The sequence below is a fragment of the Tachyglossus aculeatus genome, chromosome 4 (assembly GCF_015852505.1).
Source record: "Tachyglossus aculeatus isolate mTacAcu1 chromosome 4, mTacAcu1.pri, whole genome shotgun sequence".
NCBI lineage: Eukaryota > Metazoa > Chordata > Mammalia > Monotremata > Tachyglossidae > Tachyglossus > Tachyglossus aculeatus.
In genome coordinates this window covers 128,194,927-128,316,822 of record NC_052069.1, presented here as the reverse complement: position 1 = coordinate 128,316,822, position 121,896 = coordinate 128,194,927, and the positions used below count along the sequence as shown (strand labels likewise).

Here is a 121,896-nt window from a genome sequence, read left to right as displayed (position 1 = left end):
TACAGATGAGGCAGTTGAGGCCTAGAGAAGTGAAGTGACTTGCCCAGAGTCACACAGCAGACAAGTGGCGGAGCCGGGATGAGAATTCAGGTCCTTTCGACTTCCAGGTCCAGGCTCTATCCACTACATCACCCTGCTTCTTTTTTTTTTATGGGGGGGAGGCATTCCCACTTAGGCCCATTTCCTCCAGCCACCTCTCGTCCACCAGACCCGACCGTCCCCCTCCCCGCCAGAGGCTCTGCCTGAGAGATACCCCATTTACACTGGATGCCACCTACCCCTTGTTGAAGGGAGAAAACCCTGGTTCTGGCTATACACTGGGTGCCACCATGGGCTGACAAATCCAGCTCCTTTCCAAGGCCATTCCAACAGAGGGCTCCGCGGAGCCAGGGGGAGGGATGCTGGGGAGGTGGGCAGAGGGGGTGGAAAGAAGTAGGGGGGAGGGACGTGGGAAGGGGTCGGTCCCGGGTAGCGGGGGTGAGACCCAGGACGTGCTCAGCCTCGTTAGCTGGCAATCCAGGCCCAGGACCCCTTGACCCCTGGAGCAACGACCTTCAGCCCATCACCCCCCAGCTCAGCCCGGTGGGGGAGAATCTGGGGACGTCTTCAGCTCGGGCTTCAGTTTTCCCCTCCTCCAGGGTTGGGGGAGTCAGGATTGTCGCAGGGAGCCGCAGGTTAGAGGTGGTGTGATTGTGTGGTTGTGCCTCTGTGGGTCTGGGTGTGCGGGCCTCTCTGACACTGTACGTCTGCCGCTAGACCGTGAGTTCAATGTGGGAAGGGATTGTCACTCCTTATTGCTGCAGTGTCCTCTCCCAAGCGCTTGGTACAGTGCTCTGCACACAGTAAGTGCTCAAATCGATATGATTGAATGCTATTGCTGCCTGTCTGCTTGTTTTGTTTTGTTGTCTGCCTCTCCCCTCCTAGACTGTGAGCCCGTTGTTGGGTAGGTATTATCTCTATCTATTGCCGAGCTGTACTTTCCAATCACTTAGTACAGTGCTCTGCTCACAGTAAGCACTCAGTAAGTGTGATTGAATGAATGAATAAATGAATGCACCGGTCTGGGAGGAGGTGATTGTGTTTGGGTGTCTCTGCGACTCTGGGTGTGCAGGCCTCTTTGCCATTGCTTGGCTGCCTCCGGACCGTGAGTTCTTTTTGGGTAGGGATTGTCACTCTTTATTGGACCCTCCCAAGTGCTTAGTTCAGTGCTCTACACACAGTAAATGCTCAATAAATACAATTGAATGAGTGAATGAATACACGCATCTGGGTGGGTGTGATTGTGTTTTGGGTGTCCGTGTGACTCTGTGTGTGGATGTGTCCTCTCATTGTGGACAGAGAATGTCACTGTTTATTGTTGTATTGTCCTTTTCCAAGTGCTTAGTACAGTGGTCTGCATACAGTAAGCGCTCAATAAATATGACTGAATGAATGAATGGATCAGTAGGTGGGTGTGTTGAAGTGTGAGTCCAGGTCTCTATTTCTCTAAGTGTGAGTGTGTGTCTGTTTGTCTCTCTTTTTCATTCATTTGATTCATTCAATCGTATTTATTGAGCACGAGCATTGTACAAGGCTTGGGAGAGGATGATACAACAATCAACAGACATATCTTGGATCTATAATGTGTGGGTCCTTGTGTGAATGCGGGTCTGTGTGGATAAGCGTATCCATATCTGTGTGTGTGTTTGCACCTGTCTAGGTGTTTGCCCATATATGCGTGTGACTGGGTTTTTTGCACATCTGCGTGACCCACAATTGTGTTTGTCCATAAACGTGTTTTCCCAGAAAAATCTGTTTGGGTTTGTACATGAGGGCTAATATATGACTGCAGATGTTTTAAAAAGGACATGTGTGAATATGTGTATATGTATGTCACTGTCCACGGAAGGTGAGTTCCTCTACATGCATGTGTCTTGTCTTATGCCATTGAGCCGTCTCCTACCCATAGCGACGCCATGGCCACATCTTACTGCATCAGCCTTCTCTCTGATCTCCCATCCTTGTGTCTCTCCCCTCTTCAATCCATACTTCATGCTGCTGCCCGGATTGTCTTTGTCCAGAAATGCTCTGGGCATGTTACTCCCCTCCTCCAAAATCTCCAGTGGCTACCAATCTGCACATCAGGCAGAAACTCCTCACCCTTGGCTTCAAGGCTCTCCATCACCTCGCCCCCTCCTACCTCACCTCCCTTTTCTCCTTCTACAGCCCACCCCGCACCCTCCGCTCCTCTGCCGCTAATCTCCTCACTGTACCTCGTTCTCGCCTGTCCCGCCATTGACCCCCGGCCCACGTCATCCCCCGGGCCTGGAATGCCCTCCCTCTGCCCATCTGCCTAGCTAGCTCTCTTCCTCCCTTCAAGGCCCTACTGAGAGCTCACCTCCTCCAGGAAGCCTTCCCAGACTGAGCCCCCTCCTTCCTCTCCCTCTTGTTCCCCTCTCCATCCATCTTACCTCCTTCCCTTCCCCACAGCACCTGTATATATGTATATATGTTTGTACATATTTATTACTCTATTTATTTATTTTACTTGTACATATCTATTCTATTTATTTTATTTTGTTAATATGTTTGGTTTTGTTCTCTGTCTCCCCCTTCTAGACTGTGAGCCCACTGTTGGGTAGGGACTGTCTCTATATGTTGCCAACTTGTACTTCCCAAGCGCTTAGTACAGTGCTCTGCACACAGTAAGCGCTCAATAAATATGATTGATTGATTGATTGAGCTCTCCCAGAACACCCCACCTCCGTCTGCAATAGTTCTGGTAATAGATCCACAGAGTTTTCTTGGTAAAACTCCGGAAGCGGTTTACCATTGCCGCCTTCCGCGCAGTAAACCCGAGTCTCTGCCCTCGACTCTCTCCGGTGCCGCTGCTGCCCAGCACGGGTGAGTTTTGACTTGTAGCAGATTGCCTTCCACTCGCTAGCCATTGCCCAAGCTAGGAATGGAATGGATAGGCCTCTGCTTGGCTCTCCCTCCTGTAGCCAAGAGTGGTAGAGTACTGGGAACTCTCCAGGTGTGACCCTGAGAGGGGATATGTGTGTATAATAATAATAATAATAATTGCATGCACATGTGTGTGTGTGTGTGTGTGTGTGTGTGTGTGTGTGTGTGTGTGTGTGTGTGTGTGTGTGTGTGTAGTCACAGTCCCAAACACATCACATACAGGCTGTCCTCAGCTACACTGTGTTATCGTTTGTGGAATTTGCCACCATTTTCCCTTTTGTCTCCTCATCAGGAGGGTCCACCTGTGCATGCAGTGTGTGTCAGCACCTCATTAGGGGTGTACACGTATGTATCTCTTGTGTGAATCTGCTCCTGAGACTAGGTGTGCTTCTGAATGGGCTCTTACCAGTGTACCTTCATACTTGGTTAAGTAATCAATCAATGGATTGATTGATCGATCAAATTAATTGAGCGCTTACTGTATGCAGAGCATTCCTGGCTGTGTCCTTGTCCACTGTTGTGTATCATCATGTCGACTTTCTCTGTGTATGTGTGGGGGGGGGGGTGGGGGGGGTGGGGGGGTGTATTTGTGCATGAGGAATAGGCGTTTTTCCCCATTTTCCAGATGAGAAAATCAAGGCCCAGAGAGGACCACCCTGTGTGAGAGGCCAGACAGAGCTGAACTAGAAACTAGGTAGGTACCTCCCCCAGCCCCATTTTCCACGCTGCTGCCTGTTCCAGCACCCCATTGCCCGGGGATGGAGCCAAGATCTGGGGCTGGGACTTCTCTGGGCCTCAGTTCCCTCATCTGGAAAATGGGGATTGAGACTGGGATCTCCATGTGGCACAGGGGCTGTGTCTAACCCGATGTGCTTGTACCCACCCCAGCGCTTAGTACAGAGCCAGGCACACAGTAAGCACTCAACAAATACCGCAATTATAACCCGATTTGCTCGTATCCAACCCGGCGCTTAGTATAGAGCCATAGTAAGCACTTAACAAATACCATAATTATAACCCGATCTGCTGGAATCCACCCCAGCACTTAGAACAGTGCCTGGCACACAGTAAGCGCTTTTCAAATACCCCAGTTATTATCATTAAAAGGCCAGCGGCACCCTCTCGGAGTCGACACCTGTCCCCTCCCCCAGCCGCTTCCCGGGGTCCCCCCAAGATCAACCCCTTCTTTCCCCATCCCCGTCCCGCCCCCTGACCTCGCTATCCAGCCATTCTGAGACATTGAGTCCAGTGCAAGAGACCCTTTATTTCTCTATTTATTGGCCACCAAACATTTGTAGGGACTTGGAGGGTGGGGGGAGCGTGAAGGGGGCGTCCCGCAGGTCCGCCATCCCCACTTAGTAACCGGGTTCCTCGGCCGGCCCGCCCCCAGCCTGCTGTCCAGCCATCTGCACCAACCGCAGCAAGAAGGCACTGGCCGGCCCATCCAGCTGCGTCCCGTTGACCCTCTCGCTGCCCCTGGTCCTCCGCCGGGCCCCGGCCTCTTCCCAGCAAGACTGGTCCATAGCACAGCTCTCTGGGAGGGGGGAAATCGGAAGAGGGGTCAACCCCGGGGTCCGGCGCTGCTGCTGCTGCTGCTGCTGCTGCTGCTGCAGCAGGAGGGATGGAGGGGACAAGGCAGGAGGGACTTCCCAGGGAGGTGAGACTGAAGACTGTCATCCCCTCCCCCTGCAGTGGGTCAGATTTCAGGAAGGCGCAGTGTGGCTTAGTGCATAGGGCCCGGGCCTGGGGGTCAGAAGGCCCTGGGTTCTAATCCCAGCTCCGCCACTGTGTGACTTCGGGCAAGTCCCTTCACTTCTCTGGGCCTCAATGACCCCATCTGTAAAATGGGGCTTGAGACTGTGAGCCCCACGTAGGGCAGGGACTGTATCCAACCCGATTTACCTGTACCCTCCCCAGCGCTTAGTACAGTGCCTGGCACATAGTAAGCGCTTAACAAATACTATTATTATTGCTATGATTAACTTCTCTGGGGCACTGCTCCCTCCTCTGTAAAATGGGGATTAACAGTGTGAGCCTCACGTGGGACAGGGACTGTGTCCAAACTAATTAACTAGTATCCACCCCAGTGCTAAGAGCAGTGCTAAGAGCACATAGTAAGCCCTTACCAAGTTCCGTTAGTACTATTAAAGCCAGAGGATTCCTGACCCTAGGAGGGAAGGGGAGGGCATGGGAGGGCAGAGGGCGGGATTTGGGCCCCGGGCCGGGGGGCAGTGTGGCTTTACCGTCACTGCAGCAGATGCCTGGGGCGGCGCAGGTGCCCCCGTCACGGCCGCAAGGCCTGTGTCCGGCCTGGCATGGGGACGGCAGGTAATTCTCCTCCTGGCAGCGCAGGGCCTCGGCCGTGCCCACGTAGCAGCCCAGCTCCTCGCCGCAGCAGATGTTGGGCCCGAAGCAGCGCCCTTTGCCCCCAGGGCCGCAGGGCAGGCACTGGAACCAGTGAGGCAGGAAGGTGGGGTGTCGGGGGGAAGAGAGGGATGGGGGTCATCATCAACTAGACTGTTCAGGCGTGCCCCCTATCCGGCTATTCGGGGTAGGGCGGGAGGGCTTGTTCCCTGCCTTAGTGGACTGTCTAATAGGGAGAAATGGAAAGACGCACACACCATCCCAAATCACCATGAGCAAGCAAATGGAGCGGGGCTAAGCATGGAAGGCTCCCTGCCGGAGGTGGTGTGAGGGAGAGCTGAGCCCCCTCACCCCACTGCAGCTGTGAGTGGAAGGTGGGAATTTTGGGGTGGGGAAAGCTATAGCATCACCCTCTTCACTTCCCCTTAATTCTCCCTCCCCAAAAGGCTTAGGGACAGAAAGGAGAAGCAGTGTGGTCTAGTGGATAGAGCATGGACCTTGGAGCCAGAAGGACCTGGGTTCTAATCCAGGACACTTGTCTCTTGTGTGACCTTAGGCCAGTCGCTTCACTTCTCTGCCCCTGTTACCTCATCTGTAAAATGGGGATGAAGAGCATGTCCCTGTGGGACATGGACAGTGTCCAACCCAATTTGCTTGTATCTTCCTCAGTGCTTGGAACTATGTGCCTGGCACATAGTAAGCGCTTAACAAATACCACGATCATTATTAGGAAGACACCAGGGTCTTAGAGTCACAGCACAGCTGTGCCTGGGCTCAGGTCATCTTCAGCACTGCCCACTCCCCACAAAGCCCACTCCCCTCAGAGCTGTAAACCAGCTAGTTGTGGGTGGGCACAGTCTCGGGACAAACCTAAGTCTCTCTCCCATTTGTCCCTTCTGGCGTCTGCCCCCAGCCTTCCTGCTGCCCTCAAGCCCTGGCCTTGTTCTCTCCCCATTTTATCACTTCTCCCCTCCCTCCTTCCCCTCTAGTCTCTCGCTCTCCCCTTGTCCCTGGGACCCTCGGAGTCTCTGGCTGCCTCTCTGGCCTAAACCAGGTGCTCTCCCTCCCACAGACCCCTCCCCAGCCCAGAGATCCTCCCCCATCCAGGACCCCCAACCCACGCCAGCCTCCAGAGAGGCCACCTCAGCCCCCGAAACTATGGCTCCATATGACCATTGGGGTCACGTTTCCAACGACTTTAGGGAGGGGGTGGGGGGAGGGGAAAACTAGGGGGCAGGCAGACCGGGCAGGGCCCAATTGGTCAGACAAACCCCATGGGTGGAGCTCTCCAGCCCAGCTCGGCTGCTCTTGGAACTGGTCGAAGAAGCAGCGTGGCCTAGTGGAAAGAGCCCAGGCCTGGGTTCTAATCCCGGCTCTTTCAAAAGCTTGCTGAGTAACCTTGGGCAAGTCACTTCACTTCAAGTCACTGGGCCTCCCTCAGTTCTCCTGTTCTCCTACTTAGGCTGTGAGCCTCATGTGGGGCAGGGACTGTGGTCTGACCAAATTCATTTGTATAATAATGATAATAATACTGATGGTATTTGTTAAGCACTTACTAAGTGTCAGGCACTGTACTATGCACTGGGGTAGATACGAACAAATCAGGTTGGACACAGTCCCTGTCCCATATGCGCCTCAATCCCCATTTTCCTGATGAGGGAACTGAGGCACAGAGAGGTGAAGTTACTCGCCCGAGGTCACACAGCAGACATGTGGGAGAGCCGGGATCTACCCCAGCGCTTAGAACAGTAATAAGTGCTAACGAATACCCTAAAAAAACACAAAACGGGTCGGACCGGTGGGAGGTTGAGAGCCCAGTTAGACTTGGGGAGCAACGCTTTTATCTCTCCAGCTGAGAAATTGGCCCCCGTCCACACTACAGCTGGTAGTCTTGGGCATCCCTCTCTACCACCTCTCCTCTATCCAAACCTGGACCTGTGCCACACGCCCCTTCCCACTCTTCCCACCACCTCCTCCCCAAGAAGTCGGGGAGGCTGGCAAGCTGGCGGGAGGTGCCAGGTGTGCCGGCAGGGCGCTAAAAACCACCACCTTGGGGGCTGACAGCTCCGCTCTCAGTGCTCTGCCCCCAATCTGCTTCCACAGCCCGGGTCTGGGAGTCAGAAGGACCTGGGTTCTAATCCCAGCTCTGCCACTTGTCTGCTGTGTGTGGCCTTGGGCAAGTCAATTCCCTTCTCTGGGCCTCAGTTTCCTCATCTGTAAAATGGGGATTAAGACTGTGAGCCCCATGTGGCCCCGGGACTGTGCCCAACCTGATTAGCTTGCATCCCTATCCCAGCACTTAGAACAGTGCTTGATACATAGGGAGCGCTTAACAAATACCACAATTATTAATTAGTGGTGGTATTATTATTACCACCTGGGCTGACTGGCAGTAGCTTAAGGAGAACTCTTGGGGGGGGGCCGAGCTGGACCAGAAGGAAAGCAGTTCTTGCCCCTGCCGTGGCCCTCCATCCCCCACCCCAGACCTCAGAGTCAGGAAAGGAGTAAGGGACGGGCCAGGCGTGACCTTGGCAGGACTCCTAGGTTCATACCCTACCTTTGAGGATCGTTCCAGTTGACCATGCTCTCGCGGTCTCCCATGGTGCCTAGTGCCATGACTATGCCTTGGATCTAGCGCACCAGCAAGGAGCTGGGGGACCGACTGGCTTCCTGGGGGGCTTAGGCATATTTGGGGTGACTCCTGGAGGGCCAAAGTCCTACGATCCCCAGTCTCACCTTGCTCCATTTGTTGGGGACAGGGGGATATCTCCTCATATTCATTTATTCACTCAATTGCATTTATTGAGCACTTACTGTGTGCATAGCACTGTACTAAGCTCTCTGTGTGCACAGCACTATACTAAGTGCTTGGGAGAGTCCACTGCAACACCAAACACAATGTGGCTCAGTGGAAAGAGCACTGACTTTGGAGTCAGAGGTCATAGGTTCGAATCCCAGCTTGGCCAATTGTCAGCTCTGTGACTTTGGGCAAGTCACTTAACTTCTCTGTGCCTCAGTTCCCTCATTTGTAAAATGGGGCTTAGGATTGTGAGCCCCCTGTAGGGCAACCTGATCACTTTGTAACCTCCCCAGTGCTTAGAACAGTGCTTTGTACGTAGTAGGTGCTTAATAAATGCCATTATTATTATTATTGTTATTAAACAGACACATTCCCTGTCCACAATGAGCTTAAGGTCTAGAGGCTCTCTCCCAACTTTTCTGATTGTGACTATTCACTCATCCCCCCTTGATGAGGGAGCTAACTGCACATAGCCTGGGCTCAGTTGAGGGAGGGTCTCTGAGACCCCCCCCACCCCCCCACTCTGGCTTCCGCCCTGCTTCTCTTCTTGACCCACCTGACCTCCCCATTCCTGGCCACCATAACCTCGTCTCCCCCCAGCTCTGCTCCCACCCCCATCAGCCCCCCTTCCTTTCCCCCTCCCCCCTCCAGCCCAACATCTTGCTTGGAGAACCCCTACGTCCTTCCCTCGCCACCCACCACCCACGACTGGCACCTACCTGTCTGGGCTCAGAGTCGGGCAGAGTCCGCTTGCCCCCGCGGGGGCAGTTCTGGAAGTAGCAGGCTGAAGCGAGGGCCAGAAGGCAGAGGAAGCAGGTGGGCAGGGTGGCGTCTGGCATGGCGATGGCAGTGGCTGGGCCTGCCGCTGGCGTGGGGCGAGACCGAGACTCTGCTCCAACTTCTCCTCCTCCTGCTATTGCTGCTGCTGCTTCTGAGGTTGGCTGCTTCTCAGCCTCTTATTTATACCTGTGGTGGCCAGTGCGCCTTCCCATCAGCCCCCTCTCGCTCACTCAGCCCCCCTCTTCCCCCTCCGGCAGCATTCCCCGGTGTGTAACCAGAGGCAGGACGACCTACCCCACGAGGATTCGAAGTCTGGAATATGCACGTGGTTCTGCGTCAGTCCTCACGGGTATCTCTGAGAGCCGGTGAGAGGGAGAAAGGCTGCACGTATTTGTGTATCTGTGGATGTTCATTCATTCCATCGTATTTATGGAGCGCTTACTGTGTACAGAGCACTGTACTAAGCGGTTGGGAGAAGCCAATCCAACAATAAACAGACACATTCCTTTCCGCAACGAGCTTACAGTCTGGGGGTGGGTGTTTGGGGGTGGGGAGACGGGCATTAATAGAAAGAAATAAACGACAGATATGAACGTAAGTGGTGTGGGGCTGGGAGAGGGGTGGCGAATTAAGGGAGCAAGTCGGGGTGATGCAAAAGGGAGTGGGAGACAAGGAAGGGCATGGGGCTTAGTCAGAGAAGGCCTCTGGGAGGAGATGGGCCCTCAATAAGGATGTGTGTGAGACAGTGGTTGTCAGAGTTACTGGGGAGATCTAGGGGGGAGATTATAATAATTGTGGCATCTGTTAGACGCTTACTATGTGCCAAACACTATGCTAAGCGCTGGGGTAGACACAAGATAACCAGATCCCACATGGAGATCACAGTCTAAGTAGGAGGGACCACAGGGCATTTGATCCCCATTTCAATATGTTTTGAACTAAAGCCAACAAAATTTGAGTTACCGAATGACAACCAGCCCTGGTTTTCCTGGCATCCCGGGGGTGGGGGTGATGGGGACCCTCTTTTAATAGTAACAATGATAGTAGTAATAATAATCATAGTATTTATTAAACGCTTACTAGGTGCCAAGCACCACTCTAAGCACTGAGGTAGATACACGGTAATGAGGCTGGACACAGTCCCTGTCTCTCATGGCGCTCACAGTCTTCACCCCCATTTTACAGATGAGGGGACTGAGGCATGGAGAAGTGACTTCCCCAAGGCACAGTGTTGCCAGTGGTATTTTCAGGTTAAAAGATGCACCACTTATTGATTTTGGGGGGACACTGTATTTGGCTGTGACCTCATGTGATCGGGGGGACTGGGTCTGTGTGCATGGTTGCATGTATCTGTATGAGCAAGTGTGTGTGCATTCCAGAGTGGTGATACACTCTTTAAACTGGTTAGGTCCGCATCCATTTACAAATCTCAGTAAAGCCCTGATAATGGAAATTTGGGTAGTAACTATTCCATGAAAACTGTAAGTTCATTGTGGACAGGGAAGGTGCCTACTGACTTGAGAAGCAATGTGGCCTAACGGATAGAGCCCGGGCCTGGGAGTCAGAAGGACCTGGATTCTAATCCCAGCTCCGCCACTTGCCTGCTGTGCAGCACTGGGCAAGTCACTTCACCTCTCTGGGCCTCAGTTACTTCATCTGTAAAATGGGGATTGAGCCTGGGAGCCCCATGTGGGACAGGGACTGTGTCCGGCCCAATTTACTTGTATCCACCCCAGTGCTTAAGTGCAGTGCTTGGCACATACTAAGTGCATAACAAATACTGCAATTATTATTATTAGTTTCTCTCTGCTCTCTTCTTCTCTCTGCTCTCTTCTTTCCTCTTCTATCTGCTCTTTCTTGTCTCTTCTTTTCTATCTCCTTTCTTCCCTCTCACTTCTCTTTCCTCTCTCTCTCTCTCTCCCCTCGACTCTTTGGCTGTGGGGCACATGTTCAGAATCACTTACTGCAATCATCCCGGTGCGGATGAGGAACGGGGGTTCTGGAAAGAGAATCAGCCACCCCTCTCTCCCCCGCCTCCTCGTCCTGGGGGGGAGTTGGGGGGGGGGGGGGTGGGGTGTGTGTGTGTGTGTGTGTGTGTGTGTGTGTGTGTGTGTGTGTGTGTGTGTGTGTGTGTGTGTGTGTGTGTAGGGGGGGAAGAAATGGACCAGACTCAGGACTCAGGACTGGCTCTTCGGGCTGGTAGAAGGGCCCTGCAGGAACACTCGGCCCATCCCCCGGCTTCTAAACCAGTCGCCTCTAAACCCAGACAAGGCCAATGCCCACCGCATCCCCAAACCTTTTGGCCCATCCTCCCACGCCTCCCCCCGGCTGCACCAACCCAACAGCAGTAATCCCGGGCTTTCCAGAAAGGGACCAAGGGCAGGGGGTAGAACCCAGTCTTCAGGGGGCTCCGTGGCCCCCTCTGTCCCTTTTCATCCCCCGGCCCAAACCCTGCCGTGCCCGCCATGCCTTTGGTGGCCGCCACTCCCAGGAGGGACCGGTTCCCTGATTAATCAACCGCCACCTCCTAATTAGCCGCATGCATGACCGCATTTCCCTGGCTTGATTAACTGGCCCCCAGCGCCCCGCCGATCCCCACAGAGACAGGGGAGGGGTGGGGGTGGGAGTGGGAGTCGGGGAGCGGCTGCAGGCCCCAGAGACACCCCTCGCTCCCCTCCCCCAATCCCAGGCTCCCCCAACCTCGGGCCGGAGTCCCCCAAGTTCCCCTTGTCCTTCCGGCCCAGGCGATGCCACAGTGGCTTTGGGATGCCCAAAACATCCAGGAAACACTGCTCTCCTGCACGCCCTACCTTAGGATGAAGGGACGGACCGACCCCCACCCTCAATCAATCAATCGATCGTATTTCTTGAGCGCAGTGCACTGTACTAAGCACTATGTACAGAGCACTGTACTAAGCGCTTGGGTACAATAGAGACTGTGAGCTTGTTGTGGGCAGAGAATGTGTCTGTTGTTGTACTCTCCTGAGCGCTTACTACAGGGCTCTGCATTCGGTAAATGCTCAATAAATACAATTGAATGAATGAACAATATAACAGCCACATTCCCTGCCCACAACGAGTTTAAAGAAGGGGAGAAATGCAATCTGTCAGATATGAAGGGAGAGGAGGGTCGAGACAAGGAAAAGGACAGGAGCAGGCATCAAACTGTGAGAAAGACAAGGAGGAGGCACAGAGAGTCATAAGCTTGAGAAAAATAACTGTAACTGCTCTGGTATTTGTTAAGTGCTCACTATATGCCAAGCCCTGTACCAAGCAATGAGATAAGTAGAAAATAATCAGGCCAGACACAGTCCCTGCCGACATGGGACTAAGAGTCTAACTGGGAGGAAAAAACAGGTTTTTATCCCCCCCAGTTTACACAGGTGAGGAATCTGAGGCACAGAAAAGGTAAGTGACTTGCCCAAGGTCACCCAGCGGGCAAGTGGCCCCCACCCCCTCCTGACTCCCCACCCCTGCTGTCGTTTCTGGCCAAACAGCTTCCTGAAAGGACAGAACCCCCTTGCTCACCCTCAGCTGGGAGAACAACCCAGGTCCAGGCCCCTGCTCTACCCACTAGGAAGTCCATTCCAGTCATTTTGCTCTCTCTCTCTCTCTCTGTCTCTCTCTCTCTCTCCCTCTCCCTCCCTCTCTCTCCCCCCCAACGCTGCCATAAAATCTTGTGGGCAGGGGCTGTGTCTACCAGTAGTATTGTGTTGTCCTCTCCCAAGCACTTAGTACAGTGTTCTGCATACATTAGGTGGTCAATAAATACCACTGATTGATTGCACTCTCTCTCTCTCTCTTCCACTACCCACCTGGGTATGGATGTTGGGAGAGGGAGGAGGGCATAAGGGAGGGTCCCTGCCCTTGAGGGACTGACAGTCTGCTGGGGAAGTAGGGGGAGAAACAGGGGGCGGGATGGGGGAGCAGAGAAGCAAAAAGCTGGAAGGGGACTCAGGGAGTCAAAAAGTCGAGACCAGGGAGCCAGGGTGGGTACCCCAGGCGTTGCTGGTTTCTGAGCTTCCCCCCACGGAGCATCGGGCCTGCCCCTGCCTGGTTGGCGAGCTCAACGGACCTGGCCGGGGAGCAGGCAGGGCGGGCGGCAGGGCCAGGGGCCGGGCAGCGGGGCCAGGAAAGAGAGGGCAGAGGGAACAGGCGGGGAGGTTGGGAAGGGGTGGGGGGGGGGCGGGGGAAAACGGGGGCAGAGGGATGAGGGGGAGCAGGGGTTGGGGGAAGGGAGGGAAGGGGGTCCAGGGGGAGCAGAGGGTGGGGGGAATGAGGGCAGAGAGACCAGGAGGAGCAGGGGGAGCAGGTGGGAGGAAAGGGAGTACAGGGGGAACAGAGGGAGGAGGGCGTGGGAGGAACGAGGGCAGAGAGAAGAGAGGGAGCAGGGGGAGTAGAGGGTGAAGGGGTGGGGAGAGCGAGAGCAGAGAGAATGGGGGGAGGCGGGCAGAGAGAGCAGAGGGGGCAGGGGGCGGGGGGAGGATTAGGGAAGAGAGAATAGAGGGAGCAGGGGGAGGGAAGCAGAGGGTTGTAGAGCAGGGCAGTGGGAATTGGAGCCCCGGATTCTGGCTCACACTCCACTCTGGGGGTCTGACCCAGCGGGCAGCCCCAGAGGAGGTGTGACGCTGGTTCTGTGGGTCCGGTGGGGGTGGGGCTGGGAAGGACCGGGCGGGGGGAGCTCGCTATATAAGGGACGTCAAGCGCCGGGACAGCGGCCCCCTGGACTGGAGGCCCCGTGTGGCACCTGAAGTCAGGCGGCAGGAAGGCGCCGGAGCAGACAGATCTGAAGCATCCAGTTCTGGGGACTGAGCCGGTCAGTAGGTCAGTCAGCCGTATTTATTGAGCGCTTACTGGGTGCCGAGCACTGGACTGAACACTTGGGAGAGGTCAACACAACACTAAACAGACACATTCCCTGTCCTCAATGAGCTTAAGGAGGAGGGCAGGACAGGGATGACGGGGGAAGGGTGAGGCTGATGGGGAGGGGGAAACGGAGGCAAGGAGGAGAGGCAGAATTGGAAAGAGGAGAAGCCTGGTGGGGGTCAGGAGAGGCTGTATGCTCATTGTGGGCAGGGAATGTGTCTGTTGATTGTTGTATTGTCCTCTCCCAAGCGTTTAGTACAGTGGTCTGCACACGGTAAGTGCTCAATAAATACTACTGAATGAATGAAGTAGCCCCTCTAGACTGCAAGAGGGCAAAGAATGTGTCTGTTATACTGTAGGGTTGTCCTCTCCCAAGGTCTTAGTACAGTGCTCTGCATACAGTAAGCCCTTAATAAATAGGATTGATTGGTGGACTGCCACAGGTTAAGGGGGAGGGGAGCATTTCCACTGCTGGAAACACTTAAGAGAAGCAGCGTGGCTCTGTGGAAGTAGCCTGGGCTTGGGAGTCAGAGGTCGTGGGTTCTAATCCCGGCTCCGTCACTTGTCAGCTGTGTGACTTTGGGCAAGTCACTTAACTTCTCTGTACCTCAGTTCCCTCATCTGTCAAATGGGGACTAAGACTGTGAACCCCACGTGGGGCAACCCAATTACCTTGTATCTCCCCCAGCGCTTAGAACAGTGCTCGGTACATAGTAAGCGCTTAACAAATACCATTATTATTATTATTCTTTAACCTCACTCCACTGCTTTGCTCCTTATGCTCCACTGTTTATTCCATTAATTCATTGTCATATTTTTTGAGTGCTTACTGTGTGCAGAGCACTGTACTAAGTACTTGGTAGAGTTCAACAATAAACAGACATATTCATTCATTCATTCAATTGTATTTACTGAGCACTTACTGTGTGCAGAGCATTGTATTAAGTGCTTGGGAAGTACAATTCAGCAACAAATAGAGACAATCCCTGCCCACAACGGGCTCACATATTCCCTGCCCATAACAACTCACAGTCTACAGTGGGTAGACAGACATCAACACAAATAAATTAATTAGTTACGGATGAAAGTGCTGTACTGCCTGGATCAGGGGGTTGGACTGGGTGACCTTTCGAGACTCCTTCCTCCTTGTGGCTACCTTGCCCTTTGCCTCTCCCCCTTCACCAATCCACATCTGACATTCTGGCGCTCACAGCGGACTGGACAGGCAGAGCCCAGGACTCAGGGAAAGTGAGATGGCAAGAGTCGGGCTGAAGGATCAGCATTTGGGGAAGAAAAAGGAAGAAAAATCCCTTGGGGATTTCATTCACTCGTATTTACTGAGCACTTGCTGTGTGCCGAGCACTGTACTAAGCGCTTGGGAGAGTTCCTCCAAATGCTCAATCAGTGGCCCCTCCGGCCTCCTCTATGTGGCGGTGAGGAGGAGGAGGAGGAGGAGGAGGAGTAGGGTGAAGGGAGGAGATGGTTCCCCACACTGACCCACACCTGGGAATTCTGACCACTGGTGGTGACACAAGGGCCTATAGCTGTTTTATGGTATTTATTAAGGGCTTATTATGTGCCAGGCACTGTACTAAGTGCTGGGGTGGATACAAGCAAATGGGTTTGACACAGTCCCTGTTCCATGTGGGGCTCCCAATCTCCATCCTCATTTTCCAGAGGAGGTCACCAAGGCCCAGACAAGTGAAGCAACTTGCCCAGGGCCACACAGCAGACAAGTGGCAGAGCCGAGATGAGAACCCATGGCATTCTGACTGCCAGGCCCATGCTTTAACCATTAGACCACACTGCTTCCCAGGACTCCACTGCCACCGACCGCTGGCCTCGGACAGTCAACATGTGTAGAGGGAGATGCCCCAACGTGAGCCACGGCCCAGCGGATCTGGAGCAGAGTGTGTCCACGTCTAATGGCCCCCGTCACAATGGCCACGCAACTCACTGAGTCACAATGAAGCAGTCTGGGGAGACGGGCCGGCCTATTAAACCGTTTTCCACCACAGGGAAGAGGATTTCATTGTCTCCAGACCTAATTCCGGCCACCCCGGCGGCAGCAGAGAATCACAGTTGAGGAAGATTGGAAGAAGCAGGTGAAAATCGGGGTTGCGTCAGCTCGACGGCTCAAATTCAATGCCTTGGAGGACCCCGTGCCGGTGGGGCGGGGTTGAGCCATGAAAGACCCTCGCCAGCTCTCTCGTCTGGAAGCCCCAGATAGCAAGGGCCGGAGCGGAGCGCTGGTCTACCCGGGCAGGGCTGGGGATGGAATACCCGCCAAGTGTGGAATTGCTCCTCATCATTTTCCTTGCCGTTTGGTTTTTCTATTTCTACCTGCAGTGCTACTTCTAACAGGCCAGCCCCCTCCCTCTGAATGGCTGGGGATTGGGCAATGTCAGGCTGGCTATCCCGGGGTGAAGCGGGTCTGGGCAAGAGGGTGTGAGTCTTGGGCCCCAGCAGCCCTGTCCTAATGAAAGTCTCAACGAACCGCAAGATGACGATTTGTTCTTCCTTGTGGCCGAGCCAGGACTTTCCAGTTAGTCAGCCCTATTTAATTGAGAGCTTACTGTGTGCAGAGCACTGTAAAATGGGGATTTCACTCAATCGCATTTATTGAGCACTTATTGTGTGCAGAGCACTTGGGAAACTCCAGTACAACAATAAACAGACATATTCCCTGCCCACAATGACCGTGACCCCTCTGTGGGACAGTATGCCCAATGTGATGATAAAGTCCAATCCTGGGGGTCAGGAGGACATGGGTTCTAATCCTGGCCCTGCTATTTGTCTGCTGTGTGACCGTGGGCAAGTCACTTCATTTCTCCAGCCCTCAGTTCCCTCATCTGGAAAATGGGGATTAAAAGTGTGAGCCCCATGTGGGACAGGGACTGTGTCCATCCTGATTAACCTGCATCTATCCCAGTGCTTTAGAATAGTGCTTGGCACACAGTAAGTGCTTACAAAGTAACATAATTATTATCTTGTATCTACCCCAGCACACAGTACAGTGCCTGCACATAGTAAGTGCTTAACATATACCATTAAAAAAAAGTTTCTGGGTGGCAACCTCATCTTTCCAACCCAAACCCATCTCGGGGCAGGGGGAGGGGGATTAAGGAGGGGCCTAGATGTGGGTGCTACGTGAGGTGGGGCCGGCCTTCTAGACTGTAAGCTCATCCATGGGCAGGGAATGCGTCCATTTTTTGCCACAATGCACTCTCTAAAGCTGGGCCACCCCACACCCGGGTAAGAGTGGGCTGCAGGTAGACAACCCAGCTACCAATACTCATGGGTTCAGGGCCGACTACCGCTGTTTCTCTGAGAAATGGATTGGCACAAACTCATTCCAGAAAAAAAACACCATTCCCCATAAAACACAGGGCAGGAGGAAGGACAGAAAGCCCCGACTCTGGGCGGGAAGAGGCTGAGAAGTTGAGAAGTGAGACAGGGGGCTGGCTTGGTGAGAATCTTTCCTGGGCAGAGGCCCCCACCCCCAGCAATTCACAGTACTCTCCATCTGCCGGCCATCCAGATCACACAGCGGGAGGTGACTCTCACCTTTAAAAATGGGCTCCCAGGCACGGGGTGGTCATGTACTTCGTGGTGAAGCAGCATGGCCTAGTGGATAGTGCATGGGCCTGGGAGTCAGAAAGTCATGGGTTCAAATCCCGACTCCGCCACTTGTCTGCTGTGTGACACTGGGCAAGGCACTTCACTTCTCTTTACCTCAGTTACCTCATCTGTAAAATGGGGATTGAGACGGTGAGCCCCCTGTGAAACAGGGACTATGTCCAACCCCATTTGGTTGTATCCATCCCCGCACTTGGTATAGCGCCTGGCAAATAGTAAGCACTTAATAGCACAATTATTACATACGGTTTGGCCTTGCGGCAGAGGGACTGTCACTCTTGGGAATCTGGGAGTCTTGCTGCCCACAATGAAAAGCTGCAAAATGCCTGAACCAAAGGCAGCCTGATCTCTGACTGCACAGCCAACCCCCTTTTTTTTTTTTTAAACAATGGTATTTGTTAAGCGCTTACTAGGTACCAGGCACTGCAGGCCAAAGGCCCCTCAGCGGGCAGTGGCGATGGACCGGGCTGGACTGGGCTTTTGGGAACCCAGCCTCCTACAAACTCGAAGAGCGGAAGGCTTAAAGGCTCCCGCATCATCTTGGAAATGAGCCCCACTGAGGTCTCGGAGACGGCCGGTCCTGGTAGCTGAGAGGAGGGGACAACATGGCTCTCGTTTCTGTTCCAGGACCCTCGAACGGATTGCAGGGGAGGCAGCCATGGGCCATCCCCAAGACACACACCCAGGGAGGGGGGGCACGTTGGAAGTAAAATCAAACTTCACCACTGAGGCCCGAGTGGGACTTTGACCATGACTTTATTGCCCCGAAAGTCCCTGACGTTCATCATTTGGTGGGGGGAATGGTTCCGAGGGATGGGGGGCAGACAGGTGGGGGGCTGGCTCAGGGGAACCACGGTGCCCGGCTCTGACCACCAGGTGGTAGGAAGGCTGGCGCAGTGCCAGATGCTAGGCTGGGCTGAAGGGAAGAGAGTCCGCTCAGATTCACTTCTCCTTGGGGGGAAGCGTATGGCTTGTTTTCCTTTCCTGCTTCGGCTGGCAAGCTTCTGCCCTCCCTGCCCCCCTCACTCCTGGGGAGCCCGGTGCTAACTGCTCAAAACCCCATCCCTCAGTCCCCCATCTGCCCGGCTGTCGACGGACAGGCCCAGGTGGAGATACGTGACTAGCTCCTTCGCCCTCCTCTTCTGGGCTCCTTTGGTCACTGGCCGTTCGCTTGGGCGAGGCAGGCCAGTTAGAAGTGGACTCTCAGCACGTCCTGGCTGGCCACTGACCTTTTACAGCTGGCGCACAGCACGGACTGCGCCCCCTGCCTCTCGGCGAGGCAGGGGCGGCACGTGAGGTGCCCGCAGGGCAGCTGGTAGACTGGCTCCGTCTTGAAATACGGGGAGAACGTTCTTCCGCAGGCCGCGCATCCGTGGCCTGTGTTGCTCTGGGTCAGCTCTGGGGAAGCGGGAAGGAGAGACACAGATATTTACGGTCTAGGATGGGTGGGGGAGGAAGGGGGAGGCCTGGGACAGTCCCAGGAAGCAAGGATGGGCTGCCCAGCCCAGTTGCTCCTTCCCCTGTCCCCCAAGTCTCACTGCTGTGGTCAACCTAGGCTGAGTGTGGGCACGATCAGGTCTTTGATCACATCCCAACTCCCCTCGCTACCCCCGCAGCCTGGGGACGATGAGGACTTTGATCACAGGAGATCAAGGGGGTCAGGCCATCCTCGCTCTCTTACAGCAGTGTGGTGGAATGGATGGGGCACGGGCCCGGGAGTCAGATGGCTGTGGGTTCGAGTACCGGCCCTACCACTTGTCTGCTATGTGACCCTGGGAATCGTGGTATTTGTTAGGCACTTACTATGTGCCAGGCACGGTACTAAACCCTGGGGTGGATCCAAGCAAAAAGGGGTGGACACGGAGGGTTCACAATCTCAATCCCCATTTTTCAGATGAGGTCACTAAGGCCCAGAGCAGTGAAGTGACTTGGCCAAGGTGACCCAGCAGACAAGTAGCAGAGCTGGGATTAAAACCTATGACTTTCAGACTCCCAGGCCTGGGCTCTATCCACTACGAGAGGGCTTAACCTCTCCTGTTGCCGGGAAGCTTTTGCACACGGAACTCCTCCCCAACACTTGCTTCATTGAAGGCATACCTCCTCCAAGAGGCTTTTCCTGACTATACCCCTCTTTTCTCTTCTCCCATTCCCTTCTGCATCACTGTGAGTCGCTCCCTTTCTTCATCCCCCCTCCCAGCCCCACATCAATCACGTCCACAGTTGTCATTTATTTATATCAATGTCTACCTCCCCCTCTTAAACTCTAAGTTCCTTATGGGCAGGGAATGTGACTTTATTATTCTACTGTACTCCCCCAAGTGCTTAGTACAGTGTTCTCCACACAGTACGTGCACAATAAATACGACTGAATGAATGAATGAATGAACAGGTAAAACCGCTTGGGCCCCCAAATCCTGATCGCCTCACAGAAAGCCTTCGGGCCCGCTCCTGGGGAAAGACCGGGTGTGCCATCCACATCTACTGACTCAACTCTTGGGGACCCAGGAGAGCACGTAAGGGGGCCCTGTGGGGACGGTGGAGCGAGCATCCCTTGTCTGGGCTGGGGGAGGAATCAAAAGATTGTAATAGTAATAATAATAATTACGGTATTTGTTAAGCGCTTACCATGTGCCCGGCACTGTGCTAAGCGCTGGGGTGGATACAAGCAAGTTGGACACAGTCCCTGTTCCCCGTGGGGCTCACAGTCTCAATCCCCATTTTACAGATGAGGTAGCTGAGGCACAGAGAAGTAAAGGGACTTGCCCAAGGCCACACAGCAGACAAGTGGTGGAGCTGGGATTAGAACGCATGACCCTTTGAGTCCCAGGCCCGTGCTCTATCTGCTACGCCTCGCTACTTTCGATACTTTCCCAAATGCTTAGTACATTCCTGTGCACACAGTATGCGTTTAATAAATATGACTGAATTACCAGGTGCAGGGTTCGCCCCCCACGAACTGCTGCTCCCCTCGCTGGAGCCGGGGGGCAGCCCCTTGGCCAGCCGCGTGGTGAACGAGGGCATGGAGCTGAGGGCGGACATCAAGGCGGTGTCCAAACTCTCCGAAAGCCTCTGCTCATGAGACACGGAACCTGCGGGAAGAAGAACCCTAGACTGTAAACTCTTGACTGTAAGCTCGCTGCAAGCAGGGAACATGTCTGTTTATTGTTCTACCGGACTCCCTCAAGCGCCTAGTACCGTGCTCTGCACAAAGCAAGCACTCAATAAACACTATTGATTATACTGTACTCTCCCAAGTGCTTAGTATAGTGCTTTGCACACAGTAAACACTCAATAAATACAATTGATTATACTGTACTCTCCCAACTTCTTAGTACAGTGCTCTGTACACAGTAAGCGCTCAATAAATACGACTGAATGAGTGAATGAAAGAAGAGGCAACATCATCCAGTGAGGCGCAGGCCTGGGGAGGGGATGGAACGATGATGGTATTTGTTAAGCGCTCACAACGTGCCAAGTGCTAGGGAAGATCAGACACGGTCTCCGTCTCACGCGGGGCTCTCGGTCCCCTGAAAGACATGGTACTTCCTGATTTTCCAAGTCTAAAAGGAGCCAGCCATCCCGGAGAAGCCCTGCTCCTCACTGTGCTGGGTGACCACATAATGAAAACTGTGATATTTTTATAAGTGCTTACTACTAAAGCGCTGTTCTACGGGCTTATTACCAAGTAAGAAAGTGCTTACTACAGGTACTGCACTAAGGTCTGGGGCAGATTCAAGCTAATCAGGTTGAATACAGTCCCTGTCCCACGTAGGGCTCCCAGTCTCAATCCCCATTTTCCAGATGAGGGAACTGAGGCCCAGAGAAGTGAAGTGAGTGGTTGCCCATTCTCCTCCATATTAAACAAAAACTCACATTGGCTTTAAAGTGCTCCATCACCTTGCCCCCTCTTACCTCACCTTGCTTCTCTCCTTCTACAACCCAGCCCGCACACTTGACTCTTCTAGTGCTAATCTTCTCACCATGCCTCCATCTCACCTGCCTCGCCGCCGACCCCTCGCCCATGCCCTCCCTCCTCAAATTCAGCAGACAATGAGTCTCCCTGCGTTCAAAGCCTTATTGAAGGCCCATCTCCTCCAAGGGGCCTTCCCAGACTAAGCCCCACTTTTCCTCATCTCCCACTCCCTTCTGTGCTGCTCCCTTTTCTTTCCCCCCTCCCAGCCCGACAGCACTTATGTGTATATCTGTCATTTTAATTATTTGTATTGATGTCTGTCTCATCCCCTTTAGACTTTAAGCTCGTTGTGGGCAGGGAATGTCACTGTTTATCATTGTATTGTACTTTTCCAAGTGCTTAGTACAGTGCTCTGCACACAGTAAGCACTCACAAAATACAACTGAGTGAATGAATGAACTTGCCCACCTAGCAGCAAGTGGCAGAGCTGGGATTAGAACCCAGGTTCTTCTGATTCCCAGGCCCTGGCTGTGTCCACTACACTATTCTAAGGGCACTGTGCTAAGCGCTTGGGAGAGGACGAGATAACAGTGCTGCTTCTCTATGGGGGCATCGTCCACCCTTGGCAGTTTACGCAAGTGGGATGTCAGCTGTCTGCCACCTGGGGGGGAGGCTAAACAGCTTGATTTTATTCCACTGGAAAACAGAGCTATCCCTGGGGCCTGGGGTCCGGCTCTCCACTTCCATTCCAGGAATTATACACAGGTGACCTTGGGCCTCGCTGGAGGTGATGCTGTTCGGTAAATATTCTGAGCTGCCTGTGTTTTCACCACAGCTCTGTCCCACGAGAATCCCTCGGTGAGCATCTCACCACCGTTAGATGTTTCTAGGGCCCGAGGCCCCCATGGGGTGACTTGAGACATGGGGCGTTCCCCACAGCGAGGACCCAGGACCATGAGGGGACCCCAAATAATAATAATAATAATAATCATGGAATTTGTTAAGCACTTACTATGTGCCTAGCACTGTTCTAAGCACTGGGGTAGATACAAGGTGATCAGGTTGGACTCAGTTCCTGTCCCACATGGGGCTCACAGTCTTAGTCCCCATTTTCCAGATGAGGTAACTGAGGCACAGAAAAGTGAAGTGACTTACCCAAGGTCACACAGCAGACAAATGGCGGAGCCGGGATTAGAACCCACGACCTTGACTCCTGAGCCTGTGCTCTACTCTCTAGGCCAAGCTGCTTCAAAGGTTGGGGGTTTGCCAATTTGGATGTAACCGTTTAAAGGTGACTTGCAGTAGCCTGGAAACTGCCAGACTGTCAGCTCCTTGTGAACAAGGAACGTGTCTACCAACTCTGTAGTACTATACTCGGCCCAGTGCTTAGTCCATTGCTCTGCATACAGTAAGCGATCAATAAATACCACTGACCTGAGTGGGTTAAAGGGGAAGTTTTTATGTTGAATATCCTGGGAGCAGGCTGGGGAAATGGAGTTTAGGCTGCCTTTGCTAGGTTTCTAACACCTTTGGCTCCCATTAGGCCTGTTCTAATAGTAATAGTAATAATAATAATAATAATAATAATAATTGTGGTATTTGTTAAGCACTTACTATGTGTCAGGCACTGGACTAAGTGCTGGGGTAGATTCAAGCAAATCAGGCTGGACACACTCCCTTCCCCATATGGGGCTCCCAGTCTCAATCCCCATTTCACAGAGGCCCGGAGAAGTGAGGTGACTTGCCCAAGGTCACACAGCAGACAAGTGATGGAGCCGGGATTAAAACCCATGAACCTCTGACTCACAGGCTCGTTGTTATCCACTACACCATGCTGTTTCTCTACGCTTCAAAGTCAGCCCGAGTGCTCAATCAATCAATCGTATTTATTGAGCGCTTACTGTGTGCAGAGCACTGGACTAAGCGCTTGGGAAGTACAAGTTGGCAACATATAGAGTCCCTACCCAACAGTGGGCTCACAGTCTAGAAGGGGGAGACAGAGAACAAAACCAAACATATTAACAAAATAAAATAAATAGAATAGATATGTACAAGTAAAATAGAGTAATAAATATGTACAAACATATATACATATATACAGGTGCTGTGGGGAAGGGAAGGAGGTAAGGCGGGGGGGGATGGAGAGGGGGGAGGAGGGGAAGACGAAGGAGGGGACTCAGTCTGGGAAGGCCTCCTGGAGGAGGTGAGCTCTCAGTAGGGCCTTAAAGGTGCTCAGTTGCAACTTTGTGGAAAACCTTACGGTTTGGACCTGTAGCAGGGTGGCAAGGGAATGGGTTTTGACTTGATGCATGAGGTATACTAGTAATAACTGTAGCATTTGTTAAGCGCCTACTATGTGCCAAGCAAAGAGGTTTTGTGGGGAAGACAAAGGCCAGGGGAAGGGGAGATCTCGTGTTCACCCACGAGAGCCGTTCTGTTCCCCTAACAGGGAGGGAAATGGGGTCTGAGGCTAGACAGAGCCAGACGACAGCTTACTTCCTCCTCACTAGACCACTGTGCCCCTGGGGAGAACTCACTGGCCTACGGGGGAACAAGAAATCTCTGAACACTAAAAGTTGCCCAGTAATGGCATCTCGCCTGTCAAGAGACAATTCTCTTAATGCTCTGGCAGTAGGATCAAAACCATTAGCGGACGGTTTCCTAGCTGAATCCCTCCATTCCCTCCTTCCTGGGCAAACCCGGAGGGGTTCCTGCCAGCTCTGCCATCCTCTCCCCCGCTGCTGGGCTGAGGGGTCCCGCTGCTGAAGGAGACCATGGTGCCTGGGTGTGGGTGAGGGCTGGGGCTTGCTCTGGCCCATAGGACTATGAGAGGGGGCAGAGATTCCCCAAATGTCAGAGACCATGTCCCCTTAGGGAAACTAGGATGGATGGGGAGGATGCTACACAGGCAGACCTCAGCCCAACGGACCTACATCTATACCGGGTTGAGATTGGCTGCGTTCGGACACCGCTCCAGCACCCTGTTCCCCGCAGCAGCAGCGGATTGTCGGGGGCTTCTGGGAATAGGCAGCAGCTTCACCTGTGCCCAGCAGCTCATGAGGGCAACAGCACCCTTGCGTGACCCCAGCCCATGCACTCCACCACCCTGGCACCACTTCGGCTGGTGAGTTGGGATTAGGGGAGAAGCCCTTTTTGAAGAGCCATGACCCCAGCCCAGAGGGGGGCTACCAGGGCACTAGCCATATCCTGGAAAAACAGCCCAGCCAATGGGACCCTCTAGAGCCCTGCTAAAGTGGCCTAGCATTTGAAAATTAGAGGGGGAGGGCTATAAACCAAGTGCCTGAAGGAGATTAAGCTTCTAGCAATCACCGGTCTGAGAATAGCAAAAGGTTTAGGCCTGGAGCCCATTATGGCTCTCATTGTGGGCAGGGAATGTGTCTGTTTGTTCTTGTAATGTACTCTCCCAAATGCTTAGTACAGTCCTTTGCACACAGTAAGCACTCAAAACAATTAAATGAATGAATTATAGGTGGGCCAATGTGGTCCCTGGGCAGAGAGCCAGATTGTAAACTCATCCTCTAGACTGTAAACTCATCTTCTAGAGTGTAAGCTCACTGTGGGCAGGGAATGTGCCTGTTTATCATTGTACTGTACTCTCCCAAGTACTTAGTACAGTGCTCTGCTCACAGTAAGTGCTCAATAAATACAACTGAATGAATGAATAGGCTATGGGATGACCCATCCCCAGCTGGGAGGGTGGGTGCCCAGGAGGGCGACAAGGACGCGGTTCCCCCCCAAATTCTTGGAACCCCTGTTGGAGGCACAGGCCTGGGCCAGAAGGGCTGGGGAGCCACTCAGGAGTTTTGGCTTTGGAAAAGAGGACCCGCTGCACCTTCGGAAAGAAAAACCCACACCAGCCTCCCAAGGGCCTGGAAGACTACCGGACAGACTCTTCTAGCTCCCAAGGATGAAACCGGGGTCCAAGAGGCAGCCAGATTCACAGCCCCAGGGCCTAGTCCGGCACGGAAGGAAATCCCTTGGCACCGGAGACCGGCCTGGAAACCCTGGTGGGGTGGAGTCGGTGGGAGGGAGGGGGACGGCAGGGGCGGCAAGGTACCTGTGGAGCAGTCCATGTGCGTGAGGCTGGGCTCGCTGTCGGCCTTCAATTTTTTAGCCCTGGCGGGTGGGACGGAACAAGAGGGAATCACGGGAGGGTCCCCGAGTGTGGGGGCCTCCAGGCAGCCCAGTTTCCGCTTCAGAGAAAGCGGTACGACAGAGGAGGAGGGGGCCACCAGGCCCGGCTCCTGCGCCCGCCCCAGGAGGTGGCAGCCTGGGACCCTGTGCTGCAGCAGGAAGTGGTCTATCCTGGCCTTCAGGGCTGGGTGAGGCAGAGGCTGGGACTGGTGGCCGAAGGCCACGCCGGTGAAAGGGTCACTGGGCACACGGCCCCAGGTGGCCTCGCTCCGGTTACACTTCTCCAAGGTGCTCCGGTCGATGACCTTGCCCGACGGCAGCAGCATGGGGAAGGGCATGATCTCCAGGGTGATGGGGTCGAGGAACTCCTCAGGCACGTCCGGGACCGCGCCTGCCAGCTCCCGGAGGCCCGGGGGCCGGTCCGCCTCAGAGTCAGCGGGGGGGCCCGCAGTCGCTCTCCATGGGCGCCGGGCCCCGAAGGGGACTCTGGGAAGCCACCGACAGGACGCTGGCCAGGACCTCGTGGGGGCAGGACCGAGCTGGTTGGCCCCACACTTCCACTCTCTTGACGCAGGGGCAACCCCCACCCACCACGTGGGTGATGCAGAGCTTCACGTGGGTCACCTGGTGCAGAGACGAGAGGCCCCGGTTCCAGAGCTCTTGAGACACTGCCCCAGGGTAAGAGGTCTCCGCTTCGGGGAGCTGGAAGGGAGGCCTGGCCTTAAAACCCCGGTGGCTGAACGTCACCCTGCTCTGGCTCTTCAGCAGGGCCTTCCCCACCAGGGTGAACCCCTCTTTCTCGGGGCCCCCGGGAGGCTGTGACTCACCCCGGCCCCAGGAACTCCGGCCGGACGAGGTGGACGTGTAGATGTCCAGCCCGGTGGTGCCGTGGGGCCCTCCAGCCGCCAGGTCCACGTTGACCCTGCAGACTTCCACGCCAAAGGGGAAGGAGATGGTGATGTGCACCGGGGGCTTGATGAAATACTCAGCCCGGAAACCTCGGCTCCTCTTGGTCAGGTCTTCGGAGATGAGGTTTTCCACCTCGTAGCCATCCGCTGAAATCTAGAGGGGGCGGGGAACAACACAACAGATTGATTAGGCGGGTTTTTGTGGAGCCAAACCTCCGGGCTTTGCGATGGGCAGGCGGCTCGCTCCTGGATGGCTGGGGCCAACCGGATCAGCTCATATCTACCTCAGTGCAGTACAGCGCCTGGAACCGCTTAACCGGCGTGGCTTAGTGGAGAGAGTACAGACTTGGGGGTCAGAGGACGTGGGTCCTAATCCTGGCTCCGCCACTTGCCTGCTGTGTAACCCTGGGCAAGTCACTTAACTTTGTGTCTCAGTGACCTCATCTGTAAAATGGGGATTAAAAACTGAGCCCTCTGTGGGACAACCTGATAACCTTGTATAAACCCCAGTGCTTAGAACAGTGCTTGGCGCATAGTAAGCACTTAAAAATACCATCATTATTATTATTATTAAAAAAAAATCTATGAGCTCCTTATGGGCATGGAACGTGTCTACCAACCTTGTTGTCCTCTCCTGAGTGGCTGGGGGATGGTGGCCCAAGTAGCTCAAAGCCCCATAAGCGCTTCCCCCCAGGTTCACCTCGCTGTTTCTTCCTTTTGCCTGTGCTCCCCTTCTAGACTGCATGCACTTTGTGGGCAGGGAACATATTTATCAAGTCTGCAGCCCCATTCCTCTCCCAGTAAGAGGTCAATAAATATCATCGACTGATAGATCTTGACTCTCCTCCTTCCATCTTCTTGCTCAAGCTGCTCCCCAAGGCTAGAATTCTCTCCCAGCTCAAATCTGCAAGACCTCAGCTCTCCCTACCTTTAGAGTACTTCTAAAGTCCCACCTCCTTTGACGAGGTTTCCCCATTTTATTCCTCACGCCCTGAGTCTTTTCAACCCAACAGCCACTTCTAGCACGTCTTGAATCCTTAGCCTCAGCCCCAGTGAATATGTATTTTTTTCAATGTTTTTCTGCCCATCTTTCCCATTATAGCACCTGTTCTTTGTGGAGTGGAAACCCATCAATCGTATTTTTGAGTGCTTACTATGTGCAGAGTACTTTACTAAGCGCTTGGGAGGGTACAGTATAACAGAGTTGGCAGACACATTCCCCGCCCACAATGAGCTTACAGTCTAGAGGGAGAGACAGATATTATTCATTCATTCAATTGTATTTATTGAGTGGTTACTGTGTGCAGAGCACTGTATGAAGCGCTTGGTAAGTACAAGTTGGCAAGATATAGAGACATATATAGTGTGGTCCCTACCCAACAGCAGGCTCACAGTCTAGAAGGGGGAGACAGACAACAAAACATATTAACAAAATAAAATAAATAGAATAAATATGTACAAGTAAAATAAATAGAGTAATAAATATGTACAAACATATATACATATATACAGGTGCTGTGGGGAGGGTAAGGAGGTAAGGCGGGGGGATGGGGAGGAGGGGGAGAGGAAGGAGGGGCTCAGTCTGGGAAGGCCTCCTGGAGGAGGTGAGCTCTCAGTAGGGCTTTGAAGGGAGGAAGAGAGCTAGCTTGGCGGATGTGCGGAGGGAGGGCATTCCAGGCCAGGGGGGAGGACGTGGGCCGGGGGTCGACAGCGGGACAGGAGAGAACGAGGTACAGTGAGGAGGTTAGCGGCAGAGGAGCAGAGGGTGCGGTCTGGGCTGCAGAAAAGAAAGAAGGGGGGTGAGGTAGGAGGGGGCGAGGTGATGGAGAGCCTTGAAGCCGAGAGTGAGGAGTTTTTGTCTGATGCGTAGATTGATGGGTAGCCACTGGAGATTTTTGAGGAGGGGAGAAACATGCCCAGACCATTTCTGCACAAAGACGATCCGGGCAGCAGCATGAAGTATAGATTGAAGTGGGGAGAGACAGGAGGATGGGAGATCAGAGAGGAGGCTGATGCAGTAATCCAGTCGGGATAGGATGAGAGATTGAATGAGCAGGGTAGCGGTTTGGATGGAGAGGAAAGGGTGGATCTTGGCGATGTTGCGGAGGTGAGACTGGCAGGTTTTGGTGATGGATTGGATGTGAGGGGTGAACGAGAGAGAGGAGTCGAGGATGACACCGAGGTTGCGGGCTTGTGAGATGGGAAGGATGGGAGTGCCGTCAACAGTGATGGGATAAATAAATTATGGCTATGAGCACAAATGTCATTGGGATGAATATCCTTTTGTGGTATGCTCCCAAGAATTTAGTGCAGCTCATTTCATCCAGTTTTTGGGTGTTTTTTTTTAAAGATATTTGTTAAGTGCACTGTTCTAAGCACTGGGGTAGATACAAGCTAATCAAGTTGGACATAACCCCTGTCCCACATAGGGCTCACAATCTTAATCCCCATTTTACAGATGAGGTAACTGAGGCATAGAGAAATGAAATGAGTTGCCTAAGGTCACATGGGAGACATATGACGGAGCCGGGATTAGAGCCCAGATCCGCCTCCGCACATTAGAACCCAGGACTCCCAGGCCGGTGCTCTATCCACTAGGCCATGCTGCTTCTCAAACTGGCACTTAAACACCATTACTACGCCAGGGTTCTTCCCAGAATTTTTCCGGTTCCTGCTAGGGGGTTAGGATTTGGCCCTGGCTCTCCCCAGTCCAAGCATGGGCCTGCTTGCCATCTCTGAAACTATAGTAATGATGACAATATCTGTTTAGTGTCAAGCCTTGTACTGACAACTGGGGTAGATGCATGATAATTAAGTTGGGCACAGTCCCTGTTCCACCTGGGGCTCACAATCCAACTAGGAGGGAGAACAGGGATTGCATCTCCATTTTACAGATGAAGAAACTGAGGTACTGAGAAGCGAAGTCACACAGCGGCCAAGTGACAGAGCTGGGATCAAGACCTGGGTTCTTTTGGACTTCCAGGTTTATGCTGCAGCAGTATGGTCTAGTGGACAGAGCACGGGCCTGGGATTCACAAGGACATGGGTTCTAATCTGCAGCGTGGCTAGAGAAGCAGCGTGGCTTAGTGGCAAGAGCCGGGGCTTGGGAGTCAGAGGTTGTGGGTTCTAATCCTGGCTCCACCATTTGTCAGCTGTGTGACTTCGGACAAGTCGCTTCACTTCTCTGTGCTTCAGTTAAATCATCTGTAAAATGGGGATTAAGACTGTGAGCTCCACGTGGAACAACCTGATTATCTGGTATCTACCTCAATGCTTAGAACAGTGCTTGGCACATAGTAAGTGCTTAAATACCATCATTATTATTTGTCTGCTGTATGTAATCTTGGGCAAATCACTTCACTTCTCTGTGCCTCAGTGACCTCATCAATCATATTTATCACCTTCATTTGTAATATTATTGTTATATCATAGTCTCCCAAATATAGTGCTTTGCACGCAGTAAAGTACTCCATAAATACGATTGAGTGAATGAAGGAATGAAGAAAATGGGGATGAAGAATGTGAGCCCCATGTGAGACAAAGACTGGGTCCAACCTGATTACCTTGCATCTACCCAGCGCTTAGTACAGTGCCTGGCACATAGTAAGTGCTTAACAAATACCATTAAAAAAGGGCAGACAGTAATCCCTCTGTCCTGTTTACCACCGGGACTGATAAAGGAGTGACTGAGACGAAATCCTATCTGAGGAAGGAGACGGATTAATTCATGGAGGAACTGGTCCACCGGGTCCTTGTTCCGGTGGGCCTGGGGGAGATAAGTGGGTAGCATGCTGGGGGGTGAGGCTGGCTGAGTTTCCCACCTGACAGTGTTGCTCCCTAGGAAAGCATCCCGTGCCTAGATCATGCCCTTCTTTTTTTATGGTATTTGTTAAACTCTATGTACCAGGCACCATGCTATGTGCTGGAGTCGATTCAAGATGATTGGGTGGGACACAATTCCTGTCCCACATGGGGCTCACACTCTTAATCCCTATTTTACAGATGAGGGAACTGAGGTGCAGAGAAGTAAAGTGACTCTCTCAAGGTCACACAGAAGACAGGTAGTGGAGTTGGCATTAGAACCCAGGTCCTCTGACAGGTAGGCCCATGCTCTATCCTCTAGACCGTGCTGCTCCTTCACCCAGCTTTGCTGGCCCTCAGGGACAGCCGACGGGATCTTCAATGTCTCCCTCTAGACTGTAAGCTCGTTGTGGGCAGGGAATGCATCTGTTTATTGTTCAACTGTTCTCTCTCAAGCGCTTAGTACAGTGCTCTGCACACAGCAAGCACTCATTAAATATGACTGAATGAATGAATGCCACCGAAGAACGGCTCACAGCTCAGTCCGGGCAAAGAGAAAACGCTCATCGGGGAAAAAAATACTATCGTTTACCTTGTTGCAGTGGATCCTGGGCCTGAACTGAGGGAGGCAGAGGTTTATAACCATCTTCGTGGGGACCAGGGCCACTTCCGACCATCAGATTTGCCCTTGAAACACAAACATTCCTCTGTCAGCAAAGACGTTAGACATCAACTGGAAAGCTTGCTCCAGCACGTTGACCCGAGACTAGGCACACAGGCCGACCCAGCAGAGGGTCACCTTAACTAAGATGGGGGAAGTCTCATGGTCCCTCCCGTCCTCACTCCCACCGCCTTCCTGGGGACAAGCTCTGACAAACCATCCGTAGCTTTCGGGTTACTGGCATTGTTGTCTTTGAGTTTCAACTCCTGTCTCCCACAAATCCCCTGCCAGGCTGAATCTTGTCCAGGGCTGAAATCCAGAGCCCAGCTCAGCCCCAATCCCTTCCAGGAGTAGCTGTGGGCAGGGAATGTGTCTGTTATATTGTTGTGGTGTACTCTCCCAAGCACTTAGTACACTGCTCTGCACACAGTAGGCGCTCAATAAATACGAGTGACTGACTGCTACCACCCATGACGATTCCATAGGTCCCACAGCAGCCCCATTTTTTAAAATGGTATTTGTTAAGCACTTTCTATGTGCCAGGCACTGTACTAAGCACTGGGGTACATATAAGCTAATCAGGCTGGACACAGTCCATTTCCCACATGGGGCTCACAGTCTTCAACCCCATTTTCCAAATGAGGGAACTGAGGCCCAGAGAAGGGATCCGAACCCAGGTCCTTCTGATTCCCAGGCCTGTGCTCCATCCATTATGCCACGGTCCTTCGCCCTGACACTAGTAAGAATAGTAGTATTTGTTAAGTGCTTACTATGTGTCAAACACTGTACTAAGCGCTGGGGTAGACTTAAGATAATCAGGCCCCACATGGGGCTCATAGTCTAAAAAGAACGAGAAGCAGCATGGCCAAGCGGATAGGGCATGGACCTAGGATTCAGAAGGACCTGGGTTCTAGTCCTAGCCCTGCCCCTTGACTGCTGTGCGACCTCAGGCAAGTCACTTCACTTTTCTGGGCCTCAATTCCCTCATCTATAAAATGGGGATTAAGACTTTGAGCCCCATGTGGAAAAAGAACTGTGTCCAATTTAATTACCTTGTATGTACCCCAGTGCTTAGAACAGTCCCTGGCACTTAGTAAGTGTTTAACAAATACCATTAAAAACAAAAGTAGAAGGGAGAACTGATATTGAATTCCCATTTTACACATGATGGGACTGAAGCCGAGAAGTGAAAGGACTTGTCCAAGGTCACCCAGCAGACAAGTGGAGGAGCCAGGATGAGAACAGGTCCTCCGACTCCTGGGTGCGGGGTCTTTCTGCTAGGCGGCACTGACAAGGGGTTTGTCTCAGCTCAGTCTGAACCTGGCTAGCGCCCACCTCGGACACACCATCGGACCTGCCTGGGGCTGACCTGGACCCAACCTGGTCTTTCAGTCGGAGCCTTGAGGTACATGCCCCACCCGGCTCCAGCCCTCAGATTCCCAGAGGGCTGGAACCCGGACGGGAGCCTCTGCGGGTAGATGCCCGTGCATGTAATCGCGTGATTGCCACAGATAACTTCCACAGGCGCAGTCGTGGTGGGAACGCCCAGCTGCAGACTGGAAGGAGACTGCACAACAATGGGCCTCGGCTGGGCTGGTCCCCTGCGTCATTATAAGTAATAGTAATTAGAGTAATAACAACAATAATAGTGGTACTCATTCTCTCATTCGATCGCACTTATTGAGCACTTACTGTATACTAAGCGCTTGGGAGAGGACAATATAACAATGAACAGACAGGTGCTCTGTCCACGACCATTTGTTAAGCACTTACTATGTGCCAGGCACTTTACTAAGTGCTGGGGTAGATACAATCTAATTGGGCTGGATACGGTCCCTGTCCCACACTGGGCTCCCAGTCTTCATCCCCATTTTCCAGATGAGGTCACCGAGGCACAGAGAAGTGACCAGCCCAAGGTCACCCAGCAGACAAGTGGCAGAGAAGCCACTTGAGAAGTCAGGCTTGAACTCTAGCCAGCAGGCCAAGACACTTCCCTAAAGCAGCTCAGTTCAGTCCAATGCAGTGAAACAATGCCCCCCACCACCCTACAATTCCCACTCAGCCTCCCTCCTCATTTCCAACAGACAATGACTCTTCCCCACCTTCAAAGCCTTAATGAAGGCCCATCTCCTCCAAAAGGCCTTCCCTGACTGAGCCCTCCTTTCCTCTTCTCCCGCTCTGTTCTGCATCGCCCTGACTTGCCCACTTCATTCATCCCCCCTCAGCCCCAAAGCACCTATGTACATAGCTGTCATTTACTGATTTAAATATTAATGTCTGTCTCCCCTTACAGACGGTACGCTCAATGTGGTCAGGGAATGTGTCTGTTATATTGTTACAGTGTACTCTCCCAAGTGCTTAGTACGGTGCTCTGCACACAGTAGGTACTCAATCAATAAGACTGACTGACTGCCTGGGAGTCAGAAGGACCCGGGTTCTAATCCAGTTGTGCCACCTGTCTGCATCTCAGGTCCCTCACCTGTAAAACGGGGATTAAGACTAGGAGCCCCATGTGGGACATGAACTGTGTCCAACTCAATTACTTGTATCTACCCCAACACTTAGTACAGTGCCTGGCACATAATAAGCATTTAAGAAATACCACAATTTTTATTAACAGTGGTTACTTCTTACTCCTCTTACTGTGTGCAGAGTGCTGTACTAAGCACTGGGGAGAGGACAATACAACAACAAACAGACACATTCTCTGCCCAAAATGAGCTTACAGTCTAGAGGGCTCCCCTGCCTTCTGATACTGAGGACCCAAACCCCAGCCCGCTCCACATCACATACCTCCATCTCGTCTATTTGGCCGCCAACCTCTTGCCCACGTCCTCCCTCTGTCCTGGAACGCCCTCCCTCCTCATATCCAACAGACCATTGCTCTACTGGCCCTGAAAGCCTTACTGAAGGCCCCTCTACTACAAGAAGCCTTCCCTGACTAAGCCCTCCTTTCCACTTCTCCCACTCCCTTCTTTGCCCTTGCACTTGGATTTGCTCCCAAGCCCACAGCACTTGTGTCCATACCCCAGCTCCACCACTTGTCCCGTGAGACCTTGGGCAAGTCACTTCACTTCTCTGGGCCTCAGTTACCTCATCTTAAAAATGGGGATGAAGACTGTGAGTTCCATATGGTGTGTCCTACCTGATTAGCTTGTATCTACCCCAGCACTTAGTACAGTGCCTGGCACATAGTAAGCACTTAACCAATATCATATATTCACACATGGTATACACACACACACACACACACAAATATATGTATATCACATATTTATGTTATTGGTGTGTGTGTACACTATACATATATATGTATTCACATACACATATCTCCATAATTTATTTATTTACATTAACACCTTTCTCTGCCTCTAGACTGTAAGCTCACTGTGGGCAGGGAACATGTCTAACAACTCTGTTATACATATTCTCCCAAGCTCTTAGCATAGTGCTCTGCACACGGTAAGCGCTCAATAAATACAATTGACTGATTAACTGATCGATCCCGGTCCCTACCAAAACTCCCCCTGCTGACTGACAGCACAAGCATTTGACACTATTTGAGAGCTTACTGTGTGCACAGCATTGCACTGAGCACCTCGGAGAGTTGGACACAGCAAGTCGCCACAATTCCTGCCCTCAAAGAGCTTGGAAATCTACAAGCACGTTCTCCCTCAGGCGTAGAATGTCAGCCAGAACTAGGTGAGAAACAGGGGTTAACCTGCTTTTCCCCCTTCCCGTCCACAACTCTTCCCCTGACGCTACTTTGGGGGTGTGGCCGGGGAAACCCTGGGGGAGGCCATTTCTGACTTGAGCACCCTGGCCAAACAAGCCCACTATAAGGTTCAGGCAACTTGAAGAATGCAAGTGAGACAGCAGCACAAGGGACTGGACAGAAAGTGGATTTAAAGGGTGTGTGTGTGGAGGAGAAGAGACATTCAAATTCATTTCATTCCTATCTTTTGTGCCCTGCTAGAGGTTGGCATGAGCTGAATTCAGAAGTTTGGCCTTGCCTTCAAAAATTATATCAAAAGGAATTACAGGCAGGTGCGTACGCTCCGACAGGTTAAGTGGGAGGAAAGGAAGAGAGATTACCTGTCAAATGGGAGAATGGCATCTAACCTCGGAGAGTGGGTGGAAATACTAGTGCTTTGAGCAATTTGGGAAAATGGGGCCCTGGCAGCTTTTAAGCAGCACAATACTTCTGGTAATTTCTGTCCATCCACGGAGGAAATTGGACTTTTCTGAGCCTTTTCATCTTGACAGGCACAGAGGAGTAAGAGCCCCATCCCCCAGCTTCTTGGAAAAGATGGTGGGGGAGACAGGCTAAAGGGGTCCATGGGGGGCTTCTGCGATGGCCTAACAACCCACTCCCAGTGAAAAATCCTGGACGGGATATTATCGTCGCCGTGACTGTCGGCTCATGGTGGGCAAGGAATGTATCTGTTATATTGTACTCTCCCAAGAGATGAGTACAGTGCTCTGCACACAGTACATACTCAATATACGATTGACTGACTGATGGCATCTGCCTGTTGAGCCCTTTCAATCAATGGTATTGATACAGCTATAACTGTGTGCAGAGCACTGTAGTAAGTGCTTAGGAGAGGGCAATACGAAAGCAGTATGGCCTAGTGGATAAAGCCTGGGCCTAGAAGTAATAAGGACCTGGGTTCTAGTCCTGGCTCTGCCACTTGTCTTCTGTGTGACCTTGGGACGAGTCACTTCACTTCTCTGTGTCTCAGTTTCCTCATCTGTAAAATGGGGATTAAGACTGTGAGCCCCATTTGGGACAAAGACTGTGTCCAACCTGATTGCCTACCTACCCCAGTGATCAGAATAGTGCCTGGTACATAGTAAACGCTTAAATACCATAAAAAAGTCGGTAGGCATGATCCCTGCCCTCAAGCAGCGTACAGTCTAGAGGGTGAGACAGACCTCAAAATAAATTAGACAAGGGAAGCCTGCAAAGTATAAACATATGGACATTCATTCATTCATTCAATCATATTTATTGAGTGCTTACTGTGTGCAGAGCACTGTACTAAGCGCTTGGGAAGTACAAGTTGGCAACATATAGAGACGGCCCCTACCCAACAATGGGCTCACAGTCTAGAAGGGGGAGACAGACAAAACAAAGCGTGGACAGGTGTCAGGTCGTCAGAATAAATAAAAATAAAGCTAGATGCACATTATTAACAAAATAAATAGAATAGTAAATATGCACAAGAAGTTCAGTTCAGTCATCTTAATTACTAAAGGATGTGCTTAGCTGAGATGGCAAAGCTCTTTGGAAAAAAAATATGTATATATATTAGAACTCAGTGCCTTCCCTATGAAACCAGATCATTTGGAAAAGTAAGCTTTTTAATTGCCCACTGGGGTGTAACTTGGTGGAAATGTAAGTTTGGTGAGCCATCCTAGGGAACACAGTTTGTAGCTGGCAGAGACTGCCTCGGCTCACCAGAAATGTTGGGGTACCTGTCCATGATGAGGAACAGTTCTCAGTCAGGAGGGTGATTTTTTGTCTAAAGGGGCTCCAGGTGATGACAAATGCCAGCAGTTTAAGGAGGGCACAGAGCTTGTGATTGGGTGGGTCAAGAATAAATTGTCTTCCTCTAAATAAAAAGGTGGTTTGTGCAGGGCCGTGACCACTTCAGGTCAAACCCAAACTTTCCCTGCTGCTTTATTTTCCCTCCACATTCTTCCATAATAATAATAATAATAATAATAAATAATGATGGCATTTGTTAAGCAGTTACTATGTGCAAAGCATTGTGCTTAGAACAGTGCTTTGCACATAGTAAGCACTTAACAAATGCCATCATTAAGTGCTGGGGGGGATACAAGGTGATCAGGTTGTCCCACATGGGGCTCATAGTCTTAATCCCCATTTTACAGATGAGGTAAATGAGGCTCCGAGAAGTGCCTTGCCCAAGGTCACACAGCTGACTAGTGGTGGAGCTGGGATTAGAATCCACGATCTCTGACTCCTAAGCCTGGGCTCTTTCCACTGAGCCATGCTGCTTCCATGTGGTGGGGGACTGAATGTAGCAAAGCTGTGCCCCTGTTGATGCTGAGGTGGTGGAATTCCAATCCATTTATTTTTCCTTATCCGCTACTGCAAACCACCTCAGACGTCTCTCCCAAGAAAAACCCTTTGAATAGGACAGAGGAATGAGAATGTTTTGCCCATCCTACCTGTTTTGCCTACCCTTCTCTGGAAAGGATGTTGCACTGCTGTTTTGTTTTCTCCCCCCATCATCTCACTGAACCCAGTTAAGTGGTCACAAAAGATGCTAAGCCAGGTCAGTGAATTTTACAACGTTTGACCCACTTCGGTCAAGTGAACACATAGGCATTCAGTAAGTACTATTGACAGACTCACACTCTATGGCCCCTAATAAATGAAGGAAATTGGAGTCCCCACCTATTCACCAACCCCTGCAAGAGTTGCAGTGAGTCTGAGAACCCTTCCTTATCCTAATCTGCTCAGCCTCACTTAGAATATAGGGTGTAAAAATTAACAAGTTTTCTTAAAGAAGGAACTAGGTACCCATGCTAAAAGGAATCTGCACTGTTTCCATGTACTAGAAATCCTTATCCTCATCAGAATTAACTGAGCCCCTACTGGCTACAGAGCACTGTCCTAGATGCTTATACTAGAGAAGCAGCGTGGCTCAGTGGAAACAGCACGGGCTTTGGAGTCAGAGGTCACGGGTTCAAATCCCGGCTCTGCCAATTGTCAGCTATGTGACCTTGGCAAGTCACTTAACTTCTCTGTGCCTCAGTTACCTCATCTGTAAAACTGTGAGCCCCACAAGGGACAATCTGATCATCTTGTAACCTCCCCAGCGCTTAGAACAGTACTTTGCACATAAGCGCTTAATAAATGCCATTATTATTATTATTATTATGCTTGGGAACACTAAACAGAATTAGAACACACAGTCCCCGTCGTCCAGGAGCTCACCATTGAACTTCTTGGTAATATAGGATTTGTACGCTAAGATAAAGCATGTGATGTTTGATGGTCTGTCTCTGACCGTGTTAGGCGCTTACTTCATAGCAGGCATTGTATGGAGCAGTGAGGCAGACAGAGGCTAATCAGGTTAGACACAGTTCATGCCCCACATGAGGCTCACACTCTTAATCCCCATTTTACAGGTGAGGTAACTTAGGCACGGAGATGTGACCTTCCCAAGGTCACACAGCTGACAAGTGGCGGAGGTGGGATTAGAACCCAAGTCCTTTTGATTCCCAGGCCTGTGCTCTATCCACTAGGCCTTATTGCTTTCTTTCCCGCCTCCTTTCTTAGGCTTTGAGCTCCTTGAGGAATAGGGACCATATCTAATTTTTGTGTATTTTTTCCCAGCACTTTCAATAGGGCTTTGCACAAAGTAAGTGTTTAATAAATACTTGGGGTTAGTTTCTTGTCCCACTAAAGAGCATAACTATTTGTTGGCGGGGGTAGGAGGGGTCTCCAATCAATCAATCAATCGTATTTATTGAGCGCTTACTATGTGCAGAGCACTGTACTAAGCGCTTGGGAAGTACAAATTGGCAACACATAGAGACAGTCCCTACCCAACAGTGGGCTCACAGTCTAAAAGGGGGAGACAGAGAACAGAACCAAACATACCAACAAAATAAAATAAATAGGATAGAAATGTACAAGTAAAATAAATAAATAAATAAATAAATAGAGTAATAAATATGTACAACCATATATACATATATACAGGTGCTGTGGGGAAGGGAAGGAGGTAAGATGAGTCAATCACTTCACTGAAAGTTCTCTCCCATTCATTCAATCATATTTATTGAGCGCTTATTGTGTGCACAGCACTATACTATGCGCTTTGGAAGTACAATTCAGCAACAAATAGAGACAATCCCTGCCCACAACGGGCTCACTGCCTAGAATTTTTAAGTGCTTACTATGTGCCAAGCACTGTTCTAAGCATTGGGGTAGATACAAGGTGACCAGGTTGTCCCACGTGAGGCTCACAGTCTTAATCCCCATTTTACAGATGAGGTAACTGAGGCACAGAGAAATTAAGTGACTTGCCCAAAGTCACACAGCTGACAAGTGGCAGAGCCGGGATTAGAACCCACGACCTCTGGCTCACAGGCCCGGGCTTTTTCCACTAAGCCATGCTGCTTCTGTAGTTCCTAGATCTAGGAACTGTACCCCTGTCCTCCAGTCCCTCCCAAACGTTCTCAAAGAGCCTATAATCTAATAATACTAATAATTTTGGTATTTGTTAAGCACTTACTAGGTGCCAAGCATTGTTCTAAAGGCTGGGGTAAATACAAGGTCATCAGGTTGTCCCACATGGGGTTCAGAGTCTTAATCCCCATTTTACAGATGAGGTAACTGAAGCCCAATCAATCAATCAATCAATCGTATTTATTGAGCGCTTACTGTGTGCAGAGCACTGTACTAAGCACTTGGGAAGTACAAGTTGGCAACATATGGAGACAGTCCCTACCCAACAGTGGGCTCACAGTCTAGAATGGGGAGACAGAGAACAAAACAAAACATATTAACAAAATAAAATAAATAGATATGTACAAGTAAAATAAATAAATAGAGTAATAAATACGTACCAACATATATACATATATACAGGTGCTGTGGGGAAGGGAAGGAGGTAAGGCTGGGGGGATGGAGAGGGGAAGGAGGGGGAGAGGAAGGAGGGGGTTCAGTCTGGGAAGGCCTCCTGGAGGTGAGCTCTCAGTAGGGCCTTGAAGGAGGAAGAGAGCTAGCTTGGCAGATGTGCGGAGGGAGGGCATTCCAGGCCAGGGGGATGACGTGGGCCGGGGGTCGACAGCGGGACAGGCGAGAATGAGACACGGTGAGGAGGTCAGCGGCAGAGGAGTGGAGGGTGTGGGCTGGGCTGTAGAAGGAGAGAAGGGAGATGAGGTAGCAGGGGCCGAGGTGATGGAGAGCCTTGAAGCCGAGAGTGAGGAGTTTCTGCCTGATGCGTAGGCTGATTGGTAGCCACTGCAGATTTTTGAGGAGGGGAGAACATGCCCAGAGCGTTTCTGGACAAAGACAATCCGGCAGTGGCATGAAGTATGGACTGAAGTGGGAAGAGACAAGAGGATGGGAGATAGGAGAGGAGGCTGATACAGTAGTCCAGACTGGATAGGATGAGAGCTTGAATGAGCAGGGTAGCAGTTTGGATGGAAAGGAAAGGGCGGATCTTGGCAATGTTGCGGAGCTAAGACCGGCAGGTTTTGGTGACGGCTTGGATGTGAGGGGTGAATAAGAGAGCAGAGTTGAGGATGACACCAAGGTTGCGGGCTTGTGAGACGGGAAGGATGGTAGTGCCGTCAACAGTGATGGGAAAGTCAGGGAGAGGGCAGGGTTTGGGAGGGAAGACAAGGAGTTCAGTCTTGGACATGTTGAGTTTTAGGTGGCAGGCAGACATCCAGATGGAGATGTCCTGAAGGCAGGAGGAGAGAAGTGAAGTGACTTGCCCAAGGTCACAGAGCAGAGAAGTGCAGAGTCAGGATTAGAACCCATGACCTTCAGATTCCTAGGTCAATGCTCTACCCACTGGGCCATGCTGCTTCTCTACAGAAGAACAGAAGGGTTGTGGAGCTGGGGGGTGGGAGGGGTTCAAAGTACCTAAGGGGGTCAACCTGATCATCTCACTACCCAGTGCTTAGTACAGTACCTGGCACAGAGTAAGCACTTCATAGAATTTTTAAAAAAGCAGGGGTGGGGGGCAGACATGAGTGCACAGGGGATGCAGAAGGGTGGGTAAATAGGTGATGGAATGAGGAAAGAAAACAGAAAGCCTCTTGGAGGAGGTATGATTTTAGGAGGGCTTTGATGATGGGCAGACTGGTGGTCGAGGGAGGGAGTTCCAGGTTACAGGGAAGACGTGGACAAGGGCTCATCCGCCAGATAGACAAACTCGAGGTCCAGTGAGCAGACTGGTGCTGGGGGAGTCAAGAGGGTGGGCTGGGCTGTACTAGGAGATGAGCAAGTTTGGAAAGGACGGGGAGAGCTGACTGAGTGTAAGCTCATTTATGGACAGGGAACATGTCTGCTAATTCTGTTGTACTCTCCTGAGCGCTTTGTATGGTGTAGTAAGCATTCAGCCCTGGGTGAGGAATTTCTTTGGATGCGGTGATGGAGGAAGGCCCAGTGGACATCGCCACAGGAGCTGCAAAGGAAGAGACACGCCTCAGGGCATTTGGTCTCTTGCCTTCAGAAAGGGGGGCCGCGGGATGGGAGCAAGAGAAACAGAGGTCCTGATAAGATGTTTCCATGGCGGGGGGCGGGGGGGGGGGGCTTCAGCAGCTTGGAGAAGTCTTTTCCTCAGACAACCACATTCATAGCAAGAGCTGAACAAAGACCACAATTATTAATTATTATTATTAAGTACTCTCCCAAGCGGTTAGTATAGTAAGCACTCAATAAACACAATTGAATGAATGAATGGGTTGTCACAGACCGAAAGACACCCGGGCTCCTTGCGTCATTAGGCCCAGTGGCTGAGGGGGCTGAAAATAGGGTTGTGATGAATAATAATAATTAATAATAATTACAGTATTAATTGCTATGTGCCAAGCACTGTTCTAAGTGCTGATGTAGAGTGAGTTAATCAGCTTCGACACAGTCCCTGTCCCAGCTAGGCTGACACTCTTAACCCTTATTTTCCAGATGAGGGAACTGAGGACCAGAGAAGTGAAGTGACTTGCTCAAGGTCACACAGCAGACATGTGGCAGATCCCAGGTCCTTCTGACTCCCAGGCCCGTGCTGATGATCCAGCAGCCCCGGAGCTCACTCATTCATTCATTAATTCATTCAATCATATTTATTGAGCACTTACTGTGTGCAAAGTGCTGCACTAAGTGCTTGGGAGAGTACAATACAACAACAGACACATCCTGCCCACAATGGGCTCACGGTCTAGGACTCAGAAACCAGTCTCAAGGGTCAGCGTGCTACTAGCAATTACCATTCCGGAAAGGTCTGGGCTTTCGGGCCCCCATTTCCGATCAACCTGGAGTGGGCGGTTTACCTGACACGGAAGCTTGGCTGGAGAGAGCTGGCTGGCCCCTAAGGATCCCAGCTGGCTTCAGGCCTGAGCCAGAAGGGAAATGAGCCAGGCTGAACAGGAAGCGGGCATTCCTCGAGGTCACTGCCACGCACTGTGGCAGTTATAGCCTTGGTAGTCCAGGAGAAAACTGCTGACCTGTAGACCCAGCCCCCGTCCCCTGAAGAGAAACCTGGACCCAATCACCCAACGACAACGATCCGGGGGGGAGGTCGCAGGGGACTCCAGAATCCACCCGAACCCACCCACGTTTGACTCTATTATCATGATGGCATTTGTTAAGTGCTTACTATGTGTCAAGCGCTGTTCTAAGCGCTGGGGTAGATACAACCCTACCAGGTTGGATACGGTCCCTGCACCACGCGGGGCTCACAGTCTTAATCCCCATTTTACAGATGAGGGAACTGAGGCCCAGAGAAGTGAAGTGACTTGCCCAGGGTCATCCAGCAGACAAGTGGCGGAGCCGGAATTAGAACCCACAACCTTCTGACTGCCAGGCCCGGGCTCTAGCCACTACGCCATGCTGCCTTTCAACCTTCCCAACTCAGCCCCTACAGTACGATGCCCGCTCGGCCCACTGGATGGGAGGGCCGGGACAGTGCCGGGGAGACAGGGAGAAGGAGATGGCCCCCCGGGATCAATCGGAAATGGGTCATTGTCATCAACGGGTGCAGGTTGCAACACGCCGGCACACGGAAACCCGGTATCTGAGAAAAGCTAAGGAGGCCCTAAAGAGGCACCTGGGCACATGTTTCCGGGTGACACCAGGTGCGTGTGTGTATGTGTGTTTGGAGAGAACAGATGCCTCCCCACCCCAACTCCTGCAGCCAGACCCACCAGAAATGGGAATTAACGGGAAAAGATTGAGCCATTTATTACTGACAGAACGAGCCACTCTCACCACCCCCCATCTACCGTCGCCAGACCCGCCGCCACGGAAGGTACCAAGTTCACTGCATCGGCTCCCCAGCCCCGGCTGTCGGTCTGGGCCCCGGGTGCCCGTCAGCTCCGGGGAGCAGAGCCGAACACCTTCTCGTGGAGGTAGGCCAGCTTCTGGGCCCGGGGCCGGCGGAGCAGGGGGACCCACTCCCAGAAGGGCACCTCCACCACAGTGTAGCCCAGCTGGCGCAGCTGCCTCCGCTTCATAGCGTGCAGCCCGAGGAGCTGCCTGGTGCCATAACAGTACTGGTTCCTGTGGGTCACCTGGATGGCAAGCTTCGCCCCCGCCGGGGCGGGGCCGGCCTGGACGGCAGGTCGAACGTCCCCTTCCTCCGGCCGCTCGCTTGCTGGGGGAGGGCCCCCCCGAGTTCCCCTTGAGGAGCCGCTCCACCAGCTCGTCGGTGAGACTAACCCCCGCCGGTTTCAGCTTGGGTTTTGGCAGCTCCCCGGCCGGTCGGGCCTCCCAGTTGAAAGGGAGCGGCCGGTTGTTGGCGTCCAGCCGGACCTCCACATCCGACGAGCGCGTGTGGGGGGCGATCATATGGTGCCGGAGGTGCAGGGGACCCCCCAGCACGATCTCGAGCAAGAAGAGGGCTTCCAGGAACTCAGGCTTGGAGCACATATCCTGCCTCGCCAACTCCCACAGCTTCTCAGCCCACTCCCGCCGCAGGTCGGCTGCCAGGCGGTTGCCCCCGTAGTCTGGGCACTCGATGCCCACGGCCCCGTCGAGGGTGACCAACTCCTTGGTGAGCTCGAACCTGCTGCTCCCCCGGGCCAGCCTGACAAACTCCGGGCTCAGGGCAAAATCCAGGAGGGGGGCCGGGAAGCGACGGGTGAACGCCAGGCCCAGCAGGCCGGTGAGCAGGTGCTCCGGGTACCTGATGAACTCAGGCATCTTCCGGTGCAGCTGCTCCAGCAGGCTCGAGTAGAACCCCTCAGCATCGGGGGGCTCGTAGCTCAGGACCCCGAATGACCACAGGAACTTGGCCACGTCTTTGCTCCGGCAGCGGGACGCCCGGCAGGGCAGGGAGGCTGCCACGGCGCCCAGGACGGCCTCGTCCCGGTAGCGCAGGGCGGAGCAGGACAGGGTCAGATGCATGACCCCCTGGACGCCCAGGGAGGGGATGCGCCCAGGGGCCACTTGGCTGAACCGCTCCAAGAAGACCGGGTGGTCCACGTGCGTGAAACGCAGCATCTTCATGGTGTTGACCAGGGCATAGCTGCTCAGCTCCTCCATGCTCGCCGCGGCCTTGTCCCCGATCCGGCGCATGAGGTGGTCCGACAGGCCGCTGCTGGACTTGAAGAACCCTAGGCAGATGGCCCCGACTTCCTCCAGACTCAACTGGCTCAGGTGTTTCGCCACCAGGGACTCCAGCTTCCGCATCAGGTCTGGGGGCCCGTGCCGGCCTTCCCCGATGAGGTAGATCAGGTGGACCAGCTGAGTAGGCAAGAGCTCGTCCCAGTGCATGTGCATGTAGCTGAAGCAGATCCCCAGGAAGTGGGGCACGCTCCGCCCCAGGCACCGCCACAGGTCGGCCCCGAGAAGGAGCTGGTCCAGGGTCATGTCCCAGGCCCGGAGGCAGAACGCCGTCTCGTATGCCTTCAGGACAGGGTGCGCCGGGGGGACCCTCAGACGGACGAAGGCCTCCAGGACGGCGAGGAGCTGGGGTGCCCCCGAGAGCCGGGCGCTTTCGGCGCCGAGGTGGCACAGCCGGGCGAAGCTGGCCCGGTTCAGCAGGGTGGCGCGATGTTCCTCTGGGAGGCGACTCAGGCGGCCCAGGAGGTCGGCGGCCGTCTCAGGCTCCAGTGGGCCGGGCCGGATAGCCGCCTGGTGTAGGATCGGCTCTGCATCTTCGAGCGGCAGCGGCTCCGGGTGCTCAGACCCGTCGTGGCTGTGACGCCGGTACTCGGGCCTCTGCCGCAAGAAGGCCCGGGGGTCTTCGAAGGAGTCGAAGGCTTCCACGGAGGCTTCACTGAGGCCTGGCGGGGGTCTCCCGGTCCGCGTCGGCCCGCGGGGGCCACCGTGGCGCATGCCCGCCCCAGGCCCAGCAGCCGGGCTCCCGCCGGGCCCTCGCTCAGGAGCCGGGCAGGCCGGAGGGGTGTGCGGCCCGAGCCACTCCAGGAGGTCCGGCCTCGTGGCAGCAGCCCCGGCTCTGCTCTCCCGATGGAGCCGTTTGGGGGTCCGGGTGCAACCGCATCGGGTCTGGACAGCCGGTCTCTTCCCGGCCCGGGGAGCGGCAGACGCCGGAAACCCAGGTGCTCGGCCCACGCGCCCCGGCCATCTCCGGAGCAAGATCGCCGCCGCCATGGGTCGCAAGCTACGGGGTCAGAACGGGTGGCAGGTACTGAAAAAAGGGTAGATGAAGAATGAGTGGTTGCCCCCTCATCCGGGGGTATCTCAGAACAGAACCTCAAACCCACCCCCGGCCCCAGACAGTTTGCGGGGGATGTGAGATGTGCCATAGACAGCCCCCCCTGGTCCGCTGGCGGGAAAGCAGCATGGCTCCGAGGATCCAGCCCGGGTCTGGGAGTCAGAAGGATCTGGGTTCTAAACCCGGCTCCGCTGCTGGTCTGCTGCGTGACCTTGGGCAAGTCACTTCACTTCTCTGGGCCTCGGTTCCCTCATCTGGAAAATGGGGATGGAGACCGTGAGCCCCATGTGGGATCAGGGACTGTGTCCAACCTGATTAATTTGTAGCTACCCCAGCGCTCAGAACAGTGCTTGGCACATAGTAAGCACTTATGATTATTACTCTTATTAAGTGGTAACTCTGGGAGGGGGGCAGGGTCTTCAAGAGTCTGCTCCAGCACTAGGGAACGGTCTGAAAAATGCTGTGGGCCAAGCTGGGGGCCGGCTGGGGGCGGCCCCTCAGGTCCTCAGACCTCCGCTCCCGCAGCATCACGGATCTAAGCCCCGGGGTCGGGGGGGGGGGGGGTCTGACAAGAGGACAGATGAGCTGAGTTCGGGGGAAGGCGGGATTGGGGAATTCCAGAGAAGTGGGGAGGAGCGGAGGCCAGCCGGAAACCCAAAGGGACGGAAGTGACCCATCGCTTGGGGGGGGGGGGGGGTCGCCACGTAGGGGGTCCTGCGAGGGGAAGGGGGTACAATCCGTTAGGGAGAGGATGGGAACTACAATGTGGAACAGTGGGCCAGCCTGGTGAGCATGTGGCCTCGGGCTCCAGCTGGGCCAGGCCCTGCCTCACAGGACAGAGGGATGGGCAAACACACACACACAAAACACAGACACACATTGTCTTTCTCCCCCTCTCTGACACACACACACACACACACACACACACACACACACTCTCTCTCTCTCTCTCTCTCTCTCCTGATACACACACATACAACACTCACTCTCTACCCCCCAAACACACACATACAACACTCACTCTCTACCCCCCAAACACACACTCTCTCTCTACCCCGACACACACACACACACACACACACACACACACACACACACACTCTCTCTCTCTCTCTACCCCCCGATACACACAGTCTCTCTCTCTATCCCTCCAACACTCTCTCTCACACCCCACCTCCCACGCCCCCAAACACCCACAAGCACAGCCACCACTCGGACTCTGAGCCCCCTGAAGGACAAGGACCGGGCCAATCCGACAATCTGGTATCCACCCCAGCATTTAGTACAGTCATCAGCACCTAGTAAACACCTCTCTTGCCCGATCAAAGCTAAAACGAAGAGCGAGGGGAGGGTCACTGGTTCAGGCTCTACCTCTGGGCAAGTGAGATGCTAGATGGGCTAGATGGGCACCTGCATGCTCTCCTTGGAGATGCCAGGGACGGAGGCTCCACACTCTCCCTTGGTGCCCGTACCAGGGCATCCTCTCTGAGAGCCAGGAAGATCTTTCCTGTGCCCAACCCACATCGATGAGACCCCATTTCCTCCTCTTCGGGGAGAGCTGCTATTTCTCCCCTAGAGGGACCCAGCTGATTAGCAGTAATTGCCAGACCAGACCCCCATCCCCCCACCCCACCCTCGTTCTTCTCAAACCATGGGTGGGAGTCCCAGAGAAGACCCCACGAGGGACCTCGCGCTCAGAGGATGCCGGCACACAGCCCCTTGGTGCCGAAGAGACCATCAACTCTCCCCGCCTATACAAGGCATGTGTTTCTGAGCAGGTCACAAAGTTGAACAAAATATCATCATCATTATTAACTGAGCAGAGAGCAGTAATGCTAAATAAACAAAATGTACGCGGTGAGAACGCTCAGTCCAACTCCCGAACCTAGCAGGGAAAGCCGTTCCGCTGCACAGTGCTTTCCAACACAGAGGTTTCCGCGGGCTCCCTGACAGAAGCGGCGCGGTGTAATGGAGACAGCACAGGCCTGGGTGCCAGGAGGTTGTGGGTTCTAATCCCGACTCCACCACTTGTCTGCCGTGTGACCTGGGGCATGTCATTTCACTTCTCTGGGCCTCAGTTCCCTCATCTGTAAAATGGGGATTGAGACTGTAAGCCCCAACTGGGACAGGAACCGTGTCAAACCCGATTTTTTGAACTCACTCCAGCACTCAGTACAGTGTCTGGCACATAGCAAGCACTTAACAAATACCATAATCATTATTATTATTATGCTACCTGGCACATGGTCTCTCTTTCCAGGGGCTGCCCTGATTAGCAGAAACCCCAGCCTGAATCAATGCTACAAAAAATTCCGAACCCAAGGGCCCGGCTGGAAAAATTTTCCGTAACCCAAAATGGAGAGTTTTTTCTGCTCCCGCTCCTGTCAGCTTCTACCCACGGAGCACGAAAAGGGAAGCGTGTCAGTCGTTAATGACGCAGAGGCTGTGAAAGGAAAAGCCGCCTCCGTTTGGAACAGGCCTGGCAGCTTGAAGGTGAGAAACCGAGAACGTGTGGCATTCTCCATCCTCAACTAAAAGATGAGAGGACAGTGGAGGAGTGAGGCGACGATTTACAATTCCTGTCGGACTTTGGCTGGAGGTAGCCGCCTCAAGTGAACATCCTTATGACTAGCACGGGGAGACCTGTGAGTTACTTTTACAAACATTTATGTAGATCGGATACCCGATCCAAGACCTTGGAAGGCTTACTCAACTGCAAGTTGGTGAATGTCTCCCCAGACGGCCTCCCCATGACCAGGCCAGGCAGTACTTATCCCCTTCCCCAGGGGAGTGAGATCAGACCAACTGAGATTGGGCCCCACTGTCTGAGGGAGCATGGTAAATTGCTGCCCGGACCAGGCCCAACTTCCAAATCATTCATTCATTCATTCAATCATATTCATGGAGCGCTTACTGTGTGCAGAGATTTGGACTAAGCACTGTGAAGCACTTGATCATCTTGCCCGCTCCTACTCACCTTGCTACTCTCCTACTACAACTTAGCTCACACCCTTCATTTGTCTAATGCTAATCTTCTCACTGTACCACCATTTCATCCGTCTCGCGGCCGACCTCTCGCCCCCATGCTACCTCTGGTCTGGAACGCCTGCCCACCTCATATCAGATAACTGCTCTCTGCCACTTCAAGGCCTTATTGAAGGCCCATCTCCTCCAAGAAAGCCTCCCTAAGCCCTCTTCTCCCACTCCCTTCTGCATTGCTCTTATTTGCTCCTTCATTCATCCTCCCTCCCATCTGCACAGGACACGTGCATGTATCTGTATATATCTGTTATTAATTCATCTATTTATTTATATTAATGTCTGTCTCCCCCTCTAGACTGTGAGCTCGCTGTGGGCAGGAATGTGTCTGTTTATTGCTCTACTGTACTCTCCCAAGCGCTTAGTATAGTGCTTTGCACACAGTAAGCCCCCAATACATTACAACTGAATAAACTGGGAGAGTAACAAAAAACGGACACATTCCCTGAAGGGGAAAAAGACTTTAACAGAAATAAATGACAGGTACGTCCATAAGTGCTGTGGGTCTGGAAGGGGTGATGAATAAAGGGAGCAAGTCAGGGCGACACAGAAGGGTGTGGAAGAGGAAACGAAGGTTTAATCAAAGAAGGCCACTTGGAGGAGATGGGCCTGCTAATAAGACTTTGAAAAGGCAGACCAACACCTCAAAAATCTTGGGCGGCCATCCATTCCTCTCCGCATTAGACAAATTCCTGACCCCTGGCTTTCTACAGAAACGCTCTGGGCATGACACTCCAACTCCTCAATAATTCCCAGTGGTTGCCTATCAACTTTCGTACCAAGCAAAAACTGCTCACTGTTGGCTTCAAACCTCTTCATCATCTTGCCCCCTCCTACCTCACCTCCCTTCTCGCCTTCTCCAGCCCAGCCCGCACACTCCGCTCCTCTGCTGCCGCTAACCTCCTCACTGGGCCTCGTTCTCGCCTGTCCCGCCGTCAACCCCCGGTCCATGTCCTTCCCCTGGCCTGGAATGCCCTCCCTCCACACAGCTGCCAAACCAGCTCTCTTTCCCCTTTCAAGGCACAACTGAGAGCACACCTCCTCCAGGGGGCCTTCCCAGACTGAGCCCCCCTTTTCCTCTGCTCCCCCTCCCCTCCACATCGCCCTGACTCTCTCCCTTTCCTCTACCTCCCTCTCCCCACCCCACAGCACTTGTGTATATTTGTACATATTTATTATTCTATTTATTTTATGAACTATGTGAATATATCTATAATTCTATTTATCTACTTTGATGCTACTGATGCCTATCTATTTGTTTTGTTGTCTGTCTCCCCCTTCTAGACTGTGAGCCCACTGTTGGGTAGGGATCGCCTCTGTTGCTGAACTGTACTTTCCAAGCACTTAGTACAGTGCTCTGCACACAGTAAGAGCTCAATAAATACGACTGACAATTAATTTTGGGCCCTTTCCGTCCTGCTTCAACTCACTCCTCCCGCATTACGTTCAGATGCTTCATTCCTCTCAAGCGGACCTGCTCTCCGTACCTCAGTTCCACCTTCTCTGCCTCTTACTTACACCCTCCTTCCTTCCTGGAACTCCCTAAGCCAGTTTGCAACCAACCAACCCATCTTTGGGGCTCTAATGGAATCATATTTCCAGAAGCTCCCCACACCCCCAATTAGTCTGTCATCTCCCACCTTTATTTCCTCCCCAGCTGCAACTTCCAAATCGCCAAAGCACTTGGCTACTCAGCTGCATGGCCCCAGACCAATGCACTTGAAGTACATCCCTTTATATTCTACCATTTCATTATTTCCTCCTTCCTGTAATTTATTTGAGTGTCAGTTTATATTGTGCTATTATTATTATGCTGTCTCCCCCTTTTAGACTGCAAGCTCATTGTGGGCAGGGAATCTGTCTGCTTATTTGTCATACTGTAATCTCCCAAGTGCCTAGTACAGTGCGCTGCACACAGTAACCGCTCAATAAAAATGACTTAATGAACGAATGAATCTCCCCTGCTAGATTGGAAGCTCCTTGGAGGCAGGAATCTTATCTACTGACTCTAATGTACTCTTCCAAGTATTTAGTGCAGTGCTCCGCACAGCGTAAATACTCAATAAATGCTGATTTTCCTGAATAGGTTTTATTTATGGTATTTGTTAAGCGCTTACTACATTTCAGGCACTGTACTACGTGCTGGGGTAGATACAAGCTAATCAGGATTGGACACAGTCCAAGCCACATATGGGTTTCACAGTTTTAATCTCCATTTTACAGCCAGAGGAATTGAGGTCCAGATAATTAAAGTGATTTGCCCAAGGTCACACACAGCAGACAAACAGAGGAGCCAGGATCACAATCAATCAATCAATCGTATTTATTGAGCGCTTACTTTGTGCAGAGCACTTTACTAAGCGCTTGGGAAGTACAAGTTGGCAACATATAGAGATGGTCCCTACCCAACAGTGGGCTCACAGTCCAGAAGGGGGAGACAGAGAACAAAACAAAACATATTAGCAAAATAAAATAAATAGAACAGATATGTACAAGTAAAATAAATAGAGTAATAAATATGTACAAACATATATACATATATACAGGTGCTGTGGGGAAGGAGGTAAGACGGGGGGATGGAGAGGGGGCAAGGGGGAGAGGAAGGAGGGGGCTCAGTCTGGGAAGGCCTCCTGGAGGAGGTGAGCTCTCAGTAGGGCCTTGAAGGGAGGAAGAGAGCTAGCTTGGCGGATGGGCAGAGGGAGGGGACTCCAGGCCTGGGGGAGGACGTGGGTCGGGGGTCGATGGCGGGACAGGCGAGAACGAGGCACGGTGAAGAGATTAGCGGCAGGGGAGCGGAGGGTGCGGGGTGGGCTGTAGAAGGAGAGAAGGGAGGTGAGGTAGGAAGAGGCGAGGTGATGGAGAGCCTTGAAGCCCAGGGTGAGGAGTTTCTGCCTGATGCGCAGATTGATTGGTAGCCACTGGAGATTTTTGAGGAGGGGAGTAACATGCCCAGAGCGTTTCTGGACAAAGACAATCCAGGCAGCAGCGTGAAGTATGGATTGAAGTGGGGAGAGACATAAGGATGGAAGATCAGAGAGGAGGCTGATGCAGTAGTCCATCACAACCCAGGTCCTTCTGACTCCCAGGCCCAAAGGACATGGTTTCTAGGGTTGGTCCAGCCTGGCACAGGGCTGATCCCAAACAGGCTCAAGAAGACTCATAGGAAGCAGCACAGCGTGGTGGATAGGGCCTGGGCATCAGAAGGTCATGGGCTGTAATTCAGGCTCTGCCACCTGCCTGCTTTGTGACCTTGGGCAAGTCACTTCACTTCTCTGAGCCTCCATTCCCCCATCTGTAAAATGGGGATTGAGACTGTGAGCCCCACGTGGGGCAAGGACTGTGTCCTACCTGGTTTGCTTGTATCCACCCCTGCGCTTAGTAGAGTGCCTGGCACATGGTAAGAGCTTAATAGACTCCAATATTATTATTGTTATTATTCTCTGAACCTCAGTTATCTCATCTGTAAAATGGGGATTGAGACTGAGCCTCACGAGGGATAAGGACTATGTCCGACCCAATTGGCTTGTATCCACCCCAGGATTTAGTACAGTGCCTGGCACAAAGTAAGCACTTAACAAACACTATTATTATTACTACTAACATTATTAACTCCCAGTGATCCCACATTTCATTTTGGAGGTTTCAGGGCAGGAGGCTACAAAATGGTGGCTGGGAGAATACCCTGCATTTCCCAGAAGCTCTAGGGCAGCCACATATAGCCAGAAGACACCCTGGAAGTGAACCTGGCCTTCTTCTGGCTAATACAATTGGGGGCTGAAGCCAGTCCCAGACCTGCGACTTGTTCCTGGGAGTCAGAGGACCTGACTACTAATCCCGGCTCCGCCACCTGTCTTCGGGGAGACGCTGGGCAAGTCACTCCACTTCTCTGGGCCTCAATTCCCTCATCTGCAGAATGGGGATTCAACAGTCATTCTCCCTTCTACTTAGACTGTGACTTGGACTGTGGATAATGTGATTGTCTCGTACCCGCCCTAGTGCATAGCACAGCGTCTGGCATACAGTAAGTACTTAACAGATACCCTTAAAAAATGGTTTTGTCCTTATACAAAGTGGCCCAGGGCTCGCCCAGGCTTCAGAACCACCAACCCCTGTTAATTATGACCCTCCAGCCCCTTGATTTCTCCTTGGATTGGGATCATGGAGGCAGATTCTGCCCGCGGAAACAATTCAATCAACCAACAATATTTATTAAGTACTGACTGAAGGCAGACCACTATACTAAGTGCTTGGGAGAGTACAACAGAGGAGAAGCAGCTTGGCCTAAAGGAAAGAGCCCAGACCTGGGAGTCGGAGGACTAGTGTTCTAATCCCAATTCCACCACTCATCTGCTGTGTCAGTCTGTCAATCAGTTGTATTTATTGAGTGCTTACTGTGTGCACAGCACTGTGCTAAGCACTTGACAGCACTTGGGAACAATAAACAGTCACACTCCCCGCTCACGATCTCAAACACCAAATGTGCTGGTGCCAGGCTGGACAGCCCAGGAGGGCCTGCCATCGGGACCTCACAGCCTGATACCTAACACCGATAACAGCACCGAGTCCTGCATTCCCAGCATCCTGGACCTGGAAGGAACCAAACATCCTCCCGTTCCCCCCCAAACCCCAAACCAATCCTAGGGGCTTTCTGACCCTCCACAGACCAGTAAGGACATGGCTCTTACTAGAAACCTGGCCAGAGAGCTCCCTGCCACAGAGACCACTACCTCAGAGCACCCCTTCCCACAACCCAGCCCTCAGCGCCACGCCTTGAGCCGCATTTTCTTCTGCCATGTGACCCTGGGTGAGTCATTTCACCTCTCTGTGCCAGTTACCTCATCTGTAAAATGGGGATTAAGACTATGAGCACCCCCCAACACACACACGTGGGACAATCTGATCATCTTGTAACCTCCCCGGCGCTTAGAACGGTGCTTGGCACGTAGTAAGCGCTTAGTAAATGCCATCGTTATTATTATCACCATGAGGTCGTGGGTTCGAATCCCGGCTCCGCCACATGTCTGCTACGTGACCTTGGGCAAGTCACTTAACTTCTCAGAGCCTCAGTTACCTCGTCTGTAAAACGGGCATGGTGACTGTGAGCCCCGCGCGGGACAACCTGATCACCGTGTATCCCCCAGCGCTTAGAACAGTGCTTTGCACATAGTAAGCCCTTAATAAGTGCCATTATTATTATTACACAGAGTGCCTTTCACAGATACCGTAAGTATTGTATTCTATAGTACAATTTAATTCTATTTGTTCTGACGACTTTGACACCTGTCCACGTTTTGTTTTGTTGTCTGTCTCCCCCTTCTAGACTGTGAGCCCGCTGTTGGGTAGGGACCGTCTCTATGTGTGGCCGACTTGTACTTCCCAAGCGCTTAGTCCAGTGCTCTGCACACAGTAAGCGCTCAATAAATACGATTGAATGAATGAGTTGTAATAGCAGGCCCTCCGGCTTGGTGGAAAGATCATGGGCTTTGAAGTCAGAGGTCATGGGTTCGAATCCCAGCTCTGCCACCTGTCAGCTGTGTGACTTTGGGCAAGTCACTTAACTTCTCTGGGTCTCAGTTCCTTCATCTGTAAAATGGGGACTAAGACTGTGAGCCCCACGTGGGACAACCTGATCACCTTGTACCTTCCCCAGCGCTTAGAACAGTGCTCTGCACATAGTAAGCGCTTAACAAATACCATCACTATTATTATTATCCCAGACCCGGCCCGAGCTGGGGGGGGAGGGGGGGCGCCCCCTGGTGGTCCCTGGCTCCTGGCGCCGGCCCGTCGGGTCACGTGTCCCTTCCGGGAGCGCGAGGACGGTGGGCCCACGCGCATCCCAAAGCGGCTTGGCGGCGCCTGAGGGGGAGGAAGGCCCCGGGGGTCCCCGCTGCCCACCTGCGGCTTGTCCGGCGCAGGCTGCTCACCTGAACCCGGCGGGGGTCAGCGGCCCCGAGGACACGGCGGCCGCCACCTCCACCTCCGCCGCCGCCGCCGCCGCATCGGCTCCCGGGACCCCGGCGGTGACAGCGGCGGCGTCCCCTCAGCCGAGCCCAGCCCGACTTCCGGCCGGGTGCCCTCCGTCACTTCCGCCTCCTCGGGCGGGACGGAAGCCCCCGAGGCCCAAACGGCATCGCGTTCACCTGCGCGTTGCGAGCCGCTAGGGGGCGGACTCGCCGGCCCAGGACAATCAATCAATCAATCAATCAATCGTATTTATTGAGCGCTTACTGTGTGCAGAGCACTGTACTAAGCGCTTGGGAAGCCCGAGTTGGCAACATAGAGAGACAGTCCCTACCCAACAGCGGGCTCACAGTCTAAAAGGGGGAGACAGAGAACAAAACCAAACATACTAACAAAATAAAATAAATAGAATAGGTAGGTACAAGTGAAATAAATGAATAGAGTAATAGATATGTACAAACATATATACAGGTGCTGTGGGGAAGGGAAGGAGGCAAGATGAGGGGGATGGAGAGGGGGACGAGGGGGAGAGGAAGGAAGGGGCTCAGTCTGGGAAGGCCTCCTGGAGGAGGTGAGCTCTCAGCAGGGCCTTGAAGGGAGAAAGAGAGCTAGCTTGGCGGATGGGCAGAGGGAGGGCATTCCGGGCCCGGGGGATGACGTGGGCCGGGGGTCGATGGCGAGACAGGCGAGAACGAGGCCCGGTGAGGAGATTAGCGGCAGAGGAGCGGAGGGTGCGGGCTGGGCTGGAGAAGGAGAGAAGGGAGGTGAGGTAGGAGGGGGCGACGTGATGGGCAGCCTTGAAGCCCAGGGTGAGGAGTAAGTCGCCTTTTCTTGTGGTGGAATTATTAGTAGTAATAATAATAATGATGGCATTTGTTAAGCGCTTACTATGTGCAAAGCACTGTTCTAAGCGCTGGGGAGGATACACGGCGATCAGGTTGTCCCACTTGGGGCTCACAGTCTTAATCCCCATTTTACAGATGAGGTAACCGAGGCCCAGAGAAGTGAAGTGACTTGCCCAAAGTCCCACAGCTGACAGTTGGCGGAGCCGGGATTTGAACCCATGACCTCTGACTCCAAAGCCCGGGCTCTTTCCAATGAGCCATGCTACTAGTAATAATAATAATAATAATTTAATAAGTTTGGTATTTTTCAGCGTTTAATATGTGCCAGGAGCTGTTCTAAACGCTGGGGTAGATAAATGGTTCGACACAGCAGCATGGCTAGTGGCTAGAGCCCGGGCCTTGGAGTCGGAAGGTCATGGGTTCTAATTCCAACTCTGCCACTTGTCTGCTGCGGGGGTTTGGGCAAGTAACTCTAGCGTGGCTCAGTGGAAAGAACACGGGCTTTGGAGTCAGAGGTCATGGGTTCAAATCCCAGCTCGGCCAATTGTCAGCCGTGTGACTTTGGGCAAGTCACTTCACTTCTCTGGGCCTCAATTATCTCATCTGTAAAATGGGGATTAAGATTGCAAGCCCCCCGTGGGACGACCTGATCACCTTGTAACCTCCCTAGCGCTTAGAACAGTGCTTTGCACATTGTAAGCGCCTAATAAATGCCATTATTATTATTATTTTTTGGGCCTCAGTTACCTCATGGTGGGTTAGGACTGTGAGCTCTATGCAAAACAGGGACTGTGTCCAACCTGATTTCCTATAGTCATTCATTCATTCATTCATTCAATCGTATTTATTGAGCGCTTACTGTGTGCAGAGCACGCTCCTAAACGCTCGGGAAGTACAAATTGGCAACATATAGAGATGGTCCCTACCCAACAACAGGCTCACAGTCTGGAAGGGGGAGGCAGACAAAACAAAACACGTAGACAGGTACCCGTCCCAGAGCTGAGTACAGTGCCTGGCACATTGTAAGCATTTAATAAATACCGGAATTATTATTATCAGTGCTTAGAACAGTGCTTGGCACATAGTAAGTGCTTAATAAATACCATCATCATCCTCATAGCCCGTGTCCCACACAGGGCTCTCAGTCTTAATCCCCATTTTACAGAGGAGGGCATTGAGGCCCAGAGAAGTGAAGTGATTTGCCCAGAGCCACACAGTAGACAAGTGGTGAAGGCATTTACTATGTGCCAGCCACTCTACAAGCAAATTGAGTTGGACACAGTCCCTGACCCCCCTTCTAGACTGTGAGCCCGTTGTTGGGTAGGGACCATCTCTATATGTTGCCAACTTGTACTTCCCAAGCTCTTAGTACAGTGCTCTGCACACAGTAAGCGCTCAATAAATATGATTGATTGATTGAATGAATGAATGAATGAATGAATGTCCCATGTGAGGCTCACGTGTCAAGCCCCATTTATGGATGAGTGAACTGAGGCACAGAGTAAAATGACTTCATTCAGTCAATCACTCAATCATATTTATTGAGTGCTTACTGTGTGCATAGCACTGTACTAAGCGCTTGGGAAGTACAAGTAGGCAACATATAGAGACGGTTCCTACCCAACAATGGGGTCACAATCTAGAAGGGGGAGACAGACAACAAAACATGTAGACAGATTTCAAAACCGTCAGAATAAATAGAATTATAGCTATACACACATCATTAATAAAATAGAGTAGTCAATATGTACAAGTAAAATAGAGTAATAAATACGTACAGATATATACATTCACAATCGTGTCTTCCGATGCTGCACTCCACTCCACTTAGACGGATGTGTGTTGCTGGAAGAACTATCCCCAATTCTATCATCACGTTCTATCCAAAACGTGTAGTGAAAAAAAAAAACCACTCTTTGTGAGCAGAACTGACTTGTATGTTAAAGTACCCTTGGGTTCTTACTGACTTGGTCCAGGCCACTCAGCAGACAAGCGCGTACTAGGACCCGTGACCTTCTGATTCCTAGGCCAGAGCTCTACCCAGTACTGCGCCATGCTGGTTCCCCCACGTTAAGCATCTGCGTTGTACCAGGCACTGTTCTAAGTGCTGGAGCAGAGAAAAATAACATGACCACTACCAATGATAATGATAATGTTATTATCCCACTCCCTTTTGTAGCACCCTGACTTGCTCCATTTATTCATTCCCCCCTCCTAGCCCAACAGCACTTATGTGCATGTCTGTAATTTATTTCTGTTAATGTCTGACTCCCCCTCTAGTCTGTAAGCTCATTGTGGGCAGGGAATGTGTCTGTTATATTGCTGTATCGTAGTCTCCCAAGTGCCTAGTACAGTGCTCTGCACACAGTAAACACTCAATAAATATGACTCACTGGCTGTTAACAGTAATAGTATTTGTTAAGCGCTTACTCTGTGCCAGACACTGTACTAAGGCCTGGCGTAGGTACAAGGCCTGGAGTAGAAAAGCAGCATGGCATAGTGGAAAGAGCACGTGCTTTCGAGTCAGAGGACATGGGTTCTAATCCCGCCTCTGCTACTTGTTTGCTCTGTGACCCTGGGCAAGTCACAACTTCTCTGTGCCTCCGTTCCCTCATCTGTAAAATGGGGATTAATACTGTGAGCCCCACGTAGGACAACCTGATCACCTTGTATCTACCACAGTGCTTAGAACAGTGCTTGGCACATAGTAAGTGTTTAACAAATACCGTTATTATTATTATTATTATTATTACAAGATAATCAGGTTGGACACAGTTTCTGTTCCACACAGGACCACAGTCTTAATCCCCATTTTACAGAAGAGGTGACTGAGGCGCAGAGAAGTGAAGTGACTTGTCCAAGGTCACAAGCGGATGGAGCCGGGACTGGAATCAATCAATCCATCAATCAGTGGTATTTACTGAGCACTTACTGTGTGCAGAGCACTGTAGTAAGGGCTTGGAAGAGTACATTGAACAGACTTAGCAGACACATTCCCTGACCAGCTCCTTCTGACTCCCAGACCCGAACTCAAGCCTGTAGGCCATGTTGCTTTGCCTCCTCCTACCTCGGCTTCTTGCCCTCCCTTCCACCCGACCCTCAATGGGACGGGACAACCCACTCCTCAGCCTAAAGGCTGTTCTTCATCTCTCCTCCAAACAGCCCAATCTTCCGAACCTCGAATGAGCAGGCCTTCCTGAATGGATGTTGGGCAGGAGAGAACACGTGCAGGTCCAGTGATGATTTCTCTCCATGGGTGTTGGCCAGTCCCTTGGATGTGAGGGGCCCGATTCCTCCAGGAAGCCCTCCCAGATCGAATCCACCAGATTCCTCATATGCGCTTGGGTATCTCCATTAAATCCATATGCTGTGAACAGATAATGACTCTCCCCCACTTCAAAGCCTTATCGAAGACACATCTCCTCCAAGCGGCCTTCCCTGACTAAGCCCTCCTTTCCTCTTCTCCCACTCCCTTCTGTGTCACCCTGACTTGCTCCCTTTATTCACCCTCCCTTCCCAGCCCCACAGCACTTGGGTACATATCTATCATTTATTTAGTTCTGATAATGTCTGTTCTCCTCCACTGCACTGTAAGCTCATTGTGGGCAGGGAATGTGACTGTTATAGTGTCACACTGTACTCTCCCAAGCACTTAGTCCAGTGCTCTACATGCAGTTAGCGCTCAATAAATATGACTGACTGACTGACAATGAGCATTTCTTGTTTCTCTGCGACACCGGGGCATGATGTTTGTTCCAGGACACAATCAGACTGTTAATCCTTCCAGAGCAAGGCTGTGTCTTCAATCCCACCCAACCTCTCCAGGGCAGTGTCCTATATCCAGCCCCTGCCAACCTACACGGAAAATTGGGTATCGAAGCAGGAATGTCTGTTTATTGTTATTCTGTCATATTGAACTCTCCCAAGCCCTTAATACAGTGCACGATAAGCGTTCAATAAATACGACTGAAGGAATGCAGGAATGAAAATCAGACCAGAAAGCAGGATACTGTTGAAAAGAAGCCTTTTTTCATTTTATTTCTTTTGGGAAAAAGAAGATTCTTCCCAGTCAGACGGACAGACTGTGGTGATATAGATATCTTTATCTACATATCTATATATACATATACATATATATATGTATATGTATGTGTCTATATATATATGTATATACATATATATATATATATAAAACTTTCTTTGAAAACCGAACAGCAAGAGTCGTTCTTGTTTGTTTTGCTCCTTAAGCCGTCGCCCCCTGGATTTGTGGGGAGGCGGTCGAGAGGAGGGGGCAGTACAAGTCAGGTGGACGGCAGGGCAGCTGCATGGTGAGGGGAAGGGAGCTGGGGAAGTATACAAAATGCCGAAATTCCCCTTAAAATACACGGGCCGAGGAATGGGTGGTGAGGTGGTGGTGGGGAGGGCAAGGATTAGAGGCCCAAGTCCTTTGCGCAGGTTTGAGTAAAACACGTTTTGGAGAAGAGTCAGTGTGACACACGATAGATCGACGATTCCGGAGATCAGGGGCGGGAGGTGGGGGATGGTGGGTAGCCCATGGGTCACAGTAGGAAGGAACAGTTGCTCCTCCCCTACCACCGGTCCTAAATGCGGCCATGGGGGTCAGGAGGGTGACCAGAAGTGGGGTGCTGAGTGTGGGACGGCCCCCTTCCCCGCTGGGATTTTTATTGCTGGTGAATTTAATGCCCAAGCGGCCCCACTCCCACCCGGGGAGACACAGTGTGTCCAGCTGGCGGAGGTGGAGGAGCCGGCTTCCCCCCGACCCCCGCGTCCAGCTGGCTCGCCCGTGCCACGGGGGAAGGAGCGACATACAGGGCCGAGAGGGTTGGGGGGGGCAGAGGCAGGTGCTGCCTTTGGCCACACCCCCTGGCAGTGCCAGTCTTGGTCGGTTGGGGGGCTGGGGGGGGCGGGTGCAGATAGTTCCCGCCTTTGCAATGATGTGGGTGGGAGGGGAGAGGAGAGTGGAGTGAAGCTTCTGCCTTTCTACCTCTCCCCCAGGGACGGCTTGAGGTTCTAACACGGGGCCGTGGGAGGTGGGGAGGGGGTGGGCTTGGGGTTGTGACTGATGCCCTGATGAGGTGCCAGGGGGAGGCCAGGATGTCCCAGGCTTTGGTCTGGGCCGGGCAAGAGGTCCAGCGGGCCCGAGATAAAGTGCTGATTTGGCGCGGGGCTGGGACGGTTGAGGAGGAAGAGGGGACGTGGGCGGACCCACGAGCTGGATCACCGGAGCGGGGTCGAGGACCCGGACACACGGTGTAGACAGTCAGCTAAGGGCACCAGGGGGAGAGGGGGTCAGGCGACAGGGGCTGATGTAGAAGGACAACTAGCATGGGCAGCTTTTTCAACCTCTTTGGTCGGGAGGCGCCTTGGGGTGGGGGGAGAGCGTTCCAGGGCCGCAGCATCAGGGGGGACAAGCATCTGGGTTCGAATCGATGCTCCCAGGTGGTGGGGTGCTACGCCGGTAGCCAATATGGCTGAAAATAAGTGCGGAGACCGTGGGAAGACGGAGTCGAAGCCAACCCCAGTCGGGTAGGGACAGCTGGGAAGAGAGACTGTCTCGCCAAGGTAAACATCGATGACTAGGCCCAGATACCCCCAAGGCCTCGGCTGTGTGCCGGGGATGGGCGGACAGGGGGACGGGGCGGGGCGGTCTCAGATAATGATAATTAATAACAATCCTGGCAGTTGTGAAGCGCTTACTACGTGCCAGGTACTGCTCTTAAGCACTGGGGTAGATGAAAGATGAGCGGGTTGAACGCAGTCCCCGTCCCACATGGGGCCCATGGCCTCCGTCCCCATTTTCCCGTTGAGGGGCCCGAAGCCCAGGGAAGTGAAATGACTCTCCCGAGGCCACCCGGCAGCGAGGTGGCGATGCCGCTTATCCTTCCGACTTCCAGGCCCGGGCTCCAACCATTGGGCCGTGCTGCCTCAGATCTCGGTGGATTCGATGCGCTCCAGGCGGGAGGGGGTCCACGCCTTCTTCTCATCACCTGGAGGCGGGGTGAGGGCCCCGGGGCCGGCCAGCCCACCGAGCCGCTGCTCCAGCTGCTGGTTGCGCTGGTACATCTCCACGTAGTTGAGCTGCAGCTGCTTCTGGTACTTGATGACCTTCTGCTTCTCCTCCTGCCACGTGCGTCGCTCCTCCTGGAAGCCCGCACCCTGGCGCTGCCGCTCCCGCCGCTCCGCCAACAGCTCTTCCTGCAGGCGCTCCAGTTCCCGCCGCAGCCACGCCGCAGGGCCCGCCTCCGCCCCGGCCGCGCCGTCGCCCCCGTCCCCAGCCCCCGCCTGGCGCCGCATCTTGGCCTCATCGCTCTCGCAGGCGGCCGGGCCGTCGTCCCCGTCGTCCTCGTCGACGGCCCCGGCCCTCTGAAGCGCGGCCGCCTCCCGCTGGCAGTGTCCAAGCTGGCCACGCGGGGCCTGGGCCTCGGGCCAGGAGCGCTGCACCTCACCCTCGCGGAGCTCCAGGCTGGCAGGCTGGGAACCCAGCGAGTCCCGCAGGCTGAGGAGCTGCTCCTCCTTCTCCCGCAGGGATGCCCTGCCCTCCTTCAGCTGTGCCCGCAAGCCCACAATCTCGCTCAGCTTCTGGGAGACGTCCGCCTGCGAGTCCTTCAGCTGCTGCTTCAGGAGGGAGATCTCGCCCGCCTTCTGGCACACCTGTCGGGGGTGGGGGGGTGGGGACAGCGGAGCTCAGATCCCCGACCGACCCCGGGCTCGGACCACCCGCCCCTTCCCCCGCCCTTCCACGAGGGCCCAGAACTCGGGCTGCGAGGTCTGCAGCCGTGGCAGGGTGAAGGAACTGGCGGCGGAGGTTGCTCAGAAGGTGGGCGAATCAAGGGAAGGGGTCAGGGAAGCAACAAGGTCTAGTGGACAGAGACCGGGCCAGGGTGTCGGAAGGTCACAGGTTCTAATCCCCACTCTGCCACCTGTCTTCTGGGCGTGGCCTTGAGCAGGACACTTCACTCCTCTGTGCCTCAGTTACCTCCTCTGTAAAATGGAGATGAAGACTGGGAGCCCCATGCCGGGGGCGGGGGGGCGCGGGTGCTGCGTCCAAACCAATTTGCCTGTATCCACCCCATTGCTCAGTACAGTGCCTGGCGCATACTGAGTGCATACCAAATACCACAGTTAGGGGAGGTGGAGAGCACAGGAGGAGTGTGGCCTAGTGGAAAGACCTATGGGCCTGGGGGTCAGAGGGCCTGGGTTCTAATCTCAGCTCTGCCGCTGGCTTGCAGTGTATGACCTTGGGCAAGTCACTTCTCTGCACCTCAGTTTCCTCAACTGCAAAATGGGGATTCAATCCTCTTGCCTGCTACTTAGTGTGAGCCCCATGTAAGACAGGGACATTTCGACATTTGAATTCGCCCCAACCCCACAGCACTTAGAGGAACATATCTTTCAATTATTTGTTATAAATGACTTATTTATTCATATTCATGTCCGTCTCCCCCTCTAGACTTTAAGCTCATTATGTGTCGGAATGTGCCTACTAATTCTGCTGTACTGTACTCGCCTAAGCGCTTAGTACAGCGCTCTGCACACAGTAAGCACTCAATAAATATGATTGAATGAATGAATGAATAGTTAGCGCTCTCACAGAAAACCACTGAATGACTGATTGATTGGGACTGTGACTAACCCGATAAAACTTGTATCTCCCCCAGGGCTTACAACAGTGCTTGACACATAGTAAGCGCTTAAAGCTGTAAGCTCGCTGTGGGCAGGGAATGTGTCTATTGTTATTCTGTGCTCTCTCAAGTGCTTAGCACAGTGCTCTGCACACAGTAAGCGCTCAATAAATATGATTGAATGAATGAATGAATACCATGTTAAAAAAAAAAAAGATAAGGGGCTGAAGAGGCAATGGAGCTGTGAGAGGGATGATAAAACCCCAAGGGGTGGGGGTGGGAGGCTGTGGAATTCTACAAGAGGCCCTCCGATTAATCAAGGGTATTTCCCGAGAAGCAGCATGGCCTAGTGGATAGAGCCCAAGCCTGGGCATCAGAAGGTCATAGCTTCTAATCCCTACTCTGCCACTTGTCTGGTGTGTGACCTTAGGCCAGTCACTTGACTTTTCTGGGCCTCAGGTCCTTCATCTGTAAAACGGGGATAAAGATTAAGAGCCCCATGTGGGCCAGGGACTGTGACCAACCTGATTAACTCATATCTACCCCAGCGCTTAGAACAGTGCCTGGCACATAGCGCTGACCAAATACCATTCTTATTATTATTGGGAGCTTACGGTATGCAGGGCACCATACTAAGCGGCCCCCCTCTCACCTCCCACTTGGTCTCCTCGATCTTGGGCAGGACGTCCGCCTGCTCCTTCCGGGCGGACTCCAGCTTCTCCTCCAGGTCTTCCCGTTGCCTCAGCAGCCGCCCCACGTCCTCCTGCAGCCGCTGCTTCTCCTGCTGCAGCCGGAAGACCTGCAGCTGAAGGGCCTGCTGTGCCCGCTGGGCCTTCCGAGACACCTGCTGCAGCTTGTGGGCGCAGTTCTGCCGCAACTCCTCCATCTCCCGCTCCCACACCTTCTGCTTCTCCTCAAACACCTGCCGCCGTCTCGGAGAGGACACTCAGTCACTCTAACCATCCCCATCCGGGCCCGGCGGGGGGGCAGGCATCACCAGAGGAAAAGGGTGGGGAGGGGTGCAGGTGAGGCGGTCGGTCGGGGGGTGACTCGGAGGGGCACCGTCTGTCTACCGCGCGACCGGGTTGGCCACTTGCCCTCTCCGGCTCCTCATTCCTGGACCGTACCGGGAGAAGCCACGTGGCCTGATGGATAGAGCTCGGGTCTGGGAGTCAGAGGGACCCGGGTGCTGATCCCAGCTCCAAGTCTGCTGTGCGTGACCTTGGGCAAGTCACTTCACCTCTCTGGACCTCAGTTCCCTTATCTGGAAAATGGGGATGAAGACTGGAAGCCCCCATGTGGGACAGGGACTGGGTCCAACCTGATTAACTTCGATCTACCCCATCACTTAGAACAGTGCCTGGTGTATAGTAAGTGCTTAACAAGTACTATTATTATTATTATTATTATTATTATTATTACCTCCCTATACTTTAAGCTCACTGCGGGCAGGGAATGTGTCTGTCATTCTATTGGACCCTCCCAAGCGCTGAGTAGAGTGCTTTGCATACAGTAAGCGCTCAATAAATAGGATTGAATGAATGAAATATGATTGACCGAACACCACGGGACTGGGTCGGCCACTTATCTTCTCTAGGCCTCAGTCTTCCCATTCCTGGACTGTACCTCTAAGACCGCAAACTTGTTTTGGGCAAGGAACGTGCCTGCTGGTGCTGCTGAATTGGACTCTCCCAAGCGCTCAGTACAGTGTTCTGCACATAGCAAGTGCTCAGTAAGTACCATCGATTGATTCCCTGACCCCAGGGTACAGTGAGAATTCCACCAAGGAGGAGCTTTGTCTTTGTCTCTGTCTTACGCTGTCAGGTCTTCTCCACTGACACATCTCTCCCAAAACGCCCCAGGCCAGAAGATTTTGGCAAAGGGTCATTGTGAACAAAGCACTGTGGCCTAATGGACAGAGCCCAGGCCTGGGAGTCTGAAGGACTGGGGTTCTAATCCCGGCTCCACCACTTGTCTGCTATGTGACCTTGGACGAGTCACTTCATTTCTTGTGCCTCGGTTCCCTCATCTATAACAGGGATTAAGACTTGGAGTCCCACGTGGACGTGGACTCTGTCCAACCTTCTATAGACCTCGGCGATCAGTACGGTGTCTTGTACATAGGAAGCGCTTAATCAATACCATTAGACAAACCAACCACCATGTCTTGAGGATGGGCAGGTCTGGGTGCAGGGTGAGCCCGGGAGGACTGGGCATGAGGGCGGTGAATCCCAGGTGGTAGAGGGAGGGTGGCAATGGGCATCTAATAATAATAATAAGAATGATGGCATTTATTAAGTGCTTACTATGTGCCAAGCACTGTTCTAAACACTGGGGTAGATACAGGGTCATCGGGTTGTCCCATGTGGGGCTCACAGTCTTAATCCCCATTTTACAGATGAGGGAACTGAGGCACAGAGAAGTTAAATGACTTGCCCAAAGTCACACAGCTGACACAGCATCTGCCCTCGCCCCACCCCCTGGAGAACCTCACTTTGCCCGGGGAGGTTGAGAAGGGGAGAGAAGGAGAGGGTGGCACCCGGGCGCCCTGACCTGGAAGATGGCGGCCTCGCTCTTGTCCAAGTTCCGGCGCATCTGCAGCACTTCCTGCTCTTTCTCCCACAGTCGGTCTTCCAGGTCCTGGATGACGTCGTCCGTAGATGGGGAGTGGAAGGCCAGCCCGTCACCCAGAGGCTGCAGCCGCCCAAAGGAGGCCGAGCTCTTGCCGCTGGACCGTCCGCTGTCTGAGGTAGAGGTCTCGTTGGGGCCGGCCCCCGCTCCTCCTCCTCCTCCACCTCCTCCGGCCCCGGCCCCGGCCCTGTCCACCGAGAAGGATGTACCGACGCGGTTGATGTGGCTGGTGGAGGCGCTGAGGGGCCCCAGGGGCTGGCTGTAGCCAGAGCCGTAGGTGGGCAGGCTGGTCAGCGAGTTGCGGCCGGAGTCGGAGAGCCCCCCGGGGTTGGCCGCTCGGCCCTTCTCCAGGACGCCGCCCCCCTTCAGGCCCGATGGGCTGGATCCGCTGCCCGCTAGGCCCCGGGGCCCTTCCGTCAGCCCGTTGCCCTGGGGCGGGCACAGGTTCTGCATCGAGTGGAAGTTCTTGGGCACCACCGGCTTGAAGGCCGAGGGCCTCACCAGGGGCTCGGTGCTCTGCAAGGGAAGGGGAGGGGGAGTCAGGCCCTTGGATGGCACCCCATCTCCCTCCCCCCTATCGCCAGCCCTGCCCAGCGCCTCCTGCCCCAGGCACGAGCAGACAGCCGGGATAGACAGTGGAGGGGCTCTGCAGCAGGAGGGATGGAAGTCAGGCTGATGGGAGGAAGGTTTTTCTGGTGGGAGACCCGGGTGTACGGTCATCCCCTTTAGACTGTGAGTTTGTTCTGGACAAGAATTTGTCTGATGGTTGTTATCTTGTGCACCCCCAAGCGCTTAGTACAGTGCTCTGCACAAAGTAGGCGCTCAATAAATAGGATTGAATGAATGAATGACTCTCCCGAACACTTAGTACAATGCTGTACACACAGTAAACACTCAATAAATACTATTCATTGATCGTTTGATTGATCTCCTTCCTGTGAAGCAGCACGGCCTGGTGGCTAGTGCGTGGGCCTGGGAGTCAGAAGGACCTGGGTTCTGATCCCAGCCTCGCCACGTGTGTGCCCGGTGACCTGGAGTAAGTCACCTATTCTCTTTGCCTCATTTCCCTCATCTGTAAAATGGGGATTAAGACTGAGCTCTATGTGGGACACGGACTGTGTCCAACCTGATTATCTTATACTCATTCATTCAGTTGTACTTATTGAGCACTTACTGTGTGCAGAGCCACTGTCACTACATGCTTGGGAAAGTACCATACAACAATAATAAACAACGACATTCCCTGCCCACAGCGAGTTTACAGCCTACCCAGCACTCAGAACAGGGCTTGGCACATGCCGCTTAACAAGTACCATCATTATTATTAGGTAGGAAAGGGACTATGTCCGACCTGATGACCTTGCATCTAGCCCAGCGCTTAGGGTTTAGCACGTAGTAAGCGCTGAACAAATACCAGCATTACTATTATGCTTGATATGCCCCCACCCCGACTCCCCTGCCCCCAGCTCCAGGAGGGATGGGACTGTGAGCCCCATGTGGGACAGGGCCTGTGTCCAACCTGATTACCTGATAACTACCCCAGCACTTAGAACAGTGCTGGGCACCGAGTAAGCACTTAACAAGTACCCACATTATTATTATTATTGTTATCATCATCATCATCATCATCTCCCCAAGGCAGGGGACAGGACAAGTTGACCTGAGGAAGCATGGAAGCCCACTTCCCTCCTCCTCTGCCACTCAGCCCGACCTGGTCCGGCTTTCCGGAGACGGGCAGGATCTTGGGCGGGTGGGTGGGCTCTCGGTACTGGGGTGGCGGAGGCAGGGCCCGCTGCCCGGCAGAGGGGACACCGCTGCCCGCGTCCGTCTGGGCCCGGTCCCCGGCCGTCCGAGGGTCCCCGTTGAGGAACAGGGTGGCGGCCCCCTTCTCCACGGCCTTGAGCACCTTCTCCTCAGAGCCGTAGCGGCCGGCCAGCTCCCGCAGAGAGTAGCCGTTGTGGGCGGGGTCCGAGCTGCGGCCCCCCCGATGCCCCGTTGCCCGTCCGCGTGCCCACACTCTTCATGGCGAACTCCTGCTCTCCGGCCACGCCGCTTCCCACGCTGCCCATGGCAGGGGTGGGGCGGGTGCTGGGCCCGAGGAGCCGGCGGGGGCCGAGCAGGAGCAGGGGCTCCGGGGGGTCACTCAGCAGGGTCAGCGTGTCCAGCGAGGCCATGGCTGGGCTGGGGGTGGGGCCCAGCTCCGCTCGGCAGCACTGAAATGACACCGGGGGTGGAGAGAGCACACAGTTGGGGGGCTGATGGTCACTTCCCCCGCCCCGCCCCGTCCAAAGCCCCTGCCTGGGAGTTAGAAGGTCATTGGTTCTAATCCCCACTCCCCTACTCGTCAGCTGTGTGACCTTGGGCAAGTCACCTCACTTCTCTTGGCCTCGGAAGTGCCTCATCTGTAAAATGGGGACCGTGAGCCCAATGTGGGACAGTGATCGTGTCCAACCCGATTACTCTGTATCTACCTAGGTGCCTAACTCATAGTAAACCCTTAACAGATACTGCAATTATTATTTATTGTTCTGTTGTACTCTCCCAATAGTGTTCTGCACACAGTAAGCGCTCAGTAAATATGACTGACTGAATGACCAGAGTGTCAGCTCCCAGGCTGAGATTTTCTGGAGGGTAAGATGCCCCACTCCGTCCCCCGCCAACCCAGAACTGACTCCCTGTCGGGGCAGAGTCGGGTGGGATGGAGGTCAGGATAAACCCACACCTCAGCAGCCCCTGACAACCCCGCCTGTGCCAGACACCTTGAAGAGCCACTGAAGGGTAGCCACATTCCTGGGGGGAGGAGGGGCCGGATTCCCAAGTTTCCCGACATTCCGGCTGGAATCATTAACACCTCGGGAGGGCATGTGGAAGGCCTGGAGGCCCTCTGGGCCAGCCCAGCTCCTACCCTGTGTCCACCCCGCACCCCATTCCAGCCCAGTGCACCAGGTCTTCCCCTCCCCACAAACCTGGGCCACCCCGCACCCAGATCCCTGGGTGACCCCTCCTCTGGGCTGGGCGGATGATCCATTGCACAGATGGAAAAACCATGGGTTGGTGCCTTCCCCATCCTGCCAGCAAGAACAGAAGCAGCTGTCCTTGCTCTGAGCCCCCCTCCCCCCGGATCCCCTGCCCCCTCTGCCTCCCCTGCCCCCTCCGTCTCCCTATGACCGACCAACCTGTTAGAGCCCCACTTGGGCCTGCTCCCTTCCCCTGGGAAATTTCGGGGTTGACCCCAAACCTGTCAGGATCGACCTCCTCTCCTCCCTCTCCCCCACCGAATTCTGGGCTCGGTGCTACTGTGCACTAAAGGACAGAGTTATGTGTATGTGTGTGTGTGTGTTTGTGTGTGTGTATGTGTGCGTGTGTGTGTGTGTGGCATTGCGGGTGTATGCTATGTGTGTGTGTGTGACACTGTGGGTGTGTGCCGGGTGTGTGTGTGTGACATTGTGGGTGTGCGCACACGCGCTCCGACAGAAAAGCGGAATCCTCCCCCCACACCATCACCACCGCCACCGACAGTTCGAAGTCGCAGAGAGGCTGTTGTCATTGTCCTGCAGGACTAAAAATCTCTGCCCTTCCCACTTGCTGCACACAACATGCCCACACACATAGCCACGTGCACGACCCACAGGCCCACCTACTCAGCGCAGCTATTCCAGGGACAGGGACAGTCGTTCCGTGGGGGCCCCTTCCCAATCTGGCCCAGAGACTTCTCATGCCCCCCTCCCTACCCTGGCCGTAGCCTGCTGGGCTCACTGGCCAGGGCGAGGAGCTCTTTGGGGAGACCTTCTGCCCTGTAGCTGGCAGCTAGGGCAGAGGAAGCAGTCACTTACCCGGATCAGGCCCCGGAGCCAGAGAGCCGGGCCGGGCCCCAGTGGGCCGCTGGGCACCGGCCTGGCGTAGTCTCTGGGCAGCGGGCATTCGCCCTCCCGCCCAGCCCCACTCTGCCCCGCCCCTTCTCTGGCCGGGCTGAACTACCTAGGAACAAGGGCTCACCTGTTGCCACCTGTTGTCACCTGCTGGGAGGGATGGGGGCGGGGAGGAGACCTTTGTTCCTTACCTGGGCAATCACAGCTTCCGCTTCCCCCCCCTCCGGCCCACCCCCTTAACTCTCCCGTGTCCAAGGGAAAGTGCTCACCCCCACTCCCACCCTTCACCTCTCTCTTTCACTCCCATCACCATTCCCCACCAGCCAAACCTCCTACACCCAGAGGCCTTTGCACACCCGATTCTTTGCACGATCTCAACTCCTACACACACACGCACAGCTCCTTGCAAGCTTAAGCTCATGCCGAGGTCCTGGTACGCTCACCTTCCAGCCGGAGATCCTTGCACACACCTTCCCTCACACTGGACCCTCACAGCTTGGGGTGTGTGTGCCCATGGGGGTCGCAGCCCTTTGTATCAGGCTGTGGACAAGTGCTTAGTATAGTACCCTGCACACAGTAAGCACTCGATAAATATGATGAAGTGAAAACGTCAGCCCTCAAGAGCACAGATCTCGTCTGCTGTGTGACCTTGGGCGAGTCACTTTGTTTCTCTGGGCCTCAGTTCCCTCATCTGTAAAATGGGGATGAAGACTGCGAGCCCCACGTGGGACAGGGACTGTCCAACTCCATTTGCTTGGATCCACCCCAGCGCTTAGTACAGTGCCTGACACCTAGTAAGCGCTTAACAAATACCATAATTATTATTATCATTTACTGGGCCTCAGTTCTCTCATCTGCAAAATGGGGATGAAGACTGTGAGCCCCTTGTGGGACAGGGGCTATGCCCAACCCGATTAGCTTGTATCCACCCCAGGGCTTAGAATGGTGCCTGGCACATAATAAGTGTTTAACTAATACCATTATTATAACTGCTCTCATCCTTTCTCTTCTGGCCCCGCTAAAGTCTGGGGATTGGCGGGGGGCGGTTCTGGGTGTCCATCTTGGCATGTCTCTCTCTGCTCTATAGGTACTGTGCCACTGGATTGCCCACCATGCCCGGAGACCTGCCCACAGCTGCCCAGCCCTAGCAGGGCATGCATGCCATGCATAGTTGGGATTCTCCTGCTGTTTACACGACCCCATGGGCCCGGTGGGTGGTGGGAGGAAAGCCAATATTTAGCGGCCCCCTCCTCTCCTGCTGGCTCAGATCCACACCCATTTCTAAACCTCCCCCTCCCCCTCTCCTGCTCCTGCTCGTTCTCTGCACTGCTCTCCCATCCCTCGATCTTAAAATGGTGGTGTAATGGATAAAGCACAAGCCCCGGAGCTAAAAGGTCATGGGTTCTAGTCCCGACTCCACCATTTGCCTGCTGTGTGGCCTTGGGCAAGTCACTTCACTTCTCTTGGCCTCAGCGACCTCATCTCCTCCCTCCTCTCAAATGCTACTCCGGCCACCTGTGCTTCTGACCCCATTCCCTCTCATCTTATGAAATCTCTCGCTCCATCTCTTCTCCCCTCCTTAACTTCCATCTTCAACTGCTCACTCTCCACTGGTTCCTTCCCCTCTGCCTTCAAACATGCCCACGTCTCTCCCATCCTAAAAAAACCCTCTCTTGACCCCACCTCACCTTCTAGTTATCGCCCCATCTCCCTCCTACCATTCCTTTCCAAACTCCTTGAACGAGTCGTCTACACGCGCTGCCTCGAATTCCTCAACGCCAACTCTCTCCTCGACCCCCTCCAATCTGGCTTCCGTCCCCTACATTCCACGGAAACTGCCCTCTCAAAGGTCACCAATGACCTCTTGCTTGCCAAATCCAACAGCTCCTACTCTATCCTAATCCTCCTCGACCTCTCAGCTGCCTTCGACACTGTGGACCGCCCCCTTCACCTCAACACGCTATCCAACCTTGGCTTCACAGACTCTGTCCTTTCCTGGTTCTCCTCTTATCTCTCTGGCCGTTCATTCTCAGTCTCTTTTGCGGGCTCCTCCTCCCCCTCCCATCCCCTTACTGTAGGGGTTCCTCAAGGGTCAGTTCTTGGTCCCCTATCTACACTCACTCCCATGGTGAACTCATTCGCTCCCACGGCTTCAACTATCATCTCTACGCTGATGACGCCCAAATCTACATCTCTGCCCCTGCTCGCTCTTCCTCCCTCCAGACTTGTATCTCCTCCTGCCTTCAGGACATCTCCATCTGGATGTCTGCCCGCCATCTAAAACTCAACATGTCCAAGACTGAACTCTTTATCTTCCTTCCCAAACCCTGCCCTCTCCTTGACTTTCCCATCACTGTTGACAGCACTACCATCCTTCCCGTCTCACAAGCCCGCAATCTTGGTATCCTCCTCGTCTCCACTCTCTCATTCACTCCTCACATCCAATCCATCACCAAAACCTGTCGGTCTCACTTCCGCAACATTGCCAAGATCCGCCCTTTCCTCTCCATCCAAACCACTATCCTGCTCGTTCAATCTCTCATCCCATCCCGACTGGATTACTGCATCAGCCTCCTCTCCGATCTCCCATCCTCCTGTCTCTCCTCACTTCAATCCATACTTCATGCCGCTGCCCAGATCGTCTTTGTGCAGAAACGCTCTGGGCATGTTACCCACCTCCTCAAAAATCTCCAGTGGCTATCAATCAACCTATGCATCAGGCAAAAACTCCTCACCGACGGCTTTAAGGCTCTCCATCACCTGGCCCCCTCCTACCTCACCTCCCTTCTCTTCTTCTACAGCCCAGCCCGCACCCTCCGCTCCTCTGCTGCTAATCTCCTCACCGGGCCTCGTTCTCACCTGTCCCGCCGTCGACCCCCGGCCCACGTCATCCCCCTGGCCTGGAATGCCCTCCCGCCGCACATCCGCCAAGCTAGCTCTCTTCCTCCCTTCAAAGCCCTACTGAGAGCTCACCTCCTCCAGGAGGCCTTCCCAGACTGAGCCCCCTTCTTCCTCTCCCCCCTTCCCCCCTCCCCATCCCCCGGCCTTACCTCCTTCCCCTCCCCACAGCACCTTATGTATATATGTATATATGTTTGTACATATTTATTACTCTATTTATTTTACTTGTACATATTTATTCTATTTATTTTATTTTGTTAATATGTTTTGTTTTGTTGTCTGTCTCCCCCTTCTAGACTGTGAGCCCGCTGTTGGGTAGGGACCGTCTCTATATGTTGCCAACTTGTACTTCCCAAGCGCTTAGTACAGTGCTCTGCACACAGTAAGCGCTCAATAAATACAATTGAATGAATGAATGAATTTGCAAAATGGGGATGGAGACTGCGAGCCCCACGTGGGACAGGGACTGTATCCAATCCGATTTGCTTGTATCCACTCCAGCGCTTAGTACAGTGTCTGGCACATAGTAAGCACTTAACAAATACCCCAATTAATATTATTATCGTTCTCTGGGCCTCAGTCCCCTCATCTGTAAAATGGGGATGGAGACGGTGAGCCCCACGTGGGACAGAGACTGTGTTCAATCCACTTTGCTTGTATCCACCCCAGCTCTTAGTACAGTGCCTGGCACACAGTAAGCACTTAACAAATACCACAGTTATTATTATTATTAAATTATACATTATAAATTATGTATTTGTATTATTTTCTGTCTCCCCCTCTAGACTGTCAGCTCGTTGTGGATAGGGAAAATGTTTGCCAACTCTGCCATATTGTCCTCTCCCAAGTGCTTAGTACAATGCTCTGCACAGAGTAAGCGCTCAATAGAAGTCACTGATTGACTCATTGATGATGAAGATTCCCAGGGATGGGGCTGTCAGAGCCAGGAGTATTGAAGTATTGTCCTCTCCCAAGTGCTTAGAACAGTGCTCTACACACAGTAAGCGCTCATAAATATTATTGAATGAATGATCTCAAGAGGTCGTTCAGTTCAGCCCCCTTTGTCTGTGCGGATGGGGTGGCTGAGAAACAGGCAGATTTGCATCATTTACAGTCAGTCAGTTGTATTTATTGAGTGCTTACTGTGTGCAGAGCACTGTCCTGAGTGCTTGGGAGAGCACAACAATGTAACAGACACGTTCCCTGTCCCCGCCATTGGAGTATTGCATGCTGAGTCAATCAATCGATCGTACTGTCTCCCCCTCTAACAATAATAATAATAATAATAATTGTGGTGTTACGCATTTGCTATGCGCCAAGCACTGTTCTAGCATTAGGGTAGATACAAGGTAATCAGGTTGGACACAGTCCATGTCTCTCGTGGATCTTGATCCCCATTCTACAGATGAGGGAACTGAGGTACCGAGAAGTGAAGTGACTTGCCCAAGGTCCCACGGCAGACACGAGGCAGAGCCAGGATTAGAACCCACGACCTCTGACTCCCAGGCCCGTGCTCTTTCCACAAGGCCGTGCTGCTTCTCTAATTGTAACTTCGTTGGGAGCAGGGAATGCATCTGTTGTTCTACTGGACTCTCCAGCGCGCTCAGTACGGTGCTCTGCACACAGTTAAGCACTCAATAAATATGATTGACTGACTGATCCCCCAGGTCAGATCTGATCTGCTTTTTCCTTCCAGATATCGGGGTTAGAGATCCCACCTCCTCTCTTGGTCCCTGTCCAGTGCTCCCCGCACTCCCCCTTGGCCCCCCGCCCCCCAACTGAAAGTCGGAGTCCTTTGTGTCATCTAAATACGCTCTCCTTCCACACTTTTAAGTGTGTACACACACACAAAAAAAAAAAAAAAAAAAAAAAAAAAAAATCTGGCCTGGCCTGGCCAGGCTGGGGACAGGTGCAGGGAGAAGCAGCCCTGGTGGACGTTAAGACAGCTCTAGCCCGGAAACTCCTTGTGAGCAAGCAATTCCCTTGTAGTGTCTTCTCCCAAGCATTTAGCAAAGTGCACTGCACGCAGTAAACGCTCGGTAATTGAGACGCAGCGTGGCGGAGTGGAGAGTGCAAGGGCCTGGGAGTCAGAAGGACCTGGGTTCTAGTCCCGGCTCCGCCACTTGCTACGTGACCTTGAGTAAGTCACTTCACTTCTCTGGGCCTCAACTGTAAAATCAAGATTAAGGCCGTGAGCCCCAGGTGAGACAGAGACGGAGACTGGGTCCAACCCCATTACCTTGTATCTATCCCAGTGCTTAGTATGGTGCTTGGTTCTTAGTGAGTGCTAAACAGATCCCTCAATTATTAACCCAATACCTCATTGATTGATTAGATGGGAATCTGGGGGCAGCCAGAGGCATATTAATGTCTGTCTCCCCCTCTAGACTGTAAACTCATTGTGGGCAGGGAACATGTCTACCAACTCTCTTGGACTGTGCTCTCCCAAGCGCTTAGTACAGTGCTCTGCATATAGTAAGTGCTCAATCAATATCGTGGCCTGGAACATTGGCACAGCCCACACACAGCCCCACTTCTCCCAGCCCTTCGTGCCGTTCTGCCCAGAATCGATCAGTGCTATTTATTGAATGTTTACTGTGTGCAGAGCACTAAGTGCTTGGGAGCCCAATAGAATAGAGTTGGTAGATGTGTTCCCTGCCCACAGCCAGCTTCCAGTCTAGGGGGACAGTCTCTAGTCAATCAATCCATCAATGGTATTTATTGAGCGTTTCCTGGGTGCACAGCACCGGACTAAGCACTTGGGAGAGGACTGTATTGTACTTCCCAAGCGCTTAGTACAGTGCTCTGCATACAGTTAGCACTCAATAAATGTGATTGAATGAATGAATGAGGATCACGATGGGGCTCAGCAAGGGCTGGAAAACCAGAGCCCAACATGAGCCAGCCCTGGTTGTGGGGAGCGGGAAACACATAGGTCAGGGCATACGTTTCACAGGGGCCACTACTGGGAACTGTATGATGGGAAGCAGCGTGGCATGGTGGATACAGCCTGGGCCTGGGAGTCAGAAGGTCATGGGTTCTAATTCCGGCGCAGCCACTTGTCTGCTGTGTGACTTCAGGCAAGTCACTTCACTTCTGTGTGCCTCAGTTACCTGTAAAATGGGGATTGAGACTGTCATCCCCCTGTGGGACAGGGATTGTGTCCAACCCGATTTGCTTGTATCCACCCCAGCACTTAGTACAGCACCTGGCACAGAGTATGTTCATATGTTCTTAACAAATACCATAATAATAATAATAATAATAATAATTATTATTAAGAGCACTACCCAGGCCTTGTCCCCCCCGCCTTCCAGAGAGGACTCTGGGGGTTTCCAGCCTCACAGATCTAGCTGCCATGCCCTGATAATAATAATTGAGGTATTGGGTAAGCGGTTACTATGTGCCAGGCACTGTACTAAGCACTGGGGTGGATCCAAGTAAATCGGGTTGGACATAATCCCCGTCCCACGGGGGCTCACCGTCTCTAAGGGGTGGGAAGAAGATACCACTCCCATCACTTAGTAGAGTGATCTGCATACAGTAAGCACTTAATAAATTCGAATGAATGACTGAATGAATCCCCTCCACCCCAACAAGGGCATTCCCCTGCAGCGGGCTTGGGCAGTGTAGGAGGAAGATGGAAAAATCTAGCTTCTTATCTGCCATTCACGGGGCTCTCCTCACCTCTGCATCCTCATGCTTCAGAACACAGAAGGAAACATGGAGTAGGGCGAAGGAGGGAAACCGAGGGAAATGGGGGTGACTGGACAACTCTTCCCCATCAGCTTGTCCTTGGGGCAGTGGTCCTGCCCTAATCAAGCCCTCGGACCCCAGGGCATGGGGTCTTGGGTACGTGGACAGGCGCACTGGTGTGGGGGGGAACACACAGAAATTAGCCCCCTCCCACTCTGGGTGAACCCCCATTTCTCCATCTCACCCCTTGTCCCTGGGGTGGGGGTCCTGCTGTAATCAGGCCCTGGACCCAAGGTCTTAGGTAGACGGACAGGCGCACCGGGGGACAGGGATTAGATGCCCACTCTGGGTGAACCCCAATATCTGCCTCTCCCCCACCCTTCCCTTGTCCCTGGGTCGGGGGTCCTGCTCTAATCAAGCCCCAGGATGGACCCAGGGACACGGGGTCTGTCCTGGGGCCTGATTAGGGCAGGACCAGGCTCTTAAGTACATAGGCGTACCGGGGGCGGGGGGCAGAGATTGGCCCCTTCCCATTCTGGGTGAACCCCACTTTCTCCCTCTCTACCCCCTTCTCCTTGTCCCTGAGGCGGGGGGTCCTGCTCTGATCAGGCCCACGTACATGGGGACCCTGGGCACAGGCTCTTAGGTCCATGGACAGGTGCACCGGGTGGGTGGAGGCAGAGATCAGCCCCCTCCCACTCGGGGAGAATGAAGCCCATTTTCTCCCTCTCCAGCCCCTCCCCTTGGCCCTGGGGTGGGGGTCTTGCTCTAATCAGGCCCCAGGACGGACCCATGGACACGGGGGGTCCTAGATACCCGGAACACACGCTGGGGGAGGAGGGCGCCGGGAGGGACACACACACACACACACACACACACACGAGATCAGCCCCTTCCCACTCTGGGTGAACCCCAATTTCTCCCTCTCGGCCTCCTCCCCTGTGCCCGGGGCGGGGGTCCTGCCCTAATCAGGCCCCAGGACGGACCCCCGGACACGGGGTGGGGGGGGTGTCTTGGGTACCGGACCCCCGCCCGACACACACACATACACACACACACATGCACAGGCACACAGACACAGATCAACCCCCTCCCACTTTTAGGGAACCCCATTTTCTCCCTCGCCAGCCCCTCCCCTTGGCCCTGGGGTGGGGGTCCTGCCCTAATCAGGCCCCAGGACGGACCCCCGGAGTCGGGGGGTCTTGGGTACCGGACCCCCCTCCCGGGACACACACACACACACACACACACACACACAGAGGTCAGCCCCCTCCCCCGGTGGATGACCCCGCAATGGCCCCCCGCCCGGTCCCGATGGTGGTGCAGTGTGAGCCCCGGGCAGGGGCAGGGGCTGGGCGTGGGGGGCGCGGCGATGACATCATCCGCACTCCCCCGGCCCCCAGCCCCCCGGGCCCCTCCGGGGGATGGAGCCCCCGGGCCGGGCAGCGCCCCCGCCCCGCTCCGCCCTCCGCTCGCCCCTTCCCCACCTTACTCTTGGCACGGCCGGGGCGGGGGTCGCGTCGGCGGCGGTGGGCAGCGGTGGGCAGGCAGCCGAACCCGGGCTGGGCGTGCGGGGTACCCCGGACTGTCCCCCGGCCCGCCCCCCCGGTCCGCCCCGCCCCCCGGGCCCGCCTCCCCGGGCCCGCCCGCCCCTTCCCCCCACTCCTGCGGCAAACCGCCTTCCCGCCCCCGCCCCCCGACAATTCGGGCTCTGCCCCCTCCCCACGTCGGGCCTGAACCCCGGGGGTCTGGCCTGCTCCCCCCTCCTCGGGGGGACACGCGATCCCATCCATCCATCCATCATCCATCCGTCCGTCCGTCCCTCGTCATCATCTCAGCACACTGCCGAGGAGACTGGAGGCATCACTCTAGGGGCCAGGCACTGTACTAAGCGCTGGAGCTAGATACAAACAAATCGGGTCGGACCCAGCCCCTGCCCCACGTGGGGCTCACAGCCTCCATCCCCATTTGACAGAGGAGGGAACCGAGGCCTAGACAGTCATAATCATCATCGTGTGCTAGGTATTAAGCGCTTACTATGTGCTAGCCGCTGCAATCAGTCATTCAGTCGTATTTACCGAGCGCTTACCATGTGCAGAGCACATGGAACTAAGCGCTTGGAAAATACAATTCAGCAAGAGAGACAATCCCTTCCCACAACCCTGTACTAAGCACTGGGGTAGATATGGGGTAATCGGGATTGGGCTCAGCCTCTGCCCCACATCGGGCTCACTGTCTACAGCCCCATTTTACAGAGGAGGGAACCGAAGCCTAGAGAATAATAATAATGGGGTGTAAGTGCTTACTATGTGCCATACCCTGTACTAAGCGCTGGGGTAGATACAAGCTAACAGGGGTTGGATACACTCACTGCCCCACATGGGGCTCAGTGACTCCATCCACATTTCAGAGGAGGGAACTGAGGCCTAGAGAATAATAATAACAATAATCATGGTATTTGTTAAGCGCTTACCCTGTGCCAGGCCCAGTACTAAGCACTGGGGTGGACGTGAGCAAATCGGGGTGGACACTGTCCCTGTCCCATGTGAGGCTCACTGACTCCATCCCCATTTTAAGGAGGAGGGAACCGAGGCCCAGAGAATAAAAATGAAGGTATTTGTTGAAGTGTTTACTAAGTACCAAGCGCTATTCAAGCACTGGAGTACACACAGGGTAATCAGGTTGTTCCACATGGGGCTCGCAGTTTTAATCCCCATTTTACAGATGAGGTAACTGTGGCACAGAGAAGGGACGGGACTTGCCAAGGTCATAGAGCAGACAAGCGGCGGAGCCAGGATTAGAACCTGCTTTCTCTGACTCCCAAGCCTGGGCTCTTTCCAGTAAACCACACCACTTGGGTACAGAGCTTTTAATACTAAGCACTTGTGAGAGGACGAAATAACAATAAATGGATGTATTCCCTGTCCATTGTGAGGTTACAGTCTAGAAGCGTGGTTTCTAGAGGTTACAGAGAAGCAGCGTGACTCAGTGGAAAGAGCCCCGGGCTTTGGAGTCAGAGGTCATGGGTTCGAATTCCTGCTCTGCCAATTGCAAGCTGTGTGACTTTGGGCAAGTCACTTCATTTCTCTGGGCCTCAGTTCCCTCATCTGTAAAAATGGGGATGAAGCCTGTGAGCCCCCCGTGGGACAACCTGATCACCTTGTAACCTCCCCAGCGCTTAGAACAGTGCTTTGCACATAGTAAGCGCTTAATAAGTGTCATCATTATTATTATTATAGAAGATGACTAAAATAATAATAATGATTAAGGTTCTTGTTAAGCACTCATTATCTGCCAAATGCTGTTTCAAGCACTGGGGTAGATGCAAGCTAACTAGTTTGGGTATCATCTCTGTCCCACATAGGTCTCACAGTCTTAAACCCCACTTTTTATAGATGAAGGAACTGAGGCCCAAAGAAGTGAAGTGACTTGCCCAAGGTCACACAGCAGACACGTGGAGGAACAGGGATTAGAACTCAGGTCCTTCCGATGCCCAGGCCCATGATCTATCCCCTAAGCCACACCACTTCTCCAGACTAGACTCTAGAGTCTAGTGTAATTCTGGAGTGCACGAGGCAAGCACGAGGTTACACGGTCTATTCCCTGTCCTCTACTGCCGAGGGTCTCCAGGACTGACACTCCTCACCTGCCCTGCTGTCTAACCTTGATCCCTCCTGCTGCGATGGAGGGGAGAGGCCCCACCCCTTTCTCTTCTCCAGTATCCAGATAGTCTCGCTATCCTGGCTGGCACTCTTTCCAAGCCTCTGATGCTCCTTCAGTCAGATAAAAGCCTCCTCCAAGAAACCTTCCCAGATTGGCTTCAGCCACGCTCTGGGCATGAGAATGGGAGATCCTTGAGGGCAAGAGTATGTCTTACACCAGTTTTTTTTATTTTTAATGTTTTTTTTTTGCTAAGCGCTTACTCCCGTGCCAGGCACTGTACTGAGTGCTGGGGTAGATACAAGTTACTCAGATTGGATGTAGTACGTAACCCACATGGGGCTTACGGTCTTCATCCTCATTAGAGAAGCAGCGTGGCTCAGTGGAAAGAGCCCGGGCTTGGGAGTCAGAGGTCATGGGTTCTAATCCTGGCTTCGCTACTTGTCATCTGTGTGACTTTGAGCAAGTCACTTCACTTCTCTGGGCCTCAGTTCCCTCATCTGTCAAATGGGGATGAAGACTCTGAGCCCCACGTGGGACAACCTGATCACCTTGTATCCCCCCCAGTGCTTAGAACAGTGCTTCACACATAGTAAGCACTTAACAAATACCATCGTTATTATTATTTTACAGATGAGGTAGCTGAGGTCCAGAGAAGGTCACAAAGCAGACAAGTGGCAGAGCCGGGATTAGAACCCATGTCCTTCTGAATTCCAGGCCCTTGCTCTATCCATTAAGGCCACAATGCTTCTCTATTGTATTGTACTCTTCCAAGTGCTTAGTACAGTGCTCTGCACATAGTAAGCATTCAATAAAAACAATTGATATCAGCAGCTCCTCCTCAATCAATGGTATTTATGGGGCACTTACAGAGGGCACGGCCCTGTACTAAGCGCTTGGGAGAAGACAACAGAACAGAGTTGGTGGACATGTTCCCTGCTCACAATGGGCTTACGGTCTAGAAATGAATGAACTACAGATATGGACCTACGGGCTGTGGGGTTGAGAGAAGGGCGGAAATAGGGTGCTAGGGTGATGCAGAAGGGAGAGAGAGAGGAACAGATTCTGGAGGGAAGGCACGCTACGTTTCCCCCTCCTGCTGTATTCTCTGTGTGTGTGGGTGGGCACTCACGCCTGCGTATGCATGCACTACGCCCGCCACCGGACTACCAATCTCAGATTGCCCGCACCGCCTGCTATTTCTACTTGAACTGTATTTATTGGGTGCTTATTATGGGCAGAGCACTGTCCTAAGTGCCTGAGAGAGTACAATATGACAATAAACAGACACATTCCCTGTCCACTTTGCTTCGTGACATCTACTTTGGATAAGAGACCGGCCAGTGTACAGCCCCTCATGTGGGACAGGGACCGTGTGGATCTTGTTTCTTGCCCCAATGCTTGGCACCTAATAAGCTCTTATTATTATCAGCTGGAAAGGGAACTGTCTGGTATATGTCAATCAGTGAGTAACTCCTTCCTCTAGCAGTTAGGAATTCATCTATACTTATCCTCAGCACTTGAGTACGTGTGCGATTGAACATTGTATATTCTGACTTTCAATATTAAAAATTTCTCATGCTCCCCTCCTTCAGAGAGTAAGCTCTGAATGTGTCTTGTGATTCTGCTGTTTCTTTCCCAAGGGTTTTGTACGATGCATAACAATAATAATAGTAATCTGTTAAGTGCTTACTACGTCCCAGGCACTGTACTAAGCACTGGGGTGGATACAAGCAAATCGGGTTGAACACAGTCCCTGTCCCACATGGGGCTCACAGTCTTAATCTCCATTTTGATGATGAGGAAACTCAGCAGAGATAAGTGACTTACCCAAGGTCACACAGCACAGAAGTGGGAGAACTGGGATTACAGGACAGGTCCTTCTGACTCCCAGGCCCGGGCTCGATCCACTAGGCCACGCCGCTGTGAGTCGGTTGTCTATTCTGTGAGCTCACTGTGGTCAGGGAATGTGTCTGTTCACTCTTGTATTGTACTCTCCCACGCGCTTAGTACAGTGCTCTGTGCAAAGCACTCATTAAATACGACTGAATGAATAAATGAATGTTTCTCTACATGTATGGGACACAGTAGGAGCTCAGTAAATACCATTACGACCATCTTCGGGATGAACCCGCCGTGATCAGGGGCTGGGAGTCTAGTTCCCTCCCTTCATTCACTCGGTCGAATTTATTGAGCACTTACCGTGAGCAGAGCACTGGACTAGGTGCTTGGGAGAGGATGATATAATGAAAAACAGACGTATTCCGCACCCACAATGAGCTTCCTCCCATTCCCCAGTTGGCCCCATTGCTACCCTGTGGACCCTGCCCCTTACTTCCTGACTCCAGTTTGGCGACCTGCCCCCGACCACCCAACTTCTGGATCTCCCCCTCCCACAACCCCGAAGAGCCGTTCCTACTACAAAAGAGGCGCCATGGCTCTGTTTGTCTGCTTTAATCCTTCCATCCGCTCCAGGTGGGTCGGGGGGTGAGGGGGCTCAGGCTGGTGTCAGGGGAGCGGGGGGCCGAGCAGGCTCGGGGGCCAGGTTGATGAGGGTGGTGCTGGCCTGTGCCAGCTCGGCGATCGACACGCGGCCCCGTTGGCGGATGAACTGGGCCATGGCTGCCAGCTCCTCGGCGGTGATATAGATGAATTTCCCACGGTCGTCTATCACCCCTAAGAATAGTAATAATAATCATGGTATGTGATAAGCGCTTACCGTGTGCCAGGTGCTGAACTAAGCGCTGGGGTGGATACAAGCAAATCGGGTTGGACAAGTCCCTGTCCCAAATGGGGCTCACAGTTTCAGTCCGCATTTTACAGATGAGGTCACTGAGGCCCAGCGAAGTGAAGCGGTTTGACCGAGGTCAAGCAGCAGAGAGGTGGCGGAGTCAGGATAAGAATCCATGACCTTCTGAATCCTGGGCCCGGGTTCTATCCACTAGGCCATGCCACCCCTGTGGAGGGGTGGAGAGGGGTGGACGGGCACATGGCTCAGAGCTCAGCTCTGGGGACCCCCAGCCCCAAACCCCCGGGGAAGCCAGGTTGCGGATGGGCAAGGAACTGACTAATGGCTCTTTTCCTCTTCTCCCACTCTGTTCTGCGTTGCCTTGACTTGCTCCCTTTATTCACTCCACGCCCCTAGCCCCACAGCACTTATGGCCATAGCTGTCGTTTATCAATTTCTATTAATGCCTGTCTCCCCCTCTAGACACTAAGCTTTTGGTGGGCAGGGAGTGTGTCTGCTTATTGTTCTACTGTCTTCTCCCAAGAACTTAGTCCAGTGCTCTGTGCACAATAAGTGCTCAATAAATATGATCAAATGAATGAAGAATGGAAATGGCAAATCTGCTGCCCATGGGGCTGGGGGTAGGTGGAAGGTGTGTCTGGTAATAGCAGGAGGGTTGCGGGACGCCGGAGGGCAGAGGGGCCACAGATGGGAGACTGAAAAGGGGAGACCGAGGCTCCCCGGAACCATCCAAGAGCAAACGGAGCGAACACTTCCCCGCCCCCGGCGGCAAACCTGTCAAAGTGCCATTGGCCAGCAAGTCCTGGACCCGGTTGATGGCGTCCTGGAAGAGAGGGGCTCACATTAGCAGAGGAGACAGCACAATCGCGTCCCTCTCCAGAACCCATGCAGACCCGCCGCGCCGGGTCCTCTGCCCGCCCTCCTTACCTGAGTCCGGAGCCCCATGTGGGAAGCCAGGTCTTCCAGAAGGACAATCTTGGCCTCCTAAAGAGCCAGAATGGCAGCATGGGGCCAGTGGCCCCCAGCAGTAAGGGGACCCAGACCCCAGGTGCCCCAGCTGCAGCTCTGCCCTCAGTGGGGCTGCTTGTCAGCAGGATGGGGGAAGCATCTAAGGCTGTGCGCTCATCGTGGGTGGGGAACGTGTCTACCGGCTCTGTTCTACTGTATTCTCCCAAGTGCTTAGTGCTTAGTACTATGCTCTGCACGCAGTAAGTGCTCAATAAATACCATTGGTTGAAACTGGAGGCTCTCTCGCCCTCTTCCTCCCTTTCCCCCTTCCACACTCCCTTCTCTGCAGGACAGAAAGGTGCTCTTGCGGGGCTGCCAGGCTGATGGGGAAAATGACACACACACAACTCACAACCCCCGCAAACCCAGGCACACACACCATACCTTGATGTAGCTGACGAATTCGGCGAGGAAATTGCGGGTCTGGTGTAAAGCAGGAAGACAGTGAACTCAGTGGTATTCCCTGGCCAGGACCCCTGGCTGAGCCCCCAGTAATTCTCCTACCTAACCTTTGGGCTTGCAGGCACTGCCCACCTTCCTGGGCTTGGGAAGGAAGGAGCCTGATTCTTCCCACCTGCTGGGGACCCCCAGTAGCTTGGGAAGAAGGGAAGAGATGGCGGGGGTGGTGGGGAGAGATGGGGAGGACATGGAGATGAGAGGGGCGCCCGGCCAGGGAGACCCCCTCCTGTCTTCCCCAGCTCCAGTCCCCTGCCTGATGACCCCCACAGCCTCCCCTGCTGTCTTTAGGGCCTGAGAGAGCAGGCCATGGAGCAGCTGACCAGCAGGACCCCCGTGACCCTGGGCGGACACACCTCATCTTCCGTCATGGCATCGCCCTCTCCTTCCTCCTCCACCACAAAGCTCTCTTTGAGCTTCAGGTACTCCTCGTGCTCCTGCCGCTCCCGCTCCTCCTTGGCCTTCCGCTCTTCCTCTTCCTGCGGGAAGTAAAAAGGGGTCCGGAAGCAGTCAAAACCGCCCCCCACCATGGTGCTCCTCTGCCATCTGATCTTTTGAATCTCCAGCCGGTGTAACCTCAGCCAGCTCGGACTCCCACAGTTCCTGGGAGCCCCAGCCCCATCCTCCACAGCCCCCAATAATAATAATCATTGCGGTATTTGTTAATAATAATAGGAATTATGGTATTTGTTAAGTGCTTATTATGTGCCAGGCACCATACTAAGCACTGGGGTGGGTACAAGCAAATCAGGTTGGATGCAGTCCCTGTCCCCCTGGGGCTCACAGTCTCAATCCCCATTTTACAGATGAGGTAACTAAGGCACAGAGAAGTGAAGCGACTTGCCCAAGCTCGCACAGCAGACAAGTGGTGGAGCTGGGATTCATTCATTCATTCAATCAATCATATTTATTGATCACTCACTGTGTGCAGAGCACTGTACTAAGAGCTTGGGAAGTACAAGTTGGAAACATATAGAGACGGTCCCTACTCAACAATGGGGTCACAGTCTAGAAGGTGGAGACAGACAACAAAACAAAACATGTAGACAGGTGAACAAAACATGTAGACAGGTGTCAAAATCGTCAGAACAAATAGAATTATAGCTTTATGCACATCATTAGCAAAATAAATAGAATAGTAAATATGTACAAGTAAAATAGAGTAATAAATCTGTACAAATAAATACAAATGCTGTGGGGAGGTGAAGGAGGTAGGGCAGGGGGGATGGGGAGGAGGAGAGGAAAAAGGGGGCTCAGTCTGGGAAGGCCTCCTGGAGGAGGTGAGCTCTCAGTAGGGCTTTGAAGGGAGGAAGAGAGCTAGCTTGGCAGATGTGTGGAGGGAGGGCATTCCAGGCCAGGGGGAGGACGTGGGCCGGGGGTCGACAGAGGGACAGGCGAGAACGAGGCACAGTCAGAAGGCTAGCAGCAGAGGAGCAGAGGGTGCGGGCTGGGCTGTAGAAGGAGAGAAGGGAAGTGAGGTAGGAGGGGGCGAAGTGATGAAGAGCCTTGAAGCCGAGAGTGAGGAGTTTTTGCTTGATTCGTAGGTTGACAGGCAACCACAGGAGATTTTTGAGGAGGGGAATGACATGCCCAGAGCGTTTCTGTACAAAGATAATCCGGGCAGCAGAGAGGATGGGAGATCAGAGAGGAGGATGATGCAGTAATCCAGTAGGGATATGATGGGAGATTGAACCAGCAAGGTAGCGGTTTGGGTGGAGAGGAAAAGGAGGATCTTGGTGATGTTGTGGAGGTAAGACTGGCAGGTTTTGGTGATGGATTGGACGTGTGAGGTGAATGTGAGAGCAGAGTCAAGAATGACACCAAGGTTGTGGGTTTTTGAGACGGGAAGGATGGTAGTACCATCTACAGTGACGGGAAAGTTAAGGAGAGGACAGGGTTTGGATGGGAGGATAAGGAGTTCAATCTTGGACCCATTAGAACCCATGACCTCCTGACTTCCAGGCCCATGCTCTATCCACTACAAAGCGCTTGCTGTGCGCCAGGCACCGTACTAAGTGCTGGGGTGGATACAAGCAAATTGGGTTGGACACAATTCCTGTCATTCATTTGTTCAATCTTGTTTATTGAGTGCTTACTGTATGCAGAGCACTTTACTAAGCACTTAGGAGAATCCAAGACGACAGTAAACGGACACATTCCCTGCCCACTATGAGCTTAGAGTCTAGAGAATGAGCTTACAGTCTCAGTCACTTCCGTCACTTCACCTTTCTGTGCCTCAGTTCCCTCATCTGTAAAATGGGGATTGAGACTGTGAGCCTCAGGTGGGACGGGGACTGTGCCCAACCCGACTGGCTTGTACCCACCCCAGTGCTTAGTACAGTGACTGGCACATAGTAAGTGCTTAACAAATACCAGTTATTATTATTATTAGCTGGAGAGGGCAGGCACGTTGCCACGAGGCAACTTCTGGGCAAAGGGGACGACCATGGGAAGAAGATGGGGGAAGAGAAATCTCAGCTCCGCCGAGCCCCTGGCAGACATTCAGCGGCCCACGTCTCCCCCAAGCAGCACTAAGCTTCCCCCAGTTTTCTCCCTCGTGACTCATCTCCGGTTGCATAACCTTCCCCCACACCTCCAGCTCCAGACACCCACCCTCCTTGCCAACCATCACCAGGCTGGACCCTCCAAGTCACGGATGCCAGGACTGGCTGGGTACAGGGTTGGGTCTGGGTTCCGTGGAGTGTGGGTTTCTTTTCCAGATCGACTGGCTTGACCCCAGAATGTGTTCCAGAGGATGCTGGGATATGACCCGTCTGCCCCCACAACCAGCCAGTTCAGGGTGTTGTGCTGGGGACCCCTTGGGGGCAGGGGGCTGTTACGAGTAGCCCTGGGACGCCAGGGGGCCGGCACCTCCTGGGCACATAAGAAACACATTGTCAAAGGCTCAGAAGACACGGTCTCTCCTGTCAAGGATCAACCACCATCCCAGGCCCTGCTGAGGGAGTGGGTGACTGTCACCCTGGTGAGGTCAGGGAGCTGGAGCTGGGGGCCTGCCCCCCGCAGAAAGTCACCCTCCCGCCTCCTCCCCTACCCCCAACCCTGGTCCGGTCCCCCCGGTGTTGGCACGGGACTCCTGGGTCCTCACCTTCCGCTCCTCCTCTAGACGGAGCTGCTCCGCCTCCTTCTGTCTCTGCTCAGCCCTCCGCATCTCCAGCTGCTTCCGCTCCTCACGCTCTGCCTCTTCGGCCTACGGGCAGGGGCAGCTCTCAGCTCAGCTCCCCGGCCCCTTCCCCACCCCCACCCCTCCGGTCCCCCAAACCCCCCAGTCAAGGGACCCCGGGACCCCCACAGACCCTCCTGCACCCTAGCAGCCCCTCCGCAACTCGGCTTCCTCCCCCACCCTGTGGCGGAGGGATGGAGAGGAACAGATGGGCTCTGGGCGAGGCCAGTGGCAGGATCCCCTCATCGTCATCAGTATTTATTGAGTGCTTACTGTGTGCACAACACTGTCCTAAGCACTTTGGAGACTACAATGCAATAGATATGGCATATACGTTCGCTGCCCACGAGGAGCTGACAGTCAATCGATCAAGGGTATTTACTGAGCGCTCACAAGTGCAGAGCACTGGACTAAGTGCTTGGGAGAGTGTAATACAACAGAGTTGGCAGATACGTTCACTTTCCACAAGTCGGTCAATTAATGGCATTCATTGAGCGCTATGTGCACAGCACTGTACCACACACTTGGAGGAGTTCAACACAGCAGAGTTAGCAAAGACATTCCCTGCCCACAAGGAGCTTCCAGCTTTCCCCATCCCAGCCTCCTGTGCTCAGGGTCCTTGGACACGACACTTTCATTCATTCATTCATTCATTCAATCGTATTTACTGAGCGCTTACTGTGTGCAGAGCACTGTTCTAAGCACTCCGGAGAGGATAAAGCAACAATAAACAGACACATTCACTGCCCTTTGCTGTCCAGCAGCCAGGTCCCACTTTGCTCCTTTGATGTGCTCATGTGGACGCACCCACATGCAAACACCCTCCTCTCCTCACCCACATGTGTGTGCACACATGTCCCCCCCCCCCCCACACACACACACCCTCCCCCCACCCCCAAGTCTAGCTCAGACCCCAGCCCCCTGAGCTCTGGGACCCTGCCCCCCGCAGACTCTCACCTCCCGCTGAGATTTCCTCGCCTGCTTCTCCTCCAGCTTCCTCTGCTTCTTGGCCCCGATTTTCCCGGGAGCGGCCACCTCGGTCACCTCCTCCTCCTCCTCTTCCCTGGCTGCTGTGGGCAACCGAAAGGAACAGAGTCGGTAGAGCTGGGGGTGGTAAGTATTAGAGGGGAGAGGAAGAGGGGTATTTTTTAAGCGCTTTGTGCCAGGCACTGTGCTAAGAGCTGGGGTAGAGACAAGCTAATCAGGTTGGACCCAATCCATGGGGCTTCACAGTCTTCATTCCCATTTTTTACAGATGAGGTAACTGAGGCCCAGAAAAGTCAAGCGACTTGCCCAGGGTTACCCAGCAGAGCCAGGATTAGAATCAGGTCCTTCTGATTCCTGGCCCAGGCTCTAGCCACTAGGCCATACCGCACTTGTGGAAATAAGGTCAGGCGTCTTTCCCACTACTCGTTATTTCAACTGTACTTATTGAGCACTTACTGTGTGCAGAATATTGTACTAAGCGCTTGGGAGAATATGATATAACAATAAAAAGACATAATCAATCAATCAATCATATTAAGCGCTTACTGTGTGCAGAGCACTGTACTAAGCGCTTGGGAAGTACAAGTTGGCAACATATAGAGACAGTCCCCACCCAACAGTGGGCTCACAGTCTATAATCCCTGCCCACAACGAGCGTACTCCCACCTGACCCTGCCCTGACCACTCCCAATACAGGGGGAGGGGGAGAGCATGAAAACAGATTTCTCGAGCCCCCCAGGGAAAGGATCAGGGGCGGTGGGGGTAGGGAGCACTGGTCTCCCCACTGGTCTAACCACACCCTCTCCTGATCCAGGATCGCTTATGAATCAGGGCTAACAATGGGCTTCCCAAAAACCCAAGGGATCCAGCCAACCAGAATAGGTCCCGGAGAAGTCAGAACTGGAAGCAGTGCGGCCTAATGGCTATAGTACAGGCCCGAGAGTCAGAGACCTGGGTTCTAATCCCGGCTCTGCCACCTGTCTGTTGGGTGACCTTGGGCAAGTCACATCACTTCTCGGGGCCTCAGTTACCTCATCTGTGAAATGGGGATTAAGATTGTGAGACCTATGCGAGACAGGGATGGTGTCCAACCTGATTAGCTTGGATCTACCCCAGCGCTTAGCACAGTGCCTGGCACATAGTAAGCGCTTATCAAAATACCATAAAAAAATAAAGAGAATCCTGAATGGGGGTCCAGGCTCCATTCTCTAGGGAGGACCAGCTGGTTTGGAGTGCCACTGGCCAGCACACAGGGTTCAGTTAGTTGGGCATCATATTTATTGAGCGCTAACTCTGTGCACAGCACTGTACTAAGCACTTGGAAAAGTACAATAGAACAATATTATAATAATAATGATGGCATTTGTTAAGCGCTTACTATGTGCAAAGCACTGTTCTAAGCATTGGGGAGGATACAAGGTGATCAGGTTGTCCCACGTGGGGCTCACGGTTAATCCCCATTTTACAGATGAGGTAACTGAGGCACAGAGAAGTTAAGTGACTTGCCCAAAGTCACCCAGCTGACAACTGGAGGGGCCGGGATTGAACCCATGACCTGTGACTCCCAAGCCCGTGCTCTTTCCAATGAGCCATGATGCTTCTCACATTCCCTGCCCACAACAAGCTTATAGTCTCGAGGGGGAGACAGACATTAACAGAAATAAGTAAATGACAGGTATGGGCATAAGTGCCGTGGGGCTGGGAAGAGGGATTCATTCATTCATTCAATCATATTTATTGAGCGCTTACTGTGTGCAGAGCACCGTACTAAGTGCTTGGGAAGTGCAAGTTGGCAACATATAGAGATGGTCCCTACCCAACAGCGGGCTCACAGTCTAGAAGGGGGAGACAGACAACAAAACAAAACATATTAACAAAATAAAATAAATATAATAAATATGTACCAATAAAATAGAGTAATAAATATGTACAAAACATATATGCATATACACAGGTGCTGTGGGGAGGGGAAGGAAGTAAGGCGGGGGGGGGATGGGGAGGGGGAGGAGGGGGAGAGGAAGAAGCGGGGTCAGTCTGGGAAGGCCTTAGGGGAGCAAGTCAAGGATCCCCATCGGGGCTGAGCCCAGGGTCAAGTTGCAGCTGCGGATGCCTAGCTGGAGCCATTGCCCACCCCCGCACTGGGGCCACTGCCCACCCCCAACTGGGGCTACTGCCCGCCCTCCACTTGAGCCACGGCCCACCCTTCCATTCCGGACAGGGCTGTAAAGGCTCAAATGGAGGTTTTGAAGCCCGCTCCCCTCCACCCTCATTCCTCCTAAAATCCCTGCCCCTCTCCACCCCTGTCCTTAAAATGAGAAGGTGGCACTTTTGGCTGCAGACAGCTTCACTCCCCAGGCCTGTGCCCTTCCTCCTCCCCCTCCCCCACTTTGGGGTACTATTAAACACTTTACCTCCTCCAAGAAGCCTTCCCAGATTAGCCTTTCAGGCTCAGCCACTCCAGCTCTCCTGGTATAGTGTGGGTGTCCCTCCCCACTCCCCATCAGGCTGCCAGCGTGGATTAGTGGATAGAGCATAGGCCTGGGAGTCAGAAGAACCTGGGTTCTAATTCTGGTTCTGCCACATGTCTGCTGTGTGATGTTGGGCAAATCACTTCTCTGAGCCTCAGTTCCCTCATCTGGAACTGATGAGGGACTCTGTCCAGCCCGAATACCTTGAATCTACTCCAGTGCTTAGAACAGTGCTTGGCACATAGTAAGTGCTTAACAAGTACCATAATTATTATTATCATTATTACTGGCAGCCTCTTGAGGGCAGGGACCACGTCTCCTCCTCTTCTTTCCAATCCTCCTTGTCTACGTCCCAAGGGCAAGGACCCCAAGGCCCCTATGGCAGGGGCTTTCAGTCACTGTCACTCACTGACTCGCTCGCTTTTACTGGCTTATCTCGGCTCCACCACTTCATCATCATCATCAATCGTATTTATTGAGCGCTTACTATGTGCAGAGCACTGTACTAAGTGCTTGGGAAGTACAAATTGGCAACATATAGAGACAGTCCCTACCCAACATTGGGCTCACAGTCTAAAAGGGGGAGACAGAGAACAAAACCAAACATACTAACAAAATAAAATAAATAGAATAGATATGTACAAGTAAAATAAATAAATAGAGTAATAAATATGTACAAACATATATACATATAAACAGGTGCTGTGGGGAAGGGAAGGAGGTAAGATGGGGGGGTGGAGGGGGGACGAGGGGGAAAGGAAGGAAGGGGCTCAGTCTGGGAAGGCCTCCTGAAGGAGGTGAGCTCTCAGTAGGCCCTTGAAGGGAGGAAGAGAGCTAGCTTGGCGGATGGGCAGAGGGAGGGCATTCCAGGCCCGGGGGGTGACGTGGGCCGGGGGTCGATGGCGGGACAGGCGAGAACGAGGTACGGTGAGGAGATTAGCGGTGGAGGAGCGGAGGGTGCGGGCTGGGCTGTAGAAGGAGAGAAGGGAGGTGAGGTAGGAGGGGGCGAGGCGATGGACAGCCTTGAAGCCCAGGGTGAGGAGTTTCTGCCTGATGCGCAGATTGATTGGTAGCCACTGGAGATTTTTGAGGAGGGGAGTAATATGCCCAGAGCGTTTCTGGACAAAGATAATCTGGGCAGCAGCATGAAGTATGGATTGAAGTGGAGAGAGACACGAGGATGGGAGATCAGAGAGAAGGCTGATGCAGTAGTCCAGACGGGATAGGATGAGAGCTTGAATGAGCAGGGTAGCGGTATGGATGGAGAGGAAAGGGCGGATCTTGGTAATGTTGCGGAGCTGAGACCGGCAGGTTTTGGTGATGGCTTGGATGTGAGGGGTGAATGAGAGAGCGGAGTCGAGGATGACACCAAGGTTGCAGGTTTGTGAGATGGGAAGGATGGTAGTGCCGTCAACAGAGATGGGAAAGTCAGGGAGAGGGCAAGGTTTGGGAGGGAAGACAAGGAGTTCAGTCTTGGACATGTTGAGCTTTAGGTGGCGGGCAGACATCCAGATGGAGATGTCCACATCCAGATGGAGATGGAGGCCCAGAGAAGTGAAGTGACATGCCCAAGGTCACTTGGCTGCTGAGTGACCTTAGGCACGTCACTTCACTTCTCTGGGCCTCCATTCCCTCATCTGGAAAATGGGAATTGAGACTGTGAGACCCACGTGGGACAGGGACTGTATCCAACTCGATCTACCCCAGTGCTTAGTACAGGGCATGAAACCTAGTAAGTACTTAACAAATGCTACCATTATTATTATTATTATTGTTGTTGTTTTACCTTCCATCACTTCCTCTGCTTGCTGAGCTCGCCGCTGGGCCAGGATACGGTTCCCCATGTTTCTCCGCCGCCGGGGCATCCCCTCTCCCCTCTCCTCCTCTGGGGCTGGAGCCGGGACACGGGGTCTCGCCACCACCTCTGCCGCCACGGCCTCATGGTGCTCCTGCTGTTGCTCGGCTGCAGTGGGAGAGAAGAGGGAGGCAGCTGCTCACCCTCAGCCCCTGCTTGGGAGAGACCTAAGAGGCATCCAGTGATGCCCCACCATGCCCAGCCATGCCAGTGAGAGCAGAGGCGGGCGGCCGTTCACGCCCCTGCCCCACCCTGCCAGCCTTCCTGCTCCTGCTTGGAAGGGAGGAGGAAGGTGGCTAGTGATGCTGCACTCCACCGAACCATGCCAGTCCCCTGGCCCCTGCTCGGGAGCGAGGCAACCAGTGATGCCCCCTCCCCATTGCCCCGCCCCGCTCACTTTACTCTACCCACCCCCGGCCCGCCCCACAGCACTTGTGTATGTCTGCACATATTTACAATTATAATTCTATTTACTTTTGTTAATGATGTGTATATATCTATAATGCTGTTTATTTATAATGATGGCTACTGATGACTGTTTACTTGTTTTGATGTATGTCTCTCCACTTCTAGACTGTGAGCCCATTGTGAGCAGGAATTGTCTCTGTTGCTGAATTGTACTTCTCAAGTGCTTAGTATAGTGCTCTGCACACGGTAAGCACTCAATAAATACAATTGAATGAATGAATGCCCCACCCCAACCTTGCCAGCCTCCCTGTTCGTGCTCAGGAGAAAGGAGTGAGGCGACCAGTGATGCCCCTCCCCTGCCAGCTCCACTATGATGGGGTGGGCTAGCCCAGCGCCCAGCTCAGGGGAAGGAGCCGAAGACAGCAGGGTTGGATTGGACCTCACTGGAGAAACAGAGCAGGGTCCGGGTGGAGTCGAGGTGGGAGGCAGTGCAAGGGTTGGCACAGCAACATGAACAAACTCAGCCTGGACTGTGGGATGCAGACATCCAGAGAGGAGGAGAATGGACAAGTGGAGATTAATTAATTAATTACGGTATTTGTTAAGCGCTTACTATGTGCCAAACACTGTTCTAAGCGCAGGGGTAGATACAAGGAAATGGGACCTCAGGGCCTGGGGCAAGACCATCCTCTCATCCCGACCATTGAGCTTCCCAGAGGCAGCAGAGCTCAACATATTCCCTCACCCAGACTAATAACAACTGCGGTATTTGTTAAGGCCTTACTATGTGCCAAGCACTGTACTAAGTATTGGGGTGTATATAAGGTATCAGGTTGGACACTGTCCTGTCCCTCATTGGGCTCACAATCTTAATCCCCATTTTGCAAATGAAGTAACTGAGGCACAGAGAAGTGAAGTGGTGCAGTTGGGATGAGAAGCCAGGTCCTTCTGACTCCCAGGTCGTGCTCTATCCACTAGGCTATGCTGCTTCCCTACTTTCCTTCCCTCCACTTCCCCCCTTAAACTCTCTACTAAACAACTGCCACCTCTAGGAAGTCCACCCAGATTAGCTCTAGCCATCTGATGTAGCTGTTGCCTTCAGTTTTGGGGAGGGTGGGTAAAATGTGTGTATGTATGTGTCCCTCACTAGGTCTACTCCTCCTTCCACCCCTTCACCCTTCTGTCTCTCTGCCTACGTTCCTCCTAGAGTGAAAGCTCGTTATGGGCAGGGAATGTGTCGACCAATTAACTGGACTCTCCCAAGCACTCATTCATTCATTCAATCGTATTCACTGAGCACTTACTGTGTGCAGAGCACTGTACCAAGCGCTTGGGAAGTACAAGTTGGCAACATATAGAGATGGTCCCTACCCAACAGCGGGCTCACGGTCGAGAAGGGGGAGACAGACAAAAAAACAGAACATATTAACAAAATAAAATAAATAGAATAAATATGTACAAATAGAGTAATAAATACGTACAAACATAGATATATATATATATATATATATAGGTGCTGTGGGGAGGGGAAGGAGGTAAGGCGAGGGGGGATGGGGAGGAGGACGAGGAGGGGGAGAGGAAGTGGGGGCTCAGTCTGGGAAACCCTCCTGGAGGAGGTGAGCTCTCAGTAGGGCTTTGAAGGGAGGAAGAGAGCTAGCTTGGTGGATGTGCCTTCAACAACAACACTCTCCTCGACTCCCTCCAGTCTGGCTTCCGTCCCCTACATTCCAGGGAAACTGCCCTCTCAAAGGTCACCAATGACCTCCTGCTTGCCAAATCCAACGGCTCATACTCTATCCTAATCCTCCTCGACCTCTCAGCTGCCTTCGACACTGTGGACCACCCCCTTCTCCTCAACATGCTATCCGACCTTGGCTTCACGGACTCCGTCCTCTCCTGCTTCTCCTCTTATCTCTCCGGTCGTTCATTCTCAGTCTCTTTTGCAGGCTCCTCCTCCCCATCCCATCCCCTTACTGTGGGGGTTCCCCAAGGTTCAGTGCTTGGTCCCCTTCTGTTCTCGATCTACACGCACTCCCTTGGTGACCTCATTCGCTCCCACAGCTTCAACTATCATCTCAACGCTGATGACACCCAGATCTACATCTCTGCCCCTGCTCTCTCCCCCTCTCTCCAGGCTCGCATCTCCTCCTGCCTTCAGGACATCTCCATCTGGATGTCTGCCCGCCACCTAAAACTCAACATGTCCAAGACTGAACTCCTTGTCTTCCCTCCTAAACCCTGCCCTCTCCCTGACTTTCCCATCTCTGTTGACGGCACTACCATCTTTCCTGTCTCACAAGCCCGCAACCTTGGTGTCATCCTCGACTCCGCTCTTTCGTTCACCCCTCACATCCAAGCCGTTACCAAAACCTGCCGGTCTCAGCTCCGCAACATTACCAAGATCCGCCCTTTCCTCTCCATCCACACGGCTACCCTTCTCGTTCAAGCTCTCATCCTATCCCGTCTGGACTACTGCATCAGCCTTCTCTCTGATCTCCCATCCTCGTGTCTCTCCCCACTTCAATCCATACTTCACACTGCTGCCCAGATTGTCTTTGTCCAGAAACGCTCTGGGCGTAATACTCCCCTCCTCAAAAATCTCCAGTGGCTACCAATCAATCTGCACATCTGGCAGAAACTCCTCACCCTGGGCTTCAAGGCTCTCCATCACCTCGCCCCCTCCTACCTCACCTCCCTTCTCTCCTTCTACAGCCCACCCCGCACCCTCTGCTCCTCCACCGCTAATCTCCTCACCGTACCTCGTTCTCGCCTGTCCCGCCATCGACCCCCGGCCCACGTCACCCCCCGGGCCTGGAATGCCCTCCCTCTGCCTATCCGCCAAGCTAGCTCTCTTCCTCCCTTCAAGGCCCTACTGAGAGCTCACCTCCTCCAGGAGGCCTTCCCAGACTGAGCCCCTTCCTTCCTCTCCCCCTCGTCCCCCTCTCCATCCCCATCTTACCTCCTTCCCTTCCCTACAGCACCTGTTTATATGTATATATGTTTGTACATATTTGTTCCTCTATTTATTTATTTATTTATTTTACTTGTACATATCTATTCTATTTACTTTATTAGTATGTTTGGTTTTGTTCTCTGTCTCCCCCTTTTAGACTGTGAGCCCACTGTTGGGTAGGGACTGTCTCTATATGTTGCCAACTTGTACTTCCCAAGCGCTTAGTACAGTGCTCTGCACACAGTAAGCGCTCAATAAATACGATTGATGATGATGATGATGATGATGTGCGGAGGGAGGGCATTCCAGGCCAGGGGGAGGATGGGGGCCGGGGGTCGACGGTGGGACAGGCGAGAACGAGGCACGGTGAGGAGGTTAGGGGAAGAGGAGTGGAGGGTGCGGGCTGGGCTGGAGAAGGAGAGAAGGGAGGTGAGGTAGGAGGGGGCGAGGTGATGGAGAGCCTTGAAGCCCAGGGTGAGGAGTTTTAGCCGTAGTAAGCCCTCAGTAAATACGACTGATTGACTAAATGTTCCGCCCTAAGGGGGACATTGTTGAAGGGTTCTGGGGAAAGGAGACCTTTGGGGAGATGAAACACTCCCTCTCCCACTGACCAGGGCCCCAAGGGTCTTGGGAATGGGCAGCAGACTCCAGCACAGCTGTGGCACCTTGAGGGGCAGGGCTGGTCCCGTGCCCTCCTGCTCCCCAGGCTTGAGTGACCCTTCAGAAGCAGCATGACAGCGTATGGAGCCGGGACCTGGGAGTCAGAAGGACCTGGGCTCTAATTCCATCTCCGCTGCTGCTTTGTGACCTTGGGTAATCACTTCACTTCTCTGGGCTTCAGTTCCCTCATCTGTAAAATTGGGATAATAATAATGATAATGATGACATTTGTTAAGCGCTGAGCCCCACGTGGGACAGGGACTGTGTCCAACCTGATTTGCTTGCATCCACCCCAGCGCTTAGTTCAGTGCCCAGAACATGGTAAGCGCTTAAACACCTAGCTCAGCCACTTGTCTGCTGTGTGACCTTGGGCAAGTCACTTCACTTCTCTGGGCCTCAGTTCCCTCGTCTGTCAGAGGGGGGATTGCGACTGTGAGCCCCACGTGGGACAGGGACTGCCTCCAACCCGATTTACTTGTATCCACCCCAGCGCTTAGTACAGTTCCTGGCACAGAGTAAGAGCTTATCAAATACCCCAATTATCACTACTGAAATGGGGATTAAGACCGTGAGCTCCACATGGGCCAGGAACGTGTCCGACCTGTGTGGCTTGTATCAACCTCGGCGCTTAGTACAGTGCCCGCCACGTAGTCCGCGCTTAACAAGACAGAAGTCAGAGGTCGTGGGTCCTATTCCCGCCTCCGCTACTTGTCTGCTGTGTGACCTTGGGCAAGTCCCTTAACTTCTCTGTGCTTCAGTTCCCTCATCTGAAAAATGAGGATCGAGACTGTGAGCCCCACGGGACAGCCTGATTACCTTGCAACTACCTCGGCGCTTGACACATAATAAGGACTTAACAAATACCATAATAATTTATTTAAAAAAACGAAACTCCCCCGGCCCCCCGCCCCCGCCGCCACAGCCCCCCGCAGACTCCCGGCATGCACTGCTCCGGCCCCGGCGCTCTCGCTGTTGCATGCCGGGAGTCGTAGTCCTCCGGCCCGGTTTCCCATCCGCCCTGCCGGAAACGGGGTGGGATCGAGATGGGGCCCGAGCCCGGGCCCGGGCCGCGCATCGCCCACCTGGCCTCTGCGGACCCCGGCTCCGGCTCACGAAGGCGATGAGGGCGGCGAGCACCACGGCCACCAACACGTACCACAGCGGCTCCATTTTAGCCACCGCCTCCGCCGCCTGCGCCTCACGGGCCACGCCCACTCCCATCGGGCCACGCCCCCAGGAAAAGCCACGCCCCATCCGCAGCTGCGCATGCACCAGACAGGCCACGCCCCCACCCGAAGCCACGCCCTCAGACCAAGCCACGCCCCCAGCCGAGGTTGCGCATGCTCTATAGAGGCCAGCCCCCCCCCCCCCCGAAGCCATCTCCCCTCCCGCCAGGCCACACCCCCACCCAAAGTCCAGCTTGTTCAGCCTAGGCCACGCCCCCATCCGAAGCTGCGCACGCTCCATATAGGCTCTAGGTCATTCACCCCAGGCCACGCCCCCAGCCGAAGTTGCGCGTGCTCCGTATAGGCCACGCCCACAACCGAAGTTGCGCGTGCTCCGTATAGGCCACGCCCCCAACCGAAGTCGCGCGTGCTCCATATAGGCCACGCCCCCACCGAAATCCTGCTCGCTCCCTCTAAGTGTCCGCTTGTTCGGTGTGGATGTCTGTCTCCCCCCCCCTTCTAGACTGTGAGCCCGTTGTTGGGTAGGGATTGTCTCCGTTGCCGAATTGTATTTTCCAAGCGCTTAGTATAGTGATCTGCACAACACAGTAAAAGCTCAATAGATACAATTGAACTAGCTCTCTTCCCCCACTTCAAAGACCTACTGAGAGCTCACCTCCACCGGGAGGCCTTCCCAGCCAGCCCCCCTTTTCTCCTCCTCCCCTCCCCTTCACCCCAACTCCCTCTCTCTGCTCTAGCCCCTTCCCCGCCCCACAGTACTTGTGTATATTTGTACATACTTATTTTTTTGTTTTATTTATGATGTGTATAGATCTATAATTCTATTTAACTTGATGGCATTGACGCCTGTCTACTTCCAGCAGGGTGTGGAGTGTGGGATGTGGATGTGCGGTGATGGTTGGGGGTGTGAGTGAGGGAAATCCACTGGTGTCACAGGATCGGGGGGCAATTTCCATGACCCCACCCTCCCTTCTCTTCTCCCCCTCCTCCTCCCTTCCTCCCTTCTCTCCTCGCTCTCCCCGCCCCCCCCACCCCGTCACCCCAAGTTTCCCTCAGGACTCCCCCCATGCTCTCTTGAAGATGAAGAGAAGCAGCGTGGTTCAGTGGAAAGAGCGCGGGCTTGGGAGTCAGAGGTCATGGGTTCGAATCCCAGCTCGGCCACTTGTCAGCTGTGTGACCTTCGGCAATCCACTTAACTTCTCTGGGCCTCAGTTACCTCATCTGTAAAAGGGGGATTAAGACTGTGAGCCCCACGTGGGACAACCTGATCACCTTGTTCCCCCCCCAAAGCACTTAGAACAGTGCTTTGCACATAGTAAGCGCTTAACAAATACCATCATTATTATATTATTATTACTTGTTTTTACTTGTTTTGTTTTGTTGTCTGTTTGCCCCTTCTAGACTGTGAGCCCGTTGTTGGGTAGGGATTGCCTCTATCTGTTGACGAATTGTAATAATAATAATAATAATAATGGCATTTATTAAGCATTTACCATGTGCAAAGCACTGTTCTAAGCGCTGGGGAGGTTACAAGGTGATCAGGTTGTCCCACGGGGGGCTCACAGTCTTAATCCCCATTTTACAGATGAGGTAACTGAGGCCCAGAGAAGTGAAGTGACTTGCCCAAAGTCACACAGCTGACAATTGGCTGAGTTGGGATTTGAACCCACGACCTCTGACTCCAAAGCCCGTGCTCTTTCCACTGAGCCACGCTGCTTCTATTGTACTTGTGCTTTCCAAGCGCTTAGTCCAGTGCTCTGCCCACAGAAAGCGCTCAATAAATATGAATGAATGAATGAACGAACTGAATGAATGAATACATCCTTACCGTGTCCCCAGGCCACACCCCCACCCGAAGGCTCGCCTGCTCCCTCCAGGCCACGGCCCCCAACCGAAGTCCTGCCCCTAGGCCACGCCCCACCCGAAGCTGCGCGTGCTCCCTACAGGCCCCGCCCTCAACCGGAACCTCGGCCGCGTCCTGCAGGCCACGCCCCCACCCGGAGTCCTGCTGTCACCCTAGGCCACGCCTCCATCTGAAACTGCGCATGCTCCTTACGGGACACGCCCCCACCCGAAGCAGCTCCTGCACGTAAAGTCCTCTATTAACTTCAGTTTTCGTCTGTGGTCCCTAAATTTCTGATTGGCGGGGACCCTGCCTGCCAGTTACGTTGTATTGTACTCTCCCAAGTGTTTCGTACAGTGCTGTGCACATAGTAAGCAGTAGTGTGCTGGTATAAAATAAACCAAGATAAAAAATTTGACTGCGTTTCAAATAACAAGAAGGTTTGTTCGTTTTTTGGGGTGGGGGGATTTTGTTAAGTGCTTACTATGTGGCAAGCAAATCAGTTCGGCCGGATATAACCGCTGGCCCTACGGGGTTTCCAGTTCAAGAGGGAGATCAGGTGTTGAGTCCCCATTTTGTAGTTGAGGAAAGTGAGGCACAGAGAGGTTAAGTGACTTACCCAAGGTCACACAGCTGGCAAGTGGTGCAGCTGGCCTAAGAACCCAGGTCCTCTGGCTCCCAGGCCTGTGCTTTATCCACTAGACCACGCTGCTTCCCTAAGAAGGTAAGCTCGTTGGGGTCATGGAATGTGTTTGTTTGTTGTTATATTGTAATAATAATAATGGTGTTTGTTAAGCATTTACTATGTGCCAAGCACTGTTCTAAGATCTGGGGTAGGTATGACCTAATCAGGTTATCCCACTTGGGCATCACAGTCTTAATCCCCATTTTAAAGATGAGGCAACAGAGGCACAGAGAAGTGAAGTGACTTGCCCAAGGTCACGCAGCAGACAAGTGGCAGATCTGGGATTAGAACCCATGACCTCTGACTCCCAAGCCCGTGCTCTTTCCACTAAGCCACACTCCTTCTGACTGTGCTCCTTAGTGCTTAGTACAATGTTCTGCACACAGAAAGTGCTCAATGAAAAGGATTGAATGAATGAAGAAAGTTGACAGGCATTTTTTGGGGAAATGTGCAAAAAATGAATTTCCTAACATGTTTTGCTGTCGAGTTTATTGTGAACATCATTAGTCTGAATGGAAAATAATACATTGAATCCTGTTTTGAAGAATGTTTAAATCTTATGAAAGCTCTCACCCCTTCCCTCTTCCCCTCCTTAATTTCCACCGCTCACTCTCCACTGGTTCCTTCCCCTCTGCCTTCAAACATGTCCACATCTCCCCCATCCTAAAAAACCCTCTCTTGACCCCAACTCCCCTTCTAGTTATCGCCCTATCTCCCTCCTCCCATTCCTTTCCAAACTCCTTGAATGAGTCATCTACACCTGCTGCCTCGAATTCCTCAATGCCAACTCTCTCCTTGACCCCCTCCAATCTGGCTTCCATCACCAACATTCCATGGAAACTGCCCTCTCAAAGGTCACCAATAACCTCCTGCTTGCCAAATCCAGTGGCTCTTACTCTATCCTAATCCTCCTCAACCTCTCAGCTGCCTTTGACACTGTGGATCACCCCCTTCTCCTCAACACACTATCCAACCTTGGCTTCACAGACTCCATCCTCTCCTGGTTCTCCTCTTATCACTCCAGCCGTTCATTCTCAGTCTCCTTTGTGGGCTTCTCCTCCCCCTCCCATCCCCTTACTGTAGAGGTTCCTCAAAGTTCAGTTCTTGGTCCCCTTCTGTTCTCCATCTACACTCACTCTCTTGGTGAACTCATTTGCTCTCATGGCTTCAACTATCATCTCTACGCTGATGACACCCAAATCTCCATCTCTGCCCCTGCTTTCTCTCCCTCCAGGCTAGTATCTCCTCCTACCTTCAGGACATCTCCATCTGGATGTCTACCCGCCACCTGAAGCTCAGTAGGTCCAAGACTGAACTCCTTAACTTCCCTCCCAAACCCTGTCCTCTCCCTGACTTTCCCATTACTGTAGACGGTACTACCATCCTTCCCGTCTCACAAGCCCGCAACCTTGGTGTCATCCTTGACTCTGCTCTCTTGTTCGCTTCACACATCCAATCCGTCACCAAAACCTGCCGGTCTCACCTCCACAACATCGCCAAGATCCACCCTTTCCTCTCCATCCAAACCGCTACCCTGTTCGTTCAGTCTCTCATCCTATCCCGACTGGATTACTGCCTCGGCCTCCTCTCTGATCTCCCATCTTCCTGTGTCTCCCCACTTCAGTCTATACTTCACGCTGCTGCCCGGATCATCTTTGTGCTGAAACGCGCTGGGCATGTTACTCTCCTCCTCAAAAATCTCCAGTGGCTGCCTGTCAACCTACGAATCAAGCAAAAACTCCTCACTCTCAGCTTCAAGGCTCTCCATCACTTCGCCCCCTCCTACTTCACCTCCCTTCTTTCCTTCTATAGCCCAGACTGCACCCTCCGCTCCTCTGCTGCTAACCTCCTCACTGGGCCTCATTCTCGCCTGCCCCGCCGTCGACCCCCGGCCCACGTCCTTCCCCTGGCCTGGAGTGCCCTCCCTCCGCACGTCCACCAAGCTATCTCTCTTTCTCCCTTCAAAGCCCTGCTGAGCGCTCACCTCCTCCAAGAGGCCTTCCCAGACTGAGCCCCCTTTTTCCTCTCCTCCTCCCCGTCGCCCCCCTGCCCTACCTCCTTCCCCTCCCACAACACTTGTATGTATTTGTACAGATTTATTACTCTATTTATTTTACTTGTACATATTTACTATTCTATTTATTTTGTTAATGATGTACATATGGCTATAATTCTATTCTGATGATTTTGATACCTGTCTACATATTTTGTTTTGTTGTCTGTTTCCCCCTTCTACACTGTGAGCCCGTTGTTGGGTAGGGACCGTCTCTCTATGTTGCCGACTTGTATTTCTCAAGTGCTTAGTACAGTGCTCTGCACACAGTAAGCGCTCAATAAATATGAATGAATGGTTAAAAATTAAACAGAGCCATCAAATGTCATTTTTACCGAAGTAAGAGGTCTGGGAGGCAAAATGTATTTGCCCCCCAGACCTCTTGCCTGTAATGATGATGATGACGATGATGGTATTTATGTGCTCACTATGCCTAAAGCACTGTTCTAAGCTCTGAGGTAGATACAAGGTAATCAGGTTATCCCACGTGGGGCTCACAGTCTTCATCCCCATTTTAGAGATGAGATTACTGAGGCACAGAGAAGTTAAGTGACTGCCCAAAGTCACACAGCTAATAAGTGGCAGAGCCGGAATTAGAACCCATGATCTCTGACTCCCAAGCCCGTGCTCTTGGCACTAAACGATGCTGCAGTGTAAGGTCATTTGGGCAGGCAGTGTGTGTGTTTATTGTTGTACTGTCCCAAGCCCTTAGTAAAGTGTTCTGCACACAGTAAGTTCTCAATAAATACAGTTCAGTGAATGAATTTGTTCAAAAGTGAACAACCCTAGAACTTAAATGTTCTAAAACCTAAATATTTTAGTTGAGAGGAAGGAATGAAAAGATGCCTATTGAAATTTAACTGTCTTTAGTGTGGGTGTTGTTGTCGGCCCTCCCATAATGTTGCCACCAGCTAGGCCCAAGTCGGAGGTTGAGTGACCAAGAATGCTCTCTTGCTCATTAACTTGGCTTATGGCAGGTGTTTACCGCAACATCCTTCCCTGGGAAAATGCTTTTCTGGAGGCTACAGTTCCTGAAAAGAGTTACTTACATCTTGTGTTGATGAGAAGTGTAGATGCTCTTTGTTCGAAAATATCTTAATTTTGACATGGGTTAATTCGTCCGATTTGGAAGTTGAGGCAACCCTCCGAACAGTTCTCATGTTTGTTTTTATTTCTTTTATTATGTTGACAAGCTAGACGTGGTGTTAGCACGTACATTGGAATAGTACACAACTGACAACTTTATTATTGCATATATTGTACCGTGTTAGGAAAAATAGCAGATACAATGGCTAGCACGACATTTACTGTGGCCCCTATAACACCTTTGCTTTTTGCATGCACATTTTTGGGTGCACTGTTCATAAATCATTCCAGTTTATGTTGATAATTTTCCATTCTGCCTTATGATATCATCTTTGTATTATTTGTATTGTAGTTGTAAAAAGTTGCACACGATTTTTGTAGGTATAATCAATCAATCAATTGTATTTATTGAGCGCTTACTGTGTGCAGAGCACTGTACTAAGCACTTGGGAAGTACAAGTTGGCAACATATAGAGACAGTCCCTATCCAACAGTGGGCTCACAGTCTAAAAGTGGCATTTATTAATCAATCAATTGTATCTATTGAGCGCTTACCATGCGCAGCGCACCGTTCTAGGTGCTGGGGCGGTTACAAGGCGATCATGAGCTCCGGCGGGCTCACAGTCTTAATCCCCATTTTACAGATGAGGGAACCGTGACTCGCCCAAAGCCACGCAGCTGGGATTTGACTCCGCTCTCTCATTCACCCCTCACATCCAAGCCGTGACCAAAACCTGCCGGTCTCAGCTCCACAACATTGCTAAGATCCGCCCTTTCCTCTCCATCCCAACCGCTACCCTGCTCATTCAAGCTCTCATCCTATCCCGTCTGGACTACTGCATCAGCCTTCTCTCTGATCTCCCATCCTCGTGTCTCTCTCCACTTCAATCCATACTTCATGCTGCTGCCCGGATTATCTTTGTCCAGAAACGCTCTGGGCATATCACTCCCCTCCTCAAAAATCTCCAGTGGCTACCAATCAATCTGCGCATCAGGCAGAAACTCCTCACCCTGGGCTTCAAGGCTCTCCATCACCTCGCCCCCTCCTACCTCACCTCTCTTCTCTCCTTCTACAGCCCAGCCCGCACCCTCCGCTCCTCCACCGCTGATCTCCTCACCGTACCTCACTCTCGCCTGTCCCGCCATCGACCCCCGGCCCACGTCATCCCCCGGGCCTGGAATGCCCTCCCTCTGCCCATCCGCCAAGCTAGCTCTCTTCGTCCCTTCAAGGCCCTACTGAGAGCTCACCTCCTCCAGAAGGCCTTCCCAGACTGAGCCCCTTCCTTCCTCTCCCCCTCGTCCCCCTCTCCATCCACCCCATCTTACCACCTTCCCTTCCCCACAGCACCTGTATATATGTATGTATGTTTGTACATATTTTTTACTCTATTTATTTATTTTATTTGTACATATCTATTCTATTTATTTTATTTTGTTAGTATGTTTGGTTTTGTTCTCTGTCTCCCCCTTTTAGACTGTGAGCCCACTGTTGGGTAGGGACTGTCTCTATATGTTGCCAATTTGTACTTCCCAAGCGCTTAGTACAGTGCTCTGCACATAGTAAGCGCTCAATAAATACGATTGATGATGATGATGATGATGATTTGAACCCATGACCCCCCAAGCCCGTGCTCCTCCCACTGGGCCACGTTTACCGAACGCTTCACCGCTAGTGTTGTTCTTATATTCGCTGCTGAGCCACCGTGGGGAAACCGAGTGGACCTCGGTGGGGCCGTGGGCTCTGCCCCGTCAGCCAGCCAGCCCCGCGCCCGCCCCGCGGCCCCGTACCTGTGAGGCGCAGGACCTGCAGTCTGGCCAGAGGACGCAGGGCAGCCCGGCTGATGGTGTGCAGGCGGTTCTCGCTCAGGTCGAGCATTGCCAGGGACGACAGCCCCGCCAACACTTGCTCCTCCAGCATCTCGATGCTGTTTTTCTGCAGGTGCAGCTCCTGCAGTCTCCGGAGGTGACAGAAGGTGAAGTCCAGGAGCCGGGTGATGTGGTTAGATAGAGCACCCGCAGGCGGTCCAGGCCCTTGAAGATGCCGCCGTGGAGGAGGTGGACGCGGTTGGCGTCGAGGGCCAGCTCCAGCAGGCGCCGCTGGCTGCGGAAGGCCCCGGTCTCCAGGGCCGAGATGCTGTTGTTCTGGACGTACAGGTAGCACAGGGCCGCCAGACGCTCCAGATCCCACCGCTGGATCTGCCGGATGCCGTTGTCCTGCAGGAACACCGTCTGGGTGGAAGGCTGGATCCCCGCGGGGACGTCCCGCAGGCCCAGGGAGCCACAATCCACGGTGGTGCCGTAGCAGTGGCAGGGCGCGGGCAGGCCTGGCCCCGGAGCAGCAGGAAGCCCAGCAGCGGGAAAAGCGTGGGGAGTGCTTTGGACTCCCCGGGGGCCATGGTAGACGCACTGCATGTGCCAGGCAATGTCCTGAGTGACGGGGCTTCCTCCAGCCCATGGGGAAGGACTGTGGTGCAGGTGGGAGGCTTCCCGGTGGAGGTGGCGAGTCCTCAGCCGGTTTGGATGGGGGCCGGTGGCGATGCCTTTAGCCGGGCGGACTGGGGACCACTGGGTAAACTGAGGGGGTGGCGGGGGGGGGGGGGCGGGGTATAAGAATTGTACACAGTTGTTTTGCAATCACTACCTTGCCAACTACAGATTACTTTTGAAGTTCATTTTAAGAAAATGAAATCCACCTCCCGCAACCCCTTTCCTCTCTCCATCTAAAGGACTAAAATAGTCCAAAGAATATTACAGATTGTAAATTCGTTGTGTGCAGGGAATGTGTCTATTGACCCTGTGGTATGGTACTTTCTCAAGCACTTCGTACAGTGCTCTGCACACAGTAAGTACTCAGTAAATACCATTGATTGATTAATCACTCAAATACCAGTACAGAAGCAGCATGGCTTAGTGGCTTTAGGGGATAGGGCACAGGCTTGGAATCAGAAGGACCTGGGGTCCTAATCACGGCTCCGCCGCACATCTGCTGGGTGACCTTGGGCAGGTAACTTCACTTCTCTGGACCTCAGTTACCTTATCTGTAAAATGGGGATTAAGAGGGTGAGCCCTGTGTGGATTGGGGACTATGTCCAACCTAATTCACTTGTACCTACCCCAGTGCTTAGAACAGTGCTTGGCACATAGTGCTTAACAAATACTATTATTTTTTTGTGCTCTGCTCACAGTAAGTGCTCAAGAAATGCCATTAATTGGTGGATTGACTATAGACTGCCCTCCCCAAACTGGAAGCTCCTTGTATGGCAGGGAGCGTGTCTGCCGAGTATGTTGAATTGTCTTCTCCCAGGTCCTTAGTACCCCTCTCAGTGTCACACCTGGAGAGTTCCCAGTACTCTACCAGTCTCGGCTATGGGAGGGAAAGTCAAGCAGAGGCCTATCCATTCCATTCCTAGCTTGGCCAGTGGCTAGCGAGTGGAAGGCAATCTGCTACAAGTCAAAACTAACTTGTGCTGGGCAGCAGCGGCAAGGGAGAGAGTCAAGGGCGGAGACTCGGGTTTACTGCGCAGAAGGAGGCAATGGCAAACCGCTTCCGTATTTTTACCAAGAAAACTATATGGATCTATTACCAGAACAATTGCAGATGGAGAGCGGGGCATTCTGGGAGAGATGTGTCCATGGTGTCGCTATCAGCTGGAAATGACTCAACGGCATAAGACAAGACAAGCGCTTAGGACAGTGCTCTGTCCCGATGGTAAGTGCTCAGTAAATACCAACCTAATAAGCTTGCATCTTCCCCGGTGCTTTTATGTCACTGGCCCATGTCATCCCCCTGGCCTGGAATGCCCTCCCTCCTCACATCCGCCAAGCTAGCTCTCTTCCTCCCTTCAAAGCCCTACTGAGAGCTCACCTCCTCCAGGAGGCCTTCCCAGACTGAGCCCCCTCCTTCCTCTCCCCCACTTCCCCCTGCCCATCCTCCCTGCCTTACCTCCTTCCCCTCCCCACAGCACAACATATATATGTATATATGTTTGTACGTATTTATTACTCTATTTATTTATTTTATTTGTACATATTTATTCTATTTATTTTATTTTGTTAATCTGTTTTGTTTTGTTGTCTGTCTCCCCCTTCTAGACTGTGAGCCTGCTGTTGGGTAGGGACCGTCTCTATATGTTGCCAAGTTGTACTTCCCAAGGGCTTAGTACAGTGTTCTGCACACAGTAAGCGCTCAATAAATACGATTGAATGAATGAATGTGCCTGACACATTGCTTAATAAATACCACTATTATTACTCTTATCATTAATAATGGTAATTGTACTTTCCAAGTGCTTAGTACAGTGCTCTGCATACAGTAAGTGCTCAATAAATATGATTGAATTGAATAATAACAAGTACCATAAAATAAACCCCCACAAAATTTTTTGGTTCCTACAGGAGTCCTGAGAATTTTGAAGCAGCGGTTTACCCATTCTCTGCCCTCCTGAGCCATTATGGCACTGATACCCCACAGAACAGAAGTAGATGAAGGGGGTCTCCCTTAAGACAAACAAAGCCTATCACTGTACCACCTTCTTCCACCCCCCGGGGAGCTCCAGGGGATAAAAAACCCCACCAGGATGCAGACACAATCCTTCCACGTAATAATAATAGTGGTATTTGTTAAGCACTTACTACGTGCCCAGCACTCTTTTAAGCACTGAGGTAGATACAAGGTAATCAGGTCGGACACACTCCTCGTCCCACCTAATAATAATAATAATCATGGTATTTGTTAAGTGCCATTTGCCAAGCACTGTTCTAAGCGCTGGGTAGACTGGAAGCTCATTATGGGCAGAGAATGTCACTGTCTGTTGCCACACTGTACCCTCCCAAGCGTCCAGTGCGGTGCTCTGCACACAGCAAGTGTTCAACAGATATGATTGAATGAATGAATGTAAGATAATCAGGTTGGATAAATCTTACTCTGGAAGTTTACTGGATGCAGTGTGCTCTAGTGGAAAAAACTCAGACCTGGGACCTGGGCTCTAATCCCAGATCTGCTTAATTGCTTGCTGTGTGACTTTGGGGAAGTCATGTTACTGCTCTGTGTCTCAGTTTCCCCAACAGTAAGGTGAGGATTTAATAACTGTTCTCCTTCCTATATAGATTATGAGCCCCATGTGGGATAGGGACTGTGTCCAACCTGATTAATTTTTATCCACCCCAATGTTTAGAACTGTGCCCGACACATAGTAAGTGCTTAATAAATACCATACTAATAATATTTATCCTATAATAATAAGAATTTATTATTGCCACGGGGAATGTCTGTTTATTGTTGTACTGCATTCTCCCACTTGCTTAATCCTGCTGGCCTAGTGGGTAGAGCACAGGCTGGGAGTCAGAAGGTCATGGGTTTTAATCCAAGCTCCGCCACTTGTCTGCTGTGTGACTGTGGACAAGTCACTTCACTTCTTTGTGCCTCAGGAGGTTAAGGGCGGCAGAGGAGTGGACGGTGCGGGCTGGGCTGGAGAAGGAGAGAAGGGAGGTGAGGTAGGAGGGGGCGAGGTGATGGAGAGCTTTGAAGCCAAGAGTGGGGAGTTTTTGTTTTCTGTATCTCTGTCTCCCAGGCCTTTTCTCTCCAGCTCTTTTTGCCTTTTGCTGCCGCTCAGTGGTTGAACTGAGACATTATAGTATAATAATAATTCAGGTATTTCCTTTCTTCCTTCATTCATTCAATCGTATTTATTGACGCTTACTGTGTGCAGAGCACTGTACTAAGCGCCTGGAAAGTACATTTCGGCAACGGAGACAATCCCTACCGAACAGCAGGCTCACAGTATAGCTGTATGCACATCATTAATATAAATGAACAGAATTTGTTAAGCGCTTCCTATGTGCCAGGCACTGTACTAAGTGCTGGGGTGGATACAGTAATAGTTATAATGATGGTACTTGTTAAGCGCCTACTGTAAAATTACCTCACCAGTAAAATGGGGATTAAAAGTGTGAGCCCCACTTGGGACAACCTGATTAACTTGTATCTACCCCAGTGCTTATAACAGTGCTTGGCACATAATAAGCACTTAAAAATACCATAATCATTATTATGATTATGATTAATTTACTCATTCCTTTTTATTGAGCACTTGCTGTGTTCAAAGCACTGGACTAAGCATTTGGGAGAGGGCTATACAAAATAAATGAACACATACCCTGCCCACAAAGAGTTTATAGTGTAGAGACTGTGTAGGACTGTGTAGACTGTAATAATAATGGTATTTGTTAAGCGCTTACTGTGTGCCAGGCACTGTGCTAAGCACTGGGTTGGATGGCCAGAGGCAGGATATGGGCCAGGGGCATCCAGTGAGATAGAATCAGTCAATCAGTCAATCATATTTATTGAGCATTTACTGTGTGCAGAGGACTGTCTTAAGTGATAGGGATAGTATAATCCCCTATCCCTATGAGATAGGGAGTCTCATCGTATCCCGACTGGATTACTGCATCAGCCTCTTCTCTGATCTCCCATCCTCCTGTCTCTCCCCACTTCAGTCTATATTTCACGCTGCTGCACGGATCATCTTTGTGCGGAAATGCTCTGGGCATGTTACTCCCCTCCTCAAAAATCTCCAGTAGCTACCAGTCAACCTACGAATCAAGCAAAAACTCCTCACTGTCGGCTTCAAGGCTGTCCATCACCTCACCCCCTCCTACCTTACCTCCTTTCTCTCCTTCTACAGCCCAGCCCGCACCCTCCGCTCCTCTGCCGCTAACCTCCTCACTGTGCCTCATTCTTGCCTTTCCCGCCGTCGACCCCCGGCCCCCATCCTCCCCCTGGCCTGGAATGCCCTCCCTCCGCACATCCGCCAAGCTAGCTCTCTTCCTCCCTTCAAAGCCCTACTAAGAGCTCACCTCCTCCAGGAGGCCTTCCCAGACTGAGCCCTCTTTTTCCTCTCCTCCTCCCATCGCCCCCCTGCCCTACCTCCTTCCCCTCCACACAGCCCCTGTATATATGTTTGTATAGATTTATTACTTTATTTATTTTACTTGTGCATATTTACTATTCTATTTATTTTGTTAATTATGTGCATCTAAGTTCATTGAATGAATGAATGAATATATGTTGCCAACTGGTACTTCCCAAGCGCTTAGTCCAGTGCTCTGCACACAGTGAGCACTCAATAAATATGATTGAATGAATGAATGAATATATGTTGCCAACTGGTACTTCCCAAGCATTTAGTCCAGTGCTCTGCACACAGTAAGCGTTCAATAAATACGATTGAATGAATGAATATATGTTGCCAACTTGTACTTCCCAAGCGCTTAGTCCAGTGTTCTGCACACAGTAAGTGCTCAATAAATACGATTGAATGAATGAATGAATAATGAATAAATATGAGAAGCAGCGTGGCTCAGTGGAAAGAGCCCGGGCTTTGGAGTCAGAGGTCATGGGTTCAAATCCCGGCTCCGCCAATTGTCAGCTGTGTGACTTTGGGCAAGTCACTTAACTTCTCTGTGCCTCAGTTACCTCATCTGTAAAATGGGAATTAAGACTGTGAGCCCCCTGTGGGACAACTTGATCACCTTGTTACCTCCCCAGCACTTAGAACAGTGCTTTGCACATAGTAAGCGCTTAACAAATGCCATTATTATTATTATTATTATCTAGCTTTACTTCTATTTATTCTGATGACTTGACACCTGTCCACATGTTTTGTTTTGTTGTCTGTCTCACCCCTCTAGACTGCGAGCCCATTGTTGGGTAGGGACCGTCTCTATATGTTCCCAACTTGTACTTCCCAAGCACGTAGTACAGTGCTCTGCACACAGTAAGTGCTCAATAAATACGATTGAATGAATGAATGAATATAATACAACACATTTGGCAGACATGTTCCCTGTCCACAGTGAACTTACATTCAAGAGAGGGAGGCAGATTATGTGCCAGGCACTGTACAGAGTGCTGGGGTAGATACAAGAAAATCAGGTCAGGCACAGTTCATGTCTCACCTGAGGCGCTTAATCCCCATTTTACAGATGAGGTACCTGAGACCCGAAGGAGTTAAGTAGTAATTGTGGAACTTGTTCATTAATTCAGCCATATTTATTGAGTGCTTACTGTGTGCAGAGCACTGGACTAAGCCCTCGGGGGAGAGTACAGTAAAACAATAAACGTACACCTTCCCCGCCTACAATGAATTTACATTCTAGAGGACCGTTTAGTGTTACGTAGCAGGCACTGTACTAAGTACTGGGGTAGATACCAATTAATAGGGTTGGACACAGTCCCTGTCCCTGTGTGGGGATCCAGTGGCAGGGATAGGGAGAAGTGGAGAATCCAGGGAGTCTGTAGCTGTCTTCTCATGCTTGTTGAAGAATAGGTTGTTTTTTTTTTTTTTACGGGGTGGGGGAGGAGGAGGAGGAGGAATGTCTCTGTTTTGGAGAAAATGCATTGTTTGCAACTCCTCCCATTTGCTTCTCAACTGGCAGGAGCACCTTTGACCACTCAGGCCAACAGAGCACTGTTGGTGGGAATCCAGGCACTAGGACCCCCTCAACCATCTCAGAGTTGGTGAGAATGAATTTAACTTTGGGCTCTCTAGTGCTCAGCAACAATGTTTTCCCTCCCTTGTTGTCTCCCTTGTCTATTGCCTTCACCATCTGTTCTAGACTTTTAACTCCTGTCTTAAACCCACAATGCCCCCAACTCCCTGCTTGTCACGAGGCACCTGTCAGTACTTAATACTGTGCTCTGCACTTAAGGTGTGTTCAATCAATGCTATCACTCCTACCAAAGAATCTAGTCACCCTGAAGCCAATGGATTTATCCTTGCCCCGAATCTTCCTCACCCACTCCCCAACTACCCTTATCCTTGCCAGCTACCTCATATCTGCCTGATTTCAAAATCAGTCCCCTCAAACTCTGCCTCTGATTTCCCTTCCGTCACACTGCCTGAACATTCGCATTCACTTTTCTTCCTTTCCCGATTACCGTCTTCAACCAGACCCTCGTTGCCGAATTCCTTCCCCGCTGCTTTCAAACGTTCCCGTGCTTCCCCTAGTTTTAGATTAAAAAAACCATTGCCCTTTACCCCATAATAATAATAATAATAATAATAATAATAATAATAATGATGGTATGTGTTAAGCGCTTACTATGTGCAAAGCACTGTTCTAAGCACTGGGGGGATACAAGGTGATCAGGTTGTCCCATGTGGGGCTCACAGTCTTAATCCCCATTTTACAGATGAGGTAACTGAGGCACAGAGAAGTTAAGTGACTTGCCCAGAGTCACACAGCTGATAATTGGCAGAGCTGGGATTTGAACCCATGACCTCTGACTCCAAAACCCGGGCTCTTTCCACTGAGCCACGCTGCTTCTCTAAGCAGCTGCTTCCATGCTGCTTCCCCATGATCCCCCACCCACTGGTCACTCCTTCCCTTTCCTACCATTCCTGCCCCCAAACCTCAAATTGGTCACTCATACCTGTTGCCTCTTTTTCCTTTTCAACCACCTCCTCAATCCCTCTACAAGTGAGCTCCAGTCATTTGAGAACAGATTATCATCATCATCAATCATATTTATTGAGCGCTTACTGTGTGCAGAGCACTGTACTAAGCGCTTGGGAAGTACAAGTTGGCAACATATAGAGAGAGTCCCTACCCAACAGTGGGCTCACAGTCTAAAAGGGGGAGACAGAGAACAAAACCAAACATACTAACAAAATAAAATAAATAGAATAGATATGCACAAGTAAAATAAATCAATAAATAAATAGAGTAATAAATATGTACAAACATATATACATATATACTGGTGCTGTGGGGAAGGGAAGGAGGTAAGATGGGGGGATGGAGAGGGGGACGAGGGGGAGAGGAAGGAAGGGGTTCAGTCTGGGAAGGCCTCCTGGAGGAGGTGAGCTCTCAGTAGGGCCTTGAAGGGAGGAAGAGAGCTAGCTTGGCGGATGGGCAGAGGGAGGGCATTCCAGGCCCGGGGGATGACGTGGGCCGGGGGTCGACGGCGGGACACGTCAGGAAGCTATTGTGTCATGTCTTTCTCGACCTCTAAGCTTCTTCTGACACGGACAACCCTGTTAACCTGTAAAGGGTACCTAATCTCAATGTCCCCAATACAGCCCCCTCCTGGTTTTCCTCCTCTGGCTTCTCTTGCTGTTCCTCTGACACTTCCTCTGCCTCCCTCCGCTCCCCAAAGTTGGATCCTCATCCCTTCTCATGCTACCCCCACTCCCTTAGAATTCATGTGGTCCCATAAATAACCACTACTTAGCCTCACTCTTCTCCTCCTACAACTCAGCCCTCACATTTCACTCTTGAGGTGAGCTACTCATCGTGCATCTCTGTCGCTCTCCCTTTGTCACTCCCTCCCCCGACCCCTTGCTTTCCCTTTTTCCTCTGACCCTCAAACTCCTCCCCAACCTTTTCATGCCCAAAGAACAGATTAGGTCTCGACCAGCCCCCTGCTAGGCATTCCCCTCGACGCAGACTGCTCGGATCTTCACTGTGCAGCGTGGATACCGTCTGGAGGGTTCCCTAGGCCTCTCCAGAGATTAAGAACCATCCCTCGCCCCCAGCCCAACAATGCCGTTTCCACGAATCTAAATATTTCATTGTCAGGGGCTATCTGCTGCATCCTCCAGAAAGCGATGGGCTTGTGTGGGGTATGTGTGCGCATCATGGGGTTGATCTTAGGGGGCGAAGGTGTTAGACGAAGGCTTCTGCTCTCTCAGTTCCGAGGCCAGCCCTGGATCCGGGGGCCTGGGCTCTCTATCGGGAATAGATTCTGCTGACTGGACTGTGGGCTGGAGAAGACCCGATGGCCATTAAATCTATAGACGGGTCAACCTCCCTGAATCCACAGTCCGGTCTTCAGCATCGCCCTGCACAGAACTCTGGCCCCTGGAGACAGGAGCACTTGGGTCCTGATGCCTGGGAGGACCTGGAGAGAAAGGGGACCCAGCATTAGGCATCGTTGAATTTTCAATGTCAGGTTGTGGATGTGTGTCTGTGTGACCCATCCCTTATGGAGGAGGAGTAGCGTAGGGAATCCGTGCTGAGGTCAAATCAGGGTGCAGGGAGCGCTGGAAGCGTGACAATAGTTCATGGAATTTGATTGTCATTGCAAGTAGTTTCCTCACGTGAGATAATAACGGTGATATTTGTAAGCACTTACTATGTGCCAGGCACTGTACTAAGCCCTGAGATAGATACAGACAAATTGGGTTGGACACAGCCTCTGTCCCACGTGGTGCTCACCATCTCAATCCCCATTTTACAGTTGAGGTATCTGAGGCCCTGAGAAGTGAAGTGATTTGCCCTAGACCACAGAGCAGACAAGTGGCAGATCTAGGATTATAACACATCTGTAACCTACGTAAAATAAACTGGTTTACTTCTGACTCTCAGGCCCCTTCTCTATCCACTGAAGGAGAGATTGATGTGAAAACTTATTGGTAGTTATTGAGCATTACTGTGTGCAGAGCGGTGTAGGACGTGCTGGAGGAGTACCATACTGAGCTGACAGGCGTGTTCCACGCCCACAAGGAGCTGATGGTCAAAATCCCCGGCAACTTCAGAAACTGACAACTTAAGCCAAAAGGTTTCAGGCAGCCAACTGGATCGTTAGCAAAAACCGGGTTTTCAATTGTGGCCGAGAGTTTGAGAACCTCAGTTTGTGGCGCATGGGACTGACCGGCGGTGGAGGACACCCTCAGGATGAGGGGGGAGGTTGAGGCCGGGGAGCAGTATGTGCCTTTGTGAAGGCACATCTCCAAGAAGCCTTCCCTGACTAAGCCCTCCTTTCCTCTTCTCCTACTCCCTTCTGCCTCACCCTGTATCGCTCCTTTTATTCATCTCACCTCCCAGTCCCTCGGCACGTATGTATATATCTGTAATTTATATATCTGTAATTAATATCCGTATCCCCCTCTAAACTGTAAGGTTGTTGTGGGCAGGGAATGTGTCTGTCCTATTTGAGTCTCCCCAGCCCTTAATACAATGCTCTGCGCATGGGAAGAACTCCATCAATCCGATTGATCAACTGAAGGCGCCGAACTGCACACTGGATAGAATTCATTTTCTAGTACAAACCTGCCTTCTGTCCTCCCAGCCCAAACACCTGTTGACTTGATGTCAGGTAGGAGTCTGCACAACTCGGCTTCTCAGAGAGAAATCGGGTAGAGACACCGCTAGACACTCCGTCTTCCACCTGACGGGTGTCTAAGCTTAGATCCCACAAGCTTCTGCATTGAGCCCAGAAGGGTCCCTTTTCTGGGGACTGAGGCTGCGCAGTGACCGTGCAGACAAGGCTATAGTCCCAGGGAGGCTTGACCCATTTATGGAAATAAGGGCCCTGGGTCTCCTCAGTCCCAGGCAAGTCAGACAGACTAGCTTCCTGCACAGAGCCCAGGTCCCTGTCCTCCCATGAGTGGCAGCCGCCTCATCACTCTTCTTCCCTTTTATTATTCTCTCTCTCTCTCTCTCTCTCTCTCTCTCTCTCTCTCTCTCTCTCCCTCACACACACACACACACACACACACACACACAGACACACGCACACATGCACGTACCCCCACCCCACCTATCTTTGGGGTAGCAATGCAGTCCACTCAGCAATGGGGAAAATCTGGGAATTGACTCTGCCCATAGTGAAAGAGAGGTGATCCTCAAGGCCGGGTAGAAGCACTGAGCAGCTCCTCTGGAGAGATGCCCCAGGCCACTGAAGACTCTTGTAGCTGTCGCCTACCACCCCCCAGATCCCACCTTCAGCTTCTTTAACCATTTTGACCCCTTTCTCACATTCTTTCTCTCTTTTTCCATGCCCACTTTGATCCTTGGAGACTTCAACATCCACATAGATGTCCCCGGTGACCCCTCTGCCGCCCGCCTCCTATCACTCCTCAACAACGCCGACTTCCTGCTTCACCCCACCTCCCCCACCCACTAATTTGGACGCACACGCGATCTCATCATCTCTAACCGCTGCACAATCTCCCCCCTCACCGACTCTGAAATCCCTCTTTCTGACCCCAACCTTCTCACTTGCCTCCTCTCCCACACTCTTCTTTCCCATAAATCTGTACTATTCCCCCACAGAGACCTCCACTCTCTCGACCCCATCCATCTCATTCAACGCATCACACCCCACCTAGCCTCCATACCCGATCTACCCCCTCTCGGTGACCAAATAGATGCTCTCAATACCACCCTCTCTACTTAACTCACTCGCTCCCCATCCCTTCATCGCTCTCACACCACTAAGTCCACAGTCTTGGATCACCTGCACCATCCGCCTCCTTCTCTCTTCTGTCTGAGCCGCTGAATGCCACTGGAGGAAATCGAAACATTGGGCCGACCTTGTCCGCTTCAAGTCTGTCCTTCCTTGCCGTAACTCTGCCCTCTCCTCTGCCCAGCAAAGCTATGTCTCGTCCCGTATCGACACCCAATCCCATCACCCTCGCTAGTTGTTCCAGACATTTAACTCCCTCCTCAGGCCCTCTGCCCCCTCTCCTCCTCCATCCCTTGCCCTGACGATCTGGCCATCTACTTTGTTAAGAAAACTAACTCCATCAGGTGTGAGCGCCCCCAAATCACCCCTCCCCATCCTCAATCTCCTCTCCGCCCCCTTTTCAACTTTCTCATCCTTCCCAGCAGCATCTCCAGGGGAGACCTCCTGCCTCCTCTCAAGTGCCACCCCCTCCACATGAGCATCGGACCCCATTCCTTCACACCTTATAAAAACACTCGCTTCTTCCCTCCTTAGCTGCCATCTTCAGCCGATCACTCTCTAATGGCTTCTGCCCCACTCCCTTCAAACATGCCCATGTCTCTCCCATCCTAAAAAAACCCATCCTTTGACCCCACAGCCCTCTCCAGTTATCACCCCATCTCCCTCCTACCCTTCTTCTCCAAACTGCTTGAGCAAGGTGTCTACACTCGCTGCCTTTCCTCCAACTCTTTCCTGGACCCCCTCCAATCTGGCTTCCGCCTCCTTCACTCCACTGAAATGGCTCTCTCAAAGGTCACCGATGATCTCCTTCTTGCCAAATCCAACGGCTCCTACTCTATCCTAATCCTTCTTGACCTCTTAGCTGCCTTTGATAGCGTGGACCATCCCCTTCTCAACGACACGTTATCCAGCGTTGGCTTAACTGACTCCATCCTCTCCTGGTTCTGCTGTTATCACTCTGGCCATTCGTTCTCCGTCTTCTTCTCAGACTCCTCCTCCCCGTCCCATCCTCTAACTATAGGGGTTCTTCAAGGGTTAGTTCTTGGTCCTCTTCTATTCTCCATCTACACTCGGTCCCTTGGCGAACTCAACTGCCCCCACGGCTTCAACTGTCATCTCTGTGCAGGTGACACCCCAATCTCTATCTCCTCTCCTGTCCTCTCCTGTCTATCTCCTCTGTCTCCTCTACTGTCTATCTCTCCTCCTGCCTTCAGGACATATCTACTTGGATGTCCTGCCCTCACCTAAAACTCATCATGTCCAGGCCAGAGCTCCTTCTCTTCCCTCCCAAACCTTGTCCTCTCCTGAACTTTCCCGTCACTGTGGACGACACAGCCATCCTTCTCCTCTCACAAGCCCGCATCCTTGGTGTCATCCTTGACTCCGTTTTCTCTCATTCACCCCACATATCCAGTCCATCACCAAATCCTGCCAGTCTCCCAGCATCGCGAAGATCCGCCCTTTCCTCTCCATTCAAACCACTACCACATTGGTACGATCACTCATCCTATCCTGACTGGATTACTGCATCAGCCTCCTTTCTGACCTCCCAACCTCCTGCCTCTCTCCACTTCAGTCCATATTTCACTCTGCTGCCCGGTTTATCTTTCTATTCATTCATTCAATCGCATTTATTGAGCACTTACTGTGTGCAGAGCTCCCAAAAGCTCTTCCCAAAAGCACTTGGGAAGGTATAAGTCAGTAACATATAGAGACGGTCCCTACCCAACAATGGGCTCACAGTCTAGAAGGGGGAGCCACACAACAAAACAAAACACGTAGACAGGTGACAAAACCGTCAGAACAAATAGAATTAAAGCTATATGCACATCATTAACAAAATAAATAGAATAGTACAGTGCCAGGCACTGTACTGTGCACTGAACAAGATACAAGCTAATCTGGTAAACTCGTTTTGTGCTGGGAATGTGACTGCTAATTCTACTGTATTGTACTCTCCCAAGCACGTAGTACAATGTTCTGCATGTAATCAGCTCTCACTTCAATTGATTGATTGAGTGACACCGTGTCTGCTCCTTCCCTCCCCCTCCAGGGGCCTCAGTTTTTAATTCCCATTTTACAGATGAGGTAACAGGCACAGATAAGCAAAGGGACTTGCCCAAGTTTACACAGCAGACAAGGGACAGAGCAGAGATTAGAACCCATGTCTGCTGACTTCCAGGCTTAATGCTTTAACCCTTAGGCCACAGCCTTGAGAAGTGAGATTGCAGAAAGGTTTTAGGTTGAGGTAATTCTCCAAGCCTCCCCAGCAGACACTCTTGGTAAGTTCACTGTCAGGATCTGCTCTTGTCATTTGCTTTCCCTCAGCAACCCTAAGTAAGGGAAACGAAGTGAGGCAGAGCTCAAGACTGGAAAGCAATAGCAAGAGAACTTTGCTGCTTTTGTCTCATTGCCCCTCACCTAGTTCATCAACTCTCTACTTCCCCACCACTACATGAACACTCCCCTTCCCCTTAACTACTCATGGCCTTTAGAAACTCATGTCAAATCTCTAAAGGCTCTCAGAGCCACGTTTGCTTTTCAGTGCTGTGAATCAATCCCAGTGTCTTCTGCTTGGGAAAAGAGGTCAATACCACCTGTCCTCCAGTCCCTTTCCATCCTCCTGTTCTTTCTTCCTCTGTCTTGTTTCCCTGTTCTTTTGCAGGGAAGGACCTAGAGAAAATACTGAAGTGATCCATTGCACCATTTTGAAAGGAAAGCAGGAGTCACTGGAATTTTGCTTGTTCCTTAGACAAGTTCAATAATTCAACCGTAACTTCCAAAGGATGAGTCAGAGTCCTGAGACTTATGGTTTGAAATGAACTTCTTCCCAGTTTGGCAAGTTTTTCTCTGTCATAGCTACTTGCAGATTATATCTAGCACATGTTAGAGGTTTAGTTGAGCTAGCAAACAGAACCAACAGAAACGCACGGGTCATGTCACCTTCAAAAATCCCCGGTGGTTGCCTATCCACCTCCAAATCAAACCAAAAGTCCTCACTACTGGCTTCAAAGCTCGCCGTCACCTTGCCCTTTCTTACCTTACCTTCCTTCTCTCCATCCATAGCCCAGCAGGTACACTTCACTCCTCTGGTGCTAACCTTCTCACTGTGCCTCAGTCTCGCCTCCACCCCCTGGCCCACGTCATACCTCTGGCCTAGGACGCCCTCCCTCCTCAGATCTGCCAAACACTCTTCCCACTTTCGAAGCCCTACTGAAGGCCAACCCCCTCCCAGAGGCCTTCCCAGGCTAAGCCCCCCTTTTCCTCAGCTCCTCCTCCCTTCTGCTTCGCTCTTCCCCCCCTCCAACCCCACGGCACTATGTATATATCCACAATTCTATTTATTTATATTGATGCCTGTTTACTTTTTGTGAGTGTCTGCCTCCCCCGCCCCCACCCCTGACTATAAGCCCTCTGTGGGCTCTCTTTATTGCTGTGTTGTATTTTCCAAGCGCTTAGTACAGTGCTCTGCACACAGTAAGCGCTCAAGAAATCCGCCTGACTTGACTGACTTGCCTGAGTGAATAGTTGAGCTGCACCTCTCTCTCGCCCCCTGGTGGCACCAATCGTTATACTGGGCGGCCGCGCCTCTCTATCGCCGCCTGGTGGCTTAAAAGTACGGTTCTGCAGTAAGCTTGTTCTGGAGACAGCAGAAGCTGCGCCTCTCCAAGCGCTGAGATAAAAGAGAAGCTCACCAGGTTGGACACAGCCCACGGCCCACATGAGACTCACAAGTCTTAGTCCCCGTTTGAGAGATGAGGTAACTGAGGCTCCGAGAAATGAAGTGACGTGCCCCAGGTCACCCAGCAGAGACCCAGCAGAGCCGGGGCAGACCTGGGCTGGCTGTCTTAAGAGCCAGGTCCTTGTGACGCGCAGGCCCGGGCTGTAGCCACCAGGCGGCGCGGCTTCTCTCCCAAATGGTGATTCTGGGCGGCCGCGCCTCTCTATCGCCGCCTGGTGGCACTTTGCTCCAACAGCGCCGGCTTCCTTCCTGGGCGTCCTGCTCCTCTAGGTCGCCTCCGGCTCCTTTCCCCGCCGGGCTTCGCCCCCCGCCCGGCCTGGCCCTCCCTCCTTCTCCACGTAGGCCAGACCGCCACTCTCCCCCTCTTCAGAACATTATTAAGGTGGCAACTCCGCCAAGAGGCCTTATCCGATTAAGTCCCCTTTCCCTCGGGGCTCCTTAGCCCTTCTGCACCATCTCCACCTCTGGATCGGCGACCTTTGGACAGCCGCTATTTTCCCTGCAGCATTTATGCGCATATCTGTAAATTACACACTTTGTATACAGAAATGCTGTGGGTGGGGTATGAGCATAGAGGGGTTATATAATAATAATAGCATTGGCATTTGTTAAGCATTTAATATTGGGCAGGCACTATACAAATCACTGGGGTAAATACAAGAAGATTGTGTTGGACACAATCCTTCTCCCTCGTGGAGTTCACAATCTCAATCCCCATTGTGCAGATGAGGTAACTGGGGTATGGAGAATTGAAATGATTTGCCCAAGGCCATGTAGCAGACAAGTGGCGGAGCCAGAATTAGGACCCATTACCTTCTGACTTCCAGGCCCGTACACTACAGCGAGAGTGAGGTGAAAACACATTGGTAATTATTGAGCATTTACTGTGTGCTGAGCACCGTAGGACGTGCTGGGGGAGAATGATACCGAGTTATTACTGTGGTATTTGTTAAGCACTTACTATGTGCCGAGCACTGTTTTAAGTGTCGGGGTAGATACAAGGTAATCAGGTTTTCCCGCGTGGGGCTCACAGTCTTAATCCCCACTTTACAGATGAGGTAACTGCAGCGCAGAGAAGTTAGCGATGGTTTGAGGGAGTCTTATGTGGGGTTCAGGGTCCTTTTCCTGTCAAGAGTTTGTAAACTGAGAACTGAAAGGGGCTTCTATATCCTCCACTCAACCCAGGGCTCAGGATTTTGTATTTCAGGATTTTGTGAAATGCATAATAATGATGATGACAATAATAATGTCACTTGTTAAGCGCTTACTATGTATCAGGCACTGTAAGTACGGGGACCGGGGACGGGGGGGGGGGGCGGGGGAATTCAAGCAAATCAGGTTCAATCCAGGCCCTGTCCAACATGGGGCTCACTATCTTAATCCCCATTTTACAGTTGAGGTAACTGGGGCGCAGAAAAGTTAGGTGACATGCCTATGGTAACACAGCCGACAAGTGTCAGGGCCAGGCTTGAAACCCAGGTCCTTCTGACTCCCAGGCCTGTGTTCTATCTACTAGGCCACACTGTTTTTGTCATGATATTAACATTCTCCACCCTCCTCCCGCTGCCCAGAGCCATCAATGTGTTTATATGTGAGAAGTTTTACTTTGGCATGTGCCGAAATGAAACGATAGTGGGTTTAAGTCTGGTTTGTGATACTTAGGGGTCGGTGGGGCTGGGGGTTATTCTGGGCAGAAGTGAGTTATTTCACTGAGGGGTGATGTGCGTTATTACACCTCTTGGGGCAGACGTGTCCGATGTCTGACATCTTTGTTGTAGGCGTCGCCTTCGCCTCGGTCGGCTCTGACGTCTCCAGCTCCTTCCTCATCATCTCCCTCGGCTCTGACTTCTCCCTTGTCTCCGGCTTCCCCTTCTCCATCAGGTCTGCGTCCCGTTGGCTCCGATGCAGATAGGAG

General features: G+C 52.5%; 5 protein-coding genes and 2 non-coding genes across 8 annotated transcripts; 1 reads left to right on the top strand and 6 right to left on the bottom strand.

Moving 5' to 3' along the window:
- Positions 1-2,893: 2,893 nt before the first annotated feature.
- LOC119927629 lies at positions 2,894-3,031 on the bottom strand. The gene has a single exon (XR_005450614.1). It is a non-coding gene; the product is annotated as a small nucleolar RNA SNORA7 (small nucleolar RNA).
- A 1,186-nt stretch (positions 3,032-4,217) lies between these two features.
- On the bottom strand, positions 4,218-8,946 carry LOC119926940 (arginine vasopressin). Its single transcript, XM_038745414.1, has 3 exons — positions 8,827-8,946; positions 5,187-5,391; positions 4,218-4,477 (listed from the first exon to the last, which is right to left on the bottom strand). Exons 1-3 carry the CDS (start codon positions 8,944-8,946, stop codon positions 4,299-4,301), a joined length of 504 nt encoding a protein of 167 aa, XP_038601342.1. The 3' UTR covers positions 4,218-4,298.
- Positions 8,947-18,132: 9,186 nt separating this feature from the next.
- On the bottom strand, positions 18,133-54,270 carry UBOX5 (U-box domain containing 5). Its single transcript, XM_038745356.1, is given in 6 exon segments — positions 18,133-18,790; positions 20,323-20,481; positions 25,384-25,901; positions 25,903-26,522; positions 30,762-30,856; positions 54,187-54,270. Coding segments are annotated over 5 exon segments (1,560 nt in total). The 5' UTR covers positions 30,816-30,856; positions 54,187-54,270; the 3' UTR covers positions 18,133-18,581.
- FASTKD5 (FAST kinase domains 5) lies at positions 30,770-54,270 on the bottom strand. Its single transcript, XM_038745355.1, is given in 4 exon segments — positions 30,770-30,856; positions 42,858-43,194; positions 43,196-45,196; positions 54,187-54,270. Coding segments are annotated over 2 exon segments (2,244 nt in total). The 5' UTR covers positions 45,160-45,196; positions 54,187-54,270; the 3' UTR covers positions 30,770-30,856; positions 42,858-42,914.
- A 6,584-nt stretch (positions 54,271-60,854) lies between these two features.
- On the bottom strand, positions 60,855-77,369 carry LZTS3 (leucine zipper tumor suppressor family member 3). Its single transcript, XM_038745133.1, is given in 6 exon segments — positions 60,855-61,740; positions 63,364-63,633; positions 65,265-65,858; positions 67,054-67,302; positions 67,304-67,555; positions 77,301-77,369. Coding segments are annotated over 5 exon segments (2,052 nt in total). The 5' UTR covers positions 67,517-67,555; positions 77,301-77,369; the 3' UTR covers positions 60,855-61,014.
- Positions 77,370-81,907: 4,538 nt separating this feature from the next.
- DDRGK1 (DDRGK domain containing 1) lies at positions 81,908-97,393 on the bottom strand. Of its 2 annotated transcripts, none has more exons than XM_038745227.1 (9): positions 97,276-97,393; positions 92,104-92,280; positions 87,820-87,932; positions 86,788-86,889; positions 84,038-84,160; positions 83,610-83,648; positions 83,145-83,201; positions 82,992-83,040; positions 81,908-82,144 (listed from the first exon to the last, which is right to left on the bottom strand). In XM_038745227.1, exons 1-9 carry the CDS (start codon positions 97,361-97,363, stop codon positions 81,966-81,968), a joined length of 927 nt encoding a protein of 308 aa, XP_038601155.1. In that variant the 5' UTR covers positions 97,364-97,393; the 3' UTR covers positions 81,908-81,965. The 2 variants fall into 2 exon arrangements, with proteins under 2 accessions (XP_038601155.1, XP_038601157.1); XM_038745229.1 differs by having other exon boundaries at positions 87,820-87,929.
- An 8,968-nt stretch (positions 97,394-106,361) lies between these two features.
- On the top strand, positions 106,362-106,499 carry LOC119927606. Its single transcript, XR_005450593.1, has one exon. It is a non-coding gene; the product is annotated as a small nucleolar RNA SNORA7 (small nucleolar RNA).
- The last annotated feature ends 15,397 nt before the right edge of the window (positions 106,500-121,896 follow it).

Bases quoted from the DNA above. Each gene is read 5' to 3' on its own strand.
- DDRGK1 (XM_038745227.1), bottom strand. From the start codon at position 97,363: ATGGAGCCGCTGTGGTACGTGTTGGTGGCCGTGGTGCTCGCCGCCCTC. The intron at 84,161-86,787 runs GTGAGGACCCAG...TACTTCCCGCAG, and splicing joins GTCTAGAGGAGGAGCGGAAG to GAAGAGGAAGAGCGGAAGGC. The intron at 83,649-84,037 runs GTGTGTCCGCCC...GCTTTACACCAG, and splicing joins ATGCCATGACGGAAGATGAG to ACCCGCAATTTCCTCGCCGA.
- LOC119926940 (XM_038745414.1), bottom strand. From the start codon at position 8,946: ATGCCAGACGCCACCCTGCCCACCTGCTTCCTCTGCCTTCTGGCCCTC. The intron at 5,392-8,826 runs GTAGGTGCCAGT...CACTGGTTCCAG, and splicing joins CCGACTCTGAGCCCAGACAG to TGCCTGCCCTGCGGCCCTGG. The intron at 4,478-5,186 runs GTAAAGCCACAC...CCCCCCTCCCAG, and splicing joins AGGCATCTGCTGCAGTGACG to AGAGCTGTGCTATGGACCAG.